Source organism: Eriocheir sinensis, unplaced genomic scaffold (assembly GCF_024679095.1).
Source record: "Eriocheir sinensis breed Jianghai 21 unplaced genomic scaffold, ASM2467909v1 Scaffold23, whole genome shotgun sequence".
NCBI lineage: Eukaryota > Metazoa > Arthropoda > Malacostraca > Decapoda > Varunidae > Eriocheir > Eriocheir sinensis.
In genome coordinates this window covers 357501-496937 of record NW_026111532.1, presented here as the reverse complement: position 1 = coordinate 496937, position 139437 = coordinate 357501, and the positions used below count along the sequence as shown (strand labels likewise).

Genomic DNA, 139437 nt, shown 5'->3' with positions numbered 1-139437 from the left:
CTTTGCATGGTGGGGAGACCAAAACTGTACCGCATATTCCAAGTGGGGTCTGACTAAACTGTTGTAGAGCGGGAGTATTACATCTTTATTCTTGAATACAAAGTTTCTTTTAATGAAGCCCAACATTCTGTTCGCTTTATTTGCTGCATCGATGCATTGCTGTGAGAATTTGAGGTTTGACGCGATTTTGACCCCCAAGTCTTTGACGCATTGAACGCTTTTGAGTTTAACGCCGCGCATTTCGTATTCGAACTTCTTATTCCTCGTTCCAACTTGAAGGACCTGGCACTTATTCACGTTAAAGGGCATCTCCCATCTATCCGACCAAGCTGAAATTTTGTGCAAATCCTCTTGGAGGCTTTGCCTGTCTTCGTCAGTGAGAACCGAGTTGCCAATCTTTGTGTCGTCTGCAAATTTACTAATGCGGTTATTGAGTCCAACATCCACGTCGTTGATGTAAATAATGAAGAGCACTGGGCCAAGGACCGAGCCCTGAGGGACGCCACTAGTGACAGGCGCCCACTCTGAGTTAAATCCGTCAATCACTACTCTTTGTTGTCTGTTGCTCAACCAATTCGCGATCCATTGGTTTACTTGACCGTCAATACCTATTTGCTTTAATTTGTAAAGTAATTTATGATGCGGGACTTTATCAAACGCTTTCTGGAAATCAAGATAGACTACGTCCAGTGATTTGGTTACGTCATAAACAGTGAAGAGGTCGTTATAAAAGGTTAATAGGTTTGATAGGCAGGATCTTTTGTTTCGGAAGCCATGTTGTGAGTCCCCAATCAATGAGTGGCTTTCAAGGTAATTCACAATTTTGTCTCTAATTATGCCCTCAAGTAGCTTACCTACAACCGAAGTTAGACTAATGGGCCTGTAATTACCTGGTACTTTTTTGTCTCCTTTCTTGAAAATCGGTGTCACGTTAGCCTTTTTCCAATCTGAAGGGACGATGCCTTGTCGCGAGGACATATTGAATACGGTTGTGAGGGAGGAGAGTATTTCGCTCTTTGTTTCTTTCAGCAGAGTTGGATATACTTTGTCAGGTCCAGGACTTTTATTTGTTTTAAGTGAATGGAGAGCTTTAAGGACTTCATCGGTTGTTATTTCAAAATTAGGCAATGCATGCTCGAGATTTACAATAGTACTGGTGTTGGTGGTAGCGAGAGGAAGACTGTTAGTATTAAACACCGAGGAAAAGTAATTGTTTAAGAGGTTTGCAATGTGTTGGCTGTCAGTCACTAGTTCACCGTCGCTATTTGTTAAAGGTCCAATACCACTTTTGATCGCCTTTCTGTTGTTTATGTAACTGAAGAAAGATTTCGGATTATTTTTACAGTTGGCTGCAATATTTTCTTCGTATCTACGCTTTGCCTGACCTACTAGTCTTTTTACTCGTCGCCTGGCATCATTATAAAGTCTAATGTTTTCGGGCGTGCTTTGTTCTTTCTTTAACCTGTAAAACAATTTTCTCTCATTGACTGATTGTTTAATTTCGCTATTAAGCCACGGTGGGCTTTTATTAGTGTTAATTCGCTTCTCGCACAGGGGACGAATGTGTTCTGCTGAGTGAGTAAGTGATTTTTAAGGCTTAGCCAGGCTTCCTTTACGTTGCCGTCATCTGATAGTTGTATTTCTGTTAGTTTTTGTCGGATTTCTACGAAGTTAGCTCTTTTAAATTGGGCACCTTTACTTTATTTTCAGTCACTGATGATTGAGCTTTAATGTCGACGCGCACTAATTTATGATCGCAAGAACCGAGGTGTTCTCCTACCGTGACACTACTGATTAGGTTATCTTGGGTCGTTATAACAAGGTCGAGTATATTATTTTGTCGAGTTGGCTCAGAAACCATTTGGCTTAGATAATTTTCTTCTAGAAATTCGATCATTCTATGTGACTCGCCTTCTGTACCTGACAGTGTCGCCCAGTCGAGATGGGGGAGGTTAAAGTCTCCTAATATCAGTGAGTCGCTGTTATTAAGTGACTGCCTTAAGACGCTGTACATTTCAAGGTCGTCATCGTGTGATTGCCCGGGAGGTCTGTAGGTGACAGATATATTTAAGTTGACTTTTGCAATGTTTACTCGCACGCACAAATGTTCAACGTTACTGTTTCCCGGTGTTTTGTCAGTGGGTCGCAAATAGCTTTTGACATAAAGGGCGACGCCACAGAGAGAGAGAGAGAGAGAGAGAGAGAGAGAGAGAGAGAGAGAGAGAGAGAGAGAGAGAGAGAGAGAGAGAGAGAGAGAGAGAGAGAGAGAGAGAGAGAGAGAGAGAGAGAGAGAGAGAGAGAGAGAGAGAGAGAGAGAGAGAGAGAGAGAGAGAGAGAGAGAGAGAGAGAGAGAGAGAGAGAGAGAGAGAGAGAGAGAGAGAGAGAGAGAGAGAGAGAGAGAGAGAGAGAGAGAGAGAGAGAGAGAGAGAGAGAGAGAGAGAGAGAGAGAGAGAGAGAGAGAGAGAGAGAGAGAGAGAGAGAGAGAGAGAGAGAGAGAGAGAGAGAGAGAGAGAGAGAGAGAGAGAGAGAGAGAGAGAGAGAGAGAGAGAGAGAGAGAGAGAGAGAGAGAGAGAGAGAGAGAGAGAGAGAGAGAGAGAGAGAGAGAGAGAGAGAGAGAGAGAGAGAGAGAGAGAGAGAGAGAGAGAGAGAGAGAGAGAGAGAGCCCTGGTTTGGTTACCGCTGCCGCCTTGCTGCAGAAAGAAAATATTCTGCGTGGCTCCGCTACAAAAGGAGCCCAACCCGCCGCAACAAAGCCCTGCATCGAGCAGCGTGCAACAATATGGTGGCCACCAGTAAATGGGCGAAACGGAGGTGGGAAAGAGACCTCCGCGCCAAGCTGTGTGGGCCAGGGGTGGGCAGCAAGACCTGGTGGACCCTTGTTAAGGAAAAGCAAGGCAGCAGCCACCAAGAAACAATCCCTCCCCTCACCAAGCAGGACGGCACCATAGCCACCAGCAGCAGGGAGAAGGCAGAGCTCCTGGCTGACCTTTTCTCTGCCAAGATGTCCGTCGCCGACCCCACCAGACCTCCACCACAACTGCCACAGGAATGCGACCAGACCCTGACAGAGGTTGCGGTATACCGGGAGCAAGTGGAGCGCCTTCTAAGAGCGGTGGACGTCAGGAAGGCCACTGGTCCTGACAACGTTAGCCCACATATGCTGCGTCACTGCTCCAGTGAGCTGGCAGGACCCCTCTCGGAGGTGTTCGGGGCCTGTGTCCGGGAGAACACCTGGCCCTCTATATGGAAGGAGGCTCGCGTGGTGCCGGTTCACAAAAAGCGGGCCAGATCTGACCCTGCCAACTACAGGCCTATCTCCCTCCTGTCTGTAGTTGGAAAAATCTTCGAGAGAATAGTAGTGGAGGCCATTACCCGCCGCCACCTCGAGAACAACGCCCTCATCACTGACCAGCAGTTTGGGTTCAGATCTGGCCGCTCCACTTCAGATCTCCTGCTGCTCCTCTCCAGGGATTGGCAGGACTCACTAGACACCGGCCTGGATACCATTGTCGTCGCTCTCGACATCGCGGGTGCTTTTGACCGGGTGTGGCACGCGGGCTTGCTGGAGAAGCTTCGTGCCAAAGGCATCCAAGGACACCTGCTGATGCTGATGAGCGACTACCTTCAAGGAAGAAGCCTCCACGTCGTCGTCGGCGGCCAGCAGTCCAAGGACCTCCCAGTGGGTGCCTCAGTCCCTCAAGGATCTGTGCTGGGACCTGTCCTCTGGAATCTGTACATCGGCGACCTTCTCAGGAGTCTGCCAACAGTCTCTGCATACGCTGACGACTGCACGCTCTCCCTCTCCTACCCTCGCCAAGAAAGCCAGCAAGCGGTTGCTGAGGTCAACCAGCAACTACGCTTGATACGGGAGTGGGGGGAGCGCTGGCAGGTGAACTTTGCTCCTGAGAAGACTCAGGCGATGGTGATCTCGGTCCCCGGCAGCCACACAAGCTGTCGAAGGAAGGGTGATGTTTGGCTCCGTCACCCTCCCGCTCCAGGATTACGTCAGGATCCTCGGAGTGGACTTGGACCGAGAGCTGCGCTTCGACCGCCACCTGAAACACGTCGCCCACCAAGCCTCCCTACGTGTCTCTGCCCTTCGTAGAGTGGCTAATTTCCTCGACAAGCGAGGAATTATGCTCTCACAAGGCCCAGGTAAGATCCTACCTGGAGTACGGAGCTCTGACCTGGATGTCCAGCGCTGCCACACACCTGCAGAGACTGGACAAGGTGGAACGACGGGTGCAGCGACTGTTACAGGAGAACAACCCCCAGCCGCCCCCTCAGGATATTATACATCTAGACACTCTGGAGCACCGCCGGGACGTCGCTGTGCTGGTGGTGTTCCACAAGGCCCAGGTACAAGGAGTACCACACCTGGCGAGACTGAGGCTCCCCCCGCGAGAGGCTGTGAGAGATACGAGAACGGTACTCTCCAGCCACGAGCAGGTCGGGGTGCCGAGGTCACGCGCCAGCCAGCACCAACGGACCTTCACCTCCAGGGTGTCCCGCCTGTGGAACACATTCACTGCAGCAGGGCCAACAGTGAGGGAAATGTCCACCCAGCAGGTAAAAGTGGCTGCTCACAGGTGGCGAAGAACATGCCCCACACCACTAGTGATGTTAAATACACAGTGAACAAGTGTAAAGGGCTTTTGAAATAATGCACAAAAAAAAGTGACATTTTAAGCCCTAAAAAGTGCACAGAGAAACATATGCTACTCGAACGATCGCATAAAGTGTCGTCGGCGAAATACAAATCTGTTGTGTAACTATAGAATCGTCAGTTTAAATAAAAAAAAAAAAAAGAGAGAGAGAGAGAGAGAGAGAGAGAGAGAGAGAGAGAGAGAGAGAGAGAGAGAGAGAGAGAGAGAGAGAGAGAGAGAGAGAGAGAGAGAGAGAGAGAGAGAGAGAGAGAGAGAGAGAGAGAGAGAGAGAGAGAGAGAGTGTGTGAGTGAGTGTCACGTGCCAACAGCTTGGCCCGGTAGGCAGCTCTGACCACCACGCCATCTTGACCCGAGCAGATGTGGGCGTGGCGCGGGATGAGGCCACTTCCCACACTATCTGGCTGTGGGACAGAGCTGACTGGCCCGCCCTAAAAGAGACCTGCAGCAGACAGACTGGCACACCCTTCTGTCTGGGCGAGCAGAGCCCATGGCGAAGGCCTTTACTAAACGGCTCAAAGCTCTCCAACGAGAGCACATCCCACACCGCCAGTACACCTCCAAGCCCACCGATCAGCCCTGGTTTGGTTACCGCTGCCGTCTTGCTGCAGAAAGAAAATATTCTGCGTGGCTCCGCCACAAAAAGAGCCCAACGCGCCGCAACAAAGCCCTGCATCGAGCGGCGTGCAAAAATATGGTGGCCACCAGTAAATGGGCGAAACGGAGGTGGGAAAGAGACCTCCGCGCCAAGCTGTGCGGGCCAGGGGTGGGCAGCAAGACCTGGTGGACCCTTGTTAAGGAAAAGCAAGGCAGCAGCCACCAAGAAACAATCCCTCCCCTCACCAAGCAGGACGGCACCACAGCCACCAGCAGCAGGGAGAAGGCAGAGCTCCTGGCTGACCTTTTCTCTGCCAAGATGTCCGTCGCCAACCCCACCAGACCTCCACCACAACTGCCACAGGAATGCAACCAGAGCCTGACAGAGGTTGCGGTACACCGGGAGCAAGTGGAGCGCCTTCTAAGAGCGGTGGACGTCAGGAAGGCCACTGGTCCTGACAACGTTAGCCCACATATGCTGCGTCACTGCTCCAGTGAGCTGGCAGGACCCCTCTCGGAGGTGTTCGGGGCCTGTGTCCGGGAGAACACCTGGCCCTCTATATGGAAGGAGGCTCGCGTGGTGCCGGTTCACAAAAAGCGGGCCAGATCTGATCCTGCCAACTACAGGCCTATCGCCCTCCTGTCTGTAGTTGGAAAAATCTTCGAGAGAATAGTGGTGGAGGCCATTACCCGCCGCCACCTCGAGAACAACGCCCTCATCACTGACCAGCAGTTTGGGTTCAGATCTGGCCGCTCCACTTCAGACCTCCTGCTGCTCCTCTCCAGGGATTGGCAGGACTCACTAGACACTGGCCTGGATACCATTGTCGTCGCTCTCGACATCGCGGGTGCTTTTGACCGGGTGTGGCACGCGGGCTTGCTGGAGAAGCTTCGTGCCAAAGGCATCCAAGGACACCTGCTGATGCTGATGAGCGACTACCTTCAAGGAAGAAGCCTCCATGTCGTCGTCGGCGGCCAGCAGTCCAAGGACCTCCCAGTGGGTGCCTCAGTCCCTCAGGGATCTGTGCTGGGACCTGTCCTCTGGAATCTGTACATCGACGACCTTCTCAGGAGTCTGCCAGCAGTCTCTGCATACGCTGACGACTGCATGCTCTCCCTCTCCTACCCTCGCCAAGAAAACCAGCAAGCGGTTGCTGACGTCAACCAGCAACTACGCTTGATACGGGAGTGGGGGGAGCGCTGGCAGGTGAACTTTGCTCCTGAGAAGACTCAGGCGATGGTGATCTCTCGGTCCCCGGCAGCCACACAAGCTGTCGAAGGAAGGGTGATGTTTGGCTCCGTCACCCTCCCGCTCCAGGATTACGTCAGTATCCTCGGAGTGGACTTGGACCGAGAGCTGCGCTTCGACCGCCACCTGAAACACGTCGCCCACCAAGCCTCCCTACGTGTCTCTGCCCTTCGTAGAGTGGCTAATTTCCTCGACAAGCGAGGAATTATGCTCCTCTACAAGGCCCAGGTAAGATCCTACCTGGAGTACGGGGCTCTGACCTGGATGTCCAGCGCTACCACACACCTGCAGAGACTGGACAAGGTGGAGCGACGGGTGCAGCGACTGTTACAGAACAACCCCCAGCCGCCCCCTCAGGATATTATACATCTAGACACTCTGGAGCACCGCCGGGACGTCGCTGTGCTGGTGGTGTTCCACAAGGCCCAGGTACAAGGAGTACCACACCTGGCGAGACTGAGGCTCCCCCCGCGAGAGGCTGTGAGAGATACGAGAACGGTACTCTCCAGCCACGAGCAGGTCGGGGTGCCGAGGTCACGCGCCAGCCAGCACCAGCGGACCTTCACCTCCAGGGTGTCCCGCCTGTGGAACACATTCACTGCAGCAGGGCCAACAGTGAGGGATATGTCCACCCAGCAGGTAAAAGTGGCTGCTCACAGGTGGCGAAGAACATGCCCCACACCACTAGTGATGTTAAATACACAGTGAACAAGTGTAAAGGGCTTTTGAAATAATGCACAAAAAAAAGTGACATTTTAAGCCCTAAAAAGTGCACAGTGAAACATATGCTACTCGAACGATCGCATAAAGTGTCGTCGGCAAAAATACAAATATGTTGTGTACAATAGATTCGTCAGTTTAAAAGAGAGAGAGAGAGAGAGAGAGAGAGAGAGAGAGAGAGAGAGAGAGAGAGAGAGAGAGAGAGAGAGAGAGAGAGAGAGAGAGAGAGAGAGAGAGAGAGAGAGAGAGAGAGAGAGAGAGAGAGAGAGAGAGAGAGAGAGAGAGAGAGAGAGAGAGAGAGAGAGAGAGAGAGAGAGAGAGAGAGAGAGAGAGAGAGAGAGAGAGAGAGAGAGAGAGAGAGAGAGAGAGAGAGAGAGAGAGAGAGAGAGAGAGAGAGAGAGAGAGAGAGAGAGAGAGAGAGAGAGAGAGAGAGAGAGAGAGAGAGAGAGAGAGAGAGAGAGAGAGAGAGAGAGAGAGAGAGAGAGAGAGAGAGAGAGAGAGAGAGAGAGAGAGAGAGAGAGAGAGATATGCGGATTTAAAATGGAAAGACAGTGGTGGCAACAGCAGTGGTATTAGTAGTGTTAGTGGTGGTATTAGTAGTATTAGTATTAGCAGAAGTTATTGTAGTAGTAGTAGTAGTAGTAGTAGTAGTAGTAGTAATAGTAGTCGTAGTCGTAATAGTAGTAGTAGTAGTTGTTGATAGTCTCACCCTTGCTTTCGTTCCCTCGGCTCATGGCGTTCTCCGTGATCTGGGCATTTCCGGATGCACAGTCACACCCTCCCCCACGGACTCTTTGTTGTTCGTTCTCCTACAGCCCTCGTGACTGCCCTCGTTTGCCTCCCAGTAAACCCCCCCCCCCCCCTCTTGCCAGTCCTTACCCCCTCACCCCTCCACGACACCCCGCCACGCCCTGTCCTCGCCCCAGTCCCCTGCATGCGTCATGCACGTCCTGCCACTCAAATGATCCTGGCGTTGGCGGCACTGTACGTGGACACAGAGAACTTGCCGCACCGCTCAGACGCACCGCCTCGAGACCTGCTGAGGGTTTGCTGTGTTTTGGAGCGGTGGTGGTTGTGGTGATGCTGCGGCCGCCATGGCATCGAGTGAGAGGCTCAGGCTCCTCCCGGGCGACGGGCTGGGCGGCGGCGGTGCCGGGGAAGGATTGACTCGCCAGCCTTTTCTGGGCTGGGTGAGAGTGGAGCCCGTGGTGGCGGCGAGCCTGTTCGGGCTGGGCCTAAACATGGCGCTCGCCGACAACCTGTGGCTGGACAAGATTTGTAAGGTGCACTTCAACCTGAGCGAGGCGGTGTGCTGCGCGCTGAGCAACCACCCGCGGGAGGAGGAGGAAGTGCAGCGCCTAGCCAATCGCTACCGTGTGTACGGCAAGGTAATGCAGCAGGTGCCGGCCGCGGCCATGGTGCTGCTGATGGGCGGTTGCAGCGACGCTCTCGACCGCCGCCTTCCTCTGCTGTGGTGCCACACCGGGTACCTGATGATGGCACTCGCCTCGGTGGCCAACGTGTACTGGTGGTGGCTGCCGCCCCAGCTGCTGCTGCTGAACCATTTGCTGCTGGGGATGGCGGGCGGTACCCTCGTCCTCGTCATGGGCGTCGAGGCCTACCTCAGCGCCGCATCGGCTTCTCAGCACCGTACAATGCGCCTGATGTTGCTCAAGGTATTGGCGGTGGCCGGCAAGGCCTCTGGTATGGCTGTGGCACTCGTCGTGTTCCGCACCGGCAACTACTTGGCAGTGTTCGGCTTGCAGAGCCTTGTCTTCGTTTTCGTTATCGTGTACGTGCTGCTGAGGCTGGAGCGGCGCCCCGGAGAGGACCCGCAGCAGCAACAGTTAAATCAACAGCAGGAGGCGGTGTTGTCCTTTGCTAGACTCAAGGAGACGGTGCTGGGGGTGTTTCTGGCCAGTGGATCTGGCGGCGGGCTGCGGCTCCTGGCTCACATGTTCATTGTATGGCTCCTGCTGTTCTCTCTCGGTGAGTGGCAGAGCAGCAGAACAGTGGCGATAGATGAGTTTGGATCTGTGGGTTTGGGGCAAACTGTGACACTAGTAGACGGCTTTACCTTGGCCCAAACTCTCAGCATTCATTCACCTGGATGCGTCTTGTAGCCTACATCGGATGTGTGATTTGACAGCCCACAAACCTTGTTTTCTTTATAATTTCTTGATTTTAAGGCTCCACATCCTGTCACAATCCCTGTTCACTGTTTAAGCATGCACAGCTGAGTAAATCATTCATATGTTGCTTGTGTTCTTCTCAGGATCGGCGAACTTCGTGTACTTCTCTGCTCGCACACGCTTTCACTGGAGCTACGAGACCTTCACGCTGTGGTACATAATCGACGTGACTGTGTCCTCCCTGGGTAAGCGGCATTTGACTCACCACTCGTCACAGTCAGTGTGTTCATCGACGTGGTGGGTCAAAGCTCAGAGTGCTTCAAAATTCTTCGATGATTGTGATCATAAAGGTTTGTCACGCAGAAGTTGAGGAGGGCACGTGCAAGAGAGCTTCTGTGAGCCACGAGGTTTCTGACTCTCTGCGGTATCACTTCTTGCAGCTCTGACGAAGGGTACCAGGTAGTTCAAACCGGTCTGTAAGCTATGATTTTCTTCCCTGAGTTTCCTTATCCATCAGAATCACGCCACGAAATGTTTTAAGGTCTCTTACTTGCTCCTGTGTCACGCCATTGTTGTTCGGTTGCCTCTCTTCAACACGATGTCAGACGCTCAGAGGCTTTAGGGCTGCGTGGATGTCGCTGCAATGCCTCAGGATGGTCTTTGGCTCCCCGCAGGCCCCCTGGTGGCGGTGCCAGCAGTCACTTCCACCTTCCACCCACGGGACGAGCTGCTGGGACTCCTGGGTTCCTTCTCGCTTCTCTTCAAGAACGTGATTCTCGCCACGGCTCCGCGCGGCTGGGTCCTCTACCTCGGTGAGAGTATTACTGTTATGCATAAATTTGTGTTCCTCAGACTCTTCTTGCAACGGCCCCGGTACAGTGTAAGCGTTGCCCTTGCCTAGTGTCCATGTCCGAACCTGTTATCAGCACTAAGAGCTCATCTGCCTCCCGATGTCTATATTTAGTCATCCTTTGTGAAGAAATGGCCACACGAACAGTGACCAGTCGCGACCCTTCCTTCCCCCACCCCCATACACACAAGTGGCGAGACAGAAATAATGTATATGTCTTTGTGATCTATAAGCGGGAGTGGCAGGAGTCTTCTTCCCTTTCTCTCTCTTTACTGTGGGCCTGAGTTGCGTTTTTTAGCCCTACTGTGTCCTCCACGCTTAGCCTCGGCGGCGGGGGTGTGCGGGGAGGTGGTGGGCGTGGCGTCGCGGGCCTCCGCTTCCAGGGTGGGCGGCACGAGGCGAGTCGGGGCCGTGTTCGCCGTGATGGCCGTCGGGGAGGCCGCCATGCCCGTCCTCGCTGCGGTAGCTTTTGCCGCCCTCTACGCCGCCAGCTACACCATCTTCCCTGGTGCGGTGTTCATCCTCAGCGCCTTCTGCTGCGCCGCTCTGAGCTGCACTCTTGTAAGTCGGCGAAAGCCACCTGCCAGTGAGGCGTCACACACACACACACACACACACACACACACACACACACACACACACACACACACACACACACACACACACATGTTCAATTGTTCGTACCTGAGCGAGCGTATAAGTACATTACGATATCAGATATTTAAATACAAAGTGCTCAGTTTTCTAGTCGGGTTTGAGTACAAGTACCACTGTGGTGTAGATGAATTCAAGCTCAGGTTAATCATATAAAGCATCAGATATTTTTGGAACGGCACTCAAATATTGTACATATGACTTATTTTGCAGACTCGGCAAATGATAACTTAGATGCACTTTTGTTGCCTCCTAACTCATGCTGACTTGGTGTGTGTGTAATAATAATAATAATAATAATAATAAACGGTTTATTTCATGAAGTACCAGGCAGCCCTAGAGCTGAAAATATACATCAATGGAAGATGAAATGAAATGAATGAGACAAATGAACAAAGTAGTATGATCGAAAATAAAAAGGAAAATAGAAATAACAATAATAGCAATAATCATAGTAAAGATAATAATAATAATCACGATAATAATAATGATAATAATAATAGTAATCATAATAATAATAATAATAATCATAATAACAACAACAATAAGTCCTAATGAAAAATATTTACAAAACATATAAATTGTGCTGCTCTTAGTTTGCATTGTTGATATATTTGACCATCACGGGCACTGCGCTGTTCTTGTAGCGGTCAGTCCGTGCCCGTATCGGGGCAATAATGTTGTGGTGTCGCACTGATTGCTGAGGGCGGTTCACTGCGGGTGGGAGGATGTGTCTGTGTCTGGGCTGGTTGAGAAGCTTGGTTGCGAACCGGTGTAGTAGGGTCTCGTGACGGTGTTGTAGGCTGGTGAGATGGAGGGAGTCGAGGGCGTCCTGATAGCTGGTGTAGTGAGGGCCCAGGATGATTTTGCAGGCTCGCTTCTGGACGCGTTCAAGTTGGCGGCGCTGCGTGATGTTGATGGAGGAAGACCACGCTGGGGACGCGTATGTCAGTTTGGGGAGGATGAACGAGGAGTACACGCTCGCCAGCGCACACTCAGGGGCCCCCAGCGTTTTGAGTCTCCTCAGCAGGTACAGTTTATATGTGTCAGATCTGTTGAGATGTGAGAAGTGCTCCTTACATGTGATTTTGTTGGCCAGTGTGAATATAAGTAGTTTTGCTTATTTAACTAACCGGAGGAGTGTCGTTGATGGACACCACAGGGGGGCAACAGGGGCAGAGGAGGTGTTGATGTGTAGGAGTGTAGTTTTGGTGTCGTTGATGGTGACCATGTTTTGTGTTGTCCATGTGTGTAGGTTGTGTAGTGTTTCCTGGAGGTGGGAATAATCTGGGTTGCTGTTGTCAACTGTTACTCCCACTGTGGTGTCGTCCACGTACTTCCAGCGGTGGGGTGTGTGGGTCAGGGCGTCATTAATTAGTATAAGGAAGCACAAAGGGCCCATTTTGGACCCCTGAGGTACCCCGCAAGTAAGGTGTAGAGGAGGGGAGGCCACTCCCTGAAATCTCACCACCTGTTTACGCTGGTGCAGGAAATCAGCCAGCCAGGAGACCAGGTTAGGGTGAAGCCCTAGGTTTATTGCTTTGTTGATGACTGTGGTGTGGTGAACTAGGTCAAAAGCCTTTCGGAAATCAATAAAAGCGAGAGAAACTGATGTTTTGCGTTTTTCAAGATTTCTGTAGGCAAAGTCCAGGAGATTAATTAGGCAGTGTGTGGTGGAGGTTGACTTGATATTGCCGTACTGTTGTGGGTCTATGAGGGGAGCAAGATGAGTGTAAGTCCACTTGAAAATGAAGGCTTCACACAGGAGGCTGGGAATGGGGGTGATAGAAATAGGCCTGTGTGTGTGTGTGTGTGTGTGTGTGTGTGTGTGTGTGTGTGTGTGTGTTTGGCTTCGTCCTCACTCGCTATTCACTTCCTCAGGTAGGATATATTGCCTGTGAGAACGACGCAGACATAAACGAAGAGACGGAGGAGGCGGCGAGGGCAACGGTACCGAGCCCCTTGGCCAACACTCCTTCCTTCTCGCCTCCCGCCCTCCTGACGGATCCCACGCCCACACGCGCCGCACACACTGCACCTGACGAATAAACAACGCCCATGCCAGTGATGTGTCTTACTCTCCCTTCACTTTTTGCATGTGAGCTTCGTGCATCATGACGCATCACCCTACCGGAGCTCTCCTACTCCGTGAAGCACACACACACACACACACACACACACACACACACACGCACACACACACACACACACACACACACACACACACACACATCCCCCCACTCCCACACCCACACCCACACACATGCAAGGGCACGCGCAGGTTCGTGAGGGCCAACAGGTGGTTATCAGGCTCGCGTTCCCCGGCGGCGGACATACTGGCGACGCGTGGCTGTCGCGGGCTGTCGCCGGAGTGTTGCATCATCATAAACAGCATCAAGTCCACCACCACTACTTTCAGCAGCTCACACACTAGCAGCACTAGCAGCACCAGCACCAGCAACGACAAGAAGTAGTAAAAAATGCCATTTGAGGGACATACAAATGTTTCCTGACGGCCCATATGTCATGATGCCCGCCACGTATGCACACTCTTTCGCCGTCTCTACATGCACCTCATTTCCATGTTCTTTTTCAGTAGTCACCGAAGCAGCCATTGGGAGCACTTTCCTTCAAGACTAGTAATTGTGAGAAAAAGAAGAGGTGGGGTTCTCAGCGAAAACACTTTTTTTTTCAACTGTTTTCTATGAAATCAGTCGTGAATACCTCAGATGCGATGCGGTGAGAGACAGCGGCAGATGCGCCACGCCGCGCCGCCCATCAAGGAGACCGAGGCCCGTTACTGACGTCTGACGAGCTAGTGCTGGGCACACACACACACACACACACACACACACACGCACACACACACGCACGCACACCCACACACCCACACCCACACCCACACAGCTTTAGGGGGAAAGCACGCTATCCTATTATGTAAGGTAAAGGAGCCTGCATATGCTATTGATACGCGTGGCGGCGGTGTTCGTCTCCGAACCGTTGGCCCTTTTAGCCTGTGGTAGGTGAGAACCAGTCACCCCGGGACACGGGCCGATGGGAAATCCGGGTTACCACAGTTTACCTTCCCAAGGTTTACCTCAGGTACTCATTTACTGACCAACCCGAAAGGGAGGATGAACAGCTGGGTGAGCTGCACGCCGACTGCCCAGGCCGGGATTGGAGCCCGGGCCCGCAGAGCTGTAGCCGGGCACGCCGACCACTGGGCCACGGACCGGAAAAAAATAATGCAACAACAAAAACCCATAAAAGAAACCATAAAATAGAAGAAAGTAAATAATAATAACTATCATGTAAAAGTAATACTAGTAATAATAAATAGTTATCATCATCATCATAATGATAACAATAATAATAATAATATTAATAATAATAATAATAATAATAATAATAATAATAATAATAATAATAATAATAATAATAATAATAATAATAATAATAATAATAATAATAATAATAATAATAATAATAATAATAATAATAATAATAATAATAATAATAATAATAATAATAATAATACAATAAGATCAATGACAACTCAGGCTAAGCAGTACCCTGCCTCCCCTCGACCACCACACAGCGGGGCGCCGCAAAGACGGGTCGTGCAGAAGAGGCGCCCTGCTCATAAGACGGCCGAGGGTGTGCTCTTTTTACCATGTTCTGTGGGACGTGCTGAAGACGGCAAGGCCACTGCAAGCGATCCTCAGACCGTGGCTGACAGCTGTCACTTCGGGAGAGGTGACTCGGCAGCTGACCTACGCCAGCTTCGGCCCTCGGAACATCGCCTGCTGTGACCCACTGACTCCAGCCAGCTAAGACGATGAAAGGAAGTTATGCTTTTCATTAATACGAATCTAATATCAAAGACAGCAACACCATCCCAGTCCTCCTAGCAGTGCCCCTTTCTCCCGTGCCGGCGATAAGATAGGCCTGGGCGGGGCATAAGTTCAAACCCGCAGCACAGCAGTCACTGGCTGGCGGCAGTCAACTCCGCAACTTCTCGAGCAAGATGGCGTTGCGTCCCGTCTTGGCGGTGCTAGTAGTGTTGCTGGTGGCGGCCGTGGGCTTCGCTGCAAAGACCCGGGCCTTGGCGGACACCAGAGGTTTCACCCGTGACCTTCCGTGCCCAAATGAGGTTGATATCCTGCCGTGCACGTGCCACACCAATGTGCTGGGTGATATGACAATGGATTGCAGTCTCGTCAAGACGAGCGAGGAACTGGAGAGAGTCTTTAACGCAACCTTCCCCTTTAATGAGTTTTATGAGCTAATTATCGAACACAATCCCGGTGATGACAACTACCAACTTACGGAACTCAAATCGGACATTTTCCACAACCTCTACTTCGAGAAGGTGATCATTACAGGCACGAAGCTTGAAGTGATTGAAGAAAGTGTCTTCAGCTACTCCTACGACACGCTCAAACAACTAAACCTTCAAGACAACAAGATAAATGATTTTCCCTTCGAGTCCATGACTTTGTATGTCAATCTTGAGATTCTGGTGCTTGACAATAACCAGCTACCAACCCTCGAAAAGTTCATTTCCAATTCCCTGAAAACCCTCAGTATGGGTTACAATGCCAACCTCGCTTTCACCTGGGACGTGTTCGAGAAAATGCCGAATCTCGTGAATCTGAACTTGGAGAGCATCAACCTCAGGGATATTCCACAGCACATCTTCAGGAACCTCACACAACTGGTCTTCCTGAACTTCAACAACAACGATCTCATTGATCTGGAGGAAGACACCTTTGACTCCGAAAGCAGGAGTCTGGGCCGCCTCCTGCTCGCCAATAACAGAATCTATGACATCCAGAGGTTTGCCATTAACGGTAAGTACACGTCCTACATTGCTTACATCCTCATCAGCACGGCATCGTTAAGGCTGCCTCCTCCTCCTCCTCCTCCTCCTCCTCCGTCCCGTCCTCCACTTAATCATCATCGTCTTTATCATCACTAACAACGCACACATTGGTACAGTCCATTGAACATTCCTTCTTGGTATTTAACGCGACGTTTCATGCCCGTCGAACCGCTTGTCCACCGTTCCCCATTCCCAACACACACACACACACACACACACACACACACACACACACACACTTATTGCCCCGTCTACCGCAGGGATAAGGGCTGACGCGATCATCGACATGTCCAACAACAGGATCGAGAAGTTGACGCAGGACATTTGGCAGCCGATCATGAACCAGATGCTCGACGGTATCCTGGACCTCACAGGTAACAGATAGTTCGTACTTTTGTATTACTCTCACCATGGGGAGTGACATACAATGAATACAAAATTTAGTGTCCTTAGCATCACCATAAAACAAATATAGTGTCCGCCGGTCGGTCCAGTACTCACTAAACTGGGCACCGCTGGCGCACGACCGTCTTTGGCAAGCGGTGCGAGCGAAGCCTCTCTTTTCATGCCTAACACGACGGCCACTTGGCGGTCTTTTTGAGACTGGAACACGGAGTCACGCTGCCTTGCTCTCCCCTACAGGCAACCCTCTGGTTTGTGGCTGCGACATGAGCTGGCTGTACCTCGACACATCCTCCGTCGACCCGTCGCAGGTCTACCTTCCCATCATCACGGACCACACCACCTGCTACGACGGGACGCAAGTTAAATTCCTCGACTACCACGTCTTCCAGAAGCACTGCACGTGAGCCGCCTTCAGCACTATCATGCGGGACGTCTCCTGGGGCGGCCAGGTCGGTTTTGGGCAGTCTCGGGAAAGCAAAGTGATCATGTTCGACGCTCCCTTCCCCCTTGACGGTCGAACCCTCGACTGTCAGCTGGAGTGCCGTCTGTTTGCTGACCGATCGCCTCTAACGGTCTTGTCGCCGGAGATGCAGCATGTGTGATTGTGCTGCTCTCTCTCTCTCTCTCTCTCTCTCTCTCTCTCTCTCTCTCTCTCTGGCAGGATTTGTCATACATTAATTATATGGTTGATAGATTGTCCTTCACCATAACACACACACACACACACACACACACACACACACACACACACACACGAGGGCTCATTTCAAAATTATTCGATGTGCCAATATCGTTACTGTTTCGTCAAGTTGGGATGAAGTAAATAAACTCCTCTTGTGACCTTGCATGTTTTTGCTTCACCATCATCACCATCACCATCATCACCATTATCATCACCCTCATCATCATTCCGTCTCCCGCCAAGAGGACAATGAATCTCCTGTTTGTCCAGCGGAGAATGCGTTCCTGCATGGGGCGAATGAAATTATGGAAACAATGAATGAGGATGACACATTAATAAAGGCTAAGTCGCTCCTCCTTTACTCTCCCCACTTCCACCCCACCCCCTTTCTCCTCCTTCCCTTACTCCCCTTCTCCCTCTCCATACGAATTCAAGGTAACATTTTGTACCCCTCTTTTTTCTTAGTTTAATCCTTTTCTCTTCTTTTATTCTGCAGGACTCTGGCACTAAACCCACTTGATCAGCACTCAAATGATCTCACCCTCTCGTATCCCTGGTACCTTGATCCGGCTATAAGTTGTTATTGGAGACTAGAGTTCGGGGATAAATAAGGGAAAAATATAATATACATTTATTTAAAATTAAATGAAAGTAATTGCCTTACGCAATATTTTACGCTCAGACGAGATTTCTTTATTCCGTTTTTCGCTTATAACAAGTCGTCACAACTCACGTCACTTGTTCAGAGTCTCTGAATGGTCATCTACACTTTCTGACCCCGCCTACTGGGTATTTATTTTCTGTATCTGGGTCTTGGTATCTGTTTCCGTCACCCTTCTTGTCTTTGTTTTCCCTGTACTATCAGCTGTTTACGACTCTTGTATAGCTGACTAGTGGGCGCACCTAACATCATCATAGCCGATCCAGGAATCAGTATGTTTCCTAACTTTTAGGCGGTAATGTTATAATTGTATTTCGTAAAGAATCCATATAACCAAAAACTAACAAATTATGAGTATTCTTTCTCTTGGACAGAACATTGAATAAACAGCAGAACAATAATATAAAAATACGTTCATATTTTATACGAACACTGTGGCCCGGGGCAGCAGCGCACGCCATTTTGGAGGTATCAGATACCTTAAATAAGCATATTGTTATTGCGCAAGGCAGGTGATGTCACTTATTGTGACTTCGTGAGCTTTCATATCTATTTGTATATATTTCATGGAGGCATGACTTACATTACCCTTTTCAATTTTATTAGTGACACAAATTTGTGACTTTATCACAATAAAATTTCACTCAATTAAGTGAATCAGACACCACAGAAATATTACCAGTGTGTGTATGAATGAATAGAAAGATAAGCACATACTTTGATTTAACTTCAGGATGTCTTGTGGATCATTTATAAATACCAAAAAAATCATAGGCTATTCTTTAGCCCACTACCGCCACTCGAAGCACAAAAACAGTCCCTCCTCCAAGTTTGTACCCAACGTTTGGTGATGTTAGGTGCGTCTATTGCTTTCCTTCCCTTTCCTATCAGATGTTTACAATTCTTGTCTCCAGATCTACATCCGGTACTTGCCTCCGATTGGGGTTACTTTTATCTGTGTTGTTATGGTCATTCATCTGTTTGATCGTCTTCTGGGTCCCGACAACGTGGGTCCAGCAAGCCAGATGGATAAATAGATTGAAAGATAGAAAACCGTAAACAGATATGCAGCTTATATATTAAAACAAAATCTATCATTATTATCAGCAAAACACACTAAAAAAACAACGTCTCAGCGTAATGCGTCACTGGTCGTAAAGAGGTGAGTAGCGAAGTGAGTAAATAAGCAAGGAAATAAGTAAGAAACAAACTAGTGAATTAACTAACTAGCTTACTTACTAAATAGAATCACACACATACACGCACACTTCCCTTTCCTGTCTCTCTCTACCTATCCATCTATCTCTCTCTATCCATCCGTTCGTGACTCATGTGCTGAGTGACTTTAAGAATGCATGAGGAGGTCATTCTAAACATGCTGTGGGATATCTTGCTTTTTCTTCCTAAAGCATTCATTCTACTTGGTTATGCCCGAAGTTCTTGTACTCGTATTGGCATCAGTTCTCTCTCCATAAAAATCACTCTGGTGGCAGCATTGTGGGATATCTGTGTAACGCGAACAAACAACAAAGTATGAAAAGCCAAGGTTGTAGAGTGCGATAAGAACAAAGAAGAAGCATCTGCAGAGGACGTAAGGTAAACCAGTTTTTTTTTTTTTTTTTTTTTTTACAGCAAAGGAGACAGTTCAAGGTTAATAGTTAAGTGGTACAGAGGAGATGTGTTATCTAGTATGAAAAGCCAAGGTTGGAAAGTGCGAGAGGAACAAAATAAGGACCATCTGTAGAGGATATAATGTAAACCAGGTTGATAGTTAAGTGGTACAGAGGAGGTGTGTAATCTGCACACATACACACCCGCCCATCCCCACTCCACCCACCCACACACCCATCCACTCCCCCCACCCCCCTCAAACACACATACACACCCGCCCATCCCCCCACCCACCCCTCACACAAATGTCCTGACCCTAACGGGGTTTTACATGGCGCTCCCCATAGCAGCCACAGGGTCGTCCTGTTGACCCTTTTCCTTCGCTCCCCATTCCCCCGCCCCTTCTCATTTATTCGAGGAACTCATTACTCCAAAGAACTTTTGTGAAATGTTGTGACATATAGACATACAGTGAGTGCAGTGTGTTAGTGGTGCTGGAAGGGTAGTGAGAGCTGTGTGTCGCCAACGCCTTGTCATCCACTTTGTCCCCGCCGACACCTTCAAGCTTCGAAGGATACCATCTCGGTCACCCAGCAGCAGGGGAAGGTCAGTTCAGGTGGCAGGCAGTGTGGCAGCCTCGCCACTCAAGTTCGGAGCAAAATGTACGGCAACTTCGTCAACGCCGTGCACTTGTTCCCACGGTTACATCAACCAGCCGGGAAGCAAACCATCACCTGTGTCTCGCCGCGCCAGAAGCTTATCACCACCTCACTAAGCTTGGGTACCTGAGTGACCGCCCATAAACTGCCCACCTCCACCACCACCGTCAAGTGTCACCTGAACCCAGCGTTTGACCTGAGGATTTACACGTGACCTGACCTCACCGTCATCTAAAGAGACCGCACCTTCCCCCCCTCTCGGCACCACCGCACTGCACTCCCCCCACCGCCCCTCCTCCCCCACCCCAAGCTCCATTGCCATAACCTTCCGACACATATCAGACCCCCGATCCCCATTCCCCTTCTTTTTGTACTTGTTTCATTAGCGAAGTTAAAATGTATTTATCATATGTAAATTTTCAATCTGACGGCTGCCGCAATTAATTAGCCGTTTATTATTATTATCATTATTATTATTATTATTATTATTATTATTATTATTATTATTATTATTATTATTATTATTACATGCACACACACACGCCCATCCAACCACCCACCCACCCACAACCACACCCACACCCACCCACCCACTCACCCCCACCCACACACACGCAAGGGCCGGCGCAGGTTCGTGAGGGCCAACAGGTGGTTATCAGGCTCACGTTCCCCGGCGGCGGACACGCTGGCGACGCGTGCCGGGCGCGGGCTGTCGTCGGTGAGCGTCGTGAGGCGGCCCTGAGTGTTACAAAAAAAGTGTTGCATCATCATCATCATAATCAGGATCAAGACCAGGGGCGTTTCTAGGGTTCCAAAACATTCGGGGCTAAGAGAAAAACATCAGGGGCTGAAGTTTACAGTGAGCGAAAAAAAAATGTGTGTGTGTGTGCGTGTGTGTGTGTGTGGGGGGGGGGGGGGGGAAACCTGTTTATGTTCACCCCCATGCACCTAAGATAAACACATACAGCTACACTCCCAGATTGCACAGTAAACTACAAACTGCTCAAACTACTGGTATGTGGCTTCAAAATGTAATCTTTAGTATGAACTACATCAATAACATATTATTTTTTGGAGGGACTCGTGAATACCTCAGATGCGATGCGGTGAGAGACAGCGGCAGATGCGCCGCGCCGCGCCGCCCATCAAGGAGACCGAGGCCCGTTACTGACGAGCTGGTACAGGGTACACACACACACACACACACACACACACACACACACACACACACACACACACACACACACACACAGACACAAACAGCTTTAGGGGGAAAACACGCTATCCTATTATGCATATGCTATTGATACGCGTGGCGGCGGTGTTCATCTCCGAACCGTTGGCCCTTTTAGCCTGTGGTAGGTGAGAACCAGTCACCCCGGGACACGGGCCGATGGGAAATCCGGGTTACCACAGTTTACCTTCCCAAGGTTTACCTCAGGTACTCATTTACTGACCAACCCGAAAGGGAGGATGAACAGCTGGGTGAGCTGCACGCCGACTGCCCAGGCCGGGATTGGAATCCGGGGCCGCAGAGCTGTAGCCGGGCACGCCGACCACTGGGCCACGGACCGGAAAAAAATAATGCAACAACAAAAACCCATAAAAGAACAATTAAAATAAAAGAAAGTAAATAATAATAACTTTCATATAATAGTAAAAGTAATAATAAATAGTTATCATCATCATCATCATAATAATAATAATAATAATAAAAATAATAATAATAATAGCAGTAATAATGATAATAATAATAATTACAGTGAAAATACTACTACTACTACTACTACTAATACAATAAGAGCAATGACAACTCAGGCTAAGCAGTACCCTGCCTCCCCTCGACTTTCATACAGCGGGGCGCCGTGAAGTCGTGTCGTGCAGAAGAGGCGCCCTGCTCATAAGACGGCCGAGGGTGTGCTCTTTTTACCATGTTCTGTGGGACGTGCTGGAGACGGCAAGGCCACTGCAAGCGATCCTCAGACCGTGGCTGACAGCTGTCACTTCGGGAGAGGTGACTCTCGGCAGCTGACCTTCGCCAGCTTCGGCCCTCGGAACATCGCCTTCTGTGACCCACTGACTCCAGCCAGCTAAGACGATGAAAGGAAGTTATGCTCTTCATTAATACGAATCTAATATCAAAGACAGCAACACCACCCCAGTCCTCCTAGCAGTGCCCCTTTCTCCCGTGCCGGCGATAAGATAGGCCTGGGCGGGGTATAAGTTCAAACCCGCAGCACAGCAGTCACTGGCTGGCGGCAGTCAACTCCGCAACTTCTCGAGCAAGATGGCGTTGCGTCCCGTCTTGGCGGTGCTAGTAGTGTTGCTGGTGGCGGCCGTGGGCTTCGCTGCAAAGACCCGGGCCTCGGCGGACACCAGAGGTTTCACCCGTGACCTTCCGTGCCCAAATGAGGTTGATATCCTGCCGTGCACGTGCCACACCAATGTTCTGCTTGATATGATAATGGATTGCAGTCTCGTCAAGACGAGCAAGGAACTGGAGAGAGTCTTTAACGCAACCTTCCCCTTTAATGAGTTTTATGAGCTAATTATCGAACACGATCCCAGTAATGACAACTACCAACTTACGGAACTCAAGTCGGACATTTTCCACAGACTCACCTTCGAGAGAGTGATCATTACAGGCACGAAGCTTGAAGTGATTGAAGAAAGTGTCTTCAGCTACTCCTACGACACGCTCAAACAATTAAACCTTCAAGACAACAAGATAAATGATTTTCCCTTCGAGTCCATGACTTTGTATGTCAATCTTGAGATTCTGTTGCTTGACAATAACCAGCTACCAACCCTCGAAAAGTTCATTTCCAATTCCCTGAAAACCCTCAGTATGGGTTACAATGCCAACCTCGCTTTCACCTGGGACGTGTTCGAGAAAATGCCGAATCTCGTGAATCTGAACTTGGAGCGAATCAACCTCAAGGATATTCCACAGCACATCTTCAGGAACCTCACACAACTGGTCTTCCTGAACTTCAACAACAACGATCTCGTTGAGCTGGAGGAATACACCTTTGACTCCGAAAGCAGGAGTCTGGCCCGCCTCCTGCTCGCCAATAACAGAATCTATAAAATCCTGCCGAATGCCATTGACGGTAAGTACACGTCCAACATTGCTTACATCCTCATCAGCACGGCATCGTTAAGGCTTCCTCCTCCTCCTTCTCCTCTTTCTCCTCCTCCTTCTCCTCCTCCTCCTCCTCCTTCTTCTTATCCTTTTTCTCCCTCTCGTTCTTCACTTAATCATCATCGTCTTTATCATCACTAACAACGCATATATTAGTACAGTCCATTGCATTCCATTGAACATTTCTTCTTAGTATTTGACGCGACGTTTCATGTCCGTCGAGGCCGCTTGTCCACCGTTCCCCATCCCCTGCTATTTCCAATCGATATCTAAGAAGACAACCAACAAACAACACACACACACACACACACACACACACACACACACACACACACACACACACACACACGAACACACACACACACACACACACACACACACACACACACACACACACACACACACACACACACACACGAACACACACACACTTATTGCCCCGTCTACCGCAGGGATAAGGGCTGACGCGATCATCGACATGTCCAACAATAGGATCGAGACGTTGACGCGGCTCATTTGGCAGCCGATCATGGACCAGATGCTCGGCGGTATCCTGGACCTCACAGGTAACAGATAGTTCGTACTTTTATATTACTCTCACCATGGGGAGTGACATACAATGAATACAAAATTTAGTGTCCTTAGCATCACCATAAAACAAATATAGTGTCCGCCGGTCGATCCAGTACTCACTAAACTGGGCACCGCTGGCGCACGACCGTCTTTGGCAAGCGGTGCGAGCGAAGCCTCTCTTTTCATGCCTAACACGACGGCCACTTGTCGGTCTTTTTGAGACTGGAACACGGAGTCACGCTGCCTTGCTCTCCCCTACAGGCAACCCTCTGGTTTGTGGCTGCGACATGAGCTGGCTGTACCTCGACACATCCTCCGTCATCCCGTCGCAGGTCTACCTTCCCATCATCACGGACCACACCACCTGCTACGACGGGACGCAAGTTAAATTCCTCGACTACCACGTCTTCCAGAAGCACTGCACGTGAGCCGCCTTCAGCACTATCATGCGGGACGTCTCCTGGGGCGGCCAGGCCGGATTTGGGCAGTCTCGGGAAAGCAAAGTGATCATGTTCGACGCTCCCTTCCCCCTTGACGGTCGAACCCTCGACTGTCAGCTGGAGTGCCGTCTGTTTGCTGACCGATCGCCTCTAACGGTCTTGTCGCCGGAGATGCAGCATGTGTGATTGTGCTGCTCTCTCTCTCTCTCTCTCTCTCTCTCTCTCTCTCTCTCTCTCTCTCTCTCTCTCTCTCTGGCAGGATTTGTCATACATTAATTATATGGTTGATAGATTGTCCTTCACCATAACACACACACACACACACACACACACACACACGAGGGCTCATTTCAAAATTATTCGATGTGCCAATATCGTTACTGTTTCGTCAAGTTGGGATGAAGTAAATAAACTCCTCTTGTGACCTTGCATGTTTTTGCTTCACCATCATCACCATCACCATCATCACCATTATCATCACCCTCATCATCATTCCGTCTCCCGCCAAGAGGACAATGAATCTCCTGTTTGTCCAGCGGAGAATGCGTTCCTGCATGGGGCGAATGAAATTATGGAAACAACGAATGAGGATGACACATTAATAAAGGATAAGTCCCTCCTCCTTTCCTCTCCCAACTTCCACCCCCACCCCCCCCTTTCTCCTCCTTCCCTTACTCCCCTTCTCCCTCTCCATACGAATTCAAGGTAACATTTTGTACCCCTCTTTTTTCTTAGTTTAATCCTTTTCTCTTCTTTTATTCTGCAGGACTCTGGCACTAAACCCACTTGATCAGCACTCAAATGATCTCACCCTCTCGTATCCCTGGTACCTTGATCCGGCTATAAGTTGTTATTGGAGACTAGAGTTCGGGGATAAATAAGGGAAAAATATAATATACATTTATTTAAAATTAAATGAAAGTAATTGCCTTACGCAATATTTTACGCTCAGACGAGATTTCTTTATTCCGTTTTTCGCTTATAACAAGTCGTCACAACTCACGTCACTTGTTCAGAGTCTCTGAATGGTCATCTACACTTTCTGATCCCGCCTACTGGGTATTTATTTTCTGTATCTGGGTCTTGGTATCTGTTTCCGTCACCCTTCTTGTCTTTGTTTTCCCTGTACTATCAGCTGTTTACGACTCTTGTATAGCTGACTAGTGGGCGCACCTAACATCATCATAGCCGATCCAGGAATCAGTATGTTTCCTAACTTTTAGGCGGTAATGTTATAATTGTATTTCGTAAAGAATCCATATAACCAAAAACTAACAAATTATGAGTATTCTTTCTCTTGGACAGAACATTGAATAAACAGCAGAACAATAATATAAAAATACGTTCATATTTTATACGAACACGGTGGCCAGGGCAGCAGCACGCCATTTTGGAGGTATCAGATACCTTAAATAAGCATATTGTTATTGCGCAAGGCAGGTGATGTCACTTATTGTGACTTCGTGAGCTTTCATATCTATCTATTTGTATATATTTCATGGAGGCATGACTTACATTACCCTTTTCAATTTTATTAGTGACACAAATTTGTGACTTTATCACAATAAAATTTCACTCAATTAAGTGAATCAGACACCACAGAAATATTACCAGTGTGTGTATGAATGAATAGAAAGATAAGCACATACTTTGATTTAACTTCAGGATGTCTTGTGGATCATTTATAAATACCAAAAAAATCATAGGCTATTCTTTAGCCCACTACCGCCACTCGAAGCACAAAAACAGTCCCTCCTCCAAGTTTGTACCCAACGTTTGGTGATGTTAGGTGCGTCTATTGCTTTCCTTCCCTTTCCTATCAGATGTTTACAATTCTTGTCTCCAGATCTACATCCGGTACTTGCCTCCGATTGGGGTTACTTTTATCTGTGTTGTTATGGTCATTCATCTGTTTGATCGTCTTCTGGGTCCCGACAACGTGGGTCCAGCAAGCCAGATGGATAAATAGATTGAAAGATAGAAAACCGTAAACAGATATGCAGCTTATATATTAAAACAAAATCTATCATTATTAACAGCAAAACACTAAAAAAACAACGTCTCAGCGTAATGCGTCACTGGTCGTAAAGAGGTGAGTAGCGAAGTGAGTAAATAAGCAAGGAAATAAGTAAGAAACAAACTAGTGAATTAACTAACTAGCTTACTTACTAAATAGAATCACACACATACACGCACACTTCCCTTTCCTGTCTCTCTCTACCTATCCATCTATCTCTCTCTATCCATCCGTTCGTGACTCATGTGCTGAGTGACTTTAAGAATGCATGAGGAGGTCATTCTAAACATGCTGTGGGATATCTTGCTTTTTCTTCCTAAAGCATTCATTCTACTTGGTTATGCCCGAAGTTCTTGTACTCGTATTGGCATCAGTTCTCTCTCCATAAAAATCACTCTGGTGGCAGCATTGTGGGATATCTGTGTAACGCGAACAAACAACAAAGTATGAAAAGCCAAGGTTGTAGAGTGCGATAAGAACAAAGAAGAAGCATCTGCAGAGGACGTAAGGTAAACCAGTTTTTTTTTTTTTTTTTTTTTTAAACCAAAGGAGACATTTCAAGGTTAATAGTTAAGTGGTACAGAGGAGATGTGTTATCTAGTATGAAAAGCCAAGGTTGGAAAGTGCGAGAGGAACAAAATAAGGACCATCTGTAGAGGATATAATGTAAACCAGGTTGATAGTTAAGTGGTACAGAGGAGGTGTGTAATCTGCACACATACACACCCGCCCATCCCCCTCCCCCCACCCACACACCCATCCACCCCCCCACCCCTCAAACACACATACACACCCGCCCATCCCCCCACCCACCCCTCACACAAATGTCCTGACCCTAACGGGGTTTCACATGGCGCTCCCCATAGCAGCCACAGGGTCGTCCTGTTGACCCTTTTCCTTTTCCTTCGCTCCCCATTCCCCCGCCCCTTCTCATTTATTCGAGGAACTCATTACTCCAAAGAACTTTTGTGAAATGCCGTGAGTGCAGTGTGTTAGTGGTGTTGGAAGGGTAGTGAGAGCGGTGTGTCGCAAACGCTTTGTCATCCACAGCGTCCCCGCCGACATCCTCAAGCACCGAAGGATACCATCTCGGTCACCCAGCAGCAGGGGAAGGTCAGTTCAGGCGGCAGTCAGTGTGGCAGCCTCGTCACTCCGTTCGGAGCAAGATGTACGGCAACTTAATCAACGCTGTGCACATATTCCCACGGCTATATCAACCAGCCGGGAAGCAAAACATCACCTGTGTCTCGCCGCGCCAGAAGCTTAGCACCGCCTCACTAAGCCTGGGTATACCTGAGTGACTTTCCATAAACTACCCATCTGCACTACCACCGTCAACTGTCACCTGAACCCAGCGTCTGACCTGAGGATTTACACGTGACCTGACCTCACCGTCATCTGAAGAGATCGCACCTTCCTCCCCTCTTGGCACCACCGCACTGCACTCCCCCCACCGCCCCTCATCCCCACCCAAAGCTCCATCGCCCCAACTTTCCGCACAAATCAGACCCCGATCCCCATCTCCCTTCTTTTTGTACTTGTTTCATTAGCAAAGTTATAATGTATTTAGAACATGTAATTTTTCAGCCTGACGGCTGCCGCAACTAAATAAACCGTTTATTATTATTATTATTATTATTATTATTATTATTATTATTATTATTATTATTATTATTATTATTATTATTATTATTATTATTATTATTATTATTATTACATGCACACACACACGCCCATCCAACCACCCACCCACCCACACCCACACCCACCCACCCACTCACCCCCACCCACACACACGCAAGGGCCGGCGCAGGTTCGTGAGGGCCAACAGGTGGTTATCAGGCTCACGTTCCCCGGCGGCGGACACGCTGGCGACGCGTTTTTAGACCCTTCTTTTGTTGTATTAAATCAACTCTTTTATCACTCATTAATTACTCAATAAATGATCTCACCGTCTCGTATCCTTGGTAGCGTGATCCGGCTTAAGTTGTTATTGGAGACTAGTGTTCGGGGATAGACAAGGGAAAATATAATTTACATTTATTTAAGATTAAATGAAAATAATTGCCTTACGCAATATCCTATGCTCAGACGATCATAACACTCTGGCATATTCAGCAATGGATACAACATATGACAAACGACATGTCTTAAACATAATACTACAATATGTGCTCAGTTGTTGCCAATAATAATAACACTCGTCGTTCCACAAGCAGTGGTTTGTATCTCTGCTTACATCACAATCATTATGTACTCTCTTCACAAAATTCTAATAACATATTCCTATAGTATAATCTACTACAATTCATGGAAACACCCAATTATACCACACGCTGTGGTTTCCATTTCTGCTTAACATCGCAAACAAATAATCACTATCCTGTACCACTCACATTCCTACTACACATTTCCTCACAATATAATCTCCAGGACAATACAGTCGGTTTCCCTTAGATTCTCGAATTTCTACTCACGATTAAGATCACAACAGCCATTCTCGGCTGAGTGAGTAGCAGGTCTGCTTGAGGCGAGAACCAAGCTCGATCTACCTATATCACTGATTTCTAGGCCACATTTTCTTTGCTTTAGGCGGACTTACATCCTTGACACGCCCTTAATTTTCTACATAACCAATGGCCAATACTTCCTGTCACACCCATCTGCTCGCTCATTATGTTGTATTGTTTTACTTCTCCTGCTATTCGTGAGTCAGTCTTAAGACACTCCCTCAGTGATTTTTCTGTTAAATTATTGGCTCATAACATGTCGCCACAACTGACGTCACAGGTCAGAGTCTTTTTCAATGGTTGTTCACACTTTCTGACCACGCCCACTGGGCATCTGCTTTCTGTATCTGAGTCTGGGTATCTGTTTTCCTTTACCCTCGTTGTTTCCTCTCTTTGGTACTTGAGATGCTTACACTGTTATATATGTCACTTTTTTTGTTAGTGTTTGTCCTGTCAGATGTTTACACAGTTGTATATCTTACTTTCCTCTCTGGGTATCTGTTTTCCTTTACCCTCGTTGTTTCCCCTCTTTTGTACTTTAGATGTTTACACTTACATATATGTCACCCTTTTTGTTAGTGTTTGTCCTGTCAGGTGTTTACACAGTTGTATATCTTACTTTCCTGTCTGGGTATCTGTTTTCCTTTACCCTCGTTGTTTCCCCTCTTTTGTACTTTAGATGTTTACACTTACATATATGTCACCCTTTTTGTTAGTGTTTGTCCTGTCAGGTGTTTACACAGTTGTATATCTTACTCCTCTGTTTCCTCGTTTTCTGGGTCCTGACATACTTCCCCTTCCGGAAGATCTCGCCCCTGAGATCTCACAGGTGTTGGTGGAGAAGATACGCCTTGCAATGTCTGCAGTTGGTTCGAGTCTGGAATTAGGCGGCGTCGTGCGTAGCGTAGGACATAGGAATACCCCACGGCAGACGTCACCAGCAGAAGAACCAGGATCACGACAATGGCGAAGACAATCCACCAATGGATTGCGGGTTGAAAGGGCTGATCCGGCTCGACCACATAATTTAGGGGCTGCAAGCCAGCTGTTAGCTCCTGTAGGGGGATGGACTCAGCACTGCGAAGAGAACCTCGCCGAAGCATCAATATCCCATTATCCGTCAGGCTGACATTATGTCTGTTTACAGGATGGGTAGGGCATGTGAGTGTCAGAGTGATGGGGGAGGCAAGTGAACAGGTCCAGTAGCCAGGACCTTTTATAAACATAGGGGGAAATGTTTTCAAGACTATTGTGTGGCAGAGGTTGATGACTGACTCATGTTTCAAGAAAGCAGCCGATTCACAAGAGGCTGCGTTACAAGCCTCATGGACGGGGCCTGTGGGAGGACAAACTAACATATGGTTATTCTTGTTACAGTGTTTTATACTAGAAAGCATAAAATATATTTTCCTATTCTCACTGAAGGCAATACATCTTGAATCAACACTATACATAAGAAAGTAAGTGCTATTCTGCACAGAAAATGGAAGGGAGTCGATTCGAAAGACATCAAAGGTGTCAATCGGATCTCCTCGCAAAGGTTTAGTGAAATAGAAATTACGAGAATCGTGCAAAGCCGTTGTCCTGGAGGACAGTTATTACATCCCTATATAGAGCTAAAAAATCAAGAACTGCAAGGCACAAAAAACCTGGAGGCCGATCCTAGGCTTCCTTTAATGTACTGAACAACTGTTTGTTTCACATAATGGTTGGAGTTATGTATGTTTGCAGGGGAGCCTGCAGACTCAAATATAAATCTTGTATACCTGGTCTTATGTGTCTCAATGCTAAGTCAAAATATAACAATTCTTGTAGGAGCTTTTTTCTCTTCCTAATGCCATAGTCTATACTAAAATGGCGCACAACTTGGTTCAATACATCTACAGCTGAATATAGCCTGTTAAAGGCAGATTGCATGGCATGCATATTACTTAACGATGTTGAGTTTTCCATAATAAACATTTAACTATATAAAATCTTTCTCAGTTAATGACTCTAGTCCTCTATTTTTCCATGAATAGCATCAACTTGAGCCTGGGTCGCGGTACCAAATAGGTTATTAGACAAGGATCCTCAAAAAATAATTATTTCCCGTTTATTTTTTATTTTTTATAAATCATAGAAGCATGCAGCTTATTTTGATTAGTAGTCATCACATAGCCTAAAACTTTTCTTAGATGATGCAACAGTGAACTGAAGTCTTTTTCAAAATTAAAGAGTGTGTATTTTATTGCTTTTACAGCTGGATACTCAGGTGACATTTGAATAACATTTCAAGTAACGAAGCAGTTAAAATCCGTGCTTTATATAATGCAGCTAAAACATCTTCTGTAAGGCTAAACGGTACTATAGTCTCTATCTGTGAGGACTATATTATAGATAGTATGTTGGTGTGAAACTTTGGCCAGCACGTGTTGGGGACTCCTGTTGTGTCAATGAGTCGTACACCGAAAGAGTCAAATCAATCTGTGGTTTATTTCGTCATATTTCCGCTCAATTATTGCATTTTCATCCTTATGCATTATTCCTGTTCTATATCGTATTAGTTTTGACATTACATTAGGCAACTCTTGTACCGTCGAAAAGCGAAGGCTTTATCTATGCCGAGGTGGCTCTGAAAGTTTGGGAGTAACCTGAGAAGGTAGGGCCTGTGCATCAGCTGTTTATTGCTGTTGTTGAACGAACATTATTTAATGTGTCATGAGTAGCAGTCACCTCTCCGCTACGAGTTATCATTTTCGGTAGAATTTTTCTCAGCGATTTCACGGTTGAGCAATGCAAAGAATAGATCAGTGTCTGTCTCTGGATTTAAAGGGTATGCTCGTCTAACCGTTGGACATTGCTGCACATCGATGCAGTCTTCATGAAGGACTTTCACTCTATCTGTGTGGACTGTTGAAACCTTACTAGTCCTGAGGTTCCTAATTTTTACCACTACATCACTGATCTTGTCTATTACCCTGTAGGGTCCATCAAAAATAGGTTGCAACTTCTTATTTTCTTTTCTTTTTGGTATATGTTTGAGGAACACTCTGTCGCCAACGCTGATAGTTTTGAGTTTCGTAGGTTTGTAGTACTTTTCCATTTCTTCTCTACCTTCTTCAATGTAAACCCGGCATCTATCATAAACTTTTTTTGCAACTGCAGCCATTTCTTCCTTATAGGAGTCAATATCATATCAGGGTTGCTGAGTTTTTTCTAACATAGTGTAGGGCATACGAGGATCCCGTAAGTACATGAGATAAAAAGGGGACTCCTTTATGGTGCTATGATACGCAGTATTATATGCCAGGGTGGCTGCAGGTAACATTATATCCCAAATGGACACATTTCCTAGAACCATTGTCCTCAAAATGTTAACAATGGTATAATTTGCGCGCTCTACTATTCCATTTGCACTTGGATGGTAAGCCGTTATTTTCGCGTGTCGCATGAGGAGTTCAGAAGTTATCTCCTGCATCACGGAATTAACAAACTCTGAACCTTGATCTGTAACAACTGTCTGAGGAACACCGTGTACACAAACCACATTCACGTACATCGCCCTTGCTACTTCGCGGGCTTCCTTACTCCGTAAGGGTACTGTAATCAAATACCTTGTAAAAACATCAATTATGGTCATTACGTATCGAAACCCATTGTCCGATACACCCATGGGACCCACAAGGTCCATGTGTATTCTCTCAAAAGGAGCGGTGACGTCCGGATAATGCCGCAAAGGAGCAGGGTGGAAGTTCCCAACTCGCTTGAAACGACTACACGTGACGCACTTCCTTACATACTCTTCTACATCCCGTTTCATTCCAGGCCAGAAAGCGAACTTTCTACACCGAGATAACGTAACTTTGGTTCCTCCGTGCCCTGCAGTTGGCGACGAATGAGCCAGAGTTATCGCTTTCTGGAAATACTTCGGGGGTAAAACCACCACCTTAGTGGCTTCTCCGTACGGATTCATTATAACACGATATAACACATCGTGTTCCACCTGCAATTCTGACAGGGGCATCTTCACATTATACCTTTTATCTCTGAGTCTCTGCTCAATCTCATTCATGGGGCACCCTTCTTTTATCATATTTTTTATCATTCTATATGCTGGCTGCTCATCTTGCAGCTCAATAATCTCTTCAATACTCCAGTCAAGTGTGTGGCCAATACACTCACAATTCATGTCCATACATTTCATACATTTTGATTCCATATCATTTGGCGCCTTTTTCTTTTTCTGCACTAGTGCAATACCTTGCCCCTCATTATCCACGTGTTCCACGGTTTTGGTTGTTCCCCATCCACAAATATTATCGCGCGGATCTTCTAATTCAATCTCAGTGTCCTGTTGAGCCTTCATCCTTGATAAAAAATCTGCTACTATATTTTCCTTGCCAGGCAAATGATTGATTGTGAAATCATACTCACTCATGAGAGTCTGCCACCTAGCTATCCTGCCGTTGGGACTAGCTACCTGTAACAACCATACTAAAGGTCTGTGATCCGTGTGGATCTCAATAGGGTAGCCCAGTATTAATGGGCGGTTCACTTGCAACCCATATATTACCGCTAAAGCCTCTCTTTCAACTGTACTGTACCGCTGTTCTGCTGTGTTCAATTTTCTACTAAAAAAGGATATAGGTCTTAGTTTATTATCATTATCCTGTTGTTGCAATACTCCACCAATACTGTAGCTGGACGCGTCAGTAGTGAGAACGAAAGGTTTGTTAAAGTCAGGGAATTTTAGAGTGACTGTGTCAAGCATTCTATCCTTAAGGGTTGAGAACGCAATTTTTGCTTCATCTGTCCACATGAGCGGAGTTTTATATTTTTTTTTTTTGAGTGTAGCTTTTTTCCCTTTGTAAATTTTTAGAAGAGGAGCAACAATTTGTAAATAATTTGCAATAAATGTGCGATAATAATTAGTCAGTCCAAGAAATGACTGTAAATCATGAGCAGTTTGCGGGGCCCAGGATGTTTGGTATGGCCTCCAGCTTGCTAGATTGAGGTCTTATTCCTTCTGAGCAGATGACTTGGCCCAGGTAATCTACTTTGTCCTTAAAAAAGTTACACTTCTCCATCTTAATAGTCAGTTTGGCTTCCTTTAAACGATTCAGAATTTGTTCTAAGTTATCTACGTGATTAGAAAATGTATTGCCCAGGATAATTGTCATCAAGTAAGGTATACTTGAACCTTGTTACCTAATATGCCTGTAAGGACAGTGTTTATTACTTTCTGGAAGCAGGACGAGCTGTTTTAAGGCCAAAGGGTAGGGAAGTAAATTCCCAATGTCCTGCTGGAGAAGAAAATGACGTCTTCTCTCTGCAAATTTCATCTAGGGGGATTTGATGGTAACCCTGTTTCAAGTCTAGGCATGCAAAAAGCTTATTATCTCCCAATTGATTGAGTATGGTAGTTATATTAGGGAGTGGGTACCGGTCGTCCCGTAGTGTCTTATTAAGTGCCCAGAAGTCCAGACAAAGTCGTAGTCCTCCATCTTTTTTGGGCACTGGGAGAAGTAGGGCATTATAGGGTAATCGCGAAGGGCGAATCACACCCTGTTGCTGGAGCGATATAAGTTGTTCATTTATTTTGTCATGATAACTGATATGAATGTTATATGGACGCCTGTACACTACTTCATCAGTGTTTTGCTTGATGGTGCTTATAAAATAGGGCGTTACTGTTAATGGTTCTTGTTCTGTGGAAAACACTGTTATATATTTATCTATTAGGAACTTTAAGACCTGATTATCTCTTTCTTCACTTGGGAATTTAACGTCAGCAATTTGATAGAGGCTTTTCTTCCTTGCTTCAAGCTCTGCGGGCTTCAAGACTGTCTTAACTGTGTCAGCGGTCTGTACACTAGATACTTGTGGCAGATCAGCGTATTGCTCATGAGTGACAGGCTTCACAAATCCTAACGTTGTACTATCATCTATCTCTATGCTCTCACTTTCAACATTCAAATATGGCACAGTGACATAAGATCTTTGATTGTCAGGTGAAGGGGTCAACTTAACTATCCCTGAGCACAAGACTCTAGCCTGAGGAGTACTAACACAAGGCTCAAATAAAGCTTCAGTTGCCTGTAGTTGCGTCACTAGCGTTATGTAACCTGCAACAGATGCATGCAGTTGCAAAGGTTCAGCTGCTCGGCAACGTTCGGCCTTACTTTCAGTGAAGCTTTCTTCATTTTCATCTTCATTCAACTGAGGTCCCTCACCTCTAGATATCAGAGATATTTCTCCGGGCTCAATGGGTTGTATAGGTATAGTTTCCCCTTCTATCATCAGTTTCCAACCTCGTTTCCTTGTTCTTCATGTGGTTGCCACGTTTTTAGAGTAATTTCGTGTTGCAACATGAAATCAGTACCCAACAAAATAGGAGTCGGTAAATCTACATTGCGTGTTATTATTAGATCTTGTACGCTATTTCTCCTTCCAAATTTAAGGTTAACCTGTCTCCTACCTTCATTTTCAATATGGTGTCCTTGCACCGAGACAATATTTACGGGTTTCGCTTCACTTTCATTTACTGCGAGCCCTAACTCTTGAATAAATTCATCAGTTATAAGACTCACACGCTCCCGTATCTAGGAGAGCGGCCACCTTTGCATATGTTTTATCATGTTTTTGTACCTGCAAGTTTAGTGCGATCTGGCTACCAAGATTACTCTGAGTTATGTTGATTATAGCCTTCTTTTCATTGCTTGTTAGTGATGTGGTTACTCCCTTGTTCGTTCTCCGTTCATTTTCTGTTATTTCTACCGAAAGTTGGCGTTTTTTTTTTGTTTGTAGGAGTTACCCCGAGGTGGGTACCTGCCCTGTCCTCCTCTTCCTCTCGAAAAATGCCAGCAATGGGCAGTAGAATGCCCAGTCATGCCACAGTTTCTGCAAATTTCTACCCAGCAAGACTTAGCTACATGTCCTACCTTTTCACAACGAAAGCATACTACATAATTATTTTGGGGGCGTCTTTGCTCCTCCTTCCTAGCTTGCCTAGAGTGCTGAGATTTGTGGCCAGTCACCATCGCTACGGGCTGACGAGTCTCTTTCATGAGATCACTGCATGTTAGTTTCAGCTGTGGATGATTTTTCACGAAGTTTAGGGCCTTTTTGTACACTGCTGAAGGATCTTTCATGTCATCATCAGTTAAATATGATCTAAAGGGTTTTGGAAGGGCCGTCAAAAAAGCAGTTATTTTGTCTTCCTGTAATGACATTTTATTTTCTGGCCTCAATTTTTGAAGTGAACAGGTTGCCTCATGTAGCCTTACCCAAAATTCAGGTATTGTTTCCCCAGATTTACGCCTTGCTGTGGCCAGGTCTTCTTTCCTCTCATAATAAGTTTTATCATCAGGAAATACTTCTAACAGTTGCTGCTTAACCTTGTTCCAGTCATAACCGTCCGTCTCAACTGTAGTGGAAATCAATTGAAAGACAGGTCCTAATGAGTGTTGCTTTGCTAACTGTATCCTTCCTTGATCAGTCCAGTTATCAGCAGTCCGTGAATCTATATCTTTAATCCACTGCCTTACACTAGTAGTACAGGAAAATGTAGGGTTGTCTGGGTCCTTGCTCCGACCTCCCATATAATATTTTAATCCTTTGACTTTGCCATAGTTGTTCCTCGAATTAAGGGAAATGATAGAGGCTAGATCTGTTTTATCTACTGTAGTAGACTTGTTTTGGCCACTGACTTCACTAGTGCTTTGCTCAGGATCCGGTACACCGTTTCCGACCTGAATTTCGTCCGGCATGTTGTCTGACTCTGAGTCTAACTCTCCGGAAGAACAAATACTTATATCATCGCTATCACTACCGCTGCTAAAACGAACTAAACTTGGTGAAAGTATGAGCCCTTTTCTCATTAAACGTAGTTAATTTAAGGGAAAACATTAATAAACACACGCTCCTGTCTATCCCACCGCTGCCACCAGTTTTGGACCCTTCTTCTATTGTATTAAAACAACTCTTTTATCACTCATTAACTACTCCATAAATGATCTCACAGTCTCGTATCCCTGGTAGCGTGATCCGGCTTAAGTTGTTATTGGAAACTAATGTTCGGGGATAGAGAAGGAAAAACTATAATATACATTTATTTAAGATTAAATGAAAATAATTGCCTTACGCAATATTCTATGCTCAGACGATCATAACACTCTGGCATATTCAGCAATGGATACAACATATGACAAACGACATGTCTTAAACATAATACTACAATATGTGCTCAGTTGTTGCCAATAATAATAACACTCGTCGTTCCACAAGCAGTGGTTTGTATCTCTGCTTACATCACAATCATTATGTACTCTCTTCACAAAATTCTAATAACATATTCCTATAGTATAATCTACTACAATTCATGGAAACACCCAATTATACCACACGCTGTGGTTTCCATTTCTGCTTAACATCGCAAACAAATAATCACTATCCTGTACCACTCACATTCCTACTACACATTTCCTCACAATATAATCTCCAGGACAATACAGTCGGTTTCCCTTAGATTCTCGAATTTCTACTCACGATTAAGATCACAACAGCCATTCTCGGCTGAGTGAGTAGCAGGTCTGCTTGAGGCGAGAACCAAGCTCGATCTACCTATATCACTGATTTCTAGGCCACATTTTTCTTTGCTTTAGGCGGACTTACATCCTTGACACGCCCTTAATTTTCTACATAACCAATGGCCAATACTTCCTGTCACACCCATCTGCTCGCTCATTATGTTGTATTGTTTTACTTCTCCTGCTATTCGTGAGTCAGTCTTAAGACACTCCCACAGTGATTTTTCTGTTAAATTATTGGCTCATAACATGTCGCCACAACTGACGTCACAGGTCAGAGTCTTTTTCAATGGTTGTTCACACTTTCTGACCACGCCCACTGGGCATCTGCTTTCTGTATCTGAGTCTGGGTATCTGTTTTCCTTTACCCTCGTTGTTTCCTCTCTTTGGTACTTGAGATGCTTACACTGTTATATATGTCACTTTTTTTGTTAGTGTTTGTCCTGTCAGATGTTTACACAGTTGTATATCTTACTTTCCTCTCTGGGTATCTGTTTTCCTTTACCCTCGTTGTTTCCCCTCTTTTGTACTTTAGATGTTTACACTTACATATATGTCACCCTTTTTGTTAGTGTTTGTCCTGTCAGGTGTTTACACAGTTGTATATCTTACTTTCCTCTCTGGGTATCTGTTTTCCTTTACCCTCGTTGTTTCCCCTCTTTTGTACTTTAGATGTTTACACTTACATATATGTCACCCTTTTTGTTAGTGTTTGTCCTGTCAGGTGTTTACACAGTTGTATATCTTACTCCTCTGTTTCCTCGTTTTCTGGGTCCTGACAGCGTGCCGGGCGCGGGCTGTCGTCGGTGAGCGTCGTGAGGCGGCCCTGAGTGTTACAAAAAAAGTGTTGCATCATCATCATCATCATCATAATCAGGATCAAGACCAGGGGCGTTTCTAGGGTTCCAAAACATTCGGGGCTAAGAGAAAAACATCAAGGGCTGAAGTTTACAGTGAAAAAAAAAAAAAAAGTGTGTGTGTGTGTGTGTGTGTGTGTGTGTGTGTGTGTGTGTGTGTGTGTCTGTGTGTGTGTGTGTGGGGGGGACCTGTTTGCGTTCACCTACATGCACCTAAGATAAACACATACAGCTACACTCCCAGATTGCACAGTAAACTACAAACTGCTCAAACTACTGGTATGTGGCTTCAAAATGTAATCTTTAGTATGAACTACATCAATAACATATTATTTTTTGGAGGGACTCGTGAATACCTCAGATGCGATGCGGTGAGAGACAGCGGCAGATGCGCCGCGCCGCGCCGCCCATCAAGGAGACCGAGGCCCGTTACTGACGAGCTGGTACAGGGTACACACACACACACACACACACACACACACACACAGACACAAACAGCTTTAGGGGGAAAACACGCTATCCTATTATGCATATGCTATTGATACGCGTGGCGGCGGTGTTCATCTCCGAACCGTTGGCCCTTTTAGCCTGTGGTAGGTGAGAACCAGTCACCCCGGGACACGGGCCGATGGGAAATCCGGGTTACCACAGTTTACCTTCCCAAGGTTTACCTCAGGTACTCATTTACTGACCAACCCGAAAGGGAGGATGAACAGCTGGGTGAGCTGCACGCCGACTGCCCAGGCCGGGATTAGAATCTGGGGCCGCAGAGCTGTAGCCGGGCACGCCGACCACTGGGCCACGGACCGGAAAAAAATAATGCAACAACAAAAACCCATAAAAGAACAATTAAAATAAAAGAAAGTAAATAATAATAACTATCATATAATAGTAAAAGTAATAATAAATAGTTATCATCATCATCATCATCATCATAATAATAATAATAAAAATAATAATGATAATAGCAGTAATAATGATAATAATAATAATTACAGTGAAAATACTACTACTACTACTACTACTACTACTACTACTACTACAATAAGAGCAATGACAACTCAGGCTAAGCAGTACCCTGCCTCCCCTCGACTTTCATACAGCGGGGCGCCGTGAAGTCGTGTCGTGCAGAAGAGGCGCCCTGCTCATAAGACGGCCGAGGGTGTGCTCTTTTTACCATGTTCTGTGGGACGTGCTGGAGACGGCAAGGCCACTGCAAGCGATCCTCAGACCGTGGCTGACAGCTGTCACTTCGGGAGAGGTGACTCTCGGCAGCTGACCTTCGCCAGCTTCGGCCCTCGGAACATCGCCTGCTGTGACCCACTGACTCCAGCCAGCTAAGACGATGAAAGGAAGTTATGCTCTTCATCAATACGAATCTAATATCAAAGACAGCAACACCACCCCAGTCCTCCTAGCAGTGCCCCTTTCTCCCGTGCCGGCGATAAGATAGGCCTGGGCGGGGTATAAGTTCAAACCCGCAGCACAGCAGTCACTGGCTGGCGGCAGTCAACTCCGCAACTTCTCGAGCAAGATGGCGTTGCGTCCCGTCTTGGCGGTGCTAGTAGTGTTGCTGGTGGCGGCCGGGCTTCGCTGCAAAGACCGGGCCTCGGCGGACACCAGAGGTTTCACCGTGACCTTCCGTGCCCAAATGAGGTTGATATCCTGCCGTGCACGTGCCACACCAATGTGCTGGGTGAAATGACAATGGATTGCAGTCTCGTCAAGACGAGCGAGGAACTGGAGAGAGTCTTTAACGCAACCTTCCCCTTTAAGGAGTTTTATGAGCTAATTATCGAACACGATCCCAGTAATGACAACTACCAACTTACGGAACTCAAGTCGGACATTTTCCACAGACTCACCTTCGAGAGAGTGATCATTACAGGCACGAAGCTTGAGGTGATTGAAGAAAGTGTCTTCAGCTACTCCTACGACACGCTCAAACATTTAAACCTTCAAGACAACAAGATAAATGATTTTCCCTTCGAGTCCATGACTTTGTATGTCAATCTTGAGATTCTGGTGCTTGACAATAACCAGCTACCAACCCTCGAAAAGTTCATTTCCAATTCCCTGAAAACCCTCAGTATGGGTTACAATGCCAACCTCGCTTTCACCTGGGACGTGTTCGAGAAAATGCCGAATCTCGTGAATCTGAACTTGGAGAGCATCAACCTCAGGGATATTCCACAGCACATCTTCAGGAACCTCACACAACTGGTCTTCCTGAACTTCAACAACAACGACCTCGTTGAGCTGGAGGAAAACACCTTTGACTCCGAAAGCAGGAGTCTGGGCATCCTCCTGCTCGCCAATAACAGAATCTATAAAATCATGCCGAATGCCATTGACGGTAAGTACACGTCCTACATTGCTTACATCCTCATCAGCACGGCATCGTTAAGGCTTCCTCCTCCTCCTTCTCCTCTTTCTCCTCCTCCTTCTTTGGCTCCTCCTTCTTCTTATTCTTTTTCTCCCTCTCGTTCTTCACTTAATCATCATCGTCTTTATCATCACTAACAACGCACATATTAGTACAGTATATTGCATTCCATTGAACATTTCTTCTTAGTATTTGACGCGACGTTTCATGTCCGTCGAGGCCGCTTGTCCACCGTTCCCCATCCCCTGCTATTTCCAATCGATATCTAAGAAGACAACCAACAAACAACACACACACACACACACACACACACACACACACACACACACACGAACACACACACACACACACACACACACACACACGAACACACACACACACACACACACACACACACACACACACGAACACACACACACACACACACACACACACACACACACACACACACACACACACACACACACACACACACACTTATTGCCCCGTCTACCGCAGGGATAACGGCTGAAGCGATCATCGACATGTCCAACAATAGGATCGAGACGTTGACGCGGCTCATTTGGCAGCCGATCATGGACCAGATGCTCGGCGGTATCCTGGACCTCACAGGTAACAGATAGTTCGTACTTTTATATTACTCTCACCATGGGGAGTGACATACAATGAATACAAAATTTAGTGTCCTTAGCATCACCATAAAACAAATATAGTGTCCGCCGGTCGGTCCAGTACTCACTAAACTGGGCACCGCTGGCGCACGACCGTCTTTGGCAAGCGGTGCGAGCGAAGCCTCTCTTTTCATCCCTAACACGATGGCCACTTGTCGGTCTTTTTGAGACTGGAACACGGAGTCACGCTGCCTTGCTCTCCCCTACAGGCAACCCTCTGGTTTGTGGCTGCGACATGAGCTGGCTGTTCCTCGACACATCCTCCGTCAACCCGTCGCAGGTCTACCTTCCCATCATCACGGACCACACCACCTGCTACGACGGGACGCAAGTTAAATTCCTCGACTACCACGTCTTCCAGAAGCACTGCACGTGAGCCGCCTTCAGCACTATCATGCGGGACGTCTCCTGGGGCGGCCAGGTCGGTTTTGGGCAGTCTCGGGAAAGCAAAGTGATCATGTTCGACGCTCCCTTCCCCCTTGACGGTCGAACCCTCGACTGTCAGCTGGAGTGCCGTCTGTTTGCTGACCGATCGCCTCTAACGGTCTTGTCGCCGGAGATGTAGCATGTGTGATTGTGCTGCTCTCTCTCTCTCTCTCTCTCTCTCTCTCTCTCTCTCTCTCTCTCTCTCTCTCTCTCTCTCTCTCTCTCTCTCTCTCTCTCTCTCTCTCTGCAGGATTTGTCATACATTAATTATATGGTTGATAGATTGTCCTTCACCATAACACACACACACACACACACACACACACACACACACACACACACACACACGAGGGCTCGTTTCAAAATTATTCAATGTGCCAATATCGTTACTGTTTCGTCAAGTTGGGATGAAGTAAATAAACTCCTCTTGTGACCTTGCATGCTTTTGCTTCACCATCATCATCATCACCATCACCATCATCATCACCCTCATCATCATTCCGTCTCCCGCCAAGAGGACAATGAATCTCCTGTTTGTCCAGCGGAGAATGCGTTCCTGCATGGGGCGAATGAAATTATGGAAACAATGAATGAGGATGACACATTAATAAAGGATAAGTCCCTCCTCCTTTCCTCTCCCAACTTCCACCCCCACCCCCCCCTTTCTCCTCCTTCCCTTACTCCCCTTCTCCCTCTCCATACGAGTTCAAGGTATGGTGGGTCCAGCCAGATGGATAAATAGATAGAAAGATAGAAAGCCTTAGACAGATATGTAGCATATAAATTAAAACAAAATCTATCGTTATTATCAGCAAAACACATGAAAAAAAAAAGAAGCTCAGCGTGATGCGTCCCTGGTCGTAAAGAGGTAAGTAGGGAAGTGAGTCAGTAAGGAAATAAGTAAGAAACAAACTAATGAATTAACTAACCAGCCTACTTATTAAATGAAATCACACACACACACACACTTCCTTTTCTCTCTCTCTCTCTCTTTCTATCTGTCTCTCCATCCGTTCGTGACTCATGTGCTGAGTGGCTTTAAGAATGCATGAGGAGGTATTTCTAAACATGCTGTGGGATATCTTGCTATTTCTTCCTAAAGCATTCATTCTACTTGCTTATGCCCGAAGTTCTTGTACTCGTATCGGCATCAGTTCTCTCGCCATAACAATCACTCTGGTGGCAGCATTGTGGGATATCCGCGAACAAACAACAAAGTATGAAAAGCCAAGGTTGTAGAGTGCGATAAGAACACAAGAAGGAGCATTCAGAGGACGGCAAAAACCAGTTGATAGCGTTATGACACAGAGAGATGTGTTGTCTATATGAAATGCAAAAGGGTCGACAGGAACAGACAGAACAAATAAGAGCATCTAAGATATAATAATGTAAAACCACGTTGATAGTTACAGGTTGGATATGTAAGGGTTAGTATGAAATGAAAAGCAAAGAAAGGAACGAAGAGGAACCTGAAGAGCGTAGCGAGAGGGACGTAAGGTAAACCATTTTTATTATAAAGGGTGTGTAAGAGGTGGCGTATCTAGGCGTGACAGGGTAAGTGAGGTGGTAAGAGGCACTCAAGTTAAGAAGAAGAGAGTTGTAATGAGTCTCCATCAAGGAGGCGAGAGAAGATGGCTTGAGATGGCGAGAAGGAGACCGAACATGAATGGGAAATGGCGACTGTGGGTCTAAGAGTGACGGATTGACGGATGCACCAAAGATGAAAATAAGAGTAGGTCTCTCCTTCAGACGAGGGACGAGGATGAGAGTGAGAGAGAGAGAGAGAGAGAGAGAGAGAGAGAGAGAGAGAGAGAGAGAGAGAGAGAGAGAGAGAGAGAGAGGAGAGGGGAGAGAGAGAGAGAGAGAGAGAGAGAGAGAGAGAGAGAGAGAGAGAGAGAGAGAGAGAGAGAGAGAGAGAGAGAGAGAGAGAGTGAGAGAGAGAGAGGAGAGAGAGAGAGAGAGAGAGAGAGAGAGAGAGAGAGAGAGAGAGAGAGAGAGAGAGAGAGAGAGAGAGAGAGAGAGAGAGAGAGAGAGAGAGAGAGAGAGAGAGAGAGAGAGAGAGAGAGAGAGAGAGAGAGAGAGAGAGAGAGAGAGAGAGAGAGAGAGAGAGAGAGAGAGAGAGAGAGAGAGAGAGAGAGAGAGAGAGAGAGAGAGAGAGAGAGAGAGAGAGAGAGAGAGAGAGAGAGAGAGAGAGAGAGAGAGAGAGAGAGAGAGAGAGAGAGAGAGAGAGAGAGAGAGAGAGAGAGAGAGAGAGAGAGAGAGAGAGAGAGAGAGAGAGAGAGAGAGAGAGAGAGAGAGAGAGAGAGAGAGAGAGAGAGAGAGAGAGAGAGAGAGAGAGAGAGAGAGAGAGAGAGAGAGAGAGAGAGAGAGAGAGAGAGAGAGAGAGAGAGAGAGAGAGAGAGAGAGAGAGAGAGAGAGAGAGAGAGAGAGAGAGAGAGAGAGAGAGAGAGAGAGAGAGAGAGAGAGAGAGAGAGAGAGAGAGAGAGAGAGAGAGAGAGAGCCCGGCCGTGCCGGCGTGCCGGCGATAAGATAGGCCTGGCCGGAGTATAAGTTCGTGGCCACAGCACGGCAGTCACTGGCTGGCGGCAGTTCACTCCGCAGCATCTCGAGCAAGATGGCGCTGTGTCGTGTGCTGGCTGTGTTGATGGCGGTAGTGGCTCTGGGCTTCGCTGACCAACCCCGAACACGCGAAAACCCTGTCACGCCGGGCTGGCCCTGCCCCATCGACACTGAGATCAGTCCTTGCGTGTGTTCCCAGGACGAACTCTACAACCTGTACATGGACTGCTCCTTGGCCAAGAGTGACGAGCAGCTGGAGAGAATATTTACCTCCGTCTTTCCCTTCCCAGACTTCTATGAACTCAGAATAATTCACGACCGAGACGACATAGACAACGTGATCGACGAAATCAATCCAAACACTTTCGCGGAACTCACGTTTGAGCGAGTCATCATCACGGGGACGAGACTCACGGAGATCATCGACGAGGCCTTCGCCGACTCACACGCAACACTCAATTACCTCGACCTGTCCAGCAACTACCTGCACACCTTTCCCTTCGAGTCCCTGCCGCTGTACGTGCAGCTCAACACCTTCATCATCGACGACAACCAGTTCCCCGAGCTGTACAATCTCGAGTCGCAGTCCCTCCAGGTGTTCAGCGCCAACAAAAACCCCGGACTGCTGATGAACAGCGACCACCACTTTTCTGGGGTGCCTAACCTCCGCGAGCTGTACCTCTCGGAGATCGGTCTCAAGGAGCTCACAACGGGCCTCTTCAGCAACATGACGCAGCTCCAAGTGGTTGACTTTTCGAGGAACTACCTGACGGAGCTCGAGGCGGGCTCCATCGCGGTGTCAACGAATACAATAAAGAAAATCAACTTTGACCTTAACGATATCTTCTTCGTCAGGCACGACGCCCTTGTGGGTGAGTCTATAAGTATGTACACACACACACACACACACACACACACACACACACACACACACACACACACACACACACACACACACACACACCGCTCCGGTAGCTCAGTGGTTAAAGCTCTGCGCTGCTAGGCTTCATGGCGTGGGTAGCAGAGGTTCGAGCCCCTTTCATACTGGATATTTCCGCTGACAAGGAGCGGTTACTGTCCCCCCTTGAGCAAGGTGGATGTGGTGTGTGGTGTGTGAAGGCCTCGGCAGTACCCAGAGATCGACTATAATGAGCCTTGCTCTAATCGGGAGGGTACTTGCTGGCGATGACATGCCCAGCTCGTGATCAGGCCCTGGTAAATTACACACACACACACACACACACACACACACACACACACACACACACACACACACACACACACACACTGGAGCCATTTAAAATAAAATTCGCCTGCGCCACTGACGGGATGGTCCATCCATCAGGCCTCTCAACAGAGCCTACCGGCGCTCTAGGCAGCACATAAGAAGACACACACATCACTGTGAGACGTTCAGCTCTGCAGGAAACAAAACACCGGTGAGGTGTAAGGCAACCAACTGGTCATGCACTCCCGGACAGTAAAGTCAATAGCATTATTTCTCATTTTACTCTTTTTAGTCCAGCACCAACTGCAGCGGCAGAAACTACATATATAAAAACTGCACCAACATACACAACAACTACTAATATAACTACAACTACTCTATTGTTAACGCTGCATTTGTCCCGCAGGCTTTGCGGAAGATGGATCGCTGAGCATGGCGTCGAACCAGATAGTGGAATTGCCGGAGGAACACTGGAAACATATCTTTGAGCAGCTAAAGAGCCGCGAGTCTATTGATCTGAGAGGTGAGTCACTGGTCCAACGGCTGAGTCGCTGATCTGACTCAAGAAGAGTCGCTCCCTCCCCTCCCCTTCCACAGCTTCCTGCCATCATCAGCTATGTATGGTTTTAGTAGTGGGAGGTGGCCGGGGACCAGGAGTTTTTCGTGTTTTCAAAGCGAGTTCTTTTACACCAGGAGAAGCTCACACCCCATTCATTTATCAGCTTTTCTACGTTTGAAATCTATTAACAAACTGACTTCTTGTTTAGCTACTGGGAGATATGAGGTCATGGATGAAACACTTTTCTTCTTGTCTGAACGCGTATAGAAAAGCTCGCATATTTCTAGTATATCAGCTTCACTACGCTTGGACTTTACTCTATTATTATATGGGTATTGTGTGGTCTAATCATATGGGATAGGTGTGCTTACGGTTCAATAATTTAGCATTTCGTATAAAACATTGATAAAAGGAAATTACCAAATAGACAGTGTTTAATTGTTAGCTTTATCACGTGTGAAGTCTAATCCGCTTGTGTTTTGGATGGTGGGCGCGATCCTGACTGTGCTGAAACATCGTTGTTCCGGCAGGCAATGCGCTGACCTGTGGCTGCGACATCGACTGGCTCTTCATGCAGTACGATCAGGAATATCTCTGCCGCCTCACAGATACCACACTCTGCTACGCCTCCACCCAGCAAGTCATCTTCCTCGACGTTGACATTTTCTGTGTCCAGTGCGCAGCCTCCTTTGGCGATTGTCCGCCGCAAACTGACTGCAAAAACCCAGGGACATTCTAGCGACCATCCTCCTCTGTCAAGCATGGAGTGCTGGGCGGCTCCCCTGAGATGCCCAAGCGCAGTGAGGGTGCCAGCAAGAGATGAACACTGGACGGTTTGCTATCCCGTGGATGTTTCGAGAGCTGAGGATGCAACGTTACTGAGCTTCTGTTAGAATTACATGATGATGGCAGTCGCTTCCCTAGAAATGGCAGCCCTTTTTTCTTCCCTCTTCTATATGTTCCTGCATTTTCTTAAATTGTGGATTTGTTGTCACACGGCCGCGCTGCCCTGGCCTTGCCTCACGCCCTCCTCCCCTACGACGTGTGTCCTCCCAGCGCTAGTCAACAAGCATCTACTTTCCGTTCCTCATAATGGTGAACTTTCGGAAACAAAACTGTCCACCAAATCTTCTCCTTTCCTTCTTCCATATTTTCAGTTTAAATAATATTATGGTATGTTCTTGAACGGATGAAACTACATTTATAACTCTACTTTTAGTGTTGGTAGTTTGTACGGAACGTCATTAACAAGTTCTTTTTGCATTTTATGGCTACAACTTTCCTTGCTTTTCCTATAGTTCTCTTTCCTGTGACTTCAACGCTTTCTTTCATCGCCTCTCTTTTATAGCATTTGTAGGAGCAGCATTTTAATTTTCTTTTCTTTAGTTCTTGAATTGTCTCCCTCGTAGTATACGCACACAACTACTCTGTAAAGTCGTGTATTGCTTCATCCTTTAGCACAATAAAACTAAAGGAACCCACCTGCAGTATTCCATCTACGTCATTATTCTGAGTGTCTCCCGCTTGACTGAACTAACTGTATAAAACCCGATTGGCCACTTGCAGAACCCTCAAGCTCTGGTGACCCTAAGCCCTCTTACTGCCGTCTCCTTTTCTACTTGTTCCTGTTCTTGCTCCTTCGCTTTCTCTCTCTTCCCGTTACCCGTCCTTTTCCTCCTCCTTTTCTTCTTTCTCCACGAACCGGTAAAAGAAATGGGCAGAAAGAACTGAAGAATTGTAAGGCAAACGCCAGGTAAGCTCTCATCCCTGCCGCGACCACAGCATCAGTCTGCCTCTCCCTCCTTCCTACTGACGCGACACGGGCCACTAAGGGATTATGAGGTGTGGAGTCGGGGAGGAACGGTAAGCTGCTCATTGCCTCGGTGCTCATATCCGACTCCTTGATTTGGTAACTGAGGCAAGATGAGTCCTGTGCCACGGAGAATGAGTAACATGGCGTGTGAATCGGTCTACGTCCTTCAAGAGGGACAGGGAAGGTGGGGAAGGGAAAGGAACAGGCAGGAGGTGTGAGGGAACAGCTGAGACACGAGGTTACAGGAGGAAGACGGGAGAGGAGGAGTGAAAGGGATGGAAGATGATGGCAGCGAGAAGGATATTGAAAGCATAGGTAGTACATACACATTCACGTACCCTACCCGCCCTTCCTCCGCCCCCACACACATACTCGGTGAAAACTACGTACAATATGGAGTTATGCGTCCAGTAACGGCATCCTAAAAGTCTCGTTGAACTCCTAAGGAAGGCGGAAGAATATGACTATAGCGTTCCCTCTCTCTCAATCTATCTATCATTTTTTTTCTCTCTCTGTCGGTGGGGTAATTTGATACTATATAGTACTTGGCCCGAGTCGGTTGGTTGAGCGGGATGATTTATTTTAGAGTAACACCGCAATGACTTGATATGAACGGGAGGGTATGGGATGACCTGCCTGACCTGCTGTTCTCGTGGCCAAAGCAGAAGGTCACGACTAAGCATGCCCGGGTCGCCGTCTTGCCCCCCCTGCCTTGAAGATAAAAAGAGCGAGGGAAGCACAGTGGCCTTGGGTATGTGTCGTACGTGCCTGACGCCACGTCGCTTTGCCCTTCGAACTCTTCTCCCTTTCTCCCCATACCCCTTCCCGCTTCCTCCCCCCTCCTCTTTCCCGACGAGACGTATAGCTTTTCGCGGAAAGTCACGTGGGGTCTAACCTTCATGGCGCCGGTGGTGTTGGTGGTGGGAGGCAACACCTGACGCCGGGCAAAGGTGTTGTGTTTTTTGTGTTCCCTATCACCGCATCTGCGTCACCACTAGTGCAGCAACTATCACCATCATCACCAGCACCACCACCACCATCATCATCACCATCATCACATCTACCACCACCACATGCATCCAACATCCTCTCCACCACCATCACTACACCATCTCCCCCCTCATCACATCTACCACCACCACATGCATCCACCGCTCTTCACCATCATCACCACCACCACCACCATTACATCAGCCACCACCTCATTCACCCACCATCGTCACCATCACCATTACCCCATGCACCCACCACCACTGCGTACTTTGCATTCATCACCATCACCATCACCACCACACCATTGCAAACCACCGACGGTCAACACCATCCTCGCTACGTAACCCCCACCCCACTACCACCACCCCAGATCCTTCATTTCAACCCCCACCCCCACCACTCTCACCACCGCGCCTATCATCATCATCACCATCACGAGCCGGCGAGGTGGATGGGGTGCAGGCGGGCGGGGTGTGGGGTGTGTTAGGGCCAGGGAGGTGGAGGTGGAGGTGGAGGTGATGGGACACAGCGGCGGCGTCTCGCGGACCACAATGATGGGAACGTCTTCAGGTGTTCAGCTGCCTCCGCCACCACCGCTATCAGGTACACTGGCGGTCTTGTTTGATTAATCTGTTTTGCACCGCCTTGTACCACTACACCGGCGCCTCCTGCAGCTGACGCCGAAACTCTCTTCCTTCTAAGAACTGGGTTGTGTCACGCTATCAGTCGCAAAAACATATTGATAAGTACATTTGCATTTTAACTCTCCAGTTGATGGCCCGCGGTGTGTCGACGTGGCAGTGCTGGCTGTGTGCAAGGCCACGTCTGGGCATCTGGTGCGGCCTTCACTAGATGATGACTTGATGACTAAGATTATATTTTCCTTTCGTGCCGCCCAGTCAAGGCGCGTGACGTGGCTGTCCTGACTAGGTACAAGGCTGCGTCTGGCTCTCCGGTGCAGAATCTTGTCTAAATGAAAATTATAGTTGTATTTGCTTTCCGTGCTGCTGATTCGAGGAGCGTCACGTGGCCAACCTCGTACCAAGTGCATCACAAGGGCGGTGCCTTGAGAGGCCGCCGCCCCTGACGCTGAGCCCATGGCGGGGACACGCTGCTTCTGTGACACCCGAGGGTGTGGTGTCATGATCACTGTCGTTGCGTTGGGTGGACGCTTTCCAATCTATATTCATATACTCGATATTTGTTTCAGACACGGATATGGCTGCTGACACGGATACGGATGACGGATCGTGGATAAATGAAAACCTGGTGATAGGTCGGGTATTCCTTGGTCTGTGATTTGCGTCCGCCTTCGTGTCCGAGTCAGTGACAAAAGGACATGTGGGAGAAGCCAGATAAACTATAAACAATAATCGAATAAAGTCATGACCAAGAAAAAATATCGTAATAACTAAAATTTGTCATATAAATGAGATAGTATTGGAAGCTTCATTAATATGTGAAACACACACACACACACACACACACACACACACACACACACACACACACACACACACACACACACACACACACACACACACACACACACACACACACACACACACACACACACACACACACACACACACACACACACACACACACACACACACACACACACACACACACACACACACACACACACACACACACACACACACACACACACACACACACACACACACACACACACACACACACACACACACACACACACACACACACACACACACACACACACACACACACAGACACACACACACACACACACACACACACACACACACACACACACACACACACACACACACACACACACACACACACACACACACACACGCAGTCTCACACATACACAAACACACACACACACACACACACACACACACACACACACACACACACACAGGGATGGTTCATCGGTTGGCTCCTGTTCTTGGTGACACCATTTTGGGGCAGGTGGCAGCCATAAAGGCAGGAGAGCCACGGACAGTCACGACACACGCCTCTCCCAGAGAGCTTCTCGGCTGTGACGGGCTGGTCTGGACGCACTGCGAGTGGCTGGCCGCGGAACGGGTACACGTGGCGATAAGATACGCCTCCAGTGCTTATAACACTCAGCGGCAGGACGGAGTTTGTCATCTGTCTTCGAGAACACTACTTGTGCCCGACGATGAAGGTCCTCCTGCTACTGCTGGGGGTGGGGGCGGCGGTGGCGTCGGACTTTCCGTGCCCTAGCCTCAGTGATATTTATCCTTGCGACTGCACCGTAGGAACGTCCGGAGAGCCCGACTTGGACTGTTCTGGAGTTGTAAGCAATGACGAACTGGAGCGTGTTTTTCAGGCCTCTTTTCCATATACGCAAGTCAACAACCTAATCATCCAACCTGTCAGTGGCCATCCCGGCCTCACCGACATCAAGAGTTACGTGTTCGGCGAAGTGTCGTTCAAGCACGTCACCATCACCAACACGTACATCCGCACCATCGAGGAGGAGGCCTTCACGCCCTCCCACGACACCCTCATCAAACTCGACGTCAGCAGCAATGAGATCGACACCTTCCCATATGAGTCGATGGGATTGTACAACCACCTCCGCATCCTCGACTTATCCAACAACAGGCTGTCGTCCCTGCCCAACCTTGAGTCCCCCTCACTGCTCAGCCTCGACCTCTCGCAAAACGTGGGCCTCACAATCACCGAAGACACGTTCGTCGGGTTGGTTGAGCTGGAGGCGCTGTACCTCAGCCGGATGGGCATCGCGTCACTACCACCCAACGTATTCAGCACCCTCACATACATCAAGATCCTCGACCTCTCCGACAACAACCTGGCAGGGATTCTGGAGCAAGGCGTCGTCCGCGTTCCTCTCGACTCCCTCGAAGAACTGATGCTAAACGACAACGCTCTCACGCAGATACACTCCTCAGCCATCACCGGTAGGTACCACACCACCACAACCACCACCACCGTTAGAGAAGGATAGGATTCTCAGCAGCATCACCACCCCCATCCCCCACCGCTAACTTTGTCAACACCATCGCTCTTATTAAAATAGTAACATTTCGCGCTCTTTCACCTCCACTACCACCACCTCCACCACCACCACCACCACCACTGTTAGAGATAGATAGGGTCTCAGAATTACCATTACTTCTATCTCCCACAACTAACTCTATTAACACCATCACACTCATTAGAAAGTAAGAATTCAAGCTCTTCCACCCAAACCACCATCCCTACCTCTACGGGCCCAAGGGAACTTTTTGCTATACCTGTCACACCCGTTCTATCATATGTATCCCACACATGGCCTCCTCTCCTCCCCAGGCATGGACAGGGTGGGGACGATCGACTTCAGTAATAACAAGCTAACGGCGCTGGACTGGGACAACTGGTACCCTCTTCGACCAGCTTACCGGCGTGCAGGTGATCGATGTTTCAGGTAAGGCGGGCTACTTAAGGCTACGAGGGTAGACACGCGTTTGATTCGCTAACTCTAGGGCGGCGTTGACAAATTATCGTACTCAGCGCATTGCATTTCTGTAGTTTCTGACCGATAACCAAAGCAAAAAACACTAAACAAACATCAGTAAATAACAATTTTAACGCTAACTTTAATTTTCTATCGTTATTTGTGAAGGTACGAGAACTTGAGGCTTAAAAAATGAATAAGACACTGTGGTGAATACGATAATCTGGCAATGCTGCGCTTGGGTCTGAAGGGGGATGATGCGTGTTGATGTTTTCCTTTTCTCGATACTGTTTCTATACCTTTCTCTTCTGGTGTTTCGGGCTGGTATGGACGAGCCTCTCCACGGCCTCATTCACTTATTTATTCGTTTATTTTTCTTCAGTCGCGTAGTTGATATGAACACTGAGACTTCCATGATAATCGTTAGAGTACACGGTATATATTTTTTAGCCCGTAACCACTAAATATCTTCACGTCACGTCTCATGTAGCCTCCATGTATCCCTCGTATGCTGCTTATGCATGTTACCTCCTCTTCTTCCCAGCCAGAAAACCCGATGAACAATGTATTCTAGTCTTCGGCTATATCCCCTTTAGCAGCAAACCGCGTCCTAAGTACCCTCGCCTTGTGTCCTGTATAGCGGATACATTTTAACTATAGATTTTTGGACGTCGGATTCTTGTTTCCTTGTATAGGTGATGCATGTTGACTCTTATTCAAACTACCGAAATCTCCCAGCCGCCACTTTACGCCTTTTGCAGACTATTTATACACTTCTGGGACATCGGATTCCTGTCTCCTTGTATAGCTGATGCATTTTAACTCTCTCCTCCCCGTCAGGCAATCAGCTGGTCTGTGGATGCGATGTGCTGTGGCTGCTTTTGGACTCAGATAATTTGGACAAGGTAAAAGACTCTGCCACGTGCAGCGACGGGATTCCTCTCAAAGACACGGACACCGCCCCGCTGCTGATCTTATGCTAAAGCGACGGAGGAGGAGGCAGCGGCGAGGGCGGGGGTGGTGGTGGTAGTGGTGGCGCGGTGTTAGGCAGACTTATCTCACTGTTATGTCTTATTAATTCCTCTCACGACCCAGTTATAGCAAGCCTCTTCAGTATCTAAGGGTGTGCTTCTCGCCGCCTGGGGTTTAGTTATTTATCTGTGAAGGAGTGACGACCCAGCGAGTAGTCTAATGAAACCCAGTACTCTGAAGGTTTCTCTCTATCTGTCTATTTGTCTATCTCTATCTCTCTCTCTCTAAACATCCACAGAAGGCAGAAGAAGGGCTAATACAAAATAAAATAGCCCTTTCCCCGCTCTTAAAAATCCACCACATTCTGCTCCCGAAAGAAGTGCTTTGTAGAGGATTAGGAATACTGAGATAAATAAATATATAGAACATGTGACGTTTAATTATTTCCCTCGTGGAGTAGGTTTGCGTTACGGGAGGAAAGGTGGCGCCCTAGAGGCTTCCGCTAGTCCCCAACAAACAGAGTGGGTAACAGCGCCTGGCTTAGGGAGGATTGAGCGCCTCATTGTACGAGGGAGAGGGACTCTATGTACAGCTAGACATGCATAGGGATCTCAGTGGTGTGAGAAAAGAGGACAGTCAACAAACATATTAGTCAACCAGCCATTCAAGGAGCTAGCCAGACAGACAACAGACAATCAGCTAGCCAGCCAGTCAGCCAGTCAGTCAGTCAGTCAGCCAGTCAGCTGGCCAGCTAGTCAGCTATATAGACAGCCAGCTAGACAGAGTCATTTAGCCAGCTATCTAACCAGCCATTCGCCGGAAATAGTTTAGTAAATAAAGCTTTGCAAAGGCTTTTGTTCATCATCCAAATCACAAATGTCCTCTCTGTGGCAGTAACTGATGATTTTTTTTACATCAAAGGACACGGCTCAAGGGCAACAAGAAGAGTTAAAAAAAAGTCCACTGCTCGCCGCTCCCATAAAAGATAAAAGTAAGGAGTAACCAAAAGAGAGGTCAATTTCGGGTGGAGAGGTGTCTTGATACACTCTTCTTGCAAGAAGTCAAGTCATAGGTAGGAGGAAATACAGACGAAGGAAGGCTGTTCCAGAGTTTGCAGTGAAGGGGATGAAAGAATGGAGTTGCTGGTTAACTCTTACATAAAGGGTTTGGACAGTATAGAGATGAGCATGAGTATAAAGTCGTGTGCAGCGGGGCCGCGGGAGGGGGAAGGCATGCAGTTGGCAAGTTCAGAAGAGCAGTCAGCATGAATATATCGATAGAAGATGGAAAGTGAGGCAACACGGCGGCGGAATTTATTAGGTAGAAGACTATCAGTAAGAGTAGGAGAGCTGATGAGACGAAGAACCTTAGACTTCACTCTGTCCAGGAGAGCTGTGTGAGTGGAGCCCCCCAACACGTGAGATGCATACTCCATACGAGGGCGGACAAGGCAACTATAAATGGAAAGCATCTGTGCGGGGGAGAAGAACTGGCGAAGACGATACAGAACGCCCAACCTCTAGGAAGCTGATTTAGTAGGAGAGATGTGAACTTTCCAGTTGATATTTTGAGCTAAGGATAGACCGAGGATATTTAATGTTGAAGAAGGTGACAGCTGAGTGTTATCGAAGAATAGGGGATAGGTGTTTGGAAGATTATGTCGAGTTGATAGGTGGAGAAATTGGGTTTTTGAGGCATTGAAGGACACAAGGTTCCTTTTACCGCAATCGGAAATGATAGCAAGGTCTGAGGTTAAGCGTTCTGCAGCCTCCAGTCAGGAGTCATGTAATTCCTGTTGAGAAGGTCATGATGAAGGTAATGATAATAAATGATAATAAAAATATTAACAATAGTAATAACTATTATGACAATTGTAATAAGTGATAATAATAATAATAATAATAATAATAATAATAATAATAATAATAATAATAATAATGATAATAATAATAATAATAATAATAATAATAATAATAATAATAATAATAATAATAATAATAATAATAATAATAATAATAATGTCAATAATAATAAAAAAATAATAATAATAATGATAATGATAATAATAATAATAATAATAATAATAATAATAATAATAATAATAATAATAATAATAATAATAATAATAATAATAATAATAATAATAATAATAATAATAATAATAATAATAATAATAATAATAATAATAATAATTATTATTATTATTATTATTATTATTATTATTATTATTATTATTATTATTATTATTATTATTACTATTATTATTATCATCATTATCATTATTATTATTATTATTATTATTATTATTATTATTATTATTATTACTATTATTTTAGTTATTAGCGTCCCTCGTCCTCCAAATGCCTGTATTTAGTAATATAACAATATAGCAGTTTACTACGAAAAGTCTCCAAAAGCTTTCTGGAGCCTACGTATCAAATTCTGTTTTCTAGTGTTAACATACATCGCAGTAACAAAAAGCCTCGGGTAACCTCCTGCCACACTGTCCCGGCAAGCTGATCAGCAGAAGGTTTTACAGCATGACTTGCATCAGACTGCCACAAAATTTACAATGCCTTCAAAACAGACTGTGTTACGGGCGGAGCGTTACTTCGGTAGCGAAGAGTAAACTCAATGTACTCAGCCAGCCATGTTTACATTACTCAACTACTACTCACATGCCCGACAAAGCTAACACCCCGGGTAAAGTGGACTATTTATGCCTCAGACGATGGTAAGGATAATGATATCATCGAGCTGGTCAGTCAGCCAGCTCACTAGCCATGTTGAATTCGAAAATTGCATGCATGTGTAGCGATGACAATGATGCAAGTTCTTAGTGATATATTTCTCAGCTAAAATAAAAAAAAAGACTTATGTATGACACCTGCAAGTCGACACTGGTGGGAGATATACCACTGGTAGTAATAGGACGGTGCATCAGTTATCCTTGCAATACATCCGTTTTCTTTAAAGCCACGTATGATAAGCGGCACCAGATGGAGGGCCCCAAGTGTTCCATAGGCTTGATAGTAACTCTTTAGGCTTTCATTTTCTTTTCTTTTTATCTTTTATTTTTATTTATTGATTTATTATTTATTTATTTTATTTATTATCATTATTATTATTTTTGTGTGTTGTGTGGTTGTGTGTGTGTGTGTGTCCAGAACTGTCCGCTACATTACAACCCAGCTTATTGTAACGGGAAGGAACACAGATCAAGAGGAGGAAGGAGTAAAAAAGGGTCCACTAAACGCTGCTTCATAAACTAAGACGATTGAATATGTCAAAACTAATGAAAATGATATTTTTTGGGGTCCAGAGGTGTCCTGTTCGTACCCTCTTATAAGCCGTTTGATTCGTGTTCTCAACGTGTCTGATGAGAATTATCTTGTATCATCTTTACGTCATATTTTGTATTCATCACTTACTATGCAGGAAGTCTGACCCCTAACCTGTGAATCTTCAATAACCTTTACTTAAGATTCATCAGGTGTGCATTTCAAAATTTAATATTTTTTTTACGTCGCGGCCTATTGCGCCGTTAGGCTTTTTCACTGGTGGGGCCTGATGGTCTGCCCAGCCCGTTGTGGCGCAGGCGAGTGTTTATAGTGGCGCCATCTTGTTTTGGCTCATACTGCCCCCCGGAGCTCATCTTTGAGCCTCTCTTTGGAGAGGTAATCTAGAGTCCGGGTTGATAGTGGTCTTCAGGGCAGCATGTGGGTAGTCCTAGGCCACTCGGCGGTGACTGAAAAATCCCAGGTGTGTGGTGGCCAGGATTCGAACCCGCGTTCCTCTTGGATCTCCCGGACGCGGCGCCGACACGTTAACCAATCAGCCATTGCTGCCCCAATGCTTGTTTTTTTTTCTATTAAGGCGCCATGGCAATCATGTTTGTGTGTCTATCGGTCTGTCTGCCCTCGCACCTGCCGACTCCCAGTAACCGGACCGATAACACCACCAGGGTCACACTGACTAAGATGTAAGCAACATGTCATACTTATCCTTGTACGGGACCCACACCTTAGAACCCCCTTTCCGAACCTTGGGGTCGCAACCCCAAGTGGGGCCGCCAAGCGCTTTTCCTGGGGTCACCAAGACATCGTAAAATCAAACATGGTGTTATTACATTATCATAACACATAGTCATATATACACCTAAACTAGTGGGGTTGCGGTCATGTCTAGAGGTGCATGGTTGGGATTGCCTCAAAAAAAGGTTGGTAACCACTGCTTTAGAACATGCAACTTTATACCTCCTCCCATTCCAGCTTCTGTATGTCTCCCTCACTTGGTCTTTCTCTGCATGTTTCTTCCCTCTCATTCGCCCCTACAATCCTCATTCTATCCCTTTTACCTCCTTCGCTCCTCCCTGTCTGCTTCCTTACATCCATCTTTGCTTGTGCTCCTGCCTTTCTTTCCCTAACTAACCTACGAACCCACCTCCACTTCCTGATTTACCTTTGATTAGAAAAATAGACGGTCTGTCCCTTTCACTAACCTTGGCCGACCTGATGATACGGCTCTGTCCTGGCCTCCATCGGCTGCACTTTAACCCACAAATGCAATGAAGCATTGCTATCACATGTTGGGATGCACTGTGCTCGAAGTCACCTTCAACCCCTTCCCCCTTCTTCCCTTTCTAACCTCCCCTTCTTCTCTTCTTTCCTACCTCCCTTTGTCACTGTGTGTAACTGTATGATTATTTCTCGCTCCTTCCCCCTCCTTCCTTTTCCTCAGCTTCCTTCTTCTCTTCTTTCAAACAGCCCTTTGTCACTGTATTTTTTACAACAAAGGAGACGGCTCAAGGGCAACTTTCTTCCTGAAGGAGGTCTAGTCATTGGCAGAAGGAAATACAGACGAAGGAAGGCTGTTCCAGAGTTTACCAGTGTAAGGGATGAAAGAGTGAAGATGCTGGTTAACTCTTGCCTATGGGGTTTGGAAAGTATAGGGATGAGCTAGAGTAGAAGGTCCAGTGCAGCGGGGCCACAGGAGGTGGGGTAGGCATGCAGTTAGCAAGTTCAGAAGAGCAGTCAGCGTGAAAATTGCGATAGAAGATAGAGAGGCAACATAGCGGCGGAATTTAAGAGGTAGAAGACTATCAGTATGACTGTATGAGAAGAGGAGTTGATGAGACGAAGAGCCTTTGACTCTACTTTGCCCAAGAGAGCTGTGTGATGCATACTCCATACGTATACATATATGCATACGGCATCTGTGCGGGGGAGAAAACTGCCGGAGACGATACAGATCGCCCAACTTCGAGGAAGCTGATTTAGTGAAAGAGGAGATATGGAGTTTCCAGTTGAGATTTTGAGTTAAGGATAGACCGAAGATGTTTAGTGCAGAAGAAGGTGACAGTTGAGTATTGTCGAAGAACAGGGGATGGGTGTTGGGAAGATTGTGTCGAGTGGATAGGTGAAGAAATAGAGTTTTGGAGGCGTTAAAGGAAACCAGATTCTTCTTGCCCAAATCGGAAATGATAGTAAGGTCTGAGGGTAAGCGTTCTACAGCCTCGAGCCTGGAATCGTCTAGTTCCTGTTCAGTTGACTTCTATCAAAAGAAGTTGAGTAATGCAGAGTCGAGTCACCGGCGTAAGAATGGATAGGACAGTTCGTTTAGGAAAGAAGATCATCAATGAACAGCAGAAAGAGAGTGGGAGATAGAACAAAGCCCTGAGGAACACCACTGTCGATAGGTTTATAGATGTATAGATGTTTAACTATTTCTCGCCCCTTCTCTCTTCCTTTTGGACAGTATTTTTCACCCCTCCTTCCCTTTACCTTTTTTCTCTTCTACCCTCAGCGGAATTGCAACCTCCGCACACCCACATACAGAGAGACGTCACGCTGCTACAGTCAGGAAGAAGGTTCACACTCTGTATCATAGGATTCAAGAGGCTTTTTGCAGTTACATGTTTTATCATAGTATGAAGCTGGATGATTTGAGTTGACGCCCAAAAACCTTGCAAGAGGCCGGCAGTTTCACATTTATTCCCTATGTAGCATTTGCCATTCTTGCATTGTTTACTTCCATTGGCTGAGTCAGAGACGGAACGGTTATATTAGATCTATAATTCTTGAGGACGAATGTCACGGAAATGAACACAGAGACCACGCGCAGCTTTAGCGTATGTCCTTAACTTCTCCTTTATTATTCTACAGGAGTCATAAAGCCAATTAGCCAAAGGGCATGTAAAGCAAGGTCGTTCAATCAAGAGTCGTACACCCAAGCCTTTACGCAAATTTAAGTTCATCCTACGTTTGAGGGTCGTTTAAGGGTCGTTTAATCAAGAGTCATACAGATGAGCCATTACACAAATCAAAGGTCATCAAACGTCTAAGGGTAGCGTTTAAGGGTCGTTTCATCAAGAGTCATGCAGTCGAGCCATTAAGCGAATCTAAGTTCATCAAAGGTTTAAGGGTCAGGGATCAGCGAGGGGTGAGGTCAGCGGGGAAGGATTTAATGCATCTACGTGAGTTTCCCGCTGCGGCTCCGTCAGCTATCTCATCGCAGGTGCTTGATTCCCTTCGGCCTGTGCGCAGCGAGGTGACTCTCATGGTCAGACTACAAGGTCACCGTGCCCTTCCATGCCACCCAAACACGCTCCCCCTCTTCTGTTTTGTCCCTTGTCACTTCTCGTCTGTGTCCTTCTCTCTTCGCCGCTAACCTTGTCCTGTTTTCAATTTTCAATCCTTGTACGTGTCCTTCCCTCCCTTTGTTCCTCTTTGCTTGTATTCCTTTCTTCCTTTGTTACTTTCTGCATAACTGTATAACTATTTCTCACCCTTTCTCTGTTCCTTCTGCTTAGTATTTCTTCACCCTCCCATCCCTTCGCCCTTCGCTCTCCTCTCAGTCAATCTTCTGTATGTCTCCCTCTCTGTACATTTCCTTACTTCACTCGCTCCTTCAATCCTCCTTTTGCTCCTTTTATTTTTTCAGCCCGTTTGTCTCTCCCTGCCTGCGTCCCTCCTTCCTTCCTTCTCTCTCTTTTCTTGTGATCTTGACTTGCTCCATTCTTTCGCCCCTTTTCTCCCAGCATCCCTCCTTCCCTTCTTCCGGCTGACGTGCTACAGGTGGTGCTATATTAAAGACAATCCACTTCCCATCGTCATCATACAGCCACAACATACCACATTACACTGCATCACACTACTCAACGCATCTGACCATAAACAACATACTCCCATACTGATTATTTTTCTACTATTACTACTACTACTACTACTAGTCTACTACTACTACTACTAGTCTACTACTACTACTACTACTACTACTACTACTACTACTAGTCTACTACTACTACTACTAGTCTACTACTACTACTACTACTACTACTACTACTACTACTACTACTGGAGTTTCGTCTGCTAAAACCACCACTACCACCACCACCACGACCACCACCATCACACCTTTTTTGATTATAGAAACAAAACCTGACTTGAACACGATTACGAAGAAGCTCCTCTACCGCGATGAAGGAGTGAAGACAAACTAAACGAACGGAGACAAGGCAAACCCCGAACGCAGATATCAATAAAAAAATGAAAATAAAACAGAGAAAGCTTGAGACAACTGGACACTTCCTCTGAAAACGAAAATAAACCAACATAAAATGAATATACACATAACAGTTTTTCTCTCTCTACATATGCAAAAAAGAAAGACTAAGATGTAGACACTGGTAAATTCTGGCTCATGTTTGCGTCAGATTCCGTATGAGAGCTCCGGCAGACGGGAAGTGTGCACGATCGGTTCCTGTAGTGCTGCCTGGTTGAAAGTGCTGGGGATGGGGAAAGGGGAGAAGGAGGGGAAGGGGGGAAAGATCGATAAAGTGAAGATATTTGGGAGGTGGGTAATAACCATGAAAACAGGTACAGGTGATTCTCGGAAAGGGGTGGGAAATGAGGGAAACGAAAGGGGGATTTCCACGGAGGAGGAAGGAAGGGAGGGAGTGACGAGAGGAGGGGAAGGGCAGCGAAGGGGGGATTCTGGTTACCAGGGAGAGGACGAAAGGGAAAATGAGAGGTGATGTGAGGACAAAGCGAGGGAGGATGACACGAGGAGAGGGATGAAGGGAGGAAGGAAGGAGAGGGAGATATGCAGAGGTGAAAGGAAAGGGACATACAGAGAGTGATAAAAGGAGGAGGAGGATACCAAGAGGAGGGAAGAAAAAGCCAAGAGAGGGATAAAGAAAGGAAGAGAGGGATGAAGGGGGAGGGGAGGCAGAGACGAGGAAAGGGAGGAGTGGGAAAAGGTGGGAAGAGAGGAAGAATGGGGGTGGTCTGTGTGTGTGTGTGTGTGTGTGTGTGTGTGTGTGTGTGTGTGTGTGTGTGTGTGTGTGTGTGTGTGTGTGTGTGTGTGTGTGTGTGTGTGTGTGTGTGTGTGTGTGTGTGTGTGTGTAAAAGTCCTGTGCGGTGCGTGGCCGGCCTTGGCAGTCTGTCGCGATAAGATAACGGGGCTTTATAAAGGCTGGCGGTGGGAGTGGCCCGGTCTAAGCTTCGCCTCCTCCACCATGTCGCTGCTCCGGTCACTCCTGTCCCTGGTGGTCTGGGCCACGCCCCTCTGGGCGGCGGATTGGCCGTGCCCGGAAGACGGTGATATTTATCCCTGCATATGCACCGCTTCCGCAAGTTATGAAATAACCATGGACTGCTCCAACGTCGACAGCAGTGAAAGTCTGAGAAAAATATTCGAGACGCCGTTCGCCTTCAATGACTTTGAGCGACTCATCATCGATCCCTTAAGCCCTGTCAGTACCCTGAACGATCTGCCTGCTGGAGTGTTCGGTCCAGTGAGCTTCGAGAAGATTGACATCACCAACACGTTGATCGAGACGGTGGAGGAAGAGGCGATCGTCAACTCCCACAACACGCTGGTGCGCCTTAACATGAGAGGAAACAAGATCAGAGAGTTCCCCTTCGAGACGCTGGACCTGTACGTGGAGCTGATAGAGCTCGACTTGGCGAACAACCAAATTTCGGGGGTCATGCCGGACATAGTGACGGAAGCTCTCACCACCCTGGACTTATCCGGCAACACGGGCATCACTCTCACCGAGACGGTCTTCGAAGGCTCTGACAAGCTGCAGGTGCTTCGCCTCAACAACATGGCTCTGGGCGACACGACGCCTCCCAACGTGTTCTACAAGCTCAGTAACCTGAGGACACTGTACCTGCAGAACAACGGCATCCCGGGGACCCTCATCGAGGACTTCATCAACACGCAGCTTCAGCCGCTCACCGCCGTGTACTTAGACGGGAACTCCCTCTCCCAGATCCACCCGCTTTCCGTAACGGGTGAGTGTGGCGCCAGGCCGTGCACCTCTCGGCTGTGCCGGGCCATGACCTCGACAGGCAGCTGCTGTGCAGGGTCACGGGTCACTGAAGGATGACGTTTCCCCCAAACCAATTCTGACACAATGGTCCGGATTAAGGTCATGTAGTGTTTCTTAACTCTCTTTTTCCCTCCCTCTCTATGTACTGGCAACATCTCAGCCCTTCCTCCAGCACAGTCTAGGTCCCTTACATCCCCCTTCTTGCAGGACTGAGCGACAACGGGATCATCTCCTTCACCAACAACCAGATCCAGCAGTTGACGCAGGAGAATTGGGAAGGACTCGTGTCTCGGCTCACCCTTTACGAAGCCATCGACATGAGACGTGAGTTGTTGAAATATTATTATCATTATCATTATAATTTTTATTGTTATTACTGTTATTATTATTATTATTATTATTATTATTATTATTATTATTATTATTATTATTATTATTTATCTTTATTTTTTATTTTTATTATCAGCAGCAGCAGTAGTAGTAGTAGTAGCAGTAGTATTAGAGTCTTCTTCTTCCTCTTCTTAATTGTATTCCTTGTATAATCATTGTCAGTAGCAGCAGCAGCAGCTGTAGCGGTATAAAGTAGCGGTACTGTTGCATCACGCAGTGGAGCAGTACAGAGCGAAGGAGGTGGCCGGTAAGGTTGAAACAAGTGTCCTTTCCCTCCCGCAGACAACCCGCTGGTGTGTGGCTGTGACGTGTATTGGCTGCTTCTAGACTCGTCAGCCATGAGGGTCTTCAACAGTCTGACCACGTGTAGCGGGGGGAACCTGATGACGGACCTTCCCAAGCCGTGGTTCGACGAACACTGCACTACCCTGTAGTTTCTAATACATTTAAACGTGTCCGTTAAGTATTTCCTTGTCCTCTTTCATTCTCTTTGGCTTTGATCTTCAGGAGTTTCCGTAATATATATTGTTCAAATAAAGCTGTGTGAGGGATTACTGTTCCTGCTGAGGTGCCCACACACTCCTCGGCAAACGTTTCCGTCTGTGGCCATCGAAAACCATCCATCGTTCCTTAGCCTGCGTGGGTATAAGCGTTCACTCCACCAGTCACAGCAATAGGGGCTGCTTTTACCCTTTCAAGCACAACCTAGTACCTCTCAGATCTTGCCTGTCTCTCTGATCTTTTCATATGAACTATTTCAACCTTTCTCTTCTCAATGTTAGGATTGTCCTTACAAATAGGGATGTCAACTAGTGAAAGGTCATGAGTAACCTAACCGTCGTATATACACACGGGTCATGCAGATAAGGGTCGTGTAAGCCATACGTCGAGTCATTTAAGTCACTGAACCAATAAGGAGCGGTTGCAGGTAAGGGTAGCGCACATCCAAAGGAGGTTAGCACTAAAGTCACACAGTCAAGCCAACAAGCAAAGGATCATTACATGCCTAAGGGTCGTAGATATACAGGTCGTATATCCGGGGGTCGTACAGCCATGGGTCAGCGAACACAACGCAGGCACGTTAGTGTCCCGCCGCGGCCCCGTCAGCTATTTCGTCGCAGGTGCCTGGTTCCCTTCGGCTTGTGCCAGGCGGTGACGCTCACGGCCACACAAGGCTGCCGCGTCCCTTTATGCCCCGTCCATGGCCCCTTTCATGCAACCGTCCACTCCACCTTCTCGGCCACTTCCACGCCCCTCTGTTACTACGTGCCCTCCTCGGGTCCACCGTGCCCCTTTCTTGCCCCTTATCCACTCCAATTTCTGCAACATTCGCGGTCTTCGCTCTAATTTTCATTCTGTGGAACATCATCTCTCCTCCTCTAAACCTCACCTTCTCTTCCTTACCGAAACACAGGTTTCTGAGGCTACTGACAGCAATCTTTACTCTGTTCCCTCCTACTATCTCTATCCTAAATTTCAATCCAAAGCTGGATGTTGCGCCTACGTGCGCAACGACATCACTTGCTCTCGTGCCCACGACCTTGACTCTTCTGAATTTTCCACCATCTGGTTAAGACTTCACTGTCATTCTATTACTAAATACATCTGTGCTGTTTATCTCTCACCTAACTCTACCAACTATGTAAAATTCTTTGACTATTTGAATTCTAAAGTGGAGCACATCTTGACCCACTCTCCCTTCGCTGAAATCTCCATCCTAGGAGATTAATAGAAAATGTCAAAACCTTGCTTTCTCTAACTCTTCCCGTGACTTCTGGCATCTAGCCAAAAACATCTCCTCCAACTTCACTTCTTCATCTTTCCCTCCACTCCTCAGTCCTGACGGCAACACTGCCGTCTCATCTATCTCTAAGGCTGAACTCTTCTCTCAAACTTTTTCTAAAAACTCCACTCTGGACGATTCTGGGCATATTCCTCCTACTCATCCCCCCTCTGACTCCTTTATGCCTGTTATAAAGATTCTTCAAAATGATGTTTTCTATGCCCTCTCTGGCCTCAATCCTCAGAAGGCTTATGGACCTGATGGATTGCCTCCTATTGTCCTTAAAAACTGTGCCTCCGTGCTGTCACCCTGCCTGGTCAAACTCTTTCGCCTCTGCCTGTCAACATCTACCTTTCCTTCTTGCTGGAAGTATGCCTTCATACAGCCTGTGCCTAAGAAGGGTGACCGCTCCAATCCCTCAAACTACCGTCCTATTGCTTTACTTTCTTGTCTATCTAAAGCTTTTGAATCAATCCTTAACCGGAAGATTCGAAAGCACCTTTCCACTTCTGACCTTCTATCTGATCGCCAGTATGGGTTCCGCAAGGGGCGTTCTACTGGTGATCTCCTAGCCTTCTTAACTGACTCTTGGTCATCCTCTCTTAGCCGTTTCGGTGAAAACTTTGCTATTGCGCTGGACATATCAAAAGCTTTTGATAGGGTCTGGCACAAATCTTTGCTTTCAAAACTACCCTCCTTATCTCTGTACCTTTATCTCCAGTTTCCTTTCTGACCGTTCTATTTCTGCCGTGGTAGACGGTCACTGTTCTTCTCCTAAATCTATTAACAGTGGTGTCCCACAGGGTTCTGTCCTATCTCCCACTCTTTTTCTGTTGTTCATTGATGATCTTCTTTCCAAAACGAACTGTCCTATCCATTCCTACGCCGATGATTCCACTCTACATTATTCAACTTCTTTTAATAGAAGACCCACCCTTCAGGAACTTAACGACTCAAGGCTGGAGACTGCAGAACGCTTAGCCTCAGACCTTACTATTATTTCCGATTGGGGCAAGAAAAACCTGGTGTCCTTCAACGCCTCAAAAACACAGTTTCTCCACCTATCCACTCGACACAATCTTCCAAACAACTATCCCCTATTCTTTGACAACACCCAGCTATCACCTTCCTCAACACTAAACATTCTCGGTCTATCCTTAACTCAAAATCTCAACTGGAAACTTCATATCTCATCTCTTACTAAATCAGCTTCCTCGAGGCTGGGCGTTTTGTACCGTCTCCGCCAGTTCTTCTCCCCTGCACAGTTGCTGTCCATATACAGCGGCCTTGTCCGCCCTCGTACGGAGTATGCATCTCATGTGTGGGGGGGCTCCACTCACACAGCTCTTCTGGACAGAGTGGAGGCTAAGGCTCTTCGTCTCATCAGCTCTCCTCCTCATACTGATAGTCTTCTACCTCTTAAATTCCGCCGCAATGTTGCCTCTCTTTCTATCTTCTATCGATATTTCCACGCTGACTGCTCTTCTGAACTTGCTAACTGCATGCCTCCCCCCCTCCCGCGGCCCCGCTGCACTCGACTTTCTACTCATGCTCATCCCTATACTGTCCAAACCCCTTCTGCAAGAGTTAACCAGCATCTTCACTCTTTCATCCCTCACGCTGGTAAACTCTGGAACAATCTTCCTTCATCTGTATTTCCTCCTGCCTACGACTTAAACTCTTTCAAGAGGAGGGTATCAGGACACCTCTCCTCCCAAAACTGACCTATCTTTCGGCCACCTCTTTGGATTCTTTTTAGGAGCAGTGAGTAGCGGGCTTTTTTTTTTCATTAATGTTTGCTTTTTGTGTGCCCTTGAACTGTCTCCTTTGCTGTAAAAAAAAAAAAAAAAAAAAAAAAAATGTGTCCTCTCCTCTCTGTGTCCTTCCCTCCCTGTACGTCTCTTTTCGTCCCTGCACGAGCCCTTACCACCCCGTATTTGTCCCTCCTTGAATGCTTTCCTCAACGATTGTGTTAGGCCCTGCATGTGTCCCTCCCACTATGTGTTACTCCTGGTGTGTGTGTGTGTGTGTGTGTGTGTGTGTGTGTGTGTGTGTGTGTGTGTGTGTGTGTGTGTCCATCCCTGTATGTATCTTTCCTAGTCGGTGTGTTTTCTCATTTCCCTGTAGTTATTGTTGTTGTTGTTGTGACAAAACACACCTTCCGGATCGCGCCCCAGCTACGGGTCACGGTCGAGTACTTCCTGTGTTGCTGCTTCTCCACAAACAGACAATAAACTCCGCGATGGCGGGAGGCACGTAGCTCTTAGAAGCCAAAGGCCTAAGATTCATGAAAGGGCCGCGAGGGGTGACCTACCATGACACCGAGCAGTTGTAAGAAGAATTTAAAGAAACTAAGTATAATGGACATCAACAACAACAACAACAAAAGATTTACAAAGCTTTCACAGCCACTGAGGTTTTCATGTTTTTCTTTTTCACTGAGATGATTTTCAACGATCCTCAAGAGCTTGACGGTGGCGGTGCAGGGCGGCCCCCGACAAGGGAGGTAAGGGTGGGGGTACACGCTATAACTGAGCGTGGCCTCGGTGTTAATCTCCGTCGCACTGAACCTTAAACCTGTGGTGGTTCGGGACTGACTAGCCCGGGACGCAGGGACAGTGTGACATCCGGGTTACGCCAGTTTACCTTCCTCAGGTTTCCTCTCTTCTACCCATTAATCGACCCAACCGGAAGATTGCAAAAGCTACTGATATTGTTAGCCAAATCTCTGACATCACCGGGTGTGCTATGGCTTGTGCGTGTGTGTGTGTGTGTGTGTGTGTGTGTGTGTGTGTGTGTGTGTGTGTGTGTGTGTGTGTGTGTAGGGGGGGGTGTCCTCCATCCAGACGGGAGTTACGATTATTTCTCGCTCCTTCCCCCTCCTTCCTTTTCCTCAGCCTCCTTCTTCTCTTCTTTCAAACAGCCCTTTGTCACTGTATTTTTTACAACAAAGGAGACGACTAAAGGGCAACTTTCTTCTTGAAGGAGGTTTAGTCATTGGCAGAAGGATATACAGACGAAGGAAGGCTGTTCCAGAGTTTACCAGTGTAAGGGATGAAAGAGTGAAGATGTTGGTTAACTCTTGCATAAGGGGTTTGGAAAGTATAGGGATGAGCTAGAGTAGAAAGTCGAGCGCAGCGGGGCCGCGGGAGGGTGGGGAGGCATGCAGTTAGCAAGTTCAAAAGAGCAGTCAACATGAAAATATTGATAGAAGATAGAGAGGCAACATGGCGGCGAAATTGAAGAAGTAGAAGACTGTCAGTATGAGGAGTTGATGAGACGAAGAGCCTTTGACTCTACTTTGCCCAAGAGAGCTGTGTGATGCATACTCCATACGAAGGCGGACAATGCCCCTGTATATGGACAGCATCTGTGCGGGGGAGAAAACTGGCGGAGACGATACAGAACTCCCAACTTCGAGGAAGCTGATTTAGTGAAAGAGGAGATATGGAGTTTCCAGTTGAGATTTTGAGTTAAGGATAGACCGAAGATGTTTAGTGCAGAAGAAGGTGACAGTTGAGTATTGTCGAAGAACAGGGGATGGGTGTTTGGAAGATTGTGTCGAGTGGATAGGTGAAAAAATAGAGTTTTGGAGGCGTTAAAGGACACCAGATTCTTCTTGCCCAAATCGGAAATGATAGTAAGGTCTGAGGGTAAGCGTTCTACAGCCTCCAGCCTGGAATCGTCTAGTTCCTGTTCAGTTGACTTCTATCAAAAGAAGTTGAGTAATGCAGAGTAGAGTCACCGGCGTAAGAATGGACTGGAAAGTTCATTTAGGAAAGAAGATCATCAATGAACAGCAGAAAGAGAGTGGGAGATAGAACAGAGCCCTGAGGAACACCACTGTTGATAGGTTTATAGATGTATAGATGTATAGCTATTTCTCGCCCCTTCTCTTCCTTTTGGACAGTATTTTTCACCCCTCCTTCCCTTTACCTTTTTTCTCTTCTACCCTCAGCGAAATTGCCACCTCCACACAGCCACATACAGAGAGACGTCACGCTGCTACAGTCAGGAAGAAGGTTCACACTCTGTATCATAGGATTCAAGAGGCTTTTTGCAGTTACATGTTTTATCATAGTATGAAGCTGGATGATTTGAGTTGACGCCCCAAAACCTTGCAAGAGGCCGGCAGTTTCACATTTATTCCCTATGTAGCATTTGCCATTCTTGCATTGTTTACTTCCATTGGCTGAGTCAGAGACGGAACGGTTATATTAGATCTATAATTCTTGAGGACGAATGTCACGGAAATGAACACAGAGACCACGCGCAGCTTTAGCGTATGTCCTTAACTTCTCCTTTATTATTCTACAGGAGTCATAAAGCCAATTAGCCAAAGGGCATATAAAGCAAGGTCGTTCAATCAAGAGTCGTACACCCGAGCCTTTACGCAAATTTAAGTTCATCCTACGTTTGAGGGTCGTTTAAGGGTCATTTAATCAAGAGTCATACAGATGAGCCATTACACAAATCAAAGGTCATCAAACGTCTAAGGGTAGTATTACTGCAACCAGACTATCTCTGTTGCTAACTACTGAATTATCAATTATTGTACCTGTTGCTCCCTGAGCTAGCTTCGGCTAAGGCTTTAGGCTTATCAAATAGCCTTGGGCTATTTCAGAGGCATTGTCGAAACCTCCACAAAGTGTGAGAGTTAGTCTCATCTCAAAGGCGAAAGTGTACTCATCTCCTGAGGGTTCGGCTAGCAGCAACAACAACTCTCATGTCATCAGCCGAGTCAGTGAGTCGGTAACCACTTACAAAGTGACCAGTGAACTATAGGAGGTGAACAATACTATTTTTCTCATATCTCATCATTTCTGTGTCCATCTTATCTTTTCATTCATCCATTCATCAGTGATTATCATCCATTTATTCATTGGTGGTGGTTATTATTATCTATTATTATTGTGTGTCATTGTGTGGGTTTCTTGTGTGTTCTTTTTCTCATTGTTATCTGTGTGTCATTTTGTCTTTGGTTTAATCTTCGTTTTGGTATATTATCTTGTTATTCTCCATACTCGTATTGAACTATTTTGTGCTTAATGACCTTCACACCATTTACTTGATTTAAACGACCATAAGGTCTTAAGAGCAAGTAACGTAATTACTCTCACTTGCTACAGGTGTTGTTGATATTGTTGTTTCTTACTTATACATTAAATTTATGTTAGTAAGGACTATCTTCGTATTTTCATCACCTCATTTAATGTTCGGGTAACCAGTTTCTTAAATTATCACCCTAGACAAAACTACTGTGTCGCTCGTAACGTTATTGGGGGCCTGTCCGGGATGATATGTAGTGGATTATTATAACTAATTAATTGTTATTTTCCACCTTCATCTTCGCTAATCATTTATTGTTTCATGTATGTTCGTTCACCCCTAGTATCACTCCTATTACTTTTGTAATCACTGTGTTTGTTGGTGCTGTTTCATGTGCAACGTGATTGAGTGTAGGGATTGACTGTGCCTTTAATAACTAACCACGCAAAGGCCTAGCGTGGAGACTTTATCAGTTCCTCATACTCTTAATTACGTTTTGCTCTGTTCGAATCTTTCCTGTGAGACGCTTTCTCCCCATAGCCTACGACTCATTTTCTTTAGGAACCACTGACGTTCCGAATCAATTCAATACTTCACTCGACTCATAACTTGACCAGCTCAAACTCAAACGAGTACTTAATGCCAGATCCTGTTTGCAGATGTGGGTATTGCATTCTCTGGTCATTCTCCACTGGCTCGTTATCTTCGTCGAAGTGTTATCTCTTCAGGGGTCGCTCCCCTATCAATTAATCTCATGCCAGGATTGTGAACTAGTTCATAGTTCAGGAGATTACTGTGTCACATTCCAAGCATCACTTTTAACCATTAGTGGTTACTAACAACTTTCGTACAACCGTTAAATCGACTTGTACATCAATCAAAATGGTCTTCAACGTAGAAGAGTTTGTCGGTAATCCCTCTGTGGAGGAACTTAAAACAGCAACTGTAACTGTGGAACAACTTAAATATATTGCTACAAACTATAATATTCCCTTCACTAGTCAAACAAGAAAACCCGAGTTGATGTCCCTAATTCTAGCTCATCTGGGTGACCCTGAGGAGGAGGCTGACCACCTCATGGAAAGCCCTACCTCTTTGGGTTCTGCAAACCCCGCAATCGCCCTAGAGATAGAGAGGGTGAAAATGCAGGCACTCCAGATGAAGCTAGAATATGAAAAAGAAGCAAGAGCACTTGAACACGAACGAAATGAAGAAAGTAAAGCACGTGAACGTGAACATCAACTCAGCGTGCTTCAGCTGCAGTCCTCAGACGGGGGGACTCGAACCCCTAATAGGTTGCAGATAACCAAATTTCTTCCTCTTATGCCTCAATTCTCGGATTACGACCCAGAAGCATTCTTTCGGGAATTCGAATCCTCTGCCATTCACTTCGATCTACCTAAGGAGGACTGGACATGGCTAGTCAAGCCCAAACTCAAAGGTAAGGCCTTGGCAGTCCTAGACAATATCGAAGACCACTCGGATTACGAGGTAGTAAAAAGCGCTATTTTAGCAGCTTATGCAGTCACCCCAGAGAGATATCGACAAACCTTCCGCAACATGAACAAGACATCTGGTCAAACATACTTGGAGTTTGCATCAGAGAAACTCCGAGCTTTGAGACACTGGCTTAAGTCGGCAGCTGTAACCACATATGACGATCTGGTAAACCTTGTAGCTCTAGAGGAATTCAAAAGGAAGATACCATACTCGATCATGTTGCACATCACTGATAAGGATGAGACTGAACTCTTAAAAGCCGCCAAATTGGTGGATGTCTTTTCACTAATACATCTCTCTATGCCCTCAGGAGACAACTTCAGCCTGTGGGTAAGTCAGGTGCAAGCTATAGCAAGGATGTAAAACCCGCAGAGAGTAGTGGTAGTGCCAAGTCTTTTCTCTCTTGCAGTTTTTGTAAAAAGGTGGGCCATCTCATAAAGAATTGTCCTGATCCTAGGTGTAAAGTAGCAAAGACCTCTACATTCTCTAAACCAGTCGCCTCTCTCAACACTCCTTCAGTACTTCCTCCCACTGACCCTTTTCAACCCTTCAGGTCTCAAGGTACTGTGGCTCTCAACACGGACTCTGAAATGCACCCTCTCCAGATTATGCGGGATACTGCCTCTGCCCAATCTATCATTTTAAAATCCGCTCTTCCAGGGATTGAGCAGCAGTACACGGGGGAGAAGGTACTCCTTAAAGATTTTCATCAAACCTTTCCCATACCTCTGGCTAGGGTGCACTTAAACTGTCCGTTGGTTGTGGGAGCAGTTACCATTGCTGTCAGTGAGGATAATTCTCTTCCTATCCCTAATGCTAATTTCCTGTTGGCTAATGATCTGGCTGGGGGACTAGTCGTTCCACCTATCATAACTAATGTCTCCCCATTGCATTACAACCCTACAGCTGACATGGAAAAGGAGCAGCCTAACATTTTTCCTGAATGTGCAGTCACTCGAGCACAGTCTGTTGCCGCTGCTCCAGAACCACCTCAGCCCTTACCAACCACCCTCCATCCTACGCCTCACGTTGGGGTTGGTAAGGTATTCACTGACCACTTACTTGCTGAGGCTCAAAAAGACGATACCACCCTGTCTCGATTTCATACCCAAGCTATACCTAAAGACCAGATCACTTCCTCACCTTTTCTATTAACAGGATAAAATTCTTATGAGATTGTATAAGCCACCTCAACTTTTAGATGATGCCACTTGGGCTGAGCTCCATCAAGTAGTCCTACCCGTCACCTTAAGAGAGCCAGCGATGGAGATCGCTCATGGGAACCTAGCCGGCCATCATGGGATCAGGAAAACTTGTGAGAAGCTACTTAATGAGTTTTATTGGCCCGGTCTTAGGAAGGATGTTGCCTCATTTGTTAATTCTTGCCACACTTGCCAGGTAATGGGGAAACCCAACCAGAATATCCCTCCTTATCCTCTTCAGCCCATCCAGGTGCCTTTCTCAAAAATCATCATTGACATCGTGGGCCCATTACCCAAAACAAAGAAAGGTAACCAATACATCCTCACTGTCATGTGCCCTACCACCCGTTACCCAGAAGGTTTCCCTATCAAAAACATCTCTGCCAAAACTGTTGTATCCAAACTTACACACTTGTTTACCACTTTTGGCATCCCAGGGAGATTCAGAGTGACCGTGGCACTAATTTCACGAGCGATCTCTTCACGGCAGTTCTCACCGAGCTTGGCATCACACAAACTTTATCTACGGCGTACCATCCACAGTCACAAGAGCTTTAGAAAGATGTCACCAAACACTGAAGGCTCTTCTTCGTAAATTTTGTCACGATCAGGACCAGGACTGGGACGAGGGTGTACCTTACGTCCTGTTTGCCATAAGAGACCCCTAACGAGTCCCTTGGAGTCTCCCCCTTTGAGTTACTGTATGGCCATAAGGTACGAGGTCCCCTTAAAGTCATCAAGGACCAATATCGTGATAACACCTCAAGCAAACTTGTCACTGTCACCCAGTATTTAGTTAAACTTAAAGACACACTAACCAAAGTTCGCTCCTTTGCCCGTGACAACCTCAAACAAACTCAAGGAGACATGAAGAAACACTTTGACACTAGAGCTAAAGTTAGAGAGTTCAAACCAGGTGATAAAGTCCTTGTCTTTATTCCAGTCCCAGGATCACCCTGCAAACTAAATACCATGGTCCCTATACAGTCAATGAGAAGATCAGTGAACAAAATTACATTATAGACACTCCTAACCGCCGGAAAAGTACCCAGAAAATACACATTAACTTACTTAAATTATATAAAACTAGAGCTGGCCTTGCACCTGGCTCACCAGAGAGACCTGTATGTTCTATTTCGTTAGAAACCACCACCACTCATGCAGAAGGGACAAATAATTCATCCATATTATGTAACCCATCTAATTACCTGTCCCATCTCTCATCCTCTCAATCAAAAGACATCCTATCCATCCTTCACCAGTTTAATGTGTTCAATGATCATCCAAACCTGTGTAACCTCACCTCTCATGACGTCAAGCTCCTCCCCGGCACCTCTCCTCTTCGTCACCCTCCATATCGCATAAGCCCCAGGAAACGTGACCAGATGAGGCAAGAGGTGGACTATCTACTCGAGCAGGGGCTGGCGAAACCCAGCCAGTCTCCTTGGGCGTCGCCTTGTCTACTCGTCCCCAAGGAAGATGGACAGCTGCGTCTCTGCACCGACTACCGCAGGGTCAACGCTGTGACAGTCCCAGACGCCTACCCCCTGCCACGGATAGACGACTTGATCGATGAGGTGGGAAGGTCCCAGTATATAACAAAGCTGGATTTATTGAAGGGCTATTATCAAATTCCCCTCACAGAGAGAGCACAAGAGATATCAGCTTTCATCACTCCCTTTGGGCTCTACCGATATAATGTAATGCCTTTTGGGTTGAGGAATGCCCCTTCAACCTTCCAGAGAGCCATGGATTATCTGTTACAGGATCTTATTGGAGTGTCCGTTTACCTAGACGACATTCTAATTTTTACAGAGCATTGGGAGCAGCACCTTACGAGACTCAGGGATGTGCTGACAAGGCTGCAGGCAGCCCACTTCACCGTGAAGCTGGCTAAGACTACCTTCGGCCGAGCAACGGTGACGTACCTGGGCCACGTGGTGGGCAATGGCAGAGTACGACCCAAGGAAGCCAACATCTCTGCCATCCTTGAATACCCTGCCCCCACTACTCGGAAGGCCCTGCGGCGCTTTCTGGGCATGGCAGGGTATTACAGGAGGTTCTGCCCTAACTTCGCGGCCGCCACTGTCCCTCTCACACGGCTCACGAGTGGAGCCGTACACTACTTGTGGACAGAGGATTGCCAGGCCGCCTTCGACCAACTCAAGAACTTCCTGGCCCAGGGTCCTGTACTCATCGCCCCAGACTTCACTCAGCCCTTTGCCCTGCAGACTGATGCCAGTGATGCCGCTCTTGGTGCTGTATTACTGCAGGAGGTGGAGGGTATCCTTCATCCAGTGGCGTACCACTCCAGCAAACTTAATATCCACCAGAGAAGATACAGCACCATTGAGAAAGAGCTCCTGGCCATCGTCTCAGCAATCCAGAAATTCGAATGCTACATACAGCCTGCTCAAGAACCACTCCAAGTCTACACAGACCACAATCCATTGGCCTTCCTCAATCGCAGCAAGTTTACCAATCAGCGACTTCTCAGATGGTCCCTGTTTCTCCAGCCCTACAACCTGAATGTCAACCACTTAAAAGGGAGGGAGAACATCATCGCCGACGCCCTATCTCGCATCTAAAAACTCGACTTGACCAGAAGTCAACCACTACGACTCCACTGGGCAACAACGGCTACCTACAACTACAAATCAACCCAGTGGTGTCGTCTTCAGGGGGGAGGTATTACTGCAACCAGACTATCTCTGTTGCTAACTACTGAATTATCAATTATTGTACCTGTTGCTCCCTGAGCTAGCTTCGGCTAAGGCTTTAGGCTTATCAAATAGCCTTGGGCTATTTCAGAGGCATTGTCGAAACCTCCACAAAGTGTGAGAGTTAGTCTCATCTCAAAGGCCAAAGTGTACTCATCTCCTGAGGGTTCGGCTAGCAGCAACAACAACTCTCATGTCATCAGCCGAGTCAGTGAGTCAGTAACCACTTACAAAGTGACCAGTGAACTATAGGAGGTGAACAATACTATTTTTCTCATATCTCATCATTTGTGTCCATCTTATCTTTTCATTCATCCATTCATCAGTGATTATCATCCATTTATTCATTGGTGGTGGTTATTATTATCTATTATTATTGTGTGTCATTGTGTGGGTTTCTTGTGTTTTCTTTTTCTCATTGTTATCTGTGTCATTTTGTCTTTGGTTTAATCTTCGTTTTGGTATATTATCTTGTTATTCTCCATACTCGTATTGAACTATTTTGTGCTTAATGACCTTCACACCATTTACTTGATTTAAACGACCATAAGGTCTTAAGAGCAAGTAACGTAATTACTCTCACTTGCTACAGGTGTTGTTAATATTGTTGTTTCTTACTTATACATTAAATTTATGTTAGTAAGGACTATCTTCGTATTTTCATCACCTCATTTAATGTTCGGGTAACCAGTTTCTTAAATTATCACCCTAGACAAAACTACTGTGTCGCTCGTAACAGTAGCGTTTAAGGGTCGTTTCATCAAGAGTCATGCAGTCGAGCCATTAAGCAAATCTAAGTTCATCAAAGGTTTAAGGGTCAGGGGTCAGCGAGGGGTGAGGTCAGCGGGGGCGGATTTAATGCATCTACGTGAGTTTCCCGCTGCGGCTCCGTCAGCTATCTCATCGCAGGTGCTTGATTCCCTTTGGCCTGTGCGCAGCGAGGTGACTCTCATGGCCAGACTACAAGGTCACCGTGCCCTTCCATGCCACCCAAACACGCTCCTCCTCTTCTGTTTTGTCCCTTGTCACTTCTCGTCTGTGTCCTCTCTTCGCCGCTAACATTGTCCTGTTCTCAATTTTCAATCCTTGTACGTGTCCTTCCCTCCCTTTGTTCCTCTTTGCTTGTATTGCTTTCTTCCTTTGTTACTTTCTACATAACTGTATAACTATTTCTCACCCTTTCTCTGTTCGTTCTGCATAGTATTTCTTCACCCTCCCATCCCTTCGCCCTTCGCTCTCCTCTCAGTCAATCTTCTGTATGTCTCCCTCTCTGTACATCTCCTTACTTCACTCGCTCCTTCAATCCTCCTTTTGCTCCTTTTATTTTTTCAGCCCGTTTGTCTCTCCCTGCCTGCGTCCCTCCTTCCTTCTGTCTCTCTCTCTTCTTGCGATCTTGACTTGCTCCATTCTTTCGCCCCTTTTCTCCCAGCATCCCTCCTTCCCTTCTTCGGGCTGACGTGCTACAGGTGGTGCTATAGTAATGACAATGCACTTCCCATCGTCATCACAACAGCCACAACATACCACATTACACTACATCACACTACTCAACGCATCTGACCATAAACAACATACTCCCATACTGATTATTTTTCTACTATTACTACTACTACTACTACTACTACTGGAGTTTCGTCTGCTAAAACCACCACTACCACCACCACCACGACCACCACCATCACACCTTTTTTGATTATAGAATCAAAACCTGACTTGAACACGATTACGAAAAAGCTCCTCTGCCACGATGGAATGAAGACAAACTAAACGAACGGAGACAAGGCAAACCCCGAACGCAGATATCAATAAAAAAATGAAAATAAAACAGAGAAAGCTTGAGACAACTGGACACTTCCTCTGAAAACGAAAATAAACCAACATAAAATGAATATACACATAACAGTTTTTCTCTCTCTACATATGCAAAAAAGAAAGACTAAGATGTAGACACTGGTAAATTCTGGCTCATGTTTGCGTCAGATTCCGTATGAGAGCTCCGGCAGACGGGAAGTGTGCACGATCGGTTCCTGTAGTGCTGCCTGGTTGAAAGTGCTAGGGATGGGGAAAGGGGAGAAGGAGGGGAAGGGGGGAAAGATCGATAAAGTGAAGATATTTGGGAGGTGGGTAATAACCATGAAAACAGGTACAGGTGATTCTCGGAAAGGCGTGGGAAATGAGGGAAACGAAAGGGGGATTTCCACGGAGGAGGAAGGAAGGGAGGGAGTGACGAGAGGAGGGGAAGGGCAGCGAAGGGGGGATTCTGGTTACAAGGGAAAGGACGAAAGGGCAAATGAGAGGTGATGTGAGGACAAAGCGAGGGAGGAAGAGACGAGGAGAGGGATGAAGGGAGGAAGGAAGGAGAGGGAGATATGCAGAGGTGAAAGGAAAGGGACATAGAGAGAGTGACAAAAGGAGGAGGATACCAAGAGGAGGGAAGAAAAAGCCAAGAGAGGGATAAAGAAAGGAAGAGAAGGATAAAGGGGCAGGGGAGGCAGAGACGAGGAAAGAGAGGAGTGGGAAAAGGTGGGAAAAGAGGAAGAATGGGGGTGGTCTGTGTGTGTGTGTGTGTGTGTGTGTGTGTGTGTGTGTGTGTGTGTGTGTGTGCAAAAGTCCTGTGCGGTGCGTGGCCGGCCTTGGCAGTCTGTCGCTATAAGATAACGGGGCTTTATAAAGGCTGGCGGTGGGAGTGGGTCAAAAGCCTCCTCCACCATGTCGCTGCTCCGGTCACTCCTGTCCCTGGTGGTCTGCGCCGCGCCTCTCTGGGCGGCGGATTGGCCCTGCCCGGACGACGGTGCTATTTACCCCTGCACATGCACCGCTTCCGGAAGTTATGAAATAACCATGGACTGCTCCAACGTCGACAGCAGTGAAAGTCTGAGAAAAATATTCGAGACGCCGTTCGCCTTCAATGACTTTAAGCGACTCATCATCGATCCCTTAAGCCCTGTCAGTACCCTGTGCGATCTGCCTGCTGGAGTGTTCGGTCCAGTGAGCTTCGAGGAGATTGACGTCACCAACACGTTGATCGATACGGTGGAGGAAGAGGCGATCGTCAACTCCCACAACACGCTGGTGCGCCTTAACATGAGAGGAAACAAGATCAGCAAGTTCCCCCTCGAGACGCTGGACCTGTACGTGAGGCTGATAGAGCTCGACTTGGCGAACAACCAAATTTCGGGGGTCATGCCGGACATCGTGACGGAAGCTCTCACCACCCTGGACTTATCCGGCAACACGGGCATCACTCTCACCGAGACGGTCTTCATAGGCTCTCCCAAGCTGCAGGTGCTGCGTCTCAACAACATGGCTCTCGGCGACACGACGCCGCCCAACGTGTTCTTCACGCTCAGTAACCTGAGGACGCTGTACATGCAGAACAACGACATCCCGGGGACCCTCATCGAGGACTTCATCAACACGAAGCTTCAGCCGCTTACCGCCGTGTACTTGGACGGAAACTCCCTCTCCCAGATCCACCCGCTTTCAGTAACGGGTGAGTGTGGCGCCGGGCCGTGCACCTCTCGGCTGTGCCGGGCCATGACCTCGACAGGCAGCTGCTGTGCAAGGTCACGAGTCACTGAAGGAAGACGTTTCCCCCTAGCCAATTCTGACACAATAGTCCGGACTAAGGTCATGCAGTGTTACTTAACTCTCTTTTTCCCTCCCTCTCTACTGGCAACATCTCAGCCCTTCCTCCAGCATAGTCTAGGTACCTTACATCCCCCTTTTTGCAGGACTGAGCGACAACGGGATCATCTCCTTCACCAACAACCAGATCCAGCAGTTGACGCAGGAGAATTGGGGAGAACTCGTGTCTCGGCTCACCCTTTACAACGCCATCGACATGAGACGTGAGTTGTTGAAATATTATTATCATTATCATTATAATTTTTATTGTTATTATTACTATTATTATTATTATTATTATTATTATTATTATTATTATTATTATTTATCTTTATTTTTTATTTTTATTATCAGCAGCAGTAGTAATAGTAGTAGTAGTAGTAGTAGCAGTAGTCTTCTTCTTTCTCTTCTTAATTGTATTCCTTGTATAATCATTGTCAGTAGCCGCAGCAGCAGCTGTAGCGGTATAAAGTAGCAGTACTGTTGCATCACGCAGTGGAGCAATACAGCAGCGAAGGAGGTGGCCGGTAAGATTGAAACAAGTGTCCTTTCCCTCCCGCAGACAACCCGCTGGTGTGTGGCTGTGACGTGTATTGGCTGCTTCTAGACTCGTCAGCCATGAGGGTCTTCAACAGTCTGACCACGTGTAGCGGGGGGAACCTGATGTCGGACCTTCCCGTTACGTGGTTCCAACAGCACTGCCCTCTCCCATAGTTTCTAATACATTTAAACGTGTCCGTGAAGTATTTCCTTGTCCTCTTTCATTCTCTTTGGCTTTGATCTTCAGGAGTTTCCGTAATATATATTGTTCAAATAAAGCTGTGTGAGGGATTAATGTTCCTGCTGAGGTGCCCACACACTCCTCGGCAAAAGTTTCCGTCTGTGGCCATCGAAAACCATTCATCGTTCCTTAGCCTGCGTGGGTATAAGCGTTCACTCCACCAGTCACAGCAATAGGGGCTGCTCTTGCCCTTTCAAGCACAACCTAGTACCTCTCAGATCTTGCCTGTCTCTCTGATCTTTTCATATGAACTCTTTCAACCTTTCTCTTCTCAATGTCAGGATTGTCCTCACAAATAGAGATGTCAACTAGTGAAAGGTCATGAGTAACCTAACCGTCGTATATACACACGGGTCATGCAGATAAGGGTCGTGTTAGCCATACGTCGAGTCATTCAAGTCACTGAACCAATAAGGAGCGGGGCCAGGTAAGGGTAGCGCACATCCAAAGGAGGTTAGCACTAAAGTCACACAGTCAAGCCAACAAGCAAAGGATCGTTACATGCCTAAGGGTCGTAGATATACAGGTCGTATATCCGAGGGTCGTACAGCCATGGGTAAGCGAACACAACGCAGGCACGTTGGTGTCCCGCCGCGGCCCCGTCAGCTATCTCGTCGCAGGTGCCTTGTTCCCTTCGGCTTGTGTCAAGCGGTGACGCTCACGGCCACACAGGGCTGCCGCGTCCCTTTATGCCCCGTCCACGGCCCCTTTAATGCAACCGTCCACTCCACCTTCTCGGCCACTTCCACGCCCCTCTGTTACTACGTGCCCTTCTCGGGTCCACCGTGCCCCTTTCTTGCCCCTTATCCACTCCCCTTTCTGCATGTATCCCCTCCTCTCTGTGTCCTTCCCTCCCTGTACGTCTCTGTTCGTCCCTGCACGAGCCCTTACCACCCTGTATTTGTCCCTCCTTGAATGCTTTCCTCAACGATTGTGTTAGGCCCTGCATGTGTCCCTCCCACTATGTGTTACTCCCGGTGTGTGTATGTGTGTGTGTGTGTGTGTGTGTGTGTGTGTGTGTGTGTGTGTGTGTGTGTGTGTGTCCCTCCCTGTATGTGTCTTTCCTAGTCGGTGCGTGTTCTCATTTCCCTGTAGTTATTGTTGTTGTTGTTGTTGTTGTTGTTGTTGTTGTTGTGACAAAACACACCTTCCGGATCGCGCCCCAGCTACGGGTCACGGTCGAGTACTTCCTGTGTTGCTGCTTCTCCACAAACAGACAATAAACTCCGCGATGGCGGGAGGCACGTAGCTCTTAGAAGCCAAAGGTCTAAGATTCATGAAAGGGCCGCGAGGGGTGACCTACCATGACACCGAGCAGTTGTAAGAAGAATTTAGAGAAACTAAGTATAATGGACATCAACAACAACAACAAAAGATTTACAAAGCTTTCACAGCCACTGAGGTTTTCAGGTTTTTCTTTTTCATTGAGATGATTTTCAACGATCCTCAGGAGCTTGACGGTGGCGGTGCAGGGCAGCCCCCGAAAAGGGAGGTAAGGGTGGGGGTACACGCTATAACTGAGCGTGGCCTCGGTGTTAATCTCCGTCGCACTGAACCTTAAACCTGTGGTGGTTCGGGACTGACTAGCCCGGGACGCAGGGACAGTGTGACATCCGGGTTACGCCAGTTTACCTTCCTCAGGTTTCCTCTCATCTACCCATTAATCGACCCAACCGAAAGGTAAGACGAAAAGCTGGGTGAGCTGCACTCCAACAGCCCGGCCCGGACTACGAATCCAACCAACGAATTTGTAGACAGGCACGCTAACCATTGCAAAAGCTACTGATATTGTCAGCCAAATCTCTGACATCACCGGGTGTGCTATGGCTTGTGTGTGTGTGTGTGTGTGTGTGTGTGTGTGTGTGTGTGTGTGTGTGTGTGGGCCCCCCGTAAACACACACACACACACACACACACACACACACACACACAGACACACACACACACACACACACACACACACTCCCTCCTCCCGAATTTGACAAAAAAAACTCCCGTCTGGATGGAGAACCCCCCCGGTTCTCCATCCAGACGGGAGTTTTTTTTTTTTTTTTTTTTACAACAAAGGAGGCAGCTCAAGGGCACAAAAAAGAAAAGAAAACAATAACAAAAAAAGCCCGCTACTCGCTGCTCCTAAAAAAGAAACAAAAGAGGTGTCCAAAAGCAATGTCAAATTCGGGAGGAGAGATGTCCTGATATCCTCCTCTTGAAAGAGTTCAAGTCGTAGGCAGGAGGAAATACAGATGAAGGAAGATTGTTCTAGAGTTTACCAGCGCGAGGGATGAAAGAGTGAAGATGCTGTTTAACTCTTGCATAAGGGGTTTGGACAGTATAGGGACGAGCATGAGTAGAAAGTCGTGTGCAGCGGGGCCGCGGGAGCGGGGGAGGCATGCAGTTAGCAAGTTCAGAAGAGCAGTCAGCGTGGAAATATCGATAGAAGATAGAAAGAGAAGCAACATTGCGGCGGAATTTAAGAGGTAGAAGACTATCAGTAGGAGGAGGAGAGCTGATGAGACGAAGAGCCTTAGCCTCCACTCTGTCCAGAAGAGCTGTGTGAGTGGAGCCCCCCCACACATGAGATGCATACTCCATACGAGGGCGGACAAGGCCCCTGTTTATGGACAGCAACTGTGCGGGGGAGAAGAACTGGCGGAGACGGTACAGAACGCCCAGCCTCGAGGAAGCTGATTTAGTAAGAGATGAGATATGAAGTTTCCAGTTGAGATTTTGAGTTAAGGATAGACCGAGGATGTTTAATGTTGAGGAAGGTGATAGGTGGGTGTTGTCAAAGAATAGGGGATAGTTGTTTGGAAGATTGTGTCGAGTGGATAGGTGGAGAAACTGTGTTTTGGAGGCGTTGAAGAACACCAGGTTCCTCTTGCCCCAATCGGAAATAATAGTAAGGTCTGAGGCAAAGCGTTCTGCAGCACCCAGGGTTGAGTCGTTAAGTTCCTGTAGGGTGGGTCTTCTATTAAAAGAAGTTGAGTAATGCAGAGTGGAATCATCGGCGTAGGAATGGATAGGACAGTTCGTTTTGGAAAGATCATCAATGAACAACAGAAAGAGAGTGGGAGATAGGACAGAACCCTGTGGGACACTACTGTTAATAGGTTTAGGGGAAGAACAGTGACCGTCTACCACAGCAGAAATAGAACGGTCAGAAAGGAAACTGGAGATAAAGGTACAGAGAGGAGGATAGAAACCGTAGGAGGGTAGTTACGATTATTTCTCGCTCCTTCCCCCTCCTTCCTTTTCCTCAGCTTCCTTCTTCTCTTCTTTCAAACAGCCCTTTGTCACTGTATTTTTTACAACAAAGGAGACGGTTCAAGGGCAACTTTCTTCTTGAAGGAGGTCTAGTCATTGGCAGAAGGAAATACAGACGAAGGAAGGCTGTTCCAGAGTTTACCAGTGTAAGGGATGAAAGAGTGAAGATGTTGGTTAACTCTTGCATAAGGGGTTTGGAAAGTATAGGGATGAGCTAGAGTAGAAAGTCGAGTGCAGCGGGGCCGCGGGAGGGTGGGGAGGCATGCAGTTAGCAAGTTCAAAAGAGCAGTCAGCATGAAAATATTGATAGAAGATAGAGAGGCAACATGGCGGCGAAATTGAAGAAGTAGAAGACTGTCAGTTTGAGAAGAGGAGTTGATGAGACGAAGAGCCTTTGACTCTACTTTGCCCAAGAGAGCTGTGTGAATGGAGCCCCCCCACACATGTGATGCATACTCCATACGAAGGCGGACAAGACCCCTGTATATGGACAGCATCTGTGCGGGGGAGAAAACTGGCGGAGACGATACAGAACGCCCAACTTCGAGGAAGCTGATTTAGTGAAAGAGGAGATATGGAGTTTCCAGTTGAGATTTTGAGTTAAGGATAGACCGAAGATGTTTAGTGTAGAAGGTGACAGTTGAGTATTGTCGAAGAACAGGGGATGGGTGTTGGGAAGATTGTGTCGAGTTGATAGGTGAAAAAATAGAGTTTTGGAGGCGTTAAAGGACACCAGATTCTTCTTGCCCAAATCGGAAATGATAGTAAGGTCTGAGGGTAAGCGTTCTACAGCCTCCAGCCTGGAATCGTCTAGTTCCTGTTCAGTTGACTTCTATCAAAAGAAGTTGAGTAATGCAGAGTAGAGTCACCGGCGTAAGAATGGACTTGAAAGTTCATTTAGGAAAGATCATTAATGAACAGCAGAAAGAGAGTGGGAGATAGAACAGAGCCCTGAGGAACACCACTGTTGATAGGTTTATAGATGTATAGATGTATAACTATTTTTCTCCCCTTCTCTCTTCCTTTTGCACAGTATTTTTCACCCCTCCTTCCCTTTACCTTTTTTCTCTTCTACCCTCAGCGGAATTACCACCTCCACACACCCACATACAGAGAGACGTCACGCTGAGGTCAGCGGGGGAGGATTTAATGCGTCTACGTGAGTTTCCCGCTGCGGCTCCGTCAGCTATCTCACTGCAGGTGCTTGATTCCCTTCGGCCTGTGCGGAGCGAAGTGACTCTCATGGTCAGACTACAAGGTCACCGTGCCCTTCCATGCCACCCAAACACGCTCCCCCTCTTCTGTTTTGTCCCTTGCCACTCCCTGTCTGTGTCCTTCTCTCTTCGCCGCTAACCTTGTCCTGTTCTCAATTTTCAAACCTTGTACGTGTCCTTCCCTCCCTTTGTTCCTCTTTGCTTGTATTCCTTACTTCCTTTGTTACTTTCTACATAACTGTATAACTATTTCTCACCCTTTCTCTGTTCCTTCTGCTTAGTATTTCTTCACCCTCCCATCCCTTCGCCCTTCGCTCTCCTCTCAGTCAATCTTCTGTATGTCTCCCTCTCTGTACGTACATCTCCTTACTTCACTCGCTCCCTCAATCCTCCTTTTGCTCCTTCTATTTTTTCAGCCCGTTTGTCTCTCCCTGCCTGCGTCCCTCCTTCCTTCTCTCTCTTTTCTTGTGATCTTGACTTGCTCCATTCTTTCGCCCCTTTTCTCCCAGCATCCCTCCTTCCCTTCTTCCGGCTGACGTGCTACAGGTGGTGCTATAGTAATGACAATGCACTTCCCATCGTCATCACAACAGCCACAACATACCACATTACACTACATCACACTACTCAACGCATCTGACCATAAACAACATATTCCCATACCGATTATTTTTCTACTATTACTACTACTACTACTACTACTACTACTACTACTAGTCTACTACTACTACTACTACTACTACTACTACTACTACTACTGGAGTTTCGTCTGCTAAAACCACCACTACCACCACCACCATAACACCTTTTTTGATTATAGAAACAAAACCTGACTTGAACACGATTACGAAGAAGCTCCTCTACCGCGATGAAGGAGTGGAGACAAACTAAACGAACGGAGACAAGGCAAACCCCGAACGCAGATATCAATAAAAAAATGAAAATAAAACAGAGAAAGCTTGAGACAACTGGACACTTCCTCTGAAAACGAAAATAAACCAATATAAAATGAATATACACATAACAGTTTTTCTCTCTCTACATATGCAAAAAAGAAAGACTAAGATGTAGACACTGGTAAATTCTGGCTCATGTTTGCGTCAGATTCCGTATGAGAGCTCCGGCAGACGGGTAGTGTGCACGATCGGTTCCTGTAGTGCTGCCTGGTTGAAAGTGCTGGGGATGGGGAAAAGGGGGAAGGAGGGGAAGGGGGGAAAGATCGATAAAGTGAAGATATTTGGGAGGTGGGTAATAACCATGAAAACAGGTACAGGTGATTCTCGGAAAGGTGTGGGAAATGAGGGAAACGAAAGGGGATTTCCACGGAGGAGGAAGGAAGGGAGGGAGTGACGAGAGGAGGGGAAGGGCAGCGAAGGGGGGATTCTGGTTACAAGGGAGAGGACGAAAGGGCAAATGAGAGGTGATGTGAGGACAAAGCGAGGGAGGAAGAGACGAGGAGAGGGATGAAGGGAGGAAGGATGGGGAGGGAAATATGCAGAGGTGAAAGGAAAGGGACATACAGAGAGTGACAAAAGGAGGAGGAGGATACCAAGAGGAGGGAAGAAAAAGCCAAGAGAGGGACACTAAAGGAAGAGAGGGATAAAGGGGCAGGGGAGGCAGAGACGAGGAAAGGGAGGAGTGGGAAAAGGTGGGAAGAGAGGAAGAATGGGGGTGGTCTGTGTGTGTGTGTGTGTGTGTGTGTGTGTGTGTGTGTGTGTGCGCAAAAGTCCTGTGCGGTGCGTTGCCGGCCTTGGCAGTCTGTCGCGATAAGATAACGGGGCTTTATAAAGGCTGGCGGTGGGAGTGGCCCGGTCAAAGCTTCGCCTCCTCCACCATGTCGCTGCTCCGGTCACTCCTGTCCCTGGTGGTCTGCGCCACGCCTCTCTGGGCGGCGGATTGGCCGTGCCCGGAAGACGGTGATATTTACCCCTGCATATGCACCGTTTCCGTAACTTATGAAATAACCATGGACTGCTCCAACGTCCAAAGCAGTGAAAGGCTGACAGAAATATTCCAGACGCCGTTCGCCTTCAATGACTTTGAGCGACTCATCATCGATCCCTTAAGCCCTGCCAATGGATTGGACGCTCTGCCTGCTGGAGTGTTCGGTCCAGTGAGCTTCAAGGAGATTGACATCACCAACACGTTGATCGAGACGGTGGACGAAGAGACGTTCGTCAACTCCCACAACACGCTGTTGCATCTTAACTTGGCAAGAAACCGGATCAGTTGGTTCCCCTTCGAGACGCTGGAACTGTACTTGCAACTGCAAGAGCTCGACTTTTCGTTCAACCAGTTTGAGGGAGTCACGCCGGACTTCGTGATGAAAGCTCTCATCTCCCTGGACTTATCCGGCAACACGGGCATCACTCTCACCGAGACGGTCTTCGAAGGCTCTGACAAGCTGCAGGTGCTTCGCCTCAACAACATGGCTCTGGGCGACACGATGCCTCCCAACGTGTTCTACAAGCTCAGTAACCTGAGGACGCTGTACCTGCAGAACAACGGCATCCCGGGGACCCTCATCGAGGACTTCATCAACACGCAGCTTCAGCCGCTCACCGCCGTGTACTTAGACGGGAACTCCCTCTCCCAGATCCACCCGCTTTCCGTAACGGGTGAGTGTGGCGCCAGGCCGTGCACCTCTCGGCTGTGCCGGGCCATGACCTCGACAGGCAGCTGCTGTGCAGGGTCACGGGTCACTGAAGGAAGACGTTTCCCCCTAACCAATTCTGACACAATGGTCCGGACTAAGGTCATGTAGTGTTTCTTAACTCTCTTTTTCCCTCCCTCTCTACTGGCAACATATCATCCCTTCCTCCAGCACAGTCTAGGTCCCTTACATCCCCCTTCTTGCAGGACTGAGCGACAGCGGGATCATCTCCTTCACCAACAACCAGATCCAGCAGTTGACGCAGGAGAATTGGGAAGGACTCGTGTCTCGGCTCACCCGTTACGACGCCATCGACATGAGACGTGAGTTGTTGAAATATTATTATCATTATTATTATAATTTTTATTGTTATTATTATTATTATTATTATTATTATTATTATTATTATTATCAATATTATTATTTATCTTTATTTTTATTTTTATTATTATCATCATCATCATCATCATCAGTAGTAGTAGTAGTAGTAGTAGTAGTAGTGGTAGTGGTAGTAGTAGTCGTAGTAGAGTCTTCTTCTTCCTCTTCTTAATTGTATACCTTGTATAATCATTGTCAGTAGCAGCAGCAGCAGCTGTAGCGGTATAAAGTAGCAGTACTGTTGCATCACGCAGTGGAGCAGTACAGAGCGAAGGTGGCCGGTAAGGTTGAAACAAGTGTCCTTTCCCTCCCGCAGACAACCCGCTGGTGTGTGGCTGTGACGTGTATTGGCTGCTTCTAGACTCGTCAGCCATGAGGGTCTTCAACAGTCTGACCACGTGTAGCGGGGGGAACCTGATGACGGACCTTCCCGTTACGTGGTTCCAACAGCACTGCCCTGTCCCATAGTTTCTAATACACTTAAACGTGTCCGTGAAGTATTTCCTTGTCCTCTTTCATTCTCTTTGGCTTTGATCTTCAGGAGTTTCCGTAATATATATTGTTCAAATAAAGCTGTGTGAGGGATTACTGTTCCTGCTGAGGTGCCCACACACTCCTCGGCAAAAGTTTCCGTCTGTGGCCATCGAAAACCATCCATCGTTCCTTAGCCTGCGTGGGTATAAGCGTTCACTCCACCAGTCACAGCAATAGGGGCTGCTTTTACCCTTTCAAGCACAACCTAGTACCTCTCAGATCTTGCCTGTCTCTCTGATCTTTTCATATGAACTATTTCAACCTTTTTCTTCTCAATGTCAGGATTGTCCTTACAAATAGATCATAGATAAATAGATAAGGGTCGTGTAAGCCATACGTCGAGTCATTCAAGTCACTGAACCAATAAGGAGCGGTTGCAGGTAAGGGTAGCGCACATCCAAAGGAGGTTAGCACTAAAGTCACACAGTCAAGCCAACAAGCAAATGATCATTACATGCCTAAGGGTCGTAGATATACAGGTCGTACATCTGGGGGTCGTACAGCCATGGGTCAGCGAACACAACGCAGCCACGTGAGTCTCCCGCCGCGGCGCCGTCAGCTATCTCGTCGCAGGTGCCTTGTTCCCTTCGGCTTGTGCCCGGCGGTGACGCTCACGGCCACACAAGGCTGCCGCGTCCCTTTATGCCCCCGTCCATGGCCCCTTTAATGCAACCGTCCACTCCACCTTCTCGGCCACTTCCACGCCCCTCTGTTTCTACGTGCTCTTCTCGGGTCCACCGTGCCCCTTTCTTGCCCCTTATCCACTTCCCTTTCTGCACGTGTCCCCTCCTTTCTGTGTCCTTCCCTCCCTGTACGTCTCTTTTCGGCCCTGCACGAGCCCTTACCACCCTGTATTTGTCCCTCCTTGAATGATTTCCTCAACGATTGTGCTAGGCCCTGCATGTGTCCCTCCCACTATGTGTTACTCCCAGTGTGTGTGTGTGTGTGTGTGTGTGTGTGTGTGTATGTCCATCCCTGTATGTGTCTTTCCTAGTCGGTGCGTGTTCTCATTTCCCTGTAGTTATTGTTGTTGTTGTTGTTGTTGTTGTTGTTGTTGTTGTTGTTGTTGTTGTTGTGACAAAACACACCTTCCGGATCGCGCCCCAGCTACGGGTCACGGTCGAGTACTTCCTGTGTTGCTGCTTCTCCACAAACAGACAATAAACTCCGCGATGGCGGGAGGCACGTAGCTCTTAGAAGCCAAAGGTCTAAGATTCATGAAAGGGCCGCGAGGGGTGACCTACCATGACACCGAGCAGTTGTAAGAAGAATTTAGAGAAACTAAGTATAATGGACATCAACAACAACAACAAAAGATTTACAAAGCTTTCACAGCCACTGAGGTTTTCAGGTTTTTCTTTTTCACTGAGATGATTTTCAACGATCCTCAAGAGCTTGACGGTGGCGGTGCAGGGCGGCCCCCGACAAGGGAGGTAAGGGTGGGGGTACACGCTATAACTGAGCGTGGCCTCGGTGTTAATCTCCGTCGCACTGAACCTTAAACCTGTGGTGGTTCGGGACTGACTAGCCCGGGACGCAGGGACAGTGTGACATCCGGGTTACGCCAGTTTACCTTCCTCAGGTTTCCTCTCTTCTACCCATTAATCGACCCAACCGGAAGATTGCAAAAGCTACTGATATTGTTAGCCAAATCTCTGACATCACCGGGTGTGCTATGGCTTGTGCGTGTGTGTGTGTGTGTGTGTGTGTGTGTGTGTGTGTGTGTGTGTGTGTGTGTGTGTGTGTGTGTGTGTGTAGGGGGGTGGGGGGTCCTCCATCCAGACGGGAGTTACGATCATTTCTCGCTCCTTCCCCCTCCTTCTTTTTCCTCAGCCTCCTTCTTCTCTTCTTTCAAACAGCCCTTTGTCACTGTATTTTTTACACCAAAGGAGACGGCTAAAGGGCAACTTTCTTCTTGAAGGAGGTCTAGTCATTGGCAGAAGGAAATACAGACGAAGTAAGGCTGTTCCAGAGTTTACCAGTGTAAGGGATGAAAGAGTGAAGATGTTGGTTAACTCTTGCATAAGGGGTTTGGAAAGTATAGGGATGAGCTAGAGTAGAAAGTCGAGTGCAGCGGGGCCGCGGGAGGGTGGGGAGGCATGCAGTTAGCAAGTTCAAAAGAGCAGTCAGCATGAAAATATTGTTAGAAGATAGAGAGGCAACATGGCGGCGAAATTGAAGAAGTAGAAGACTGTCAGTATGAGAAGAGGAGTTGATGAGACGAAGAGCCTTTGACTCTACTTTGCCCAAGAGAGCTGTGTGAGTGGAGCCCCCCCACACATGTGATGCATACTCCATACGAAGGCGGACAATGCCCCTGTATATGGACAGCATCTGTGCGGAGGAGAAAACTGGCGGAGACGATACAGAACGCCCAACTTCGAGGAAGCTGATTTAGTGAAAGAGGAGATATGGAGTTTCCAGTTGAGATTTTGAGTTAAGGATAGACCGAAGATGTTTAGTGCAGAAGAAGGTGACAGTTGAGTACTGTCGAAGAACAGGGGATGGGTGTTTGGAAGATTGTGTCGAGTGGATAGTTGAAAAAATAGAGTTTTGGAGGCGTTAAAGGACACCAGATTCTTCTTGCCCAAATCGGAAATGATAGTAAGGTCTGAGGGTAAGCGTTCTACAGCCTCCAGCCTGGAATCGTCTAGTTCCTGTTCAGTTGACTTCTATCAAAAGAAGTTGAGTAATGCAAAGTAGAGTCACCGGCGTAAGAATGGACTGGAAAGTTCATTTAGGAAAGAAGATCATCAATGAACAGCAGAAAGAGAGTGGGAGATAGAACAGAGCCCTGAGGAACACCACTGTCGATAGGTTTATAGATGTATAGATGTTTAACTATTTCTCGCCCCTTCTCTCTTCCTTTTGGACAGTATTTTTCACCCCTCCTTCCCTTTACCTTTTTTCTCTTCTACCCTCAGCGAAATTGCAACCTCCACACAGCCACATACAGAGAGACGTCACGCTGCTACAGTCAGGAAGAAGGTTCACACTCTGTATCATAGGATTCAAGAGGCTTTTTGCAGTTACATGTTTTATCATAGTATGAAGCTGGATGATTTGAGTTGACGCCCCAAAACCTTGCAAGAGGCCGGCAGTTTCACATTTATTCCCTATGTAGCATTTGCCATTCTTGCATTGTTTACTTCCATTGGCTGAGTCAGAGACGGAACGGTTATATTAGATCTATAATTCTTGAGGACGAATGTCACGGAAATGAACACAGAGACCACGCGCAGCTTTAGCGTATGTCCTTAACTTCTCCTTTATTATTCTACAAGAGTCATAAAGCCAATTAGCCAAAGGGCATATAAAGCAAGGTCGTTCAATCAAGAGTCGTACGCCTTTACGCAAATTTAAGTTCATCCTATGTTTGAGGGTCGTTTAAGGGTCATTTAATCAAGAGTCATACAGATGAACCATTACACAAATCAAAGGTCATCAAACGTCTAAGGGTAGCGTTTAAGGGTCGTTTCATCAAGAGTCATGCAGTTGAGCCATTAAGCAAATCTAAGTTCATCAAAGGTTTAAGGGTCAGGGGTCAGCGAGGGGTGAGGTCAGCGGGGGAGGATTTAATGCATCTACGTGAGTTTCCCGCTGCGGCTCCGTCAGCTATCTCATCGCAGGTGCTTGATTCCCTTCGGCCTGTGCGCAGCGAGGTGACTCTCATGGTCAGACTACAAGGTCACCGTGCCCTTCCATGCCACCCAAGCACGCTCCCCCTCTTCTGTTTTGTCCCTTGTCACTCCCCGTCTGTGTCCTTCTCTCCTAGTCGCTAACCTTGTCCTGTTCTCAATTTTCAATCCTTGTACGTGTCCTTCCCTCCCTTTGTTCCTCTTTGCTTGTATTGCTTTCTTCCTTTGTTACTTTCTGCATAACTGTATAACTATTTCTCACCCTTTCTCTGTTCCTTCTACTTAGTATTTCTTCACCCTCCCATCCCTTCGCCCTTCGCTCTCCTCTCAGTCAATCTTCTGTATGTGTCCCTCTCTGTACATCTCCTTACTTCACTCGCTCCTTCAATTTTCCTTTTGCTCCTTTTATTTTTTCAGCCCGTTTGTCTCTCCCTGCCTGCGTCCCTCCTTCCTTCTGTCTCTCTCTTCTTGTGATCTTGACTTGCTCCATTCTTTCGCCCCTTTTCTCCCAGCATCCCTCCTTCCCTTCTTCCGGCTGACGTGCTACAGGTGGTGCTATAGTAATGACAATGCACTTCCCATCGTCATCACAACAGCCACAACATACCACATTACACTACATCACACTACTCAACGCATCTGACCATAAACAACATACTCCCATACTGATTATTTTTCTATTACTACTACTACTACTACTACTACTACTACTACTAGTCTACTACTACTACTACTACTACTACTACTACTACTACTAGTCTACTACTACTACTACTACTACTACTACTACTACTGGAGTTTCGTCTGCTAAAACCACCACTACCACCACCACCACGACCACCACCATCACACCTTTTTTGATTATAGAAACAAAACCTGACTTGAACACGATTACGAAGAAGCTCCTCTACCGCGATGAAGGAGTGAAGACAAACTAAACGAACGGAGACAAGGCAAACCCCGAACGCAGATATCAATAAAAAAATGAAAATAAAACAGAGAAAGCTTGAGACAACTGGACACTTCCTCTGAAAACGAAAATAAACCAACATAAAATGAATATACACATAACAGTTTTTCTCTCTCTACATATGCAAAAAAGAAAGACTAAGATGTAGACACTGGTAAATTCTGGCTCATGTTTGCGTCAGATTCCGTATGAGAGCTCCGGCAGACGGGAAGTGTGCACGATCGGTTCCTGTAGTGCTGCTTGGTTGAAAGTGCTGGGGATGGGGAAAAGGGGGAAGGAGGGGAAGGGGGGAAAGATCGATAAAGTGAAGATATTTGGGAGGTGGGTAATAACCATGAAAACAGGTACAGGTGATTCTCGGAAAGGTGTGGGAAATGAGGGAAACGAAAGGGGGATTTCCACGGAGGAGGAAGGAAGGGAGGGAGTGACGAGAGGAGGGGAAGGGCAGCGAAGGGGGGATTCTGGTTACAAGGGAGAGGACGAAAGGGCAAATGAGAGGTGATGTGAGGACAAAGCGAGGGAGGATGACACGAGGAGAGGGATGAAGGGAGGAAGGAAGGAGAGGGAGATATGCAGAGGTGAAAGGAAAGGGACATACAGAGAGTGACAAAAGGAGGAGGATACCAAGAGCAGGGAAGAAAAAGCCAAGAGAGGGATAAAGAAAGGAAGAGAGGGATGAAGGGGCAGGGGAGGCAGAGACGAGGAAAGGGAGGAGTGGGAAAAGAGGAAGAATGGGGGTGGTCTGTGTGTGTGTGTGTGTGTGTGTGTGTGTGTGTGTGTGTGTGTGTGTGTGTGTGTGTGTGTGTGTGTGTGTGTGTGTGTGTGTGTGTGTGTGCAAAAGTCCTGTGCGGTGCTTGGCCGGCCTTGGCAGTCTGTCGCGATAAGATAACGGGGCTTTATAAAGGCTGTCGGTGGGAGTGGCCCGGTCAAAGCTTCGCCTCCTCCACCATGTCGCTGCTCCGGTCACTCCTGTCCCTGGTGGTCTGCGCCACGCCTCTCTGGGCGGCGGATTGGCCGTGCCCGGAAGACGGTGATATTTACCCCTGCATATGCACCATTTCCGTAACTTATGAAATAACCATGGACTGCTCCAACGTCCAAAGCAGTGAAAGGCTGACAGAAATATTCCAGACGCCGTTCGCCTTCAATGACTTTGAGCGACTCATCATCGATCCCTTAAGCCCTGCCAATGGATTGGACGCTCTGCCTGCTGGAGTGTTCGGTCCAGTGAGCTTCAAGGAGATTGACATCACCAACACGTTGATCGAGACGGTGGACGAAGAGACGCTCGTCAACTCCCACAACACGCTGTTGCATCTTAACTTGGCAAGAAACCGGATCAGTTGGTTCCCCTTCGAGACGCTGGAACTGTACTTGCAACTGCGAGAGCTCGACTTGTCGTTCAACCAGTTTGAGGGGGACATGCCGGACTTCGTGACGAAAGCTCTCATCTCCCTGGACTTATCCGGCAACACGGAATTCAAACTCACCCAGACGGTCTTCACAGGCTCTCCCTATCTGGAGGTGCTGCGCCTCAACAACATGGGTATGGGCGACACGACCCCACCCAACATGTTCCTCACGCTCAATAACCTCAAGACGCTGTACCTGCAGAACAACGACATCACGGGGACCCTCATCGAGGACTTCATCAACACGCTGTCTCAGCCGCTCCTCGCCGTGTACTTGGACGGGAACTCCCTCTCCCAGATCCACCCGCTTTCCGTAACGGGTGAGTGTGGCGCCAGGCCGTGCACCTCTCGGCTGTGCCGGGCCATGACCTCGACAGGCAGCTGCTATGCAGGGTCACGGGTCACTGAAGGAAGACGTTTCCCCCTAACTAATTCTGACACAATGGTCCGGACTAAGGTCATGTAGTGTTACTTAACTCTCTTTTTCTCTCCCTCTCTACTGGCAACATCTCAGCCCTTCCTCCAGCACAGTTTAGGTCCCTTACATCCCCCTTCTTGCAGGACTGAACGACAACGGGATCATCTCCTTCACCAACAACCAGATCCAGCAGTTGACGCAGGAGAATTGGGAAGGACTCGTGTCTCGGCTCACCCGTTACGACGCCATCGACATGAGACGTGAGTTGTTGAAATATTATTATCATTATTATTATAATTTTTATTGTTATTACTATTATTATTATTATTATTATTATTATTATTATTATTATTATTATTATTATCAATATTATTATTTATCTTTATTTTTATTTTTATTATTATCATCATCATCATCATCATCATTAGTAGTAGTAGTAGTAGTAGTGGTAGTAGTAGTAGCAGTAGTATTAGAGTCTTCTTCTTCCTCTTCTTACTTGTATTCCTTGTATAATCATTGTCAGTAGCAGCAGCAGCAGCTGTAGCGGTATAAAGTAGCAGTACTGTTGCATCACGCAGTGGAGCAGTACAGAGCGAAGGAGGTGGCCGGTAAGGTTGAAACAAGTGTCCTTTCCCTCCCGCAGACAACCCGCTGGTGTGTGGCTGTGACGTGTATTGGCTGCTTCTAGACTCGTCAGCCATGAGGGTCTTCAACAGTCTGACCACGTGTAGCGGGGGGAACCTGATGACGGACCTTCCCAAGCCGTGGTTCGACGAACACTGCACTACCCTGTAGTTTCTAATACATTTAAACGTGTCCGTGAAGTATTTCCTTGTCCTCTTTCATTCTCTTTGGCTTTGATCTTCAGGAGTTTCCGTAATATATATTGTTCAAATAAAGCTGTGTGAGGGATTAATGTTCCTGCTGAGGTGCCCACACACTCCTCGGCAAAAGTTTCCGTCTGTGTCCATCGAAAACCATCCATCGTTCCTTAGCCTGCGTGGGTATAAGCGTTCACTCCAACAGTCACAGCAATAGGGGCTGCTCTTACCCTTTCAAGCACAACCTAGTACCTCTCAGATCTTGCCTGTCTCTCTGATCTTTTCATATGTACTATTTCAACCTTTTTCTTCTCAATGTCAGGATTGTCCTTACAAATAGATAATAGATAAATATATAAGGGTCGTGTAAGCCATACGTCGAGTCATTCAAGTCACTGAACCAATAAGGAGCGGTTGCAGGTAAGGGTAGCGCACATCCAAAGGAGGTTAGCACTAAAGTCACACAGTCAAGCCAACAAGCAAAGGATCATTACATGCCTAAGGGTCGTAGATATACAGGTCGTACATCTGGGGGTCGTACAGCCATGGGTCAGCGAACACAACGCAGCCACGTGAGTCTCCTGCCGCGGCGCCGTCAGCTATCTCGTTGCAGGTGCCTTGTTCCCTTCGGCTTGTGCCAGGCGGTGACGCTCACGGCCACACAAGGCTGCCGCGTCCCTTTATGCCCCGTCCATGGCCCCTTTAATGCAACCGACCACTCCCCCCTTCTCGGCCACTTCCACGCCCCTCTGTTTCTACGTGCTCTTCTCGGGTCCACCGTGCCCCTTTCTTGCCCCTTATCCACTTCCCTTTCTGCACGTGTCCCCTCCTTTCTGTGTCCTTCCCTCCCTGTACGTCTCTGTTCGTCCCTGCACGAGCCCTTACCACCCTGTATTTGTCCCTCCTTGAATGATTTCCTCAACGATTGTGTTAGGCCCTGCATGTGTCCCTCCCACTATGTGTTACTCCCGGTGTGTGTGTGTGTGTGTGTGTGTGTGTGTGTGTGTGTGTGTGTGTGTGTGTGTGTGTGTGTGTGTGTGTGTGTCCATCCCTGTATGTGTCTTTCCTAGTTGGTGCGTGTTCTCATTTCCCTGTAGTTATTGTTGTTGTTGTTGATGTTGTGACAAAACGCACCTTCCGGATCGCGCCCCAGCTACGGGTCACGGTCGAGTACTTCCTGTGTTGCTGCTTCTCCACAAACAGACAATAAATTCCGCGATGGCGGGAGGCACGTAGCTCTTAGAAGCCAAAGGTCTAGGATTCATGAAAGGGCCGCGAGGGGTGACCTACCATGACACCGAGCAGTTGTAAGAAGAATTTAGAGAAACTAAGTATAATGGACATCAACAGCAACAACAAAAGATTTACAAAGCTTTCACAGCCACTGAGGTTTTCAGGTTTTTCTTTTTCACTGAGATGATTTTCAACGATCCTCAAGAGCTTGACGGTGGCGGTGCAGGGCGGCCCCCGAAAAGGGAGGTAAGGGTGGGGGCACACGCTATAACTGAGCGTGGCCTCGGTGTTAATCTCCGTCGCACTGAACCTTAAACTTGTGGTGGTTCGGGACTGACTAGCCCGGGACGCAGGGACAGTGTGACATCCGGGTTACGCCAGTTTACCTTCCTCAGGTTTCCTCTCTTCTACCCATTAATCGACCCAACCGGAAGATAAGACGAAAAGCTGGGTGAGCTGCACTCCAACAGCCCGGCCCGGAATTCGAATCCAACCAACGAATTTGTAGACAGGCACGCTAACCATTTCAAAAGCTACTGATATTTTCAGCCAAATCTCTGACATCACCGGGTGTGCTATGGCTTGTGCGCGCGTGTGTGTGTGTGTGTGTGTGTGTGCCTCCATCCAGACGGGAGTTACGATGGGAACAATTGGTTAAATTGTTCTCATTGCAATTCATCGGCCCCTGCCGGAACGCCGGTGGCGCTCAACCATATCTTATAATATATCACAGATAAATACTACAATACAATACAATTACAACACATAATATATAACATAAAATAAGCCTTGTTAGATCTTAGGTCCTATCAGATGTGGGGCGCTGATGGCACAGCGCTGCTTCGTTTCCGCGGATCACTGCGAGGCTGACCCGCTGCCGCAGCCACTCGGTTTCCCGCTTTTCCCCCGTCCTCTCTCGGATGCGCCTGCCAAGGTTCTTGATGAGGTTGCTGAAGGCGGGACCAAGGACTCCGGTCGTCTCCACCGTCGGCGGCATGAAGTCATACCGTTGGCCGAGGTCGGCGTAGCGCTTGCGTTTCCGGGACTCGGCGGAGCATGCAGCAGCACCGGCTGTGGCAGCGCAGTCGATGAGGTGGGTGCTGCTGAAGGTGTTCACGCAGGTGGCGTCCCACGCAAGCATCTTGCCCTGTCTGAAGGGGTAAATCGTGATGCCGTCGGGGCGGCGTCCATCACCGCGGTCTAAGACCCGTGGCTCGAGGATGGCCGCCACACCGGCAGATGACAAAGCCCTGTATATCACATCGTTGAGGGATGCGTGGCGGGGCAGGCGACCGGGGTCTCTGTTGCAGGACTGGTTGTGGTGTCCCAGCCTGTCAGCCAAGGCTCCGCAACAACATCGGTGGGGCTGCTGTGTGGGGATGCCCAATCGCAGGGCTACTCCTGTGCGGACAGCCTCGTCGGGGAGGAGAAGCCCGAGTCTCTCGACGGGAAGGTCCGAGAGCCAGGCGCCGCTGTGAGGAGCCCGGGCAGCAAGGAGCCGCGCTCTGTCGACCTGGTTAGCGTGGGACAGCAGATCAGATAGGCGGTGTTCAGAGGCTGCCTCATTGAGGTGGCGCTGCTGAACGAAAACAAACAAACAACGGCACGGTCTGTCCAGGCCAGGCTCCTAGACAGACAGGTTTATGTATCTATTTACATATATTACATACAGGCAACCTAAGTATACATACATATATATGTAAGATTATATACTAAATTGTAACTATATACAGACCATTCCCTTTACAGTTAATTAAAAAAATCCATGAAAGCCTCAGTTATTATTATACATAGAATTTCACAAATTTTTCTGAGCACATAAGTAAACTTTTAGCATCTTTTTTAAAAAAAATAATAAGTTGGTACAAATAATTTTTTTAATGTTGTCTGGTATTGTGTTCCATACAAGGGGGCCATAATACATAATGCTGTTTTTAAAAAGTGTTGTGTCTAAGCGTGGACCAAGTAGGTTGTTGTTATTATTTCTAGTTCTACTCGAAGTGTTCATTAAGCTAAATATATCTGTGTAAATTTTTTTTATAGTTCTAAATTCTAACAGTAATAAAAAATACTTATGGATGGAATGGATGTTCAATAAGTTTTAAGTTGAAAATATACTGGCAGTAGTTTCGATTTTTTTAATGAAAAATATGCATTTGAAAATTTCTTTTGGGCAATTATTAAATTGTTGAGAAAAGAGAGCCAGGTGCATGCCCACAAAGATATACAATAAATAATATGCGGGTAACTTAGAGTGTAATAAATACAAGGCATGGCTTCTGTTGTGAGATCATATCTAATTCTGCATAAAATACCACAATTTCTAGAAAGCTTGACACATACGTCTTTAATATGCTGTTTCCAGTTTAGATGTTTGTCTTTATGACCACCAAGAAATTTTGTGCAAGTTACTCTCTCTATCAACTCATTTTCCAACATTAAAGGGGCTAAGCTATTATTAACAGATCGGTTCTGAAAAAAAAAAAATGCAATTGGTCTTGGAAGCATTGCGTTTGAGTTGGTTATACTTAATCCAATTACATAAGGAAAATAATTCTGAACATAAAATACAAGGTGTGTTTGTTCTCATCTGCTTATAAAAGTGTGGTGTCATCTGCATATATTGTAAACTTGAACTTGGAGTTAGCAAAAGCTGTAATTAATGTATATCAAGAACAAAATTGAGGAACACCCATAGAAATCAGTTAGTTGCATGAGTATTTTTTCAATTACAGTAGACGGTTTGTATCCTGTTACTGAGGTAGCTTGTAAAGAGTTGTAGTGGTTGACCTCTAATGCCAAAATTTTGTAATTTACTAAGAAGTATTAGGTGGTTTAAAGAGACAAAAGCTTTCGACATGTCAAGAAATAGCCCAATAACATAAAACTTTTCATCAAAAAACTTATTAACATTAGAGATAAACTGAAGAATTGCTGTTTCAGTAGAACGACCAACCACAAAGCCGTGTTGACAGTTAAATAATAGTTCATGATTTTCTAAATAGTTGAATTGCTTGTAGAATAGATATAGGTCGATAATTATATAATTGTTGATATCTGCCCAGTTTCCTAATTATAGTGGGGAGTAACTTTAGCGATTTTAAGTTTTTCAGGAAAAATATGTGTGTGTGTGTGTGTGTGTGTGTGTGTGTGTGTGTGTGTGTGTGTGTGTGTGTGTGTGTGTGTGTGTGTGTGTGTGTGTGTGTGTGTGTGTGTGTGTGTGTGTGTGTGTGTGTGTGTGTGTGTGTGTGTGTGTGTGTGTGTGTGTGTGTGTGTGTGTGTGTGTGTGTGTGTGTGTGTGTGTGTGTGTGTGTGTGTGTGTGTGTGTGTGTGTGTGTGTGTGTGTGTGTGTGTGTGTGTGTGTGTGTGTGTGTGTGTGTGTGTGTGTGTGTGTGTGTGTGTGTGTGTGTGTGTGTGTGTGTGTGTGTGTGTGTGTGTGTGTGTGTGTGTGTGTGTGTGTGTGTGTGTGTGTGTGTGTGTGTGTGTGTGTGTGTGTGTGTGTGTGTGTGTGTGTGTGTGTGTGTGTGTGTGTGTGTGTGTGTGTGTGTGTGTGTGTGTGTGTGTGTGTGTGTGTGTGTGTGTGTGTGTGTTTACCTATTTGTATTTACCTATTTGAAGTCTACAAGGCCCGAGCTTAGCTCTAATAGTCCCGTCTCCATAATTATCTACATTCATCCAGCCTTTCCTTCATTTGATGGACACTGCTCGCCTCCACCACTTCTTCCCGCAAGCTGTTCCATGTGTTAACATTTCTATGTGGAAAACTATACTTTTTCAAGTCACTCAAACAGGTTCCTTTATTAAGTTTCTTTCCATGTCCTCTCAGCCCCCGCATTCTCGCAGTAGAGAAGAGATCATCTCTATCCACCTCGTCAAACTTATTTACCAACTAATACAGTGTGATCAGATCTCCTCTCTCCCTTCTTTGTTCCAGTGTCGTCAAGTCCATCTCACTCAATCTGTCTTCATACGTCATATTCGAGTTCTGGGACCATTTTAGTTGCAATTCTCTGTATCCTTTCCAACTTTCTGATATCCTTCTTTTTGTGAGGAGACCACACAACTGCAGTGTATATGTGTGTGTGTGTGTGTGTGTGTGTGTGTGTGTGTGTGTGTGTGTGTGTGTGTGTGTGTGTGTGTGTGTGTGTGTGTGTGTGTGTGTGTGTGTGTGTGTGTGTGTGTGTGTGTGTGTGTGTGTGTGTGTGTGTGTGTGTGTGTGTGTGTGTGTGTGTGTGTGTGTGTGTGTGTGTGTGTGTGTGTGTGTGTGTGTGTGTGTGTGTGTGTGTGTGTGCGTGTGTGGGTGTGCAAACGTCCTGTGCGATGCGTGGCCGGCATTGGCAGTGTGTCGCGATAAGATACCGGGGCTTTATAAAGGCTGGTGGTGGGAGTGGCCGGGTTAGTGCCTCGCCTCCTCCACCATGTCGCTGCTCCGGTCACTCCTGTCCCTGGTGGTGGTGCTCTGCGCCGCGCCTCTCTGTGCGGCGGAGTGGCCCTGTCCGCTCGACAGTGCTATCGCCCCTTGCGTATGTATTGCCGATAGTTATGATTTAATCATGGACTGCTCCGATGTCACATCCACTGACCGGCTGGAAGAAGTATTCCAGACACACTTCGCCTTCAGTGACTTCAAGCGACTCATCATCAACCCCACATTCCCCTCCAATTCCCTGGTGATCCTGACTGACGGCATATTTGGTTCAGTGAACTTCGAGGAGATTGACATCACCAACACGTTCATCCAAACGGTGGAGGAAGAGGTGCTCGTCAACTCCCATATCACGCTTTGGCGACTCAACATGGGAGGAAACGAAATCAACAGCTTCCCTTTCGAGACGCTGGACCTGTTCACGAAGCTCTTGGAATTGGACTTGTCGTACAACAAGCTGTCAGGGCCCATGAAGGACATCGAGACGGAAGGTCTCATCTCCCTCGACTTGTCCGGCAACACGGGCCTCACGCTCACCCAGACGGCCTTCACGGGCACTCCCTATCTGGAGCAGCTGCGCCTCAACAACATGGGTCTGGGCGACACGACGCCGCCCAACGTGTTCCTCCCGCTCACGTACCTCAGGACGCTGTACCTGGAGAACAACGGCATCTCGGGGACCCTCATCGAGGACTTCATCAACCCGGAGCTGAAGCCGCTCACCTCGGTGTACTTGGATGGGAACTCCCTCTCCCAGATCCACCCTCTGTCCGTGACGGGTGAGTGTGGCGCCGCTGGGTACTTCGTGCAGGGTCAGGACAACACCAGGCGGCTGCAGTTCACGGAAGACCGAGATAAAGCCTCTTCTTGTTACCCTTCTTGACACACAACTCCTTACTAAGTTCATGCACTATTAATAACCCCTTTTCCTCCCTCCCTCCCTCTCTCAAGCAGTATCTGCTTTCCCTTCTCAATCTCTCCGTTTTTCTTTTCCTCTTTGCATTACACTCCTTCTTGCAGGCATGGAGGCGGAGGGGACGATCTCCTTCAGGAACAACTTGATCGTTTATCTGTATCGAGAGGACTGGGAGGGACTCGTGTCTCAGCTCAGCAATGCAAATGCCATCGACTTGAGAGGTAAGTAGAGTTGGCGGCAGTAATCTTAGTAGTGGTTGTAGAAGAGGTGGCAGTAGTAATGGAATATTAACATCAGTGGTTGTGAGAGATGGTAGTATTCTATCAGTAAATGTCTAAAGTACACTCCGTCTTTCTTCTCTTCCCGCAGACAACCCGCTGGTGTGTGGGTGTGACCTGGTATGGCTGGTGCTCGATGCGGATCTTATGGCCATCTTCCACGCCGAAACCAAGTGCGACGGAGGGGCCTATATGGTGGACCTCCCCATAGACTGGTTCCACGAGCACTGCAGCTGAGCCGCCGCGCCAGCCACCCCTCGCCGCTACTGTCTTCACCCCAGCCACGCGCCCTCACGAACTTCCTCTACACGAGTCGAATACGCAGTACTTCCTCCAAGTTCTATAGTTTTAATTACTCATGAAAGTGTCTGTAAATGATTTTCGCATGGTGATGTTTCATTATTTTTGTCAATATTTTCAGGAGGTTTCGTCGTATGTATTTTGTCGTTAAACAGCTGTAGTATTTTTTTTCTTGTCCTCGTTGATGTGTTACTATTCTCCCCGATAAATATCCTTTCTCCTCGGAAACCACCCATTCATCCTTCTCCAGGGAATAGGTTGTACTCCCCTGGTCATTGAAAAGTGTCGGGTCTAACCCTTCCAACACCGCCCAGTATCTTCAAGTTTATACCTTCCTGACCTTTATAATTATATTATTTAACACATTGTTTTCTAAAAATCAGAATCCTTCATACATATAAAGACGTTTACCAGTGATCTGCCTGATATCTCTGAGTGCCTGTAATGAAACCTTTTCCTGTTACTCGATTATTCATAAGACCAGTGCTGAAAACCTAAAATGAGCTGACCTACGTGTGCCAAAACATGATTAAGTCTGGACCGAGGTGTTCATATGCTTCCCAGCCCGGCCCACTGGGCTAAAACGTAACCCAAACATGTCAAGACTACCCAAACCTAAACTAGCCCAATCAGACCTCACCAAACCCAAGCCAAAAGCAAGCCTTTTGTCGTATATATGTCATTTAGTAACGAGAAGTCGTACGCAGATTCCTTGAACCATTATATCAATCAATCAGTCAATGAGGGCATACGCCGGGGGGCGCTTCGCCTCGTTCACCCTACAGCGCCAAGTTCGGGGATCCCCCAGGGATAGTCTCAATCCTGAGTACCTCTTGGCAGGATCTATCGACTTGTTTAAACCACTAACTCCGGGTGCGTCCCCTTGCCCTCCTCCACTCAGGACTGTCTCTTATAAAGACAACCCGGTGAACAGGGTCGGCTTTTGGGTAACGTGCCAAGTTCCCGTATAACTAGAGTGGGCGATGACGGACTAAACGGGTAATATATGGTGAATCAGTCTCACGGAGTAGTCGCCGGTTTGACACAAAGTCATTCCAGCGATATCCCATGATTCTGCGTAGACACTTATTAGCAAATGAATCAATCCACCTCTCCAAGTGTGTGTGTGTGTGTGTGTGTGTGTGTGTTTGTGTGTGTATGTGTGTGTGTGTGTGTGTGTGTGTGTGTGTGTGTGTGTATAGGACTGTCCGCTACGTTACAACCCATCAGCTTATTGTAAAGGGAAGGAACACAGATCAAGAAAAGGAAGGAATATATGAAAAAAGGGTCCACTAAACGCTGCTTCATAAACTAAGACGATTGAAAATACCAAAACTAATGACTGGTACTTTTTTTGGTCCAGAGGTGTCCTGTTCCTACCCTCTTATAAGCTGTTTGATTCGTGTTCTCAACGTGTCTGATGAGAATTATCTTGTACCATCTTGACGTCATATTCTTATGTAGGGAGTCTGACCCCTAACCTGTGAATCTTCAATAACCTTCACTTAAGATTCATCAGGTGCGCATTTCTTAATTTGGGGTTTTACCAATGCTTATGTTTTTTTTCTATTAAGGCGCCACGGCAATCGTTTTTGTGTGTCTGTCGGTTTGTCTACCCATGCACCTGCCGACTCCCAATGACCGGGCAGATAACATCTCCATTGTCACACCGACTAAGGTGAAAGCAACATATGTTATAATTATCCTTGTACGGGACCCACACCTTTGATTAGAACATGTGACTGCACATCTTCTCTTAGTCCACTTGGTCTTTCTCTGCATGTTTCTTCCTTCTCATTCGCCTCTTCAATCCTCTTTTATCCGTTTTTACCTCTTTTGCTCCTCTCTGCCAGCTTTCTTCTATCCACCTCTGCCCCTTCAATCCTCATTCTATCCCTTTTACCTCCTTCGCTCCTCCCTGTCTGCTTCCTTACATCCATCTTTGCTTCTGATCCTGCCTTTCTCTCCCTGACAAACCCAACGAACCCAACTCCACTTTCTGATTTACCTTTGATTAAAAATAGACGTCTGTGGCCTTGCCGTCACCTGTCCATTTCACTAACCTTGGCCGACCTGATGATACGGCTCTGTCCTGGCCTCCATCGGCTGCACTTTCACCCACAAGTGCACTGGGGCCTTGCTATCACAGGTTGGGATGCGCTGTGCTCGAGGTCACCTTCAGCCCCTTCCCCCTTCTTCCCCTTCCTACCCCCCCCTTCTTCTTTTCTTTCCTACCTCCCTTTGTCACTGTGTATAACTGTATAATTATTTCTGGCCCCTTCCTCCTCCTTCCCCTTCCTCAGCCTCCTTCTTCTCTTCTTTCCTACTGCCCTTTGTCACTCTCTGTATAGATGTATAACTATTTCTCGCCCCTTCTCTCTTCCTTTTGCACAGTATATTTTCACCCCTCCTTCCCTTTACCTTTTTTCTCTTCTACCCTCAGCGGAAAGGCCACCTCCGCACACCCACATACAGAGAAACGTCACGCTGCTACAGCCAGGAAGAAGGTTCACACTTTGTATTATAGGATTCAAGATGTTTTATGCAGTTACAGGTTATATCATACTATGAAGCTGGATGATTTGAGTTGACGCCCCTAAACCTTGCAAGAGGCCGGCAGTTTCACATTTTCACTGCCAAGTTTTTGCCATTCTTGCATTACGTTTACTTCCATTGGCTGAGTCAGAAACAGAACGGTTACTTTTACATTTGATCTACAATTCTTAGGGACGAAAGTGACGGAAATGAACACAGAGACCACGCGCAGCCTTAGCTGTCCCTAACTTTACTTTTGCTCTCCTACAAGAGTCGTAAAGCCAGTTAGCCAAAGGCCATGAAAAGCAAGGTCGTTCAATCAAGAGTTGTACGCCCGAGCCATTACGCATATCTAAGTTCATCATACGTTTGAGGGTCGTTAAAGAGTCATTTAATCAAGAGTCATACAGATGAGCCATTACACAAATCAAAGGTCATCAAACGTTTGAGGGTCGTTTAAGGGTCATTTAATCAAGAGTCATGCAGCCGAGCCATTAAGCAAATCAAAGTTCGTCATACATTTTAGGGTCAGGGGTCAGCGAGGGGTGAGGTCAGAGGGGGATGACGTAATGCGTCTACGTGAGGCTCCCGCTGCGGCTCCGTCAGCTATCTCATTGCAGGTGCCTGATTCCCTTCGGCCTGTACTCAGCGAGGTGACTCTCATGGTCAAACTACAAGGTCGCCGTGTTCTACTACTACTACTACTACTACTACTATTACTACTACCTCAGCCACTACTACTACTACTACTACTACTACTATTACTACTACTTCCTCTACAACAACAACTACTACTACTACTACTGCTACTACTACAGCTACTGGAGTTTCATCCGCTAAAATCACCACTACCACCACCACCACCACTACCACCACTATCACACCTTTTTTATTATAGAAACAAAACCTGACATGAACACGATTACGAAGCTCCTCTACCACGATGAGGGAGTGAAGATAAGCTCAACGAACGGACACAAGGCAAACACCGAACTCAGGTAATAACAGGTACAGTTGGTAAACAAGATACACTATTTTGCTTCTCGGAAAGGTGTGGGAAATGAGGGAAACGGAAGGAGGATTTCCACGGAGGAGGAACGAAGGGAGGGAGGGACGAGAGGAGGGGAAGGGCAGCGAAGGGGGGGATTCTGGTTACTAGGGAGGGAACGAAAGGGCAAATGGGAGGTGATGTAAGGACAAAGCGAGGGAGGAAGAGACGAGGAGAGGGATGAAGGGAGAAAGGAAGGAGAGGGAGACATACAGAGATTGAGTGGTGAAAGGAAAGGGACATACAGGGAGGGACAAAAGGAGGAGGAGGATACCAAGAGGAGGGAAGAAAAAGCCAAGAGAGGGATAAAGAAAGGAAGAGAGGGATGAAGGGGCAGGGGAGGCAGAGACGAGGAAAGGGAGGAGTGGGGAAAGGTGGGAAAAGAGGAAGAATGGGGGTGGTCTGTGTGTGTGTGTGTGTGTGTGTGTGTGTGTGTGTGTGTGTGTGTGTGTGTGTGTGTGTGTGTGTGCAAACGTCCTGTGCGGTGCGTGGCCGGACTTGGCAGTGTGTCGCGATAAGATAACGGGGCTTTATAAAGGCTGCCGGTGGGAGTGGCCGGGTCAGTGCCTCGCCTCCTCCACCATGTCGCTGCTCCGGTCACTCCTGTCCCTGGTGGTGGTGGTCTGCGTCGCGCATCTCTCGGCGGCGGAGTGGCCCTGTCCGGACGTCGGTGCTATTTCCCCCTGCATATGCATCGCTTCCGCAAGTCTTGAAATAACCATGGACTGCTCCGACGTCGACAGCAGTACAAGGCTGACAGAAATATTCCAGACGCCGTTCGCCTTCAATGACTTTAAGCGACTCATCATCGATCCCTTAACCCCTGTCAGTACCCTGTACGATCTGCCTGCTGGAGTGTTCGGTCCAGTGAGCTTCGAGGAGATTGACGTTATGAACACGTTGATCGAGACGGTGGAGGAAGAGGCGATCGTCAACTCCCACAACACGCTGGTGCGCCTTAACATGAGAGGAAACGAGATCAACACTTTCCCCTTCGAGACGCTGGACCTGTTCGTGGAACTGCGAGAGCTCGACTTGTCGGACAACAAGTTTTCGGGGGTCATGCCGGACATCGTGACGGAAGCTCTCACCACCCTGGACTTATCCGGCAACACGGGTTTCACACTCACCCAGACGGTCTTCATAGGCTCTCCCTATCTGCAGGTGCTGCGCCTCAACAACATGGCTCTGGGCGACACGACGCCGCCCAACGTGTTCTTCACGCTCAATAACCTCAAGACGCTGTACCTGCAGAACAACGGCATCCCGGGGACTCTCATCGAGGACTTCATCAACACGCAGCTTCAACCGCAGCGGTCGAGGCTCACCACCGTGTACTTGGACAGGAACTCCCTCTCCCAGATCCACCCGCTGTCCGTGACTGGTGAGTGTGGCGCTAGGGCCTGCACCTCCTGTGCTGGGCAATGAACCCGACAGGTAGCTGCTGTGCCGGGTCACGTGTTACTGAAGGAAGACGTTTCCCCTTGACCAATTCTGACACAATAGTCACGACTAAGGTCATGCAGTGTTTCTAGCCTCCCTTTTCCCTCCCTCACTACTGGCAGCATCTCTGCCCTTCGTCCACCACAGCCAAGTCCCTTACACTCCCCTTCTTGCAGGATTGCCCGAAGAGGGAACAATCTCCTTCATGAGCAACCAGATCGAGTACTTGACGCAGGAGAATTGGGAAGGACTCGTATCTCAGCTCACCACGGCAGGCGCCATCGACATGAGAGGTAAGTTGTATTATTATTAATAATAATATTATTATTATTATTATTATTATTATTATTATTATTATTATTATTATTATTATCACTTTTATTATTATTATTATTATTATTATTATTATTATTATTATTATTATTATTATTATTAGTAGTAGTAGTAGTAGTAGTAGTAGTAGTAGTATTAGTATTAGCAGTAGTAGTATTAGTATTAGCAGTAGTAATATTAGTAGTAGCAGTAGCAGTAGTAGTAGTAGTAGTAGTAGTAGTAGTAGTAATAGTCGTAGTAGTAGTAGTAGTAGGAGTAGTAGTATTAGCAAGGGTAGTAGTAGCAGTAGAGTCTTCTTCCTCTTTTTAATGGTATTCTTTGTATAATCGTTGTCAGTAGTAGCAGCAGCTGTAGCGGTATAAAGTAGCAGTACTGTTGCATCACGCAGTGGAGCAGTACAGCAGCGAAGGAGGTGGCCGGTAAGGTTGAAACAATTGTCCTCTTCCTCCCGCAGACAACCCGCTGGTGTGTGGCTGTGACGTGTATTGGCTGCTTAAAGACTCGTCAGCCATGGCCGCCTTTAACCAATATACCACGTGTGTCACCGGGAACCTGGTTGTGGACCTCCCCGTGCAGTGGTTCATCGAGCACTGCCCGTGAAGCCCCAACTAACGCGTCATCCGGCCGTCACCTGGGCACCGCTGCAGCCTTTGGCACAGTCCCGACCGGTCACTCAATGTTCCCTATCCAATAGTTTCTAATACACTTCAACGTGTCCGTGAATTATTTCCTTGACTTCTTCCATTATCTTTGGCCTTGATCTTCAGGAGTTTCCGTCGTATATATTGTTCAAATAAAGCTGTGTTGTTCTTAGAGTGATTACTGTTCTTGCTGAGGTGCCCACACCCTCCTCGGCAAACGTTTCCGTCTGTGTCCATCGAAAACCATCCATCGTTCCTTAGCCTGCGTGGGTATAAGCGTTCACTCCACCAGTCACAGCAATAGGGGCTGCTCTTACCCTTTCAAGCACAGGTAAGGGTAGGCGGTGGTCGAACTGGTAGCGTACTGGGCCCACATTCACCGCGTGATGGACGACGCGGGTTCGAATCCCCACGCTAACACTCGGATTTTTCAGTCACCGCCGAGTGGCTTAAAACTACCCACATGGTGTCCTGAAGACCACTCATCAACCCGGACTCTAGAGGAAGCCGTCCAAGCGAATCAAGAACGAGTTCCGGGGGGCAGCATGAGCTAATGCAAGATGGCGCCACTATAAACACTCACCTGCGCCAGAACGGGCTGGGCCGACCATCAGGCCCCACCTGGAAGAAGCCTTGGGCCGACCATCAGGCCCCACCAGGAAGATGCCTACCGGCGCAACAGGCAAAAAAAAATAAAAAAAAATAAAAAAATAAATAAATAAATAAATAAAAAAATAAATAAAAGCCTAGTACCTCTCAGATCTTGCCTGTCTCTCTGATTTTTTTATATGTACTATTTCAACCTTTCTCTGCTCAATGTCAGGATTGTCCTTACAAATAAAGACGTCAACTATGAAAGGTCATTAGTAACCTAACGGTGGCCGAAATGGTAGCGTACTGGGCCCACATTCACCGCGTGATGGACGACGCGGGTTCGAATCCCCACGCTACCACTCGGATTTTTCAGTCACCGCCGAGTGGCTTAAAACTACCCACATGCTGTCCTGAAGACCACCCATCAACCCGGACTCTAGAGGAAGCCGTCCAAGCGAATCAAGAACGAGTTCCGGGGGGCAGCATGAGCCAATGCAAGATGGCGCCACTATAAACACTCGCCTGCGCCAGAACGGGATGGGCCGACCATCAGGCCCCACCTGGAAGAAGCCTTGGGCCGACCATCAGGTCCCACCAGGAAGATGCCTACCGGCGCAACAGGCAGCGACGTAAAAAAAAAAAAAAAAAAAAAAAAATACACACGGGTCATGCAGATAAGGGTCACGTAAGCCAGAAGTCATACGTCGAGTCATTCAAGTCACTGAACCAATAAGAACCGGTTGTAGGTAAGGGTAGAGCACATCCAAGGGAGGTTAGCACTAAAGTCACACAGTCAAGCCAACAAGAAAAGCATCATTACATGCCTAAGGGTCGTAGAGATACAGGTCGTACATCCGGGAGTCGTACAGCCATGGGTCAGCGAACACAACGCAGGTACGTGAGTCTCCCGCCGCGGCGCCGTCAGCTATCTCGTCGCAGGTGCCTGATTCCCTTCGGCTTGTGCCCCTCGGTGACGCTCACGGCCACACAAGGCTGCCGCGTCCCTTTATGCCCCCCCCCCCCCCATGGCCCCTTCCATGTCCCCCACCACTTTCCCCTCCACGCCCCCTTCCTTGGCCCCCTCCACGCACCTCTTGCCTCCATCGTGCCCCTTTCTTTCCCCTTATCCACTCCCCTTTTTGCATGTGTCTTCACTATGTGTCCTTCCTTCCCTGTACGTCTCTTTTCGTCCCTGCACGCACCCTTATCACCCTGAATGTGTCCCTCCCTGAATGCTTTCCTCAACGAGAGTGTTAGGCCCTGTATGTGTCCCTCCCATTATGTGTCACTCCCGGTGTGTGTGTGTGTGTGTGTGTGTGTGTGTGTGTGTGTGTGTGTGTCCCTCCCTGTATGTATCTTTCCTAGCCGGTGTGTGCTCTCATTTCCCAGTAACTATTGTTGTTGTTGTTTTGGTAATTCTTACTAATAAGTCCGTGTCACGTGCAATAACGAAATTGGCATATTATGTAGGAGACACTGTGGCATTGCCATATATCTAAAAATCTTTTTGGGGATGAATCTCATATGGCTGTAATAGCTCCGAGAATGTGCTGTGCTGCGTTGGGTGGCTTCGATTTTCTAAGTCCATTGTTATGGTTTCACTCGGGGCTCTATAGACAGACTGAGCCTCAGAGTTGCCTTTTTGTTGCACTTCTCTAGTTTTACGGGTGCATCATACATGTGGGGGGGTACCCACCCTGGTTAGCATGGGGGTCGAGAGGTTAGGTTATGTAAAGTTCGGTTAGAGTAGTTTAAATATACTCCCCCACAAAAAAAAAAAAAAAACGATTTTCCGGCGCATCATACATGTAAAAAATTACCGTTGTTTTTGTTGTTGTTTTTGTCGTTGTTGTTGTTATGACAAAACATACCTCCCGGATCGCGCCCCAGCTACGGGTCACGGTTGAGTACATCCTGTGTCGCTGCCTCTCCAAAAACAGACAATAAATACTGCGATGGCGGAAGGCACGCAGCTCTTAGAAGCCAAAGATCTAAGGTTTATAAAAGGGTCGCGAGGGAATGCCTCCCATGACACCAAGCAGTTGTGAGAAGAATGTAAAAACACAAGTATAATGGACATCATCAGCAACAACAAAAAGATTTACAAAGCTTTCACAGCCACTGAGGTTTTCATGTTTTTCGTTTTCACTGAGATGAGTTTCAACGATCCTCGGGCGCTTGATGGTGGCGGTGCAGGGCGGCCCGCGAAAAGGGAGGTTATGGTGGGGACATACGCCATAGATGCAAGTGGCCTCGGTGTTTACTCCGTCGCCTTTGGTCTTTTGCCTGTGGTGGTTAAAAAGTGACTACCTCGGGACACAGGGCCAGTGTGACATCCGGGTTACACGAGTTTACCTTATTCAGTTTTTTCAAGGCAATCATTCATCGACCAACACAGAGTGAGCAGCATTCCGGCTGGGATTCGAACTCAGACCGCAGATTCGCACGTTAAACATTTCAAAGGTTGCTTATATTTTTATATGAATTTGTGACATTGCTGGGTGAACTGAGGTGTGTGTGTGTGTGTGTGCAAAAGTCCTGTGCGGTGCGTGGCCGGCCTTGGCAGTGTGTCGTGATAAGATACCGGGGCTTTATAAAGGCTGGCGGTGGGAGTGGCCAGGTCAGTGCCTCGCCTCCTCCACCATGTCGCTGCTCCGGTCACTCTTGTCCCTGATGGTGGTGGTCTGCGCCGCACCTCTCTGTGCGGCGGAGTGGCCCTGTCCGCTCGACAGTGCTATTTACCCCTGCACATGCGCCACTACCGCAAGATATGAAATAAACGTGGACTGTTCCAACGTCCAATCCAGTGACCAGCTGGCAAGGGTATTCCAAACGCCGTTCGCCTTCCATGACTTGAATCGACTCACCATCGAGCCCGTTGTTCCTTACGAGTCCCTGCTAGACCTGCCTGCTGGAGTGTTCGGTGACGTGAGCTTCAACGAGATTGACATCACCAACACGGTCATCCACACGGTGGAGGAAGAGACGCTCGTCAACTCCCACAACACGCTGGTGCGCCTTAACATGGAGGAAAACAAGATCAGTTGGTTCCCCTTCGAGACGTTGAAACTGTACGTGCAACTGACAGAGCTCGACTTGTCGTACAACAATTTTTCTGGGGTCATGCCGGACATCGAGATGGAAGCTCTCATCTCCTCGACTTATCCGGCAACACGGGCTTCACACTCACCCAGACGGTCTTCATAGGCTCTCCCTATCTGGAGGTTCTGCGCCTCAACGACATGGGTCTGGGGGACACGACGCCGCCCAACGTGTTCCTCACGCTCAAGAACCTGAGGACGCTGTACCTGCAGAACAACGGCATCCCGGGGACTCTCATCGAGGACTTCATCAACACACAGCTTCAGCCGCTCACCGCCGTGCACTTGGACGGGAACTTCCTCTCCCAGATCCACCCGCTGTCCTTGACGGGTGAGTGTGGCGCCGGGCCCTGCACCTCCAGGCTGAGTCGGGCCATGACCCCGACAGGCAGCTGCTGTGCAGGGTCACGGGTCACTGAAGGAAGACGTATCACCCTGACCAATCCTGCCGCAATAGTCCCGACAATGTTTCTGACCTACCTTATTTCCTCCTTCATTACTGGCAGGATCTCTGTCCTTCCTCCAGCACAGCCTCCATCCCTTTACACTCCCTTTCTTGCAGGACTGAACGACAAGGGGACCATCTCCTTTAGGAACAACTTGATCGTGTACTTGACGCAGGAGAGATGGGAAGGACTCGTGTCTCGGCTCACCGTAGACGCCATCGACTTGAGAGGTGAGTTTTGTAGCGTTATTATTATTATTATTATTATTATTATTATTATTATTATTATTATTATTATTATTATTATTACTATTATTATCATTATTATTATTATTATTATATAATTATTATTATTACTATCATTATCATGATTACTCTTATTACTACTCTTATTACTCTTATATTATTATTTTTGTCATTATTATTATTATTATTATTATTATTATTATTATTATTATTATTATTATTATTATTATCATTATTATTATTATTATCATTATTATTATTATCATTATTATCATTATTATTATTATTATTATTATCATTATTATTGTTATTATTATTATTATCATTATTATTATTATTATTATTATTATTATTATTATTATTATTATTATTATTATTATTATTATCATTATTATTATTATTATTATTATTATTATCATTATCATTATTATTGTTATTATTATTATTATCATTATTATTATTATTATTATTATTATTATTATTATTATTAGAGAACCCGCTGGAGTGTGGCTGTGACATGGCGTGGCTGGTTTTCGACTCGTCAGCCATGGCCGTCTTTAATAGCGGGACCACGTGTTGGAACGGGGACCTGGTTATGGATGTCTCCGTGCAGTGGTACCTCGATCACTGCACGTGAAGCCCCAACCAACGCGCCATCCGGTCGTTACCTGTGCACCGCTGCAGCCTTTGGCACAGTCCCTAACGGCCACTGTGTGTCTCCTATCCCACAGTTTCTAATACACTTAAACGTGTCTGTGAATTATTTCCTTGTCTTTTTCCATTCACTTTGGCCTTGATCTTCAGGAGATTCCGTCGTATATATTGTTCAAATAAAGCTGTGTTTTTCTTAGAGTGATTATTGTTCCTGCTGAGGTGCCCACACACTCCTCAGCAAACGCTTCCGTCTGTGCCCATCGAAAAGCATCCATCGTTCCTTAGCCTGGGAATAGGTGTTCACTCCACCAGTCACAGCAATAAGGGCTGCTCTTACCCTTTCAAGCACAACCTAGTATCATTCAGATCTTGCCTGTCTCTCTCTGATCCTTTTAAATGTACTATTTCAACCGTTTTCTTCTTAATGTCAGGATTATCCTTACATATGAGGACGTCAACCAATGAAAAGTCTTCAGTTACTTAACCCAAGATATTCAGCCTGCCAACTGTCGTTATATGCACAGAGGTCATATAGATAATGGTCGTGTGAGTCAGAAGCTGTCATAAATTAAACAGATAAGTAGCCGTCATAAACCCAAGGGACATGTAAGTTTCGTGCACATCCAGAGTAGTCAGAGGGCAGTTGTCAAAATATGATCACTACTTCAGTAATTTTGCCAACTTTGATTTTTCACTTTTATTTGTTCAAGAACATCACAATGAATGACTTTCAAATTGTCTTCCAATTTTTAGGGTCATATTTCACCACCTGGGGGCGCTTTTTCAAAATGGCCGCCAAAATCACAGAAAAATGTCAAAAACATGATATTAATCACACATATCAACTGATATGATAGTATTCTTTGGAATATTTCATACTAGGGATCTCATAAAATGTCTCAGTACCCAAAAGAGTGTTGTTAGTCGATTCCCGAAGGGAAGAAGAAGGGAAGAAAATGGGAAAGGCATCCAGAAATTCATGACTAACTACATGAATCAAATCATGGTTTTGCTGATGTTCATCGGAGCTACAAGGAAAGCCGACTGGAAGCTTCATTTGGCAAAGATGGAAGAGATGTTGAAATACTTTCATGCTCATGATCAGTACAATTATGGAAGGTGGGGCCCTCTGTATGTTGCAGATATGTTGGAGTTGCAGACAACAGACCCTGACCTATGGAAGTTCCTTGATGATGGAAATTTTTCCATTTCTAAACACGATGTGCCATTCACAGCTATTGACCCAGATCACGCAATTGAACAGGAGCACAAGAAAATGAAGAGCAAAGGAAGATTCATTGGTATCACTGGCAACGAATTGGCGATGGAAAAGCATTTCATCATAGCTCCAACTTTGGCGAGAGTTGTAGAAGAGTTCAAAGACTATGCTGGAGTAGAAAGCAGAGAACCTACATCCCTCCATCATGAATTAACAGGTGATAAAGGTACTACTTTAATACAAAAAGCTGCAAGGCTTGTGCAGGTCATCAGCAAGCAAGGAAACCCATTTGAACAGAGTGACATGTTTAACTTGGTGACATTTGCTGTAACCCCTAGTAAAGTATGTCAGAACATTGAAAATCGTGATCAACTTGGAAAAGAGTCACTAGAGAAGTTTGTTTTGAGTAGAATGGTTGAAAAGACAGTTGGATTTTGGGATCCGCAAAAGAAGAACAACATTGCCTACTTTAGAGATGTTGGACCTGTGGTGAAGACAAAGGTTAAGGGTCAGTTGGTGTCCATCAAACAGGAGAGAAAGCTGCTTTCTAGACTATTGGTTGTCGCTAAAAGTCGACCTGAGTTCCAAGTGAAAGATGCAATAGGAGATTATGAATTTGACAGTACTCCACCATCCAACTTTCAACCAGATGGAAGTATGATAATGCTCTCTGGGAAATCACAAGTAGTGCAATCTATAATGGATCTACCTTTACCAGAAGATACAAATCAGCATTCAGAAGAAGATGCAAATGGAGACCAAGCAACACCAGTTCTAATAGTTGACGCAATGTGCATTGTAAACATGGTGAAGAAGACGGATGAGAGGTTTACTGCTGCTAATTTTGAAGCCACATTTGTTGAAATTATTGATAGCATGAGTACACCATATAAGGAAGTTCGAGTAGTCTTTGACCAGTATCTAGCTGGATCTCTTAAAGAAACAACACGAGACAAGAGGACCAAGAAGAACACATGCATTCATTACCATGTTAATGATTCTACAGAAATCAAGAATGTGAAGTCATTTCTATCACACATTGATACCAAAGCTGAACTTACAGAATATCTGGGTGATAAATTGTTAGCTCATTACAGTGGATCACCAAAGAATGTTCTGGTGATGCATCACACACTCATGAAATCTAATAGAAAATTATCTAACATAGTGTCAATGCCAGAAATGATTGAAGGACATCATAATCTAGAAGAAGGCGAGCAGTTGGTCTTGTTAAATGCCATTGATGTCATGAACAAAGACAAGAATGCCAAATTGGACATATTTTCTGTAGATACAGATGTGCTTGTCTTGCTCATCGGGGCCTATCCTTTGCTTCCACCATTGACTTGCTTACTAAGGAAAAAGAAAGAACGGATATCTATCTGGCAATGCTACAACAAACTTGGAAAGAGAGCAGATGCCTTGGTAGGTTGGTACGCCTTCAAAGGAACAGATAACACAGGCACGTTTGCTGGTAAGGGAGTGACAAGTCATTTCAAGGCATTTATGAGTAGTGATGGTCCCATTTTAAAAGCATTTGCTGCTTTCGGGAGAAGTGCCGAAGTACCAGAGTTTGTTTTTAGGCAGATGGAACGATACATATGTATTTTGTACCAACCATCTGGAGATGTGGAGAATGTAAGCCAGCTGCGGTGGTCCCTGTTTGCAAAGAATGGAAAGGAGGGCCGACAACTCCTCCAACACTCGGAACATTAAAACAGCACACAAAACGGGCATTCTATATGGCGTTGGTTTGGAAATCGTCCTGCAAGCCGTGCCCCTCTGTTCCACCACCAACCAACTATGCCTGGCAACTTCAAGATGGAAATTTAGTACCAGTATTATGTGAAAATCCGCCAGCACCGAAAGCTCTTTTGGAGTTTCGAAGATGCTCCTGTAGCAGTTCCTGCATGCCAAATAGGTGTGGATGCCGAAAGAATGCACTCGTGTGCACTGATGCTTGCGGATGTGGTGATGGATGTGAAAATTCAGAGGACTTTGGTGCAGAAATAGAAGATGAGGAGGAGCTCTTTTAAAACAGTTTTCGATTGGACCTATTATTAATCTGCTATAGACAAAGCATAATGCATGCAAGATATTCATTATACTTCGCAAGTATGGGCCCCATATACATTCACACGTATAAACATGCTCTTTCGAACTTCTCTTTCTTCTCTAGTTTTCATTGACCTTATTAGTTGCAAGTGCTCTTCTATTTTTAATTGGCCTTATTGTTAGTTGCAAGAACTCGTCTAATTCTAATTGACTTTATTGTTAGTTGCAAGAGCTTCTCTTGTTTTAGTTGATCTTATTGTTAGTTGCAAGAACTCCCCTAGTTTTAGTTGACCTTATTGTAAGTTGCAAGAACTCCTCTAGTTTTAGTTGCCCTTATTTCGTACAAAAATTGCTCTTTCGAACAAATATTACAAAAAAAAAGTAACAGGTAACAAAAAAAAAAATGGTTAGTTTTAAACAAAAACTTGTTTTTTATTTTGACTGATTTTGGCAGCCATCTTGGAAAAGGCACCTTTTGTGTAGTTAAATGCATGTTTTCGATACTTCAGCATACTGTGAAACTTATTTGAAGACTATTTGGCTAAAATAATAGAAAGTGTCTTTCTAAATTGCTGATATTGTTTGTGAAAATTACCTTTTTAATACCTTATATATGATTTTGGCGGCCATTTTGAAAAGGCGCCCTCTTGTGGTGAAATACGTAGCAGAAAATTGGAAGACAAGTTGGAAGTGATTCATTGGGATGTCCTCGAACAAATAAAAGTAAAAAATCAGAGTTGGCAAAATTTCTGAAGTAGATGACAACTGCCCTCTGATTAGAGGAGGTTAACACTAAAACCGTACAGCCGAGCCAGCAAGCAAAAAACCATTACATGCCTCAGCGTCGTAGAGCTAAAGGCTGTACATCCGGGGGTCGAACGGCCATGAGACAGCGACGAGGAAACAACGCAGGCACATGAGTCTCCCGCTCGCTATCTCGTCGCAGATGCCCGATTCTCTTCGGCTTGTGCCCGGCGATGACGTTCATGGCCACACAAGGCTGCCACGCTCCTCCATGTCCCCGTCCACCCCCCCCTCTACGCTCCCTTGTTACTACGTGCCCTTCTCGCCTCCATCATGCCCCTTTCTTGCCCCTTAGCCGCTCCCCTCTGTGCACGTGTCCTCCGAAATTTGATCTTCCCTCCCGGTATGCATATGTCCTCTTTGAGACTCATAGATTAATATATATATATATATATATATATATATATATATATATATATATATATATATATATATATATATATATATATATATAGAGATATATATAGATATAGATATAGATATAGATATAGATATATATATAGATAGATAGATAGAGAGATAGATAGATAGATAGAGAATGCTAATATGAAAAAAAAGTCTTCGTCTCAGTCTGAACATCTGCCGATAAAAGACGTGTGATCAGGTTTAAGATTTTCAACCATCTGCATTTCTCTCTCATCTCTTCCTTTCTTCCTTTCTTCCTCCTTCTTCGACCCTTCTCTTTTCCCTCCTCCATTCCCTTATTTTCGGTTCCTTTTTCTTTCGTTTTATTTATTAGTCCAACGGCTCTTCTTCCTTTTCCTCTTGTTTTTTAGTCCATTTTCGAGGTCTTCTTTACTCCTCTTCTTTCTTTAATCCTTACTATTCTTCCTTCCTTCCTTTCTTCCTTTCATCTCTTTCTTCTCCTTTCAGTATTTCTTAATTTTCCTTTTAATCCAGCGTCTTTTTTTCACTGTTTTCCTCTTCCATTCTCTTCTCCCTTCAATGCAATATATACTCTTCCTTGATTTCTTCCTGTTTTGTTTTGTTTTTCTTGTTTCTTCCTCTCCTTCCTTTTTTCTACATTTCCTTTTTGATTTTTTCCTTCACTCCTTCCCTTTGTTCTTTTTTGGTACTTTTCTTCTTTCTCTTATTTCCTTACTGCATGTTTTCTTCCACTCCTTCCTTCCTTCCTTCCTTCCCATATCCATTCCTCCCTTTCTTTCAAGCTTCTTTTTTCCCCCTTCTTTCATTTCACAATTCCTTTTCATGTTAATTCCTTCCAGCCTCTCCTCATCCTCCTCCTCCTTCTCCTGTCCTCCTTCCTCCATTTTGTTCTTTTATTCCTCTTCGCCAAGCCTTGCGGGAAAAATATGAGTCAGTTATACTTTTTTCTGAGCTCACAGCTGTCGGGGAACTCTCAGCTCTCACGGCGACTGACATTGACTCACAAGAAGGCATTGAGACTCATTCTAACTCTCGCGACTCACTCTGACTCGGGGAAATTGGTCGTGAGTCATGTAGTGTGTATGTCTGCGTGTGTGTGGGTGTGGGTGTCACTAAGATGAAGGTCACGGACTGAACGCAAAGAATCAGTAAGGAGAGTCAGTCAGCAATATCACTCTCCGCTTTATCACTGTTTGTCCTCCCGGCGCGGTGGTGGTGGTGGTGGTGGTGATGATAGTGGTGGTGGTGGTGGTGATGATAGTGGTGGTGGTCCCAGTGGTTTCCTTCCCTCCCTCTTTCTCTTATCTCGTTCTTACTCTTATTTTCTTCATTCTAATTTTTCTTCCCCCCTTCTCCCTCCTTCCATACTTCTTCCTTTTCTTCATCTCCTCCTCCTCCTCCTCCTCCTCCTCCTCCTCCCTCTCTCTTTTCTATTCCATTTCAGGCTCTTCTTCTTCTTCTTCCTCCTCTTTTTACACAGGCTGTTTGTTTTCCTCCTCCTCTTGTTATTCTTCCTATCCTTCTGTCACTCTCTTCTTATTCCTCCTCCTTCTCCTCCTCCTCCTCTTCCTCCTCCTTTTGGGGACTTTAACTTGCCAGTGAAAAGATGGGGTGAACCGTTGAAATGTAATACAGGGCTCGACCTGTACACAAATTTACTAGAAAGTGATTTGCATCAACACGTTCAAGAACCGACTCGGGAAAATAATATACTTGACCTTATCTTTTCAACGACAGCTGATCTAGTTAACGAAGTAAATGTTGGTCCAATTTTTAGTTCTAGCGATCACCGAACAATCACATTCAGCATCAATATGAAAGAAAGTAAAGTAACTCCTAGTAAAGAAAAGGTGCCTGATTATCAGAGAGCGAATTTCGTAAGACTCCGATCAATTCTAAATAATTCTGACTGGACTGAAATCACGGTGGAAACAGATATTGATAAATCTTGGGGGGCCTTCACCACAATATTGAACAATGCCATAAGCATATGCGTACCCTATCGTAACAGACGTTCAGCTTCTAAGAAGAAACCCAAATGGTGGAATAACGAAATTCAAAATAGCCTATCTCTTAAAAAATGCGTATACAGTAGATACATATCAACTCAGAGCGAGGCTGACAAACTAGAGTTGGACAGAATTCGTCGCGAAACCAAGAAATTAATAAAACGAAGCAAGAAAAATCTTGAAGAATATATAGCGGAAACAAGTAAATCTAATCCTAAAGAATTTTTTAGCTATGTAAATAATAAAAAGTCACTCACTTGTGGTATCGCACCGCTTGCTAATGAAAACGGTAACCACACGATGGCTACAATCCTAAATAACTTTTTCGCATCCGTATTTACCGACGAAGATTGTTTATCACCTCAACCGCCGGAGGTTAGAAGGATCGAAAAGATGTTAAGTGGCGTGCTCATCGTAGAAAGTGACATTTTACGCACAATTGAAAAGATTAAAGTAAGCAAAGCTCCTGGTCCAGGCAAAATTACCCCTAGGGTCTTAAAAGAAATCAAACATCAAATTTGTAAACCGCTCTCCATCATATTCAATAAATTTTTAACAGCTGGAAAAGTTCCGTCGGAGTGGAAACTTGCAAATGTCACACCAATTTTCAAAAAGGGGGACAAGTCTCATCCAGGAAACTATCGACCAATTAGCCTGACATCTATTGTTTGTAAGTTAATGGAGACTATCATTCGCGACAATATGGTGAAATTCTTCGAAGAAAATAATATAATAAATAATTCGCAACATGGCTTCCGTAGTAAACGTTCGTGTTTGACTAACTTACTTGATTTTTTTCACTATATTTTTGAGGTGTTCGATGAAAGCAGATCAGTAGATATCATATATCTGGATTTTCAAAAGGCATTTGATAAGGTCCCCCACCAACGATTGCTCAGCAAACTACTGGCGCACGGTATCTCGGGTAACATTCACAATTGGCTTGCGGACTGGCTCTCTGAGCGGAAACAGAGAGTTCTAAGCGGTGTTACATCTAACTGGCTCGATGTCAAAAGCGGCGTACCTCAAGGATCAGTGCTTGGCCCCATGCTCTTCTTAATTTATGTTAATGATATCGATGATGGGCTCACTTGCAAAGTATCAAAATTTGCTGATGACACAAAAATTGCTAGTAAAGTAACTGCGACACTCGACGAAGAAGCTTTACAATCAGATCTAGATCGACTTGCACGTTGGGCCAATCAATGGCAAATGAAATATAACGTTGACAAATGTAAAGTGTTGCACATCGGAAAAAATAACAATCGCGTTCGGTACGTAATGAATGGCCAACAACTTTCTGCAGGAAGTAAAGAAAAGGATCTTGGAATCACTATATCAAGCGATTTAAAGCCCGGTCAGCATTGTTCAGAGGTACTTAAAACTGCAAACAAATTGGTTGTCTTCATCGGACGAGTCTTTAATAATAAATCGGAAAAAGTAATATTAAAACTGTATAATTCGTTGGTTCGACCCCGTCTAGAGTACTGTGTACAGTTTTGGTCTCCCTACTACAGAAAAGACATAGAAAAGTTGGAACGGGTCCAACGAAGAGTAACAAAGATGATTCCTAGGTTGAGAAATTTGTCATATGAACAAAGGCTTAAAGAAGTAAATTTATTCAGCCTATCAAAACGAAGAATGCGAGGCGATCTAATAGAAGTGTTTAAAATGTTTAAAGGATTCAGTGATATTAATGCGGAAGATTACTTCACAATTGATTGATCAAATAGAACAAGAAGAAATCACAATTTGAAGATAAGTGGTAAAAGATTCTCGTCGCACGAAGCTAAACATTTCTTCAATCGAGTTGTTAATGTTTGGAACTCTCTACCTTGTGATGTCGTTGATAGTGCAATAGTTACGGCCTTCAAGAATAGATTAGACAAGTGTTTTGAATCCAACCAGTAACTAAGATATTACTCATTGTCGTAATAACGTTAAGTTCTTTCGAATACTGGTGTCCTTGTCCGCTTTTATCGCCCGCTTAGTGGTAGCAGTAATGGTAGTTCTTTCCTCTTTCCTACATAATTTCCATGCAGTTTTTCCATGCTACATGGTTCTTTTTCCTTTCCTGCCAGCATTGGCTGGAGGGATGGGGGGGTGGGGAGGAGCCTTCGCCTTTGCTGTCCTTCATCTTCCACCTTTGATTAGAGTAGGTAGGTAGGAAGACACCTACCGAACGGGCGCAAGCCACTCCCGGTGAGGTATATATGGGAGGTGAGAAGGGAGCTGAAGCCCTCCAAAGACCCTTCCCATGTCCTCACTAACCGTTTCCCTATTGTCTCACCAACACCGGAGAGTAGTTCAGCATGCTCTCTAAAGACAGATCCTCTCTTTATCCACACCACACTACATTCTCACAACATATACACCTTTTCCCAAAATTAAAATTTCAAAACGGCGCACATACACCAAGCCTCGGAGTCCCCGCCTGGGGGGGGGACCACAAATTCCCCCAGGGAGGACTCCCCTTCTGGCTACCGACCCGAGAGGTGTCTTGATAACTCCTCGAACCTCTTTCTTCTCAATTTCTGCAACATTCGCGGTCTTCGCTCTAATTTTCATTCTGTGGAACATCATCTCTCCTCTAAACCTCACCTTCTCTTCCTTACCGAAACACAGGTTTCTGAGGCTACTGACAGCAATCTCTACTCTGTTCCCTCCTACTATCTCTATCCTAAATTTCAATCCTAAGCTGGATGTTGCGCCTACGTGCGCAACGACATCACTTGCTCTCGTGCCCACGACCTTGACTCTTCTGAATTTTCCACCATCTGGTTAAGACTTCACTGTCATTCTATTACTAAATACATCTGTGCTGTTTATCTCTCACCTAACTCTACCAACTATGTAAAATTCTTTGACTATTTGAATTCTAAAGTGGAGCACATCTTGACCCACTCTCCCTTCGCTGAAATCTCCATCCTAGGAGATTTCAATGTTCACCACCAGCTTTGGCTTTCATCCTCTTTCACTGACCATCCTGGTGAACAAGCCTACAACTTTGCTATCCTTAACGACCTAGAGCAGTTGGTCCAGCACCCTACACGTATTCCTGACCGTCTTGGAGATCGGCCCAACATTCTAGACCTCTTCCTTACCTCAAACCCTTCTGCTTATTCTGTCAAACTGTTCTCTCCGTTGGGCTCCTCCGATCACAATCTTATTTCTGCATCCTGTCCTATCGCTCCTGTACACCCTCTGGACCCACCGAAGAGGCGATGCTTCTGGCATTTTGCTTCAGCTCGGTGGGACGACCTGAGGATGTACTTTTCCGATTTCCCGTGGAATGATTATTGCTCAGGATAGAGACCCCTCTGTGTGTGCTCAGCGCATCACAGAGGTGATTGTCTCTGGAATGGAGGCATACATTCCTCGTTCTTTCTCTACTCCTCACGCTAAAAAGCCTTGGTTTAATCACGCTTGTTCTCGTGCTGTCAATGATAGAGAGGTAGCTCACAAAAGATACCAGAGCCTTCAAACTAATGCTAATTATAAACTTTACATTTCTGCCCGAAATCGTGCCAAATCTATTCTCCGACTAACCAAAATTCTTTCATTAATAGAAAATGTCAAAACCTTGCTTTCTAACTCTTCCCGTGACTTCTGGCATCTAGCCAAAACATCTCCTCCAACTTCACTTCTTCATCTTTCCCTCCACTCCTCAGTCCTGACGGCAACACTGCCGTCTCATCTATCTCTAAGGCTGAACTCTTCTCTCAAACTTTTTCTAAAAACTCCACTCTGGACGATTCTGGGCATATTCCTCCTACTCATCCCCCTCTGACTCCTTTATGCCTGTTATAAAGATTCTTCAAATGATGTTTTCTATGCCCTCTCTGGCCTCAATCCTCAGAAGGCTTATGGACCTGATGGAGTGCCTCCTATTGTCCTTAAAACTGTGCCTCCGTGCTGTCACCCTGCCTGGGAAAACTCTTTCGCCTCTGCCTGTCAACATCTAACTTTCCTTCTTGCTGGAAGTATGCCTTCATACAGCCTGTACCTAAGAAGGGTGACCGCTCAACTCCCTCAAACTACAGTCCTCTTGCGTTACTTTCTTGTCTATCTAAAGCTTTTGAATCAATCTTAACCGGAAGATTCAAAAGCACCTTTCCACTTCTGACCTTCTATCTGATCGCCAGTATGGGTTCCGCAAGGGCGTTCTACTGGTGATCTCCTAGCTCTTAACTGACTCTTGGTCATCCTCTCTTAGCCGTTTCGGTGAAACTTTGCTATTGCGCTGGACATATCAAAAGCTTTTGATAGGGTCTGGCACAAATCTTTGCTTTCTAAACTACCCTCCTACGGTTTCTATCCTTCTCTCTGTACCTTTATCTCCAGTTTCCATTCTGACCATTCTATTTCTGCCGTGGTAGACGGTCACTGTTCTTCCCCTAAATCTATTAACAGTGGTGTCCCACAGGGTTCTGTCCTATCTCCCACTCTTTTTCTGTTGTTCATTGATGATCTTCTTTCCAAAACGAACTGTCCTATCCATTCCTACGCCGATGATTTCACTCTGCATTACTCAACTTCTTTTAATAGAAGACCCACCCTTCAGGAACTTAACGACTCAAGGCTGGAGGCTGCAGAACGCTTAGCCTCAGACCTTACTATTATTTCCGATTGGGGGAAGAAGAACCTGGTGTCCTTCAACGCCTCAAAAACACAGTTTCTCCACCTATCCACTTGACACAATCTTCCAAACAACTATCACTTATTCTTTGACAACACCCAGCTATCACCTTCCTCAACACTAAACATCCTCGGTCTATCCTTAACTCAAAATCTCAACTGGAAACTTCATATCTCATCTCTTACTAAATCAGCTTCCTCGAGGCTGGGCGTTCTGTACCGTCTCCGCCAGTTCTTCTCCCCTGCACAGTTGCTGTCCATATACAGGGCCTTGTCTGCCCTCGTATGGAGTATGCATCTCATGTGGGGGGCTCCACTCACACAGCTTTTCTGGACAGAGTGGAGGCAAAGGCTCTTCGTCTCATCAGCTCTCCTCATACTGATAGTCTTCTACCTCTTAAATTCCGCCGCAATGTTGCCTCTCTTTCTATCTTCTATCGATATTTCCACGCTGACTGCTCTTCTGAACTTGCTAACTGCATGCCTCCCCCCCTCCCGCGGCCCCGCTGCACTCGACTTTCTACTCATGCTCATCCCTATACTGTCCAAACCCCTTATGCAAGAGTTAACCAGCATCTTCACTCTTTCATCCCTCACGCTGGTAAACTCTGGAACAATCTTCCTTCATCTGTATTTCCTCCTGCCTACGACTTGAACTCTTTCAAGAGGAGGGTATCAGGACACCTCTCCTCCCGAAACTGACCTATCTTTCGGCCACCTCTTTGGATTCTATTTAGGAGCATCGAGTTGCGGTCTTTTTTTATTAATTTTTACTTTTTTGGGCCCTTTAGCTGTCTACTTTGCTGTAAAAAAAAAAGAAAAAAAAAGAAAAAAAAAAAAGATAGTGTAGCTTGTCACAAACAACCTCGTAAGGACCAGCAGGTCTGCTGTTGTTTGTTCTTCCTTTGTGTTTCTTTGTGTTCCTCCTCCTCCTCTTCCCACACGGCCTATTTGAAACAACGCCCCGCTAGAAACAAGAAACAAGGGAATAAAAATAGCGACTGAGAGAGAGAGAGAGAGAGAGAGAGAGAGAGAGAGAGAGAGAGAGGCACACAGACTGACAGACAGACAGACACACAGACACAGACACAGACAGAGAGAAGAGGGAGAGAAGAATGGAGAGATATTCTGGGTCAGGGAGAAGGAGGAAGAGAGGGAGGGGAGGAAGGAGGAAAAATAAGTTAGGGAGGAGAAAAAAAAATATTCGCAGAAACCAAGAGTTTGGAGGAAAGGAAGGAAGGAGGGAGGGAAGGGGGGAGGGAGAGAAAGAGGGAGGGAGAACTTTGTCACTTGAGGAAGGACGGAAGGAAGGAAAGGAGGGAGGGAGAGAGGTAGGGAGAGAAAAAACAGCTGTGCTTCTGATTGAAGACATTCTCTCTCTCTCTCTCTCTCTCTCTCTCTCTCTCTCTCTCTCTCTCTCTCTCTCTCTCTCTCTCTCTCTCTCTCTCTCTCTCTCTCTCTCTCTCTCTCTCTCTCTCTCTCTCTCTCTCTCTCTCTCTTGTAGGTGTGGTGATCCTATTATCATTATTATTATTATTATTATTATTATTATTATTATTATTATTATTATTATTGTTATTTCTATTATTATCATTATTAGCTGGGACAGTGGTGGTAGTATTAATGTAAGCTAAGAAAGGAAAGTGAAGGAAGGATAGATAAATAGGTAGATAGATAGACAGATCGATAGATAGACAGATAGATAAATAGGTAGATACACAGATAAAAAGAAAGAAGGAATATTAGTAGGATTAAAATGATGATAATGAAAGCAATGACAAAAAAAATAACAGAATGAGATCAGAAAAAAAAAGTAATATCGCAGAAGAAACACAAAGTAACACAAAGAAAGAACAAACAACAGCAGACCTGCTGGTCCTTACGAGGCTGTTTGTGACAAGCTACACTAACTATCTAATCAAAGGTTGAAGATGAAGGACAGCAAAGGCAAAGACTCCTCCAGCCAAAGCTGGTAGGAAAGGAAAAAGAACCATGCAGCATGGAAAAACTGCATGGAAATTATGTAGGAAAGAGGAAAGAACTACCATTACTGCTACCACTAACCGGGCGATAAAAGCGGACAAGGACACCAGTATTCGAAAACACTTAACGTTATTATGACAATGAGTAATATCTTAGTTGCTGGTTGGATTGAAAATACTTGTCTAATCTATTCTTGAAGGCCGTAATTGTTGTACTATCAACGATATCACAGGGTAGAGAGTTCCAAACATTAACAGCTCGATTGAAGAAGTGTTTAGCTTCGTGCGACGAGAATCTTTTACCACTTATCTTCAAATTGTGATTTCTTCTTGTTCTATTTGATCAATCAATTGTGAAGTAATCTTCCGCATTAATATCACTGAACCCTTTAAACATTTTAAGCACTTCTATTAGATCGCCTCGCATTACTTCTTTAAGCCTTTGTTCATATGATAAATTTCTCAACCTAGGAATCATCTTTGTTACATTTCGTTGAACCCGTTCCAACTTTTCTATGTCTTTTCTGTAATAGGGAGACCAAAACTGTACACAGTACTCTAGAGGGGGTCGAACCAACGAATTATACAGTTTTAATATTACTTTTTCCGATTTATTATTAAAGACTCGTCCGATGAAGCCAACCAATTTATTTGCAATTTTAACTACCTCTGAACAATGCTGACCCGGCTTTAAATCGCTTGATATAGTGATTCCAAGATCCTTTTCTTTACTTACTTCAGAAAGTTGTTTGCCATTCATTACGTACCGAACGCAATTGTTATTTTTTCCGATGTGCAACACTTTACATTTGTCAACGTTAAATTTCATTTGCCATTGATTGGCCCAACGTGCAAGTCGATCTAGATCTGATTGTAAAGCTTCTTCGTCGAGTGTCGCAGTTACTTTACAAGCAATTTTTGTGTCATCAGCAAATTTTGATACTTTGCAAGTGAGCCCATCATCGATATCATTAACATAAATTAAGAAGAGCATGAGGCAAAAGGAGGAAGAGGAGGAGACGAGGCGAACAAGGAGAACCACAAGAAGGAGGAGGAGGAGGAGGAGGAGGAGGAGGAGGAGGAGAAGGAGGAGGAGGAGGAAGAGGAGGAGGAAAAGGAGGCCAAAACCGAAGGAAAAGATGAGAAAGGGATTATAAAAAAGAAGAAACAGAATAAGAGGAAACAGAAGGAGGAGGAGGAGGAGGAGAAGAAGCAAAAGAAGTAGGCGACAGGAGTGGGCGTGAGAGAAACGGGCGTGCGTGAAGCCTTTGGGAGAAGTGGGCGGGGTTCTGTATCCCTCGGTGGGCGGTGTCTGTGCGAGGGTGGTAGGCGGGGCTGAGGCGTGTGCGTGGGGAGGTGGGCGGGAGTGGGCGGCGCGGGCTGGGCGGCGCTTGGCTGGACCTATATAAGACGAGTCGCTGGAGGCTTGTCCTTGCACTTCTTCGGGTGGACGCGGGCTCTCCAGGTGGGTGCGTGTGCGTGTGTGTGAAAGAGTGAGAGTTAGATAGATAGATAGATGTATAGAGAGAGCATGTGTGTATTTGAGTGTGGGTGTTTGATTGCCAGAGTAGAGAAGAGTATTGAGAGAGAATAAGAGAAGAGAAAGATAGAGAGAGTATTACTGAAAGACGTGGGTACAGATTAAATAATAGAGTGCTTACAACAATAGCGTGAAGATTGAGCGTATAGGATTAAGGGCGTGAAGAGTGTGGAAGAGGGAGGAGTTAAGGAGAAAGAGACGGAGAGGACTGAAAAAAAGAGAAAGAAGGAGGCAGGAAGGAAGGAAGGGAGGAAAGGGATGTAGAGGAAGAGTAAAAAGGAAAGAGAAACGGATTATTTGAGTACCGGGAAGGAAGGAAGGAGATGATTGTCTGTGTGAAGTAGATGGTGCTGTGTCTAGGTGAAGATTATCGAATCACATTAAGACGATCATGTATTGAGGTCTGGCTGGCAGGCGCATTGACGGAGGGTTAAGGCTTGCGACAGACTGATCACTGGGCGTTCACTTCCCTAATATATAACGCAATACCAGACAGCGAGAGGCATGCACACAGCAATTAGTAGCCTTCGAGATGTGTCAAATGGGTGATAGTTGAATGTCTAGCTTGGTTTAGGTCGTAAGGGAAATAGTCGAGATATCAGGTGGGTTGAAGGAGGGAATATATGAGGAAGGTAAAGAGAAACAGAATAAGAAGAAACAAAAGGAGGAGGTGGTATGGTATGGTGGTAATAATTTTCGTGATATTAGTGTTTTAAAAGGGAGGTTAGATGAAGGGAGACAGAGGTGAAGGGAGAGAGGGAGAGGAAGAATGAAGAGATGAAGGAGAGAAAAAATAAAGGAAAGCAGGAAAAGGAGAGACGTAGGTAATGATCATAAAGGGAGTTAGCAGAAGAGAGAGAAAAGGAAGACAAATAGAAAGAAAGAAAAAGAAAGAAAGATCAAAGAAAGGAATGAGAGGAAATAATAGAGAGAAAATAAGAAAGAATTATGTAAGAGACTGATTTATAGATTGATAGATGGATAGAGATATAGACAAAAGAAAAACAAATAGAAGTAAATAAATAAAAAGAGGGAAGAAAAGAAAGAATGAGATACAAAGAAAAGAAAGAAAGACTGAAACCTGGAAACCATAGAACACAAACACAAAAACTCATTCTAGGTCACAAAATCAATGAAAACACTCGGAAACTTCATAACCTTCGACACACCACCACACTACACCACACACACAGCCGCTCTTCTGAACCTCACGTCCCCCTCCTCCCGGGCTAAACAATGTCTTATTATAAAAAACTGAGGCCCTGCAAGCTTTTCTTTACTGTAATACCTTTTTGATTGCTTCCGCCTTCTCACTCCCTGTCTCTCGCGTGCTCTGGGACCTGGGATCAAGGGAGGGTAAGGGCGTTTATGTACAAGCAAAGGGCGGGGTGGAGGAGGGCTTGTGATGGGAGGAAGAGGATGTAAGATGAGAAGCGTCCTAAGAGGGATTGGAAAGTTTGGGTTAAGAGACTCAGCGAAGGTATGAATGAATGAATGAAGGAAGGAAGCTAAAGAGAGGAGGAGGGCTAGAGAATAAAAAAAAAGGAATAGGATGTGATAAAAAAAACTGTCTATAAGGAATGGAATAGATAACATGATATACTAGAATTGAGTAAAAAGTTTGGGTTACGAGAGAGCGAAAGGGAGATTGAATGAAAGAATGAATGAATGAATGAATGAATAAAGAAAGTTAAGGAGATACTCATAGTGGAAAGGAGACGAAAAAGATATAAGAAAAAACTGTCTAAAAAGAATGGAAAAGGGAAGTATAGATCGAAATTCAATAGAAACTAAGAGACTGAGAGAACGTATACTAAACGATCATTTGAATACAAGGAGAGGGATGAAGAAAGCCTTGTAGATATAAGAGGAATAGAATGCGGAAAAAAAACTGTCTTGAAGGATTGTAAGAATTGAATAGGAAATTTGACTTAAGAAACTAAGTCATCATTTGTGTTTAAAGAAAGGGATGAAGAAGACCTTGCGGATATAAGAGGAAAAAATATATGATAAAAAAAACTGTCCTAAATTAATGATATAAGATAAAGGATAGACTAAAATTGAATGTGAACTTTGGGTTAAGAGGAGGGAAAAGAGAGGAGAGAAAAAAGGGAAAGTAGAGAAAACGGAGGAGAAAAAGAGAGAAAGAAGGAGGAGTTGAAAAAAAAAAAGAGGGAGGGCATTGAAAAGACAGAGAAAGAAGGAAGGGAGAAAAGGAGTGAAAGAGTAAAGAAAAACGAGAAACGGATACCTTAAATATAAGCGAAGGAGGGGAAGAGGAAAGGAGGAAGGAAGGAAGAAGATTGGAATTGTGGAGACGAAGAGGGACAGCATAAGAGATAAAAGCTGTTCTAATTGACGTTATAAAAGCAATTACCTTCGTTGTCTTTGAGCAAGGTAACAAATTAGTCACATTGAAGGACATCTCACACTTAGCACACATTACACTCTTTCCCTTCTTCCTCTTCCTTTTCATTCTTTCCCTTCTCCTCCTCTTTCTCTGTCCTCTGTTCCCTTTCCTACTCTTCTCTCCCCCTTCCTCCTTACTTCATTTTATCTTCTGTTTTCCTTCTTGTTTTCTTTCTCCTTTCTCCTTCTTTTTCTCTTTCCTGTTTCTCCTTTCCCTCTGTTTCTTTCCTCTCTTCCTCCTTCCCTCTTTCTTTCTCCTCAATTTTCCTTCTTTTTTTCCCTCCCTTCTCAGTCTCTTTCCTCTTCTTCTCTTTTCCCTCCCTTCCTCCTTCCTTCTGTTTGCCTTCTCTTTTTCTTTCTCCATTTTACCTTCCTTCTCATTTTCTTTCTTCTGTTTTCTCTTTTCTCCCTTTAATTCTCTGTATCCCTTCCTCTCTTTTGGTTTTCTCTTTTCTTTTCTCTAATTCCCTTTCCTACCGTCCTCCTCCTTTCTTTTCCTTTTCTCTGTCATCCCTCCTCTCCCCCGATTTCTCTGTTCTGTCTCCTTTTTCCTTTTTTTTCTCTCTTTCTCCCATTCCGTCTTTTCTTTCCAATGTTTTCCTTCCACTTCTTTTCTTTCTCTCTACACTCTCCCTCTTTATCATCCTTTCCTTCCTTTCTTCCTTCTTTCCCTCCTTCCTTTGACATCTCAGAACAAGAAGACACAAAAAAGCAGCCCTGAGGAACTCCAACCAAATCCTCAGAGAACGCGATCTACGAGAGAGTGCGTGTGCGTGTGCCGGTGTGTGTGTGTGTGTGTGTGTGTGTGTGTGTGTGTGTGTGTGTGTGTGTGTGTGTGTGTGTCAGGCCGTGTTACAGGAGCCGTTGAGCACCAGTAATGAGCCCAGACAATCACCTAAGTGGGCTCGCGACACAATTTACGGCATGTAATTTAAAAGTAATGAATGCAATTAGAAAGGTTGACGGAAGGGAACTGATGGGTGGGTTGGCCTCCTCCTCCTCCTCCTCCTTCTTCTCCTCTTTCTCGCTCTTACTGTACAATAATGTATTCATTGTTTCGTTTTATCTCCTAATTGTGTTATAAGAGAAGCCTTTACCTGATATTGCTTACGTGTGTGTGTGTGTGTGTGTGTGTGTGTGTGTGTGTGTGTGTGTGTGTGTGTGTGTGTGTGTGTGTGAGTGTGTGTGTGTGTGTGTGTGTGTGTGTGTGTGTGTGTGTCAGCATCACCACTACGTACTCCTTCAATTAAGAGTTAATTTAATTAGCGTCTTTCTCATTGAACCTAAAAACACACTAAATATCTTTCCCTTTTTAGGCTTACTCCTCCTCCTCCTCCTCCTCCTCCTCCTTCTCCTTCAGTGCTATACTTCGATATTTGTCATCTGTCTTATTCTTATCTTTTTCCTTTTTTTTTTCTCTCCTCTCCTCACCTTTCTCTTCTCCTCGTTCCTCTTTCTTCCTCTTCCATCCATCTTTTTTTCTCCTTCTTTCTTCCTACTTTTCTTCCAGTGTATTTGTTCTAATCTCTCTCTCTCTCTCTCTCTCTCTCTCTCTCTCTCTCTCTCTCTCTCTCTCTCTCTCTCTCTCTCTCTCTCTCTCTGTTTTCTCCCTTTTCCTCTCTCTCCTTCTTTCCCCTTCCCCCCCTTTTTATTTCTTCTCTCAGTAGGGAGGAAAGGTTGGAGGCCTTCGACTTTCTCTCCCTCCCTCCCTCCCTCACTCCCTTTCGTCCTGTCTTCCTTTTTTATTTCTTCTTTTTTCCTTTTTTCTTTTTTTCCTTAATTCGTATCTTTGTGCTTTACTCTCTCTCTCTCTCTCTCTCTCTCTCTCTCTCTCTCTCTCTCTCTCTCTCTCTCTCTCTCTCTCTCTCTCTCTCTCTCTCTCTCTCTCTCTCTCAGGCAATCATATCAGCTTGATTAAAAAGAAACATTACCATTTAAAACGACAAACTAATTATTCCATACGATCAGTCCGTCAAAAATATAACAGGCGTGGCCCAGCATCGCGTAATAAGTCACTCGGGCGAGATTGTTTATAAAGGTAATGAATGGTCTAATGAATGTGTAAAGCGGCTGTTTAGAGATGCATGTTGGTTAATTGGTTGAGGAGGAGGAGGAGGAGGAGGAGGAAGGGGAGGAGAAGAGGAGGAGAAGGGGTAAGAAGGATAATACTTGATGAGTTATGTAAAGAAATACTACTACTTTGTTTCCTTTTTCTTTCTTTCTTTCCTCCCATCTACTTTCCATGTGACGAGAAGATTAGTTAGTTAAGGAGGAGGAGGAGGAGGAGGAGGAGGAGGTGAAGGGGAAAAAAGGTTAATACTCGATAAAATAGGAAAGAAAACACTATAACTTCGTCTCCCGTCTTTTCCTTTCTTCCTTTCCTCCCTCTTATTTCCTTTTCCCTTTCTTCCTCCGTCTTTCCCTCCTTCTTTTCTCCTTTCTCTTCTTTCCCACGTTTCCTCCATTCTTTTCCTTTCCTTCAGGGACTTGACAAATAAAAACAGCCCTAACAAAACACAACAATAGCAGCACCGTCAACGTACCGGACAACATCACTAAGGCTTGCTTCACCTGCGCGGTAGTATGGGCGCGCGGGTGGGTTTCTAAGAGAGGCATCTTCACAGGAGCTTTTTTTTTTTCCCGCGCGGTTCGTCTTCCCAGGCCCGTATTTTCTTGACTTTGTCTCTATGGTCTTCTGATGAAGTATCCCATAATGCAGGTCTCTTTTCCACCTTCACTATGAGAAGTTCAGTGTCAAGATGATTTGCCATGATGTTCTGTAAAACATAATTATATTCATAGTGTATCTATGTTACTATAGCGTATAAAGTAATAACAATAATAATAATAATAATAATAATAATAATAATAATAATAATAATAATAATGATATTAATAACACTAATAATAACAAAACTATTCATATTAATACGTAAAAATGCATACCTTATTGAAAAATGACAGCAAAAGAACAGCACCCAGCCTCTGCCACAGATTAACCACGGCTGCCGCTCAGGGAAAAACGTCTCGTCTGAAGGGCTCCATAAAGTTTTAGAGTATTCTAAACCGCCTGACACCGCGCTGGAATTAAGCCGCGCGGCCAGTGTGTGAAGGGCCTCATTGAACTTCATTGATTTCTAAACCGCGCGGGAAAAAAAAAAAAAAAAACCTTTCGTGTGAAGCGGGCCGAAAAACGGGAAGCGGGAATCGTAAAGCATTCATTCATGGACGGTGATATTAGATGGGGTGAGATTCACAGGAACTTAGGTTCAAAGGAGCTGCCTTGTACAGTCCTACCGGCCTCTTGGAGACTCCTACGTTCTTATGTTCTTATTGAAAATATTACAAGTTAACTTAATCTGCATAAATCGCCATTCTCCTCTCTCTCTCTCTCTCTCTCTCTCTCTCTCTCTCTCTCTCTCTCTCTCTCTCTCTCTCTCTCTCTCTCTCTCTCTCTCTCTCTCTCTCTCTCTCTCTCTTCTCTCTCTCTCTCTCTCTCTCTCTCTCTAAGGACCCAAGAAAACCTAAAACTAATTACTGTTGTTTTCTGCCACATATTTTTTCTGTTTATCCATTTGTGGTGGAGACTTAAGCAGGTAATACGATACAGTGGTCTTAGGAGTACTTACTGGCATTCCCGGAGTCGTGTGATGGTTATTTCTTCGTTTCTCTCTTGTTTACGACTGGCTAGTCTGAAAGAGAGAGAGAGAGACTGAGTGAATGAGAGACGGAAAGGAAGAGACGAAACATACTTAGAAACATAGTGAATTACTAGGCATTATTATATTAGTTATTGTTTTTAGTTTTCTTATTCTTATTCTTAGTAGAGTACAGATGGGCACACACACACAAAAAAAGAAAAACATACCGTGAGAGAGAGAGAGAGAGAGAGAGAGAGAGAGAGAGGAAGAGAGAATACTTGCTCGTGATGTTTGGGCCTGACACATAATTCCTTTAGTGATGTGCCGCGCCGGCTTATCCACGGAACAGGCGGAGGAAAGGAGGATGGAGAGGGAGAATGGGAGAGAGAGAGAGAGAAGGAGGAGGGAAAGTGAGAAGAGGGTGAGAAAGAGCAACGTAGAAGGAGGAGGAGGAAGAGGAGAAGAAGAACGAGGAGGTTAGGTGGGATGGAAGGAGGGAAGAAAGAGAAGGAAGAAGAGACACGAGACTGAGAAAGAGAAACGTACGAGGAGGAGGACGAGGACGAGGAGGAGGCGGAGGAGGAGGCGAGAAGGAGGAGGAATTGAACGCCACTGATTCTCACTCGCGACGTGTCATTGATTATAAAGACTTTGGGTTCATCGACACTTCGTTGGACCATAAAAAAAGTATCTTGAAACTCTCCATTAAATTTTCTTGCAGGCTGCGTTTGTTCACAAGAGATTAATTTAGTTTAGCAATGTTCTTCGCATGGCAGTGAGAAAAAACTGCACTGCATATTCTAAGTAAGGCCGGACTAAACTATTGTAGAGTAGTAGTAGTATATTTCTAGTCCTTGAAGAACGTGTTTTTGCTAATGGAACCAAACATTCTTGCTCTACTCGCTCCCGCAATGGTAGACTAAAACTGCACTGCATATCCTAAGAGAGGCCTGACTAAGCTATTACAGAGTGGTAGTATTCCATCCACTTCCAAATCGAGCCTCCTGATTATATTCCCAACTTAAAGAACCCGTCACATGTCTCCGTTGAAGGGCCTCCCATTCATCAGAGCAAGGGGAAATTCTACACAAATCTTACAAATCTTCTTAGAGGCTTTAGCTGTCTTGATCTGAGAGGCCCGAGTTATCACCAATCTTTCCGCGTCGTCAGCAAGAGTGCGAAGGAAGGATAAAAATGATCAGGAGTAAGGAAGGCCTTGAAAATAGACTTAGGAACCAGATGACGAGGAAAATTGAATAGACGTTGGAGTAAATAAAAACAAAAGAGGAGGAAAAAGAAAGGAAGGCCTCGAAAATGGACTTAAAAATGAGATGAAGAGAAATATGAAATAGCCGTTGAACTAAATAAAAGCAGAGGAGGAAAAAATGGAAAGGAACTGAAGGAGAAAGAGGGAGAGGAGGAGGTAAAAAAAGGAGAGGCAGGTGGGAGGGAGGGAGAAGAGAGGATGAGAAAAAAAGAGATAACTGAGAGAGAGAGAGAGAGAGAGAGAGAATATTGCATGTCCTTAAGTCTATTATTTTTTTTCGGCGGTTCGGTGTTGAAAAATTACAAGTTAACTTGATCTGCATAAATCGCCATTCTCCACCCTCTCTCTCTCTCTCTCTCTCTCTCTCTCTCTCTCTCTCTCTCTCTCTCAGGACCCAAGAAAACCTAAAACTAATGACTTTTTTTTTTGCCATTCATCATTTATTCATTAATTTATATCCTTATCTATTCGTTTATATATATATATAGAGAAAAAGTGAATAAGAAATAAGTAAAGAGAAAGATAAAAAAGGAAAAGGAAGAAAGCAAAAGGAAAGGAAAGAAAGATAGATAAAGCCGAAGACAGAAAGAGGGAGAAACAAACAAAGACATATAGACAGACAGACAGACAAAAGAAACACGATTTTTCTTTTAAATTATACCTCATATTGCCCTACTACCCCTCCCCCCTTCCTTCTCCTCTCCCCACCCCCCAAAAAACCTTATCAACAGGAGGAGGACGAGGGGGAGGAATAGGAGGTGGAGGAGGGAGAGGAAAACTGCCCCCGGCGATGAGGAAGGGAGAGAAAGAGAGAAAGTGAGAGAGGGAGGGAGAGGTGACTTCCGATAGGGGGGAGAAAGGGGAGGAGGTGGGGAAGAGGGGTGAGAGAAGAGGGGGAAGGAGGAAGGGGAGGAGGAGGAGGAGGAGGTGTGTTTTTGTAGCCTCCAGGGGAAGAGACTGGCGATGTTACCTCCTCGTTACGATGAAGAGAAGGAGGAGGAGAAAGACGACGACGAGGAGGAGGAGGAGGAGGAGGAGGAGGAGGAGGAGGAGGAGGAGGAGGAGGACTAGACCAGATAATTAAGAACTAGATAGTAATAGGCCTATGATAAAAAAAATGGAAGACGTGGAAACATTTAGAAGGAAGAGGAAGAGGAAAAGGAGTAGGAGAAGGAGGAGGAGGAGGAGGAGAACTAGAAAGACCAGAAACAGAAAGAGGAGGAAAATCAGTAAACCAATAAATGAAGGAAGAGAAAGTAGGCAAAACGAGACGGGGAAAGAAAGCAAAGGAAAGAATGGAAGAGAAGAAGAAAGAAGGAAATCTATAGAAGGAAAAAAGGAAATGAAACAGAACGAAAGACAAAGGACAAAGAGAAGAATTGAAAAGATAAAAATAAAGGAAATAAAGAAAATAAAGGAGGAGGTAAAGGAAAGACATAGTAAAGAAGAGAAGTAGAGAAAGGAGAGAAAGGATGAAGATAGGAAGTAAAAACAAATTAAAGAAAAACAAACAACAGGAGCAGTAAGAAAACAAGAGGTCACACACACACACACACACAAACACACACACACACACACACACACACACACACACACACACACACACACACACAATAAAAAAAAGGTGGAAGAAATAATAACAAAAAATAAATTAAGAAGAAGCAAATTATAAGAAAAAAGCGTAAATATAGATGACAGAAAAATATCAAAGGGAAAAACACCAGCCTTAAGAAATTTCTAAGGTAGCTTTCTTTGATCCAAGTACAATTAACCGCTCCATTATACCCATTGAACCGCCAGGCGATACGTCACCCTCTACACACACACGCTCAACCCGCCCCCACACACACACACACACACACAATTCATTTTTTCTGTGTGTGTGTGTGTGTGTGTGTGTGTGTGTGTGTGTACTGTGGTCTGTTCAAACGATGTGTTCCTCTTACTCATAAATAGAATTCATTAGCCTCTCCTCATTGCCTGTTCTTCTCTCTCTCTCTCTCTCTCTCTCTCTCTCTCTCTCTCTCTCTCTCTCTCTCTCTCTCTCTCTCTCTCTCTCTCTCTCTCTCTCAGGGAAGAAGTCTATCAACCTCACATGACCTCAATTTACATGTTTATAGAGTATTTGCTAAAGCCCCGCGGTGTTCCCATTGTCAATCATGGGAGCCGCTGAGTAATGTAAACGTGGCTTGCTGAGACCGTAGAGTTTTACCGCGTGGCTGCCTAGGTAACGCTCCGCCCGAAACGCACTCTTAGTCTTATGAGGATTGAAAAGCTAGGAGGAATCAGGTGAAATTCTTGATGAAAACCTCTCTGCTGATCAATCTGTTAGTGCTAAAGGTGGCAGGAGATTTACTAAGACTTTGTTATTGACCTAAATTTTAATATTTTGTGCGTCAACTAAAGCTATATATTGTACAAGAGGTAAGCTAAGGTGATGATTATTGAAACATGTAGCAGGAGAGGTTGAGTGATTGACAGACGACCTCCATGAGACTGAGAGAGGAATCTAGGGCCAAATCAAGAGATTCCTAACAAACAGTCTTGGCGCCATAGGGTTACTTTCTTTGAATCGACTCTTTTTATAGTGAAAATCATAAAACTCTTCTAATATCCATAATGTTTTTCCATCCCTTTCAGAATCCTCTTCATCTTCTGGACACGCTCACCGAACAGAAACAGAGACAAGGGAACAAAACAAAATAGCAATACAGAATAGAAAAGGGGGTAGGATATATATATATATATATATATATATAAAAAAATCATAGGAAAACAAAATAGAGAGACGACAAAAAACAAAACTACAGAGAGAAAAAAGGGAAGAGTTACATTAGCTTATCGTTCAACCACCACCACCACCGCCGCCGTCATGTCCACCGAAAGGCTCCTGACCACTGTGCTCTCCTCCGTGTTCTTCCTGGCCCTGGCAAGCAAGTGTGTGGCCGTGCCGGAGGAGGGCAACCACGCCGGCCCCCCGCCCCCCCGCGAGCCTCCCCACGACCCCCACGCCGACAAAGGTGAGTAGTAGTAGTAGTAGTTGAAGAGCTCAAATTTTTTTTCTTTTGTTTCATTCATTCTTTATTTCTTTGTCTTTCTATCTTTCTTTCGTTTACTTTCTCTCTCTCTCTCTCTCTCTCTCTCTCTCTCTCTCTCTCTCTCTCTCTCTCTCTCTCTCTCTCTCTCTCTCTCTCTCTCTCTCTCTCTCTCAGATAACATCAAGCAGCAGAGTTTCAAATGGCAGTTCCATCAGCGAGGTCCATCACAATTAAACTTCTTATTTCTATTCATGAACGAAAGAATAAAGAGAGAGAGAAAGAAAGGAATGATTAAGGTGAAGTGATTTAGATGAGGAAACGAGGGAGAATGAGAAAGAGATTATTCTTTCTTTCTCTTTCTTTCTCTAATATTTTCTTTCCTCTTTCTCTCTCTTTCTCGCATACGTGGGAAAAAAAGAGGAAGAAAAAAAAGGAAAAAGAAGAAGAAAGTGAGTGAAGGAAAGAGATTTAGATGAGAAGGGAGAGAAAGAGTATTCCTTCTTCTTCTTCTTCCTCTTCCTCCTTCTCCTCCTCCTCCTCTTCCCCTCGGCTTAGCTACAATATTTTTTTGTCTTCTCCTTCCCCTCTTCTTTTCTTCTCATTCCTCCTCCTTCTCCTCTTCTTCTTCTTCCTCCTCCTCCTCCTCGGCTAAGCTTGACAGGTGTAGGGAAGGAGAAAAGTGGTGGTGTTGGTGGAGGTGGTAATATCTCTCTCTCTCTCTCTCTCTCTCTCTCTCTCTCTCTCTCTCTCTCTCTCTCTCTCTCTCTCTCTCTCTCTCTCTCTCTCTCTCTCTCTCTCTCTCGGGTGACTTTGGAAAGAAAAAAATCACAATAAATAAAAAAAGAAAAAAATATTACAATCACCACCGCCTGTTAGAGAGAGAGAGAGAGAGTGCTTGCTTGCATCATTAAACGTAAGAAAACCCAACAGGTGTTTCCCTCCCTCCCTCCCTTCCTCATTACCTCCCTCCTACCTCGCCTTTCTCACCTCTTACCTGTCCCTCCCTCCCCCTCATCCTTCCCCCTATCACCTCCCATCATTAAGCCACGCACAGGTAATGAACACTAAGTCAACGTGATTTTTACCAACACTTTCCACTTCCCTTAAAATCCACGAGCTTAAATTGGCCTGGACATGAGCAGTGTTGGAAAGGGAAGGGAGGAAGGGAAGGGAGGGAAGGGGGTGGTTGATTGAGGAAGGGAAATAGAGAGGGAGAAAGAACAGTTATTTTTCCTATGTTCTCCTTTCTCTTTCTATCTTTTTCTTTACTCCTTTCCATCTTACTCTTTCCTCTCTTATGCGTTCTCTCCTCTTCCCTCTGTTCCTCTTTACTCCCTCTCTTCCTTTTCCTCTGTATTTAATTCTCTCTCTATTCTTCCTCTGTGATTTTACACTTCCGGAAGCATAAGTAATAAAAGAAGTTAAATTATTCTCAATCTACCATTTTCAGCATCAATTAGGCAACTTTATCTCTATCTATATCTCCATCTATATCGCCATCTCCATACTGTTCTCTTTCCCTGACTAAACAACGGACAGAAACGTGTTGGAATCTATGTTGAGGAGAATACAAGAAGCTTTTAAACGTCCAAAAT

The 139437-nt window shown here is 46.2% G+C and overlaps 11 protein-coding genes and 2 long non-coding RNA genes across 24 annotated transcripts in view; 11 read left to right on the top strand and 2 right to left on the bottom strand.

The window, feature by feature from the left end:
* The first annotated feature begins 8151 nt into the window (after positions 1–8151).
* LOC126990972 (solute carrier family 46 member 3-like) lies at positions 8152–12930 on the top strand. The gene is made up of 5 exons (XM_050849610.1): positions 8152–9219; positions 9506–9607; positions 10037–10174; positions 10535–10773; positions 12748–12930. Exons 1-5 carry the CDS (start codon positions 8325–8327, stop codon positions 12913–12915), a joined length of 1542 nt encoding a protein of 513 aa, XP_050705567.1. The 5' UTR covers positions 8152–8324; the 3' UTR covers positions 12916–12930.
* Positions 12931–14740: 1810 nt separating this feature from the next.
* LOC126990974 (oplophorus-luciferin 2-monooxygenase non-catalytic subunit-like) lies at positions 14741–41608 on the top strand. Of its 7 annotated transcripts, XM_050849614.1 has the most exons (4): positions 21964–22182; positions 39538–40237; positions 40766–40879; positions 41148–41608. In XM_050849614.1, exons 1-4 carry the CDS (start codon positions 22057–22059, stop codon positions 41312–41314), a joined length of 1107 nt encoding a protein of 368 aa, XP_050705571.1. In that variant the 5' UTR covers positions 21964–22056; the 3' UTR covers positions 41315–41608. The 7 variants fall into 7 exon arrangements, with proteins under 7 accessions (XP_050705576.1, XP_050705575.1, XP_050705574.1 ...); XM_050849619.1 differs by lacking the exons at positions 21964–22182; positions 39538–40237; positions 40766–40879 and adding exons at positions 14741–15719; positions 23367–23480; XM_050849618.1 differs by lacking the exons at positions 21964–22182; positions 39538–40237; positions 40766–40879; positions 41148–41608 and adding exons at positions 14743–15719; positions 16012–16125; positions 16394–16997.
* On the bottom strand, positions 15275–40130 carry LOC126990975 (uncharacterized). Its single transcript, XR_007744957.1, has 3 exons — positions 40002–40130; positions 22483–22646; positions 15275–15319 (listed from the first exon to the last, which is right to left on the bottom strand). It is a non-coding gene; the product is annotated as an uncharacterized LOC126990975 (long non-coding RNA).
* Positions 41609–43922: 2314 nt separating the features above from the next.
* LOC126991019 (oplophorus-luciferin 2-monooxygenase non-catalytic subunit-like) lies at positions 43923–47191 on the top strand. Its single transcript, XM_050849711.1, has 3 exons — positions 43923–44795; positions 45558–45674; positions 46241–47191. The coding sequence occupies exons 1-3, from the start codon at positions 43979–43981 to the stop codon at positions 46447–46449; spliced, it is 1143 nt and encodes a 380-aa protein (XP_050705668.1). The 5' UTR covers positions 43923–43978; the 3' UTR covers positions 46450–47191.
* Positions 47192–50500: 3309 nt separating this feature from the next.
* LOC126991020 (oplophorus-luciferin 2-monooxygenase non-catalytic subunit-like) lies at positions 50501–53396 on the top strand. Its single transcript, XM_050849712.1, has 3 exons — positions 50501–51458; positions 51850–51964; positions 52835–53396. Exons 1-3 carry the CDS (start codon positions 50693–50695, stop codon positions 52887–52889), a joined length of 936 nt encoding a protein of 311 aa, XP_050705669.1. The 5' UTR covers positions 50501–50692; the 3' UTR covers positions 52890–53396.
* Positions 53397–61452: 8056 nt separating this feature from the next.
* LOC126990967 (oplophorus-luciferin 2-monooxygenase non-catalytic subunit-like) lies at positions 61453–63153 on the top strand. Its single transcript, XM_050849604.1, has 3 exons — positions 61453–62268; positions 62514–62630; positions 62979–63153. Exons 1-3 carry the CDS (start codon positions 61485–61487, stop codon positions 63128–63130), a joined length of 1053 nt encoding a protein of 350 aa, XP_050705561.1. The 5' UTR covers positions 61453–61484; the 3' UTR covers positions 63131–63153.
* LOC126990970 (uncharacterized) lies at positions 61769–86455 on the bottom strand. The gene is made up of 3 exons (XR_007744956.1): positions 86316–86455; positions 78080–78304; positions 61769–61904 (listed from the first exon to the last, which is right to left on the bottom strand). It is a non-coding gene; the product is annotated as an uncharacterized LOC126990970 (long non-coding RNA).
* Positions 77653–87358, top strand: LOC126990966 (oplophorus-luciferin 2-monooxygenase non-catalytic subunit-like). 3 transcript variants are annotated; one of them, XM_050849603.1, is made up of 4 exons: positions 77653–78235; positions 86247–86454; positions 86696–86812; positions 87184–87358. In XM_050849603.1, exons 1-4 carry the CDS (start codon positions 77660–77662, stop codon positions 87333–87335), a joined length of 1053 nt encoding a protein of 350 aa, XP_050705560.1. In that variant the 5' UTR covers positions 77653–77659; the 3' UTR covers positions 87336–87358. The 3 variants fall into 3 exon arrangements, with proteins under 3 accessions (XP_050705560.1, XP_050705559.1, XP_050705558.1); XM_050849602.1 differs by lacking the exon at positions 86247–86454 and having other exon boundaries at positions 77653–78443; XM_050849601.1 differs by lacking the exons at positions 86247–86454; positions 86696–86812; positions 87184–87358 and adding exons at positions 78685–78801; positions 79140–79314 and having other exon boundaries at positions 77653–78443.
* A 5574-nt stretch (positions 87359–92932) lies between these two features.
* Positions 92933–108671, top strand: LOC126990965 (oplophorus-luciferin 2-monooxygenase non-catalytic subunit-like). 3 transcript variants are annotated; one of them, XM_050849598.1, is made up of 4 exons: positions 92933–93533; positions 106561–106780; positions 107016–107132; positions 107627–108671. In XM_050849598.1, exons 1-4 carry the CDS (start codon positions 92958–92960, stop codon positions 107770–107772), a joined length of 1059 nt encoding a protein of 352 aa, XP_050705555.1. In that variant the 5' UTR covers positions 92933–92957; the 3' UTR covers positions 107773–108671. The 3 variants fall into 3 exon arrangements, with proteins under 3 accessions (XP_050705555.1, XP_050705557.1, XP_050705556.1); XM_050849600.1 differs by lacking the exons at positions 106561–106780; positions 107016–107132 and adding an exon at positions 93983–94099 and having other exon boundaries at positions 92934–93741; XM_050849599.1 differs by lacking the exons at positions 106561–106780; positions 107016–107132; positions 107627–108671 and adding exons at positions 93983–94099; positions 94483–94657 and having other exon boundaries at positions 92934–93741.
* On the top strand, positions 100280–102230 carry LOC126990968 (oplophorus-luciferin 2-monooxygenase non-catalytic subunit-like). The gene is made up of 3 exons (XM_050849607.1): positions 100280–101098; positions 101340–101456; positions 101605–102230. The coding sequence occupies exons 1-3, from the start codon at positions 100312–100314 to the stop codon at positions 101748–101750; spliced, it is 1050 nt and encodes a 349-aa protein (XP_050705564.1). The 5' UTR covers positions 100280–100311; the 3' UTR covers positions 101751–102230.
* A 2342-nt stretch (positions 108672–111013) lies between the features above and the next one.
* LOC126990969 (oplophorus-luciferin 2-monooxygenase non-catalytic subunit-like) lies at positions 111014–111629 on the top strand. The gene has a single exon (XM_050849608.1). The coding sequence runs from the start codon at positions 111051–111053 to the stop codon at positions 111612–111614; it is 564 nt and encodes a 187-aa protein (XP_050705565.1). The 5' UTR covers positions 111014–111050; the 3' UTR covers positions 111615–111629.
* A 20-nt stretch (positions 111630–111649) lies between these two features.
* Positions 111650–113049, top strand: LOC126990992 (leucine-rich repeat LGI family member 4-like). Its single transcript, XM_050849639.1, has 3 exons — positions 111650–111839; positions 112071–112184; positions 112691–113049. Exons 1-3 carry the CDS (start codon positions 111650–111652, stop codon positions 112834–112836), a joined length of 450 nt encoding a protein of 149 aa, XP_050705596.1. The 3' UTR covers positions 112837–113049.
* A 24507-nt stretch (positions 113050–137556) lies between these two features.
* LOC126990961 (uncharacterized) overlaps positions 137557–139437 on the top strand; it is a 23657-nt gene continuing 21776 nt past the window's right edge. For both annotated transcript variants that reach the window (XM_050849592.1, XM_050849591.1), the window contains exon 1: positions 137557–137824. In XM_050849592.1, the coding sequence (XP_050705549.1) occupies positions 137677–137824 (148 nt within the window). In that variant the 5' untranslated portion in view covers positions 137557–137676. The remainder of the gene's footprint in view (positions 137825–139437) is intronic.

What these genes read in the sequence shown, in the direction of transcription:
- LOC126990972 (XM_050849610.1), top strand. Translation starts at nt 8,325, where the DNA reads ATGGCATCGAGTGAGAGGCTCAGGCTCCTCCCGGGCGACGGGCTGGGC. An exon ending in CGGCTGGGTCCTCTACCTCG is followed by an intron (nt 10,175 to 10,534) that starts GTGAGAGTATTA and finishes CTCCACGCTTAG; the next exon opens with CCTCGGCGGCGGGGGTGTGC. An exon ending in CCGCTCTGAGCTGCACTCTT is followed by an intron (nt 10,774 to 12,747) that starts GTAAGTCGGCGA and finishes TCACTTCCTCAG; the next exon opens with GTAGGATATATTGCCTGTGA.
- LOC126990974 (XM_050849619.1), top strand. Translation starts at nt 14,894, where the DNA reads ATGGCGTTGCGTCCCGTCTTGGCGGTGCTAGTAGTGTTGCTGGTGGCG. An exon ending in CCAGAGGTTTGCCATTAACG is followed by an intron (nt 15,720 to 23,366) that starts GTAAGTACACGT and finishes CGTCTACCGCAG; the next exon opens with GGATAAGGGCTGACGCGATC. An exon ending in CGGTATCCTGGACCTCACAG is followed by an intron (nt 23,481 to 41,147) that starts GTAACAGATAGT and finishes TCTCCCCTACAG; the next exon opens with GCAACCCTCTGGTTTGTGGC.
- LOC126991019 (XM_050849711.1), top strand. Translation starts at nt 43,979, where the DNA reads ATGGCGCTGTGTCGTGTGCTGGCTGTGTTGATGGCGGTAGTGGCTCTG. An exon ending in CAGGCACGACGCCCTTGTGG is followed by an intron (nt 44,796 to 45,557) that starts GTGAGTCTATAA and finishes TTTGTCCCGCAG; the next exon opens with GCTTTGCGGAAGATGGATCG. An exon ending in CGAGTCTATTGATCTGAGAG is followed by an intron (nt 45,675 to 46,240) that starts GTGAGTCACTGG and finishes TTGTTCCGGCAG; the next exon opens with GCAATGCGCTGACCTGTGGC.
- LOC126991020 (XM_050849712.1), top strand. Translation starts at nt 50,693, where the DNA reads ATGAAGGTCCTCCTGCTACTGCTGGGGGTGGGGGCGGCGGTGGCGTCG. An exon ending in ACACTCCTCAGCCATCACCG is followed by an intron (nt 51,459 to 51,849) that starts GTAGGTACCACA and finishes TCTCCTCCCCAG; the next exon opens with GCATGGACAGGGTGGGGACG. An exon ending in GCAGGTGATCGATGTTTCAG is followed by an intron (nt 51,965 to 52,834) that starts GTAAGGCGGGCT and finishes CCTCCCCGTCAG; the next exon opens with GCAATCAGCTGGTCTGTGGA.
- LOC126990967 (XM_050849604.1), top strand. Translation starts at nt 61,485, where the DNA reads ATGTCGCTGCTCCGGTCACTCCTGTCCCTGGTGGTCTGGGCCACGCCC. An exon ending in CCACCCGCTTTCCGTAACGG is followed by an intron (nt 62,269 to 62,513) that starts GTGAGTGTGGCG and finishes CCCTTCTTGCAG; the next exon opens with GACTGAGCGACAACGGGATC. An exon ending in CGAAGCCATCGACATGAGAC is followed by an intron (nt 62,631 to 62,978) that starts GTGAGTTGTTGA and finishes TCCCTCCCGCAG; the next exon opens with ACAACCCGCTGGTGTGTGGC.
- LOC126990966 (XM_050849603.1), top strand. Translation starts at nt 77,660, where the DNA reads ATGTCGCTGCTCCGGTCACTCCTGTCCCTGGTGGTCTGCGCCGCGCCT. An exon ending in TAGGCTCTCCCAAGCTGCAG is followed by an intron (nt 78,236 to 86,246) that starts GTGCTGCGTCTC and finishes GACAAGCTGCAG; the next exon opens with GTGCTTCGCCTCAACAACAT. An exon ending in CGACGCCATCGACATGAGAC is followed by an intron (nt 86,813 to 87,183) that starts GTGAGTTGTTGA and finishes TCCCTCCCGCAG; the next exon opens with ACAACCCGCTGGTGTGTGGC.
- LOC126990965 (XM_050849598.1), top strand. Translation starts at nt 92,958, where the DNA reads ATGTCGCTGCTCCGGTCACTCCTGTCCCTGGTGGTCTGCGCCACGCCT. An exon ending in CAGGCTCTCCCTATCTGGAG is followed by an intron (nt 93,534 to 106,560) that starts GTGCTGCGCCTC and finishes CCCTATCTGCAG; the next exon opens with GTGCTGCGCCTCAACAACAT. An exon ending in CCACCCGCTGTCCGTGACTG is followed by an intron (nt 106,781 to 107,015) that starts GTGAGTGTGGCG and finishes CCCTTCTTGCAG; the next exon opens with GATTGCCCGAAGAGGGAACA.
- LOC126990968 (XM_050849607.1), top strand. Translation starts at nt 100,312, where the DNA reads ATGTCGCTGCTCCGGTCACTCCTGTCCCTGGTGGTGGTGCTCTGCGCC. An exon ending in CCACCCTCTGTCCGTGACGG is followed by an intron (nt 101,099 to 101,339) that starts GTGAGTGTGGCG and finishes TCCTTCTTGCAG; the next exon opens with GCATGGAGGCGGAGGGGACG. An exon ending in AAATGCCATCGACTTGAGAG is followed by an intron (nt 101,457 to 101,604) that starts GTAAGTAGAGTT and finishes CTCTTCCCGCAG; the next exon opens with ACAACCCGCTGGTGTGTGGG.
- LOC126990969 (XM_050849608.1), top strand. Translation starts at nt 111,051, where the DNA reads ATGTCGCTGCTCCGGTCACTCTTGTCCCTGATGGTGGTGGTCTGCGCC.
- LOC126990992 (XM_050849639.1), top strand. Translation starts at nt 111,650, where the DNA reads ATGGGTCTGGGGGACACGACGCCGCCCAACGTGTTCCTCACGCTCAAG. An exon ending in CCACCCGCTGTCCTTGACGG is followed by an intron (nt 111,840 to 112,070) that starts GTGAGTGTGGCG and finishes CCTTTCTTGCAG; the next exon opens with GACTGAACGACAAGGGGACC. An exon ending in AGACGCCATCGACTTGAGAG is followed by an intron (nt 112,185 to 112,690) that starts GTGAGTTTTGTA and finishes TATTATTATTAG; the next exon opens with AGAACCCGCTGGAGTGTGGC.